We start from the raw sequence: 112,185 nt of genomic DNA on the forward strand, positions 1-112,185 counted from the left end.
AGCTACACGGCACCCCGTGAAAATGAGGCAAAAAGCTCTCCTTGCAAACGTCTAAGGAGTATGTAGAGCACACTGGCTGTACACAGATGGCCTGTATCCTAATGACCCTTCCAGGTGGAGAATTAAGAACGGCCTGCTCATCGGCTGGAGGTGATCGTCATCACTCCAAGAGGGTTTGAGCTCGGAAGACTTTTCTAAGACTGAACTGTTCTAATCCCTTCAGAGCCGTTGTGGGCTGTTGTGACGTTGACAGATGGACTCGGCGCCCCGGTACCCCTTACTCCAAATAGCTACTGAGGTCCATTTCATTCACTTCCAAGAGAAACATGTCGTACTTTCACGATGAAGACAGGAGAGGGAGCACGTGACATTAATCTATAAAATCTTAGAGAATTAAACCAGAGGTGAGGTTTTCCCCACCTTATATAGTATAAATATATTGGTAACTTCATCCTATTTTAACTAAGGGATTAGTTCAATTTTTTGACAGCTACTATTTTAAAAGTGTCTGTTTTCTCAAAGGATTACATCTGAGACGTTTAAATACGACAAGAATAAATTAGCTTTTGTAAAAATGTCTATTGTTCTTGAGTCTGCTTTCCCAAATCACTATGTAGACACTTTAAAAGCCATCTCTAGATTACCCTTTACTTTTAGAAACAATTTTTAAATCCTAAACTAGTTTCCTCTTTCAATCCCTTATGCCCTGAAGTTGCTGGTTCAGTTCAATTCAGTTCAGTCGCTCAGTCGTGTCCGACTCTTTGTGACCCCATGAACCGCAGCACACCAAGGCCTCCCTGTCCATCACTAACTCCCAGAGCTTGCTCAAACTCATGTCCATCGCATTGGTGATGCCATCCAGCCATCTCATTCTCTGTCGTCCCCTTCTCCTTCTGCCCTCAATCTTTCCCAGCATCAGGGTCTTTTCAAATGAGTCAGCTCTTCGCATCAGGTGGCCAAAGTATTGGAGTTTCAGCTTCGACATCAGTCCTTCCAATGAACACCCAGGACTGATCTCCTTTAGGATGGACTGGTTGGATCTCCTTGCAGTCCAAGGGACTCTCAAGAGTCTTCTCCAACACCACACTTCAAAAGCATCAATTCTTCAGCACTCAGCTTTCTTTATAGTCCAACTCTCACATCCATACATGACCACTAGATAAACCATAGCCTTGACTAGATGGACCTTTGTTGGCAAAGTAATATCTCTGCTTTTGAATATGCTATCTAGGTTGGTCATAACTTTCCTTCCATCGAGTAAGCGTCTTTTAATTTCATGGCTGCAATCACCATCTGCAGTGATTTTGGAGCCCCCCAAAATAAAGTCTGACACTGTTTCCAATGTTTCCCCATCTATTTGCCATGAAGTGATGGGACCAGATGCCATGATCTTAGTTTTCTGAATGTTGAGCTTTGAGCCAACTTTCACTCTCCTCTTTCACTTTCATCAAGAGGCTCTTTAGTTCCTCTTCACTTTCTGCCATAAGGATGGTGTCACCTGCATATCTGAGGTTGACATTTCTCCCAGCAATCTTGATTCCAGCTTGTGCTTCTTCCAGCCCAGTATTTCTCATGATGTACTCTGCATATAAGTTAAATAAGCAGGGTGACAATATGCAGCCTTGACGTACTCCTTTTCCTATTTGGAACCAGTCTGCCATTCCACGTCCAGTTCTAACTGTTGCTTCCTGACCTGCATTACAGGTTTCTCAAGAGGCAGGTCAGGAGGTCTGGTATGCCCATCTATCCAAGAAATCTAAACCAATTTTATTACTAGCCTAAAAAATAACAGTAAAATACAAAGCTCTTTACAAAAAAATCAAAAGAATTCATGAGGCTTTTGATTTTTCACACCACACTTGCGTCCATTAGCATAAATTAACACATGCAAAAATCAAGAGTTATTGTGCTGACCAGAGCTTTAAAATGGGTTGAAGATAAGGAATCCATTATGAACAATTAAAATAGTATATATCCTTAATTTTAATTAACAAATGACTGACTTTTACCAATCAATTGTAGTAAATTATCATGGGTTTTAGATTTTGAAAGACCTTAATAGCTTATACAAGACTGGGGATTCAAGAATGTTCTTACAAAGTTTATATGGAATTCTGCGTGGCATTTTTAGAAAATTCTATTTATTTCCTGTAGCAGTTAAAAGAGAAAAGAAACTATCAGATGAACATGAAAGGAGACTAATGATGGTGAGTTTTGAATGCCTATGCTCAAAATGCAGCAATGGTAGCATAAACTTTTCTAATTTAATATCGAAACAGCCAGTGATTCTAAACATTCATTAAAATTTTTCATAATAATCATATTAACTTTTCAGGTGAAATTATTTTGGTAGATAGAGATGCAAATAACAATACCAGTTAAGATTAACATAAATAAGAAATTCATAAAAATAAGAACAAGCACGTGATTTAATTTCTTCAAGAATAGAAATAACTATTTGTGACTACTAAGAAAAACTAGAAAATTCTATAGCTTGGGTGGCTTTAAACTAGTTAGATGTTAGTAATTGGTCACGATAGATCAAAGCATTTCAGCCTTTTCCAAAAGAGGAACCTTATATTTTTTTCATTTCCATGGTAAAATTAGGTGGAATAAGGAAGCAGGGTGGGTTTATGATGACTGAGACTAAATGCTGGTGATCAAACTGCTAAAAAATTCTGATGTAGAGGACGATGCTGCTGCTGCTGCTAAGTCGCTTCAGTCGTGTCCGACTCTGTGCGACCCTATAGACGGCAGCTCACCAGGCTCCCCCGTCCCTAGGATTCTCCAGGCAAGAACACTGGAGTGGGTTGCCATTTCCTTCTCCAAACATGAAAGTGAAAAGTGAAAGTGAAGTCGCTCAGTCGTGTCCGACTCTTAGCGACCGCATGGACTGCAGTCTACCAGGCTCCTCCATCCATGGGATTTTCCAGGCAAGAGTACTGGAGTGGATTGCCATTGCCTTCTCTGATAGAGGAAGATAATTATAGATTATAGAAATTCTATTTTATTTAGAATTGTAGAAATTCTGAAGTTTTAAAATATGTCATTTAGTAGGCACATACTCCAAAGTTGTAGTTATCTAACATAATATTATTTATTTAATAATAGCTTACATATAATTCCTATCCATAACTGACAATAATCTAAAGATGGAGGGATATAAAACCTACCATGTTTATGGATAAATGCCAGCCCCTGCAATATCTGATACATAATATTTCTGATGACAGACTCAGGGAACAACTTGTTTCTGTGAAGAAATGAACAAATAAACAGTAATATAATTCAGTTTGTAAAAAGCATGGTATATACTAAAGGTACAGACTCAGAGCCAATGTTTTGTGCATGGGTCTTTAGCTGAAATGGAAGACAAGGTTATTTGAATAAGAAAGGCTTGTAAATTAATCCTCCAAAACAATATTTCAGGAAGTTAAGCTACCAAAAACAGTGTAAAAATGCCACTTAACCTTAAATAGCCCTTTTACCATGTACAATCGTTAGTAGTTTCATTTATACTTTTTACTTCTTTCTTATTTTTTAAATTATGAAAGTACGATAACACATTTATAGGAGACTTGGAAATAAGTTGTACTTTTATACTTTGAAATAATATTCTAAACAATATCACTTTTATTTCCATTTAATTTAGAAATCCAGAATTGAATCATGAAATTCCAAAGCTGACTCTTTTTTAGTGTTCATTTGCAATTGTATTAATTACTTCCACCAACAGGTTTATATATTTTTTAAAAATCAGATGAATATAATATTTGTTATATTTATATATACTTAATTTTTTCTTCAAAATTATATCTCAACATATCTTATTTATCATCTTATATATTTAAAAGAGCATAAATTATTATTCAAAGCCAAAAAGATTACCCATAATCACACCACCTGATGAAGAAACTGTATCGATTTTTCAGTATTCTAATCCAGTCATAATTCACATGTATAATTCTTATATGTCATTGTTACATAAATATAATTTTGGTTTCTGTTTTTTATCTACTTGTAAGCACTTTTATAATTTTCATAGTTATCACTTCTAATGGCTACAAAATAATTACATCAGTATTATCCATTATAATTACCAACGTTTTCTCCCATTGATAGTTACTTATTTTAAATAGTTCAGAGATAAGTGAAGCTTTATATAGTCGTTTAACAGAATATACTAACTGTGGTCACTATGGATATTATGTATCAGCATTAAAAGAAAACCTGTAAGTGGATAAATCAAATAAGAAATGTATCACCACTAAAATTACAACTACATAAAAAGCAGGCATGCCTGCATACAGGGGCTAGGAGGAACTTGAGAAAAATAAACACTGATTTGAGAGGTAGAGGTTTTCTTTACTTTTAACTGCTATTAATGTCATAATGCTATCAGCCTGGAACATAACATATATTCAGTATTTTTGAAAGAAGGAAAAATAGGATTAAAGAAAAATTCAGTCTTCATCCTTAGAACTTGAGAGAGAAAGTGTGTGTGTGTGTGTGTGTGTGTGTGTGTGTGTGTGTGTGTAAGAAACAGAGAAATCAGCATCAATCCACTGGGAAATTCATCTCATATTTTAGGATCTTTTGCTGAACGCCTCTGGCTTTAAAGACAGGCAAAATGGACATTAATCTCCACATGTGATCAATAGCTACCACGAAAACATTATTCTTTCCATGCTCATGGCACATGACTGAAAACTGCCCTTGTTTAGAGATTCTGTCCGTATGTTTAAAAGGGGAATTTTCCTGGTGTCGGTAACACTTTGTTGTCATTCACTTAAGCATTCTCATGAACCAGTTTATTAGGTCCTTTCTTAAAAGCAACTTCATTCTTTCCTCCATTCCTTAATGAATCTTCACAAGATGCATGGGAGAGCAAGGTAGATGCTTTTCTTAGTTTTGCCCAAGGCCAGCTTTATTAATCTGTAGACTTTGTTTCAAAAACTGTTTATATGAAATATTTATATGAAATATTTATCTTGACCTCTAAGATTACAACAGAAAAATGATGGTTCTTCTCCAATTAGACATAATTCTTTCATGAAGATAAAAGCTAATTTAGAGCTACCCCTTGGACCTATATATTGCAAAGTGTGATATATTGAAGGGCTCCTAAGGGACTGATGGAGGAGACAGTAAGGGAAAACTTAATTTTCATAAAGACATACCTGTCTTTCATTAATTGATAGAGATTTTCTTTCATATATTCAAATATAAAATAAAGATGGTCATTTTCTCTGATAACTTCTTTCAGTTTGATCACATTGGCATGATTAAGTTTCTTCAGAGACTGCAACAGAGCAAGTAAATATGAGAAATTCTTAAGGCAAAGGTACCAAATCTGGCAAAAGCTCATCAATGCTAGGTATGATAATTACGTAATTTTTCATTTCTTCTACATTCATTACTGAATTATGTTTTAATACCTATAATATTTTACACATCTTAAAAACATCTTAGAACACCTATATAGAGTAAGCAGAAAGGGCTTCCCTGGTGGCTCAGGGGTAAAGAATCTGTCTGGAAACTAGGAGACGTAGGTTCGATCCCTGGTCTGGGAAGAGCCCACGTGCCAAGGAGCAGCTAAGCCTGTGCAGCATGACTACGGAGCTTGCGCTCTGGAGCCCAGGGGCTGCAACTAGCGAAGCCCGAGCACCCTGGAGCCTGTGCTCTCCAATGAGAGGAGCCACCGCAATGAGAAGTCCCTGCACCCGCAACTAGTGAGGAGTCCTCGCTCGCTGCAGCCAGAGCAAGCCCGAACAGCAACAAAGACGCAGCACAGCACAAAATAAAGAAGCAAAATCTTAAAGTAAGCAGTGATTGTTTAAGGAATGAATATAAGTGCGGAAATAAACCAGGTCAACAATAGCTATCAAGCATTTCAGTCTGTCAACATTTATTTTTTCTTGGTTATTAAATAGGTTTAACCTTTCTTCTGACTTAACCATGTGCAATTCCATGCAAAAGTCTCCGAAAATGTATCCACATTGTACACATAAAATAGAAAGAAATGGTATGTGGTAATTTAAAAAATTGTATTTCCTTTGATAGTACGAATTAAAATGCTCTTTTAAAAGTGAGAGTGTACTTTCACAGTATATTTAAAATGGATAACCAGCAAGGATCTCCTGTATGGCACAGGGAACTCTGCTCAATGTTATTTGGCAGCCTGGATGGGAGGGGAGGTTTGGGGGAGAATATACATACATATACATGTATTTATATGGCTGAGTCCCTTTGCTGTCCACCTGAAACCATCACAATATTGTTTGTTAATTGGGTATACCCTACTACAAAATAAAAAGTTTAGAAAAAATAAATAAATGGAGATCACTGGCACTAAAAAAGTGAGTGTACTTTCAAACGTGAGGGTACAGTTATTTTCTGTTCTCCACTGACATTCTGATGAGAAATTAGTTTAGGAAGATAAAGAAAAACATAAGGAATAGAATTCTCTTTGGTCTGCTTCCCACAGAGAACGAAACAGTCTCCTTAGCTACCATCCTCCGAAATGAGAGACGTGTGAGGTAGAACTGAGGTCTTCTCAGGTTCTTTTCATCTCTGGGGTTTTACCTTAACTTCTCTCAAGTTCATACATTCATCCCAAGAATAGAACTTTCTCTTCATTCTGAAATTAAAAAAGAAAAGTTTAGTGCCTGGGGACCGAGGGTGTGAAGACACAGATTACACAGCTGGCTTTCTCACTCTAGTATTAGTTTGCCTCAGGCAAGCTCTTCCCTCCTCTTTACCTGTCTTCCCTCCTCCTTAAAAGCAGATCATCTCCATTCTGTGCATCTCAAGGCCGCTTGGTGCAGGCTCATGACTATGTCACTTCTTGGACAAATTACCTAATGACCCTCTGTGCCGCAAACTCCTTAGCTATGGAGTAGAAACCGCTGCATAAGAGAAGCTTATTGTAAAAGGCTTAGGTCAGGACTCAGTACCCCCATGAACTGTAGCCTACCAGGCTCCTCCATCCATGGGATTTTCCAGGCAAGGATATTGGAGTGGGTTGCCATTTCCTTCTCCAGGGGATCTTCCCAACCCAGGGATTGAACCTGGGCCTCCCGCATTGCAGGCAGACGCTTTACCATCTGAGCCAACCAGAGAAGCCCCACCAGTATCTGTGGTTGGCTACAATGAGATAAGAAGGGCATCACTGCTATTATTCCTAAAATACTCTTAGTGAATCAGAATTTCACTTATACATACTCAGGTGCTAAAAATTGAGGGCTTACTGACTTACCAAAAGATACTTTTCAGTACGATAGCCATAAATGTCTTGCTGAAATGAAGAAAGTCCAGCACAGTGCTCAATTTGAAATAAAATACAAACCAATTCAAATATAGTATAAAAGTATTTTCATCAAGTGATGAGATCCATCCAAAACTGTACATGTAATCTCTAGAATTCTTAAAAAATAATTATAGAATTTTTAATCCAACCTTTAGAGGCTGGTTAACATATTCAAGTTCTTTTTCAAAATTTAGTACAAATGGAAACATTTATTCTGAAAAATCTGTACTAGCGGCAATGCACATTTACTAACATGCTACTTTCTCCTCAACAGTTATACTTCTTATCAATACTACCTTAAAGTAATGCAGGTATCTACATGCAACAAATATGGAAGTTTCTTCACAAAACAATTATCCCAATTTCTTAGACCAATTTAAAGAAATTAATTTAATTGTAAGACGTTAAACCAATTTGTTAGAATTCCTTTTAGACTCCCTGTCAGCTTCTCTTCCATTTGTCTATTCATCCAACACCTGCTACGAGCCCGGATGATGAAATTGGGGATGGTTACCACTGCTTCCCATCTCACAGGAAATCGACTTTCGTTAATACAAAATAGACATACAAATCAGCTTAGAGGATCATGAGATAAACTGGCCAGGCCTCAGGCCTTTGTGATGAGGCAGTGTTTCAGATGAGACCTGCAAGACAGAAGCTGCCAGCCAGAGAAAGACAGCTAGAAAGAGCTTGGCTGGTTGGAAGAATGGAGAGAACTTTCACCTCAGGCTGATCCTTATTCCTTGAACGCCAGAAGCTGGCTTTCAGGGCTCTGAGCTCACCTTTCCTGTTCGGCTTTTTCTCCCATAGCACTGACCACCTTCTTACATAGCGTATAGTTAGATTATTATGTTTAAACCTTGTCCCCTCTCCTCAAGTACAGCAGCAAGCTCTCTGAAGACACCACCACCTGCCCGATCAGTTTTTGAGACACAGTTTAAGTCTCAATAGATATTCATTCACTAAATGGTGGCTTGATGGGTTTTGAAACCTACAGGTGGGGCTTCTGAGCAACCGTCCCACAAACAGGAGACCCTCTGGAATGGAACTGCCTCTCAGGTCTTTAAAGGACACGGAACTTAATAAATATTTGTTAATTTAATGAGGTGAGAGGGTCTTATCACCAGCCCCTAGAAAGACCATTTATAGCTTTTTTTTTTTTTTTTTTTTGCTTTTTTCCCTGAAATGGCAGCAGATACTACAAGGTTTCTTACCAGTGAGTTACAGTAAAATTTCCCAAAGGAAAATCTCTCCTGCTTCTAGGCCTTCATACATGCTATTCTTAAAGCTTGACTATGCTTCCCTCTCCTCTTGATAGCTTTTTCTCATTCTCGAGATCTCATTTTTTGTGGGAAGTCTTCTAAGATGATACCATGAGACCCAATCCTCATTCTCATTTTCTTATCCCTCTCTCCCTAAGAAGCCAAGCATTCATGGATTTTATCGTAAATCTTTTCAGTCCTTTTAAATATTTTTACACATAGATTTATTTGTGTGTAATGAAGTATTTGTGTGAATTTACATAATCGCTTAACCTATAACTAAGAATGATTTCATCTCATTTTGGCTAATACTTGCTGCTGCTGCTGCTAAGTCGCTTTAGTCGTGTCGGACTCTGTGCGACCCCATAGGCGGCAGCCCACCAGGCTCCGCCATATCTGGGATTCTCCAGGCAAGAACACTGGAGTGGGTTGCCATTCCCTTCTCCAATGCATGAAAGTGAAAAGTGAAAGTGAAGTCACTCAGTCGTGTCCAACTCTCAGTGATCCCATGGACTGCAGCCTACCACACTCCTCCATCCATGGAACTACACTCCGTTTATTACTTTTTTCTCTTATTGCACCAGTTAGGGTCTCCAGTACAAGCTTGATCAGTAGGGGATACAACAGGCATACTGGTCTTAAAATCAAATTTACGGGATGTACCTGTAATATTTCACCTTTCAGGTCAGGGAAATTTATTTTTATTCCCGTTTTTCGTTTCAGTTATGTAAGCATGCTAAGTCACTTTAGTCGTATCCAACCCTTTGCGACTCCATGGACTGTAGCCCATGAGGCTCTTCTGTCCATGGGGTTCTCCAGGCAAGAATACTGGAGTAGGTCGCAGTGCCCTCATCCAGGAGAATCTTCCCAACCCAGGGATCAAACCCACATCTCTTAAGTCTCCTGCACTGGCAGGAGGTTCCTTTACCACTAGTACCACCTGGGAAGCCCATTCATTATACATTTACTTACTTGATACTAATGGCTATTTGACAATACTTTATAAAAGGATTTCCTTATGTATATAATATTTTAGATCATGATATCGTAAAGTTTTTATCATTTGATAAATGTTTGATAAAGCACTTAAATTTTGGATGATCATCCTTTGGTTGAAGCGGTAATCAGTTTCCAAGACTTGAAGCCAGCTACCATGTCATGAGAATACTCAAGTGACGATCTGTAGAACCCCATATAGAGAGAAACTGTCTTTATATACAAAAAAGAAATATGCATCAAAGGAAGCTGATGTGGGAGGGACATAGAAAATGCCATCGATAAGCCAAGGAAAAAGGCCTAGGAGCGATCCCTTCCTCCCAGCCCGCAGCAGGAACCAACCCTGCTGACCCCTTGACTTTAGACCTCCCAACTGTCTCAAGAAATCCTTACCATTTAAGCCAACCAGCCTGTGCTTAAACTGGCACATACAGAAGTCCAGTCTGAGCCACGCTGTGTACCCCCAAATCCATATCTTGAAGTCCTAACCTCCTGGTACCTCGGAGAATGACTGCATTTGGAGACAGACCTTACAGAGGTAATTAAGGTTAACTGAGGCCTTTGGGGTGGTTCCTAATCCGATATTACTGGTGTCCTTATAGGAGAAGGAGATTAGGACTCAGATATACACAGATGGAAGACCAGGTGAACACATGGGGAGAAGAGAACTGTCTGCAAGCTGAGGAGAGGGGTCTCAGGGGAAACCAACCCTGCCAACAGCTCGCTCTCACACTTCCAACCTCCAGACTATGGGGAAATAAATACGTTGCTTAAACCACCCCATCTGGGGTACTTGGTGAGCGCAGCCCCAGCAAACTGACATGGCGAACCAGCTTGCAAGTGAGTACTCAGGCCCCGGTCCAGCCTGCAGACGACTGTGACCTAGGCTGACCTCTACCATCACCGCAGAGAGACCTGGAGCCAGAACCACAGCTGAGCTGCTCCTAAATTCCTGACCCACAGAAACCATGAGTTAACAAATGTTTGTTTATCTTAAATCACTAAGCTTTGGGGTAACGTTTTTTTTAACATATGATAGATAACAGATACAGTAGATTAAAGAAATAATTAGTTAATAATTCCTCTCTTTCATCAATAAGCTCGGGGAAATACCATATGCCATTCAGAACTCAATTTGATATTATGAATACCATCTGATTTTGAGGCCTGTTGTTTTAAAGAAATAATAAGCTCTACTCTGTACTCCACTTTAAGTGCTAAAAGAGAATTCTAAGCATTATCTTCAGTATCAGTTCAGATTTATCATGCATAAGAAGCAGAGCCCTAAATAGATAACTAATGGGAAGCTGCTGTGTAACACAGGGAGCTCAACCTGGTGCCCTGGGACAATCTAGAGGGTGGGATGACATGGGGGTAGGAGGGAGGTGCAAGACGGAGGGACCACATACATACTTATGGCTGTCATGCTGATGTATGGCAGAAACCAACACAACCTTGTAAAGCAATTACCCTCCAATTAAAAATAAAGAAAAATTTTCCAAAAAGCAGAGCCCTTATATTTTTTGCTGGACAAACCAGAAAATTAAACTCATATATGTGGGGACCAGCAGAACTCCTTTTTTGCAGTGCTGTCTCCAGAATGGCATTCCACGATGGCCTAACAAGCGTGAGGTCTGGACCAGACTTCTCTCTGCGCTTGTATACGTTCTCAAGCAAGCAAAGGAGAGGAACAGAAAGACGGGTGAACGTGGCAGGGTCGCCCGCGGTACCTTTTGATGGCCACCAGCTCCCCGGACTCGTTGCTCTTGCCCATGAGCACGCTCCCGTACGTGCCGTCCCCCAGCTGTCTCATGGTCGTGTACCGGTTCATCTCGGAAGAACAATGCGGCGCAGGCTGTCCACGGGAAATGATGTCTTTGTTGTATATAAATATAAATGCGTCTTTTATTTTTATTTGTTTCTGCCCTTAGACCGTTGTTACTACACTGGTGACAGGTTTTGTCATCATTAAATACAGGTTCTTCCCCAAGATTCTGTAGGTTCATAAGATACAGCAGTAAGGAATCTGGCAAGGAAATGGTGCTTCCATTCTTAAGAACACCCTGTTAAAAAAAAAAAACAAAAACAAGAATAAAAGGAATATTCATTAAAGAATCGCTTCCAAAAATTTACTGGTAACCTAGGAAAACTGTAAGATAAACACTAATTGTTAAGCCCATGCCAGTAAATCACTTGTGCCATTTGGAATGACGTTCACATTTGATAGACTGATGAAAATCACTGCAGAATGCTTCATTTATTAATACATGGTACCATGTAATGAAACTGAACCCAATAAACACTGACTTAATGATGTTTGTGGTTCCTTTTTTTTTTTTAACTGACTATAATAGAATCTATGGGCTTCCCGGGTGGCTCAGCTGGTAAAGAATCCGCTGCAATGCAGGAGACCTGGGTTCAATCCCTGGGTTGGGAAGATCCCCTGGAGGAGGGCACTGCAACCCGCTCTAGTATTCTTGCCTGGAGAATCCCCATAGACGGAGGAGCCTGGTGGGCTACAGTTCATAGGGTCGAAAAGAGTCAGACACAACTGAACGACACAGCAGCAATAGAATCTATGGGAGTCCACATCAGACTGTGGAAAATCAGATTCTTCACTATATCCATTCTTAGAATCAATTTTTGCATCGTGTTTAATTTGGACCACAATCCCTTATGTGAAATTCCTGGGCCAGATCTGTTTGGAATCCGGGTATTTGCATATGTTAGAAAAGAAATAGAGGGTTTCCCTGCTGGCTCAGGGGTAAAGAAACACAGGAGACCCAGGTTCCATCCCTGGGTCAGGAAGATCCCCTGGAGAAGGAAATGGCAACCCACTCCAGTATTCTTGCCTGGGAAATTCCATGCACAGAGGAGCCTGGCAGGCTACAGTCCATGGGGTCGAAAGAGTCAAACTTGACTTAGCGACTAAACCACCAACCACAGAAAAGTAGGAGGGTACATAACATCTCCCAAAGAGCATCTTAATGTGCCTGCAGGAGAATGTAAGAGAAGTTCACTAAGTAAAAGAAATAAAGACCATAAGTGGCCTCACATCATTCGGGTCATATTTTATTGCAAATGAATTTGCACAAATTAATTTCTGAAAATTCATCTTTCAGAGCTTTGTGGATTTCAAAACTACAGAAAAGGGGTTGTGGATGTGTATATATTAGAAGGGTACAGGTTTCGATAGGTTCTGATTTTGTTATAATTTAAAAAAATAAACCAAAGCACATAAAGCCATAGTACCTCCTTCATTACAACTGTGCAATAATTTCCTCCCACTCTTCTGTCTCAATTCAGCTTTCAAGGAACAATTTCTCATTTCACACCTGTTTATCATTCTTATGTTGCTTTCAGAAATCTATCCTCCTGCTACAAGGCTATATTCTTAGCCACGGAAGGTAACAACATTTAGCACTATGAAAAGACATCGTTTGTTTTAAAATGCCTTTTATAGGGAATTCCCTGGAGGTCCAGTGGTTATTCACTGTGCTTTTGCTGTCGAGAGTCCGAGTTCCATCCATGGTTGGGGAACTAAGATCCAACAAGTCATGTGGTTCCGCCAAAAAAAATAAAATTAAAATGCCTTTTATAATCTGATGCTTCAATCAATGCTCATTTTTCTTTCACTGTAGCACTACTTCCACAAAATAAAATCACAGAAATTCCTTCCCTATTAGATGCAGAACTGTAGGAGCAACAAGAATATATTGTAATTGTCAAAGTACCCAAGGCTTCCAAAAATAGGCCTTTCTGCGGAAGCACAGCAGAGAAGTGCACTAAACGAGGCAGTTCCCTTTGCACGGGACACATTTGTCCACAGGAAGCTGTGGAAGAACCCGTGGGGCTTTTAAATAACAGCGAGTGTGCTTTCATTTGTCATTTATTTTACTTCATTACAGATAGCAACCCCTTCAAAGGCGCGTTAGTAGTTTAGGCCACACTAACTCTGTGGCCAGGATCTTGACAAAGAGATCTCAGTAGTAAATTCCATTTCTGTTTAGTGGTTCCTTCATCTGGCTCAGTTATGTCTTAGTAAATGGTTTCAACAAATGCCAGCAAATGCTTCCCCATTTGTCTGAAAATGAAGTTCTTTTGCAAGTGATCTTTACATCATACATAGACACAGGTTCTAAACAAAAGGGCATTAATACAAAGAAAGGCAACATCCCCCTGCACAGTTCCTGACTAAAATGTGTATTTGGTTTCCTTAATTTTTCCATTATTTAGGTAAGGAAAGATAATTTTGAAAGCTCTTTGGGGGTTTGTTTGGTAATGCCTGTTTATCATTCTTATGCTGCTTTAAAAATTTATTATCATCCTGCCACAAGGCTGTATTCTAAGATGCAGAAGGGGTTTGTTTGGTGCTCTGATTAAACGAAACATGGGCTACAAAACGCATTCCTTCTGATCATTTAGAAATTTATTAAATCAGTATTTTTCAGTTTATTATCAGATGTTAAACTGCTTGACATTCTTTTTTTTTGGCTGCACCACACGTCTTACAGGATCTTAGTTCCCTGACCAGGGAGGGAACCCAGGGCCTTGGCAGCGAAAGTGCCAAGTCCTAACCACTGAACCACCAGGGAATTCACTTAATGTTTGCTTGACTTTCTTTTCTAGCTTCACTATTTAAGGTCTTTTAAGGAAATGTGCTCTTCAGAGGTTTACCAATTCTTTCTGGTTAAGTAACAATATAGAGAATATATTTGTCCAAAAGGCCACAGTGTTCATCATAGCAGTAACAATGTACAATAAAAACGCAGAGGGATTAAATGACCTAGGATCAATCAAGAGAATCAATGATGGCGTTAGTCTAATAGTTGCGTTAGCCTGAAGCTATTTGGTGTTTCAGTGCATCCCCAACTTCTAAACAACCCATCCTTGCTAGCTATTACAATCACTGATGCAGCTAAAAGAACCACCCCTCTTCACTCCCAAACCATGTAGAATCTACCCCACAGTGAAGGCTGCCCACCCCCCCCACCACCCCCTAAAGATTCCTAACTGCTCATCCTAACCCGGCAAGACGCTATAAACAACCTGAAAAGTACACAGAGGTCTCCCTACCCCGACTACGCCGTGGGGCTAGATCTGGCTCATGCCAGTAACCTGGAAGGACACTGAAAAATTAGGCCAGAAACAGTGAAGGGAGAGTGAGTGAGTTGGGGAGAAGGGAGTCTAACTGGAGTTCATTAAGAAAGTTATTATTTTTACCCCACCCCCAAGTTAGTGAATTAAATTTTAATGGGATAAATAGCAGCATCTTTTCTTTGCAAATCTGCTGCATATGCAACAGATTATTTTCAGGGTGACACCTAAGTGAGGACAAACATTGAGGGTCTAAGAGGTAGATGGTGATTATAGGCACCTCTGCTGCTGCTGCTGCTGCTGCTAAGTTGCTTCAGTTGTGTCCGACCCTGCGCAACCCCATAGAAGGGCCCCCACCAGGGTCCCCCGTCCCTGGGATTCTCCAGGCAAGAACACTGGAGTGGGTTGCCATTTCCTTCTCCAATGCATTAGAGTGAAAAGTGAAAGTGAAGTCTGACTCTTAGAGACCTCATGGACTGCAGCCCACCAGGCTCCTCCATCCATGGGATTTTCCAGGCAAGAGTACTGGAGTGGGGTGCCATTGCCTTCTCCGATAGGCACCTCTAGAAAAGGACAAAAGAGAAAGGAGTGAAGAGGGAGCTGCCCAGGTGGGGAGAGAATTTCAGAGGTAAGGGGTGCCAGGAACGTGGAAATTTCACCTTGCAGTGGCTCAACCACCTGCAAAAGCGGAATGAACTGCCTCTTTCTCTTACCCTGTAAAGAGCATCAACCATAACACCACCAATACTATTGTAGCACAACAGACCACTGATGCCTTCCTGCTCCAGCTTGGAAGCCCAGTTGTTTGTTCTTGTTTTTGTTTTTGTTTTGGAGTGGCTGTAATAGAAACCTCACTCCAAGTCTTCCAAAAAAAGAAAAAACACTGGAAACACATTTTGTTTCAAGTGCTATAGCATAGGATACTTATATTCAGGGAAAAATAAAAGAGGTACACAGCCGTTTCTCGGCTTCTTTTGTTGGAGGGGGTGAAGATTATGGGTATGACACGGATTTTTAAAAGTCTGATGTGTGGTTCCAAGGCAATTGGAGTTTATGCAAGTTTACATACTATGCTCCCAAAGCAAGCATCAGAAAGGTCTCTTTTGAGTCATTTTAATTACAAAATAAACAGCTGTCCAGGGTGAGAAGCTGACCATTCTAGCTATCTCCTTATCCCCCTGAAAACAAGGATAATGGCCCAATGTAGACAGGCATAGATGTATAAAGGGTTTTTTAAATTATTTCCATGTACCTACTCACTGAGGGGCTTTCCAGGTGGCGCTAGTGGGAGAGAACCTGCCTGTCAATGTAGGAGACTCAAGAGATGCAGGTTCGATCCCTGGGTCGGGAAGATCCTCTGGAGGAGGGCATAGCAACCCACTCCAGTATTCTCGCCTGGAGAATCCCATGGCCAGAGAGCCTGGCGGGCTACAGTCCATCGGGTGGCAAAGAGTCAGACATGACTGAAGGGACTTAGCATAGCACAGCATCTACTCATTGATAGCCCGTAAACAACTGTTCTTATCAGTGTAGCATAGGAAGGTCCTAAACTGATTTACTAGTCAAAAAGCAGTATATGTAATTTAAAAGACAGACTGCCTATAGGTCCCCAGTTCACAGTCAATGATATTTCTCTGCAAACTACGTATATTCTTCTCTGTTTCTGTGTTGTTCCGTCGCTAAGTCGTGTCCGACTCTTTGCAACCCCATGGCTTCCCTGTCCTTCACTGTCTCCCAGAGTTTGCTCAGGTTCATGTCCTTTGAGTTGGTGATGCTATCCAACCATCTCATCTTCTGTTGCCCTCTTCTCCTCCTGTCCTCAACCTTTCCCAACATCAGGTCTTCTCTGTGGACCCCTGGAAAATAATTCTGCAAAATAGGGGTGTATTAAAAAGATTTCTTTTGCACATGAATATTTCCATGTATATATTTCAACATGGATGCAACAAGGCATAACACAAGTAAATGTAATTTAACTATGATCCTCAATTAATTTAACAGAATTGTTAGGAACTTGGAATTTTCTACAATCAAGCTACAGTACTTTCTTATGAGTTATACACACCTTATATTCTGGTTTAAGGAGAAAAAAAAACATTTATTGAGAGGCTCAATTACAGACTTCCATTAGTTAAATACTCTTACCATTTCTCTCTGATTCTAGATGTCTTATTTTTAGCTAAGTGCACAATTACTGTAAACTTGAGCTTTATTCTCAACAGCTTCTACCAGCTAATAAGGGATTTAGAAAGGATTAAAGACGATTAAGAGAGAGGGCAAATGAAGGGTAAACATCTGTGTCTGCCCAATCACTGAGCAGATAACCTCTCCACGTCTTCATCTTGCTTTGGCACAATCTGCTGTAATGTTATTACTCTAAGGTTGGAATTAACGTTTGTTTGTTTTTAAAGTAATGCCATAAAAATCATTCAGTTGTTTAAAAAGCAAAACAGAAAAAAGCTTTCAAACCAACCAAGTCATACGTTTACATAAATTAAAAGGGGAGCTTTTGCAATGGGAAAACAAAGATTTTGTGTTTTAAAAATAAAAGCATGGTGCTCTGTGCTAATATTCACAAACTGTTTTAAAACGAAGCAAACGCCCCCCCCCCAATAAATAAATAAAACCCCTCCCCAACAAATAGATCAAACACCTTTGCCCAAAGCCAGCTTCTGCCTTGCCCAGGCAGAAGGTGGCCTCCTTGGGCGGAGCGAAGGGTCTCTCCTTTTCCGGTCACTCAGTCACTCAGCGGCGATGGAGGTTGGGGGGATGGGGACGGTAAAGACAGGCCGAAAGGCTGGAAAGTAACTTTTGCCTCGATTACTATCTCGACTCTAGGGATTGTTTTTCTGATTAAAATAACTCCAATACCTTTGACTCTATGAGAATTCCGTTACAATTAGAACAATTGCCTGATCATTTAAAGATTAAACACAATTACATACATTTCTTTCCGTTTAGAGTTGAGATTACGAACACCTTATAAAAAGCCAGTGTTATTGCCTCCCCTCCCGCGACTCCAACCCTGTCCTTACACTAAGTGCCCGTCTTATTCGCAAATCAGGAAGCAGTTTTCGTTCCCTGACGCTCTGATTTCTGATATTTTTCCTCCCCCCGCCCGCCCCCCACCCTCAGCAAACCAGGGCCCTTAAGACTCCGTGCGCGCAGTCCCTCCGGCCTGCGGGTACGGGTGGTCCCGGGGGACCCGCGTGTCCCGCCGACCGCAGCAGTGGGCTCGGCGAGGGGGACCCGGGGGGCCCGCTAGTCCACCCTGCGCCAGGATTCCGCTTTTACCTGGGAGCCGTTTGGGATGCACTGAATTTGGACCCATTTTCTCTTTCCTCCTTTTTCATTTTTGTAACAGTTCTGAACTCAATTCCCCTGCCTTCTCGAGACCCGATCCCGCCACCTCACTCCTCAAAGTAGTGTCCCCTCCAGCCCAGGCACTAAAGCGAGAGGCGGAGGTCCGGGGTGAGGGGGTACGATGGGAGACTCTAGGATAGAGGCTCGGGGGTGAGGGTCTCCGAGACTGAAGGATGCCCACTGTCATCCTCCAATCCAGGACTGAACCCCGTCGTCTAGGGACGCAGGAAAGTGGCCAGGGGCGCTTCGGAGCAAACCCACCGCGCTGGGAGCGGGTAGATCGTCCCCGCCGGCCAGCCCCGCCCCTCCCCGAGTCCTCCTCCCCCTAGTCCCCGACCCCTACCGGTGTCCAGGCCCCTTCTCTCAGCAGAGGTCCACCCCGGTGGGACAGGGCGCCCAGGGGACATGCCGGGCCGCCTCGCAGGACAGGCCCGGGTCGGACGGACGGTGGCCGCCCCTCTGCCCGCTCGGGATTACCTGCCCGCGCCGGCCGCTTACCTCGTTCGCTCCCTTGTGAAGCTCGGGAGTCCTGTGTGTTCCATCTCCTAGGAAACGGCAGGCGTGCATCTGCCCCCGCGCCGCCCTCCCGTTTACACCCCGCCCACAGGGCGGGGCTAAGCGAGAAGTCCCCGCCCATGGGCGCTCGCCCCGCCTCCGAGGGGCGGGGCCTCCGGGAACACCTGGAAGCCGCTGGAGTTCCTCCTCTTCTGCTATTTCATTTGGGGCTTGGGGCAGTCCTGATTACCTTTGCACTTATTTATAAGAAGTTGGGTTGTTTGCCCTTTGTTTGTTCCCACTCGTTCTACAGAGTCCTGATTCACTGAATCTGGTTCCCAGGCTTGTGAAGAGCAAGAGGAAGCCAACTGTTCGCCTCGTAATCCTTGTATTTTGTACTGCCTGGGGAAAACTGCACTGGATTGCAATTCTTTATATTGGTCAACTTCTCAGATACATGTTAACTCCTGGGCCACACTTCTGAATTCATTTTCACTCATTCACTCAAAGAATTTGGTACCAGTCACGGTGTTCAGTTCAGTTCGGTTCAGTTGCTCAGTTGTGTCCGACTCTTTGCGACCCCATGAACTGCAGCAGGCCAGGCCTCCCTGTCCATCACCAACTCCCGGAGTTCACTCAAACTCATGCCCATCGAGTCGGTGATGCCATCCAGCCATCTCATCCTCTGTCGTCCCCTTCTCCTGCCCACAATCCCTCCCAGCATCAGAGTTTTTTCCAGTGAGTCAACTCTTCACATGAGGTGGCCAAAGTACTGGAGTTTCAGCTTTAGCATCAGTCCTTCCAATGGACTGATCTCCATTAGAATGGACTGGTTGGATCTCCTTGCAGTCCAAGGGACTCTCAAGAGTCTTGTCCAACACCACAGTTCAAATCTGCCACTGTTTCCACTGTTTCCCCATTTGCCATGAAGTGATAGGACCAGTTTTGCATGATCTTAGTTTTCTGAATGTTGAGCTTTAAGCTAACTTTTTCACTCTCCTCTTTCACTTCCATCAAGAGGCTTTTTAGTTCCTCTGCACTTTCTGCCATAAGGGTGGTGTCATCTGCATATCTGAGGTTATTGATATTTCTCCTGGCAATCTTGATTCCAGCTTGTGCTTCTTCCAGCCCAGCGTTTCTCATGATGTACTCTGCATATAAGTTAAATAAGCAGCGCTCAGCTTTCTTCACAGTCCAACTCTCACATCCATACATGACCACTGGAAAAACCATAACCTTGACTAGACGGACCTTTGTTGGCAAAGTAATATCTCTGCTTTTGAGTATGCTATCTAGGTTGGTCGTAACTTTCCTTCCAAGGAGTAAGCGTCTTTTAATTTCATGGCTTCAATCACCATCAACAGTGATTTTGCAGCCCAAAAAATACTGTGGTAAATCACAAGATAAATGGGTTAATGGTGAATAAATAAACGAATGAAAGTAACTAGCCTCGAGTTGTGAGAGATGGGCACACTTGTGTTTCTACCAAGAAGAAGCTCAATTAGCTAGCAAAAAGGCCCATAAATTAGAAGCATGAGACGTGGGGTAGTGATATACCTGCTAGCAATTATCCATTATGTGTCAAGGCTCTGGAATAATGACAGAGTAGCAGGACAGACAGTCGTGGTCCTCTCAAAGCGTAAAGTGAAAAAGATGCTGCTGCTGCTGCTGCTGCTAAGTTGCTCCAGTCGTGTCCAACTCTGTGTGATCCCATAGATGGCAGCCCACCAGGCTCTCCCGTCCCTGGGATTCTCCAAGCAAGAACACTGGAGTGGGTTGCCATTCCCTTCTCCAATGCATGAAAGTGAAAAGTGAAAGTGAAGTTGCTCAGTCGTGTCCAACCCTCAGCGACCCCATGGCCTGCAGCCCACCAGGCTCCTCCATCGATGGGATTTTCCAGGCAAGAGTATTAGAGTGGGGTGCCATTGCCTTCTCCTATTAATAAGAAGTGTTAAATTAGATCATGGAGGTCTTATAGCCCAGCTATGAACCTTACCAGGCAGTAACGAGAGAACTATGAAGAACTTTCTACAGAGGAGTGACATGTTCACTTTTGCATTTCAGAAAGATCACAAAAGCAGCAGTGGGTAAGGTAGATTTCAGCAGTGAGTCTAGAGGCAAAAGAATACAAAGGAGGCTATGGCAATTGATCAGGAAGAAGTGGTGGATCCAACTACAGCAGTAATGACGGAGATAGAACAAGGGATATTTAGGAGTTCAAATGAACAGGACCATGTGACTTAGACGGGTGGTGTCATCCTAGCACTGAAACCCTCTGCACCTGCCCCAGGGTGGTCCCAGAAGTTTCAGGCAGAAGCCAGGGCTCACATGGAAGAGATCAAAAGACACTGAAGCCAAAACACTCAACGGGAACTTTAGCCAGGAAGAATCCCTATGGATGATTTTGATTATCTTGAAGGGCCACAGGGCAGGGTTGGGAACCTGAGACCTGGCCTGTCTGTCAAGGAGCAGCTACTTCACTGCACTGTGTTTACACAGACTATTCAGTTCACTTCATAACTTTCACAAATAAGTCTAGAATCTGTCTTGCTTCACAGGAAGTCATAAATTATATCACCTCAAGTGTGTTTGCTTCTGTCAAAGGAATTTGTGGAGCTGATCTTTATCAATATGTTTCTAGGTTCAGCAACTTTGTTTATGTTTTATACACTGACTTAGATGATTCTATGGTAATATGATATATCATCAAATTTATGCCCAAAAGGAAGTTCAAAAGCTCTGAAAAAAAATTTTTTAACACTAGAGGGACATTGTAAAGACAAGTGACTATTGAAATCCCAATTTTCATTCCCACCTTTTTTCATTTATTAAAATGTGTACTTTTTGATCTGGATTGCTGTGGGATACTTGGGAGGAGGTTAAAGTTTAAAAACTCAGGAAATCAATGCAGCTTTTTAAAGCATGAGAAATAACTGTAAACTTCATGTTTTAAAAACACCACACATATGTACAATGGAATATTACCCAGCCATAAAAAGGAACACATTGGAGTCAGTTCTAATGAGGTGGATGAACCTAGAGCTTATTATGTAGAATGAAGTAAATCAGAAAGAGAAAAACAAATATCATATATTAATGCATATATATACATAAACTAGAAAGATGGTACTGATGAGCCTATTTGCAGGGCAGCAATGGAGATGCAGACACAGAGAAAAGACTTAGGTACACAAAGAGGGAAGGAGAAGGTAGGATGGATTGGGAAAGTGGCATTGAAACATACACATTGCCATATGTAAAGCAGATAGCCAGTGGGAACTTGCTGTATGACACAGGAAGCTCAAACCCAGTGCTCTGTGAGAACCCAGTGGGGTAGGATGGGGTGGGAGGTGGGAAAGAGTTTCAAGAGGGAGTGGGCATATGTATACCTATGGCTGATTCATGTTGATGTATGGCAGAAACCAGCACCATATTATAAAGCAATTATCCTCCAATTAAAAATAAAGAAATTTAAAAATAAAAGTAAAGACCGACATCATCAATAAAAAAATAAAAACACGACACAAGTCTTTGACTGGTAAGTATAAGCTTTAATTGGCTCCATACAGATGGATACTTTAGAGGTATTTATTTAGATGTTGTTATTTACTTATTTAGTTAATTGTTTTGGGCGTATTTCCCATGGCTTGCAGGATCTTAGCTGCCCAATCAGGGATTGAGCAGAAGCCCTGGCAATGAAAGCACCAAGTCCTAACCAGGGAATTCCCTTAATTTTTTAAATTCACTTTTAAAAATTCACTTTTTAAGATGGGTTTGCAAATAAACAGAAAAATAAATAAAACAAAATAAAGGACTGCCCTAGTGATCCAGTGGTTAAGACTCTCGGCTCCCATTCTAGGGGGTAAGGGTCTGATCCCTGATGGGGGAAGCAAGATCCCACATGCCACACAGTATGGCCCCCCCAAGAAAAAAATAAAGATGAATTTGTTGTAGTTTTGCCATTAGTTTTGGGGCATAGTCTTTGGATCTAGGATATAAACTTTACGCCCTATGGCCCTTCTAGAGTTCTGATGGAAGGCCTCACAGGGTTTGCGGTCCCTTCCACCTTGGTGAGACTAGCGCTATGTTCGGTCTCCCTAGCCCCCAGCCTACAACACGGTTGCTCTGTTTCAGCAGTTTTTTCCAGCTGTTGCTTTAACAGTTGCCTTGGAGTCTTGTCTAAATGAGCATAGGTCAGGGGTCAGCCAAGAGTTTTAAAGTGAATTTGTACCCAGATTCGGAGGACTTCCTCTCTGTGGCTGCTCTGTGTTTCCCGGCTAAGTTTCCAGCTGCGCCAGCATCTCTAGCCTCCATTTTCTGCCAAGCCAGATGCCCTGCGGTCTTCTGCTCTGGTTCTAGCTGCCCTGCTGGTGTAGACTGGGATGCACCCTCAGGAGACATAGGACACACCCTGTGTAGCCCCGGACGCCAGTCATCCTGGTTCTCTTCCCTCGGGGCTCCAATCCCTGCCCCCTCCCCCAATTTCTATTTGACTTTGGTGGATTTTCCCAGGGCCTTCAAATAGTTAAGCTTTATATTTGTCCAGAGTTTATAGCCACCACCTGAAGGAGAGTTAGTTCAATACGAGCCACTCCACCCTTTCCAGAGCTAGAAATTCAACAATTTACTTTCGAGTGTTGATTCTTCAAATATTGCAGAGCAATGTTGTATTCTTAAATATTCCTATTTGTAATCTGATGGACTGACATGTAGATATGTAACAGCAAAATGGCAAAATATGTGTTCTGAGCCCAGCATAGCATCAGGATTGGCAGTGGTTTAATGTTATCATTATGTGGGGAGTTCCCTTCTATAAACCCTCATCCTTCTACTTTTCGTAAACTGTGTCATCCTCAATAATCAATTTTTCAATGCTTAGACCTTAATTGATGTTTCTTTCAATTCTCCTTACAGGATGGAGTGTTGAAAAGTATGTATATTTTTAAACTACCTGCATGTTCCTTATCAAAGATTAGCAGCATATCCTTCGTTACATGATTCCTATCAAGACCATGGCTGACCTAGCAGCCTCGAGGTTCTTTTGAGACTATATTTCACATTTTGAGCTCTTCATTTCCTAGGAAGATAAGCACTCTTGAAGAAGATGTCATTACATGGCCTTCTCAGGGCTTCCAATTGATAATATGTTGTAAGCCTAAAATCAGTTGAGAACCTCCGAACTTCTTAGTATTTAAAATTGACAATGAAATAATTAAGAATAAACCAAGAAAAATTTAGCACTTGTATATATGTCTTGTTTTCCAAAAATTGTATTGTTTAAAAAATTTTTTTCATAAAGTATCTTTTTTAAAAATTGAAGTATGGTTGATTTACAATGTTCTATTAGTTTCTGGTATGCACCGAAGTGATTCAGAGATAGATAGCTAGATTCTCTTTCAGATTTTTTTCCATTATAGATTATTGCAAGATAGTAAATATGGTTCCCTGGGCTGTACCTTGTTGTTTATCTGTTTTATATTTTGTAACCCCCAGTGCAGTGCACATCTGACTCTGGTGATCTCTTGGGCTGTAGCCCACCAGGCTCCTCTGTCCATGGAATTTTCCAGGCAAAAATACTGGAGTGGATTGCTTTTTCCTCCTTCCGGGGATCTTCCCAACCCAGGGATTGAACCTGCGTCTCTTGTGTCTCCTACTTTGGGAGCCGGATTCTTTACCAATGCATCACTTGGGAAGCCCTTGTTAATCCACAATTCCTAATTTATACCCCCCCCCCGCCACCCTTTCGCCTTTGGTAACCATAAGTTTGTTTTCTAAGTCTGTGAGTCTATTTCTGTTTTGTGAATAAGTTCATTTGTATCATTTTTTAGATTCCACATATAAGCAATATCATATGATATTTATCTTTTTCTGTCTGACTTACTTCACTTAGTATGATAACCTCTAGGTCCATCAATTGCTGCAAATGACATTATTTCATTCTACAAAAAGTACCTTTGGTGTTCCAAACAAAGGGGTTAGTGGGCCAATGACTGTTGGTGTGTTGTTCATGAGTAACTACTAGTGCTGCTGCTGCTGCTAAGTCGCTTCAGTCATGTCCGACTCTGTGCAACCCCAGAGATGGCAGCCCACCAGGCTCCCCCGTCCCTGGGATTCTCCAGGCAAGAACACTGAAGTGGGTTGCCATTCCCTTCTCCAATGGATGAAAGTGAAAAGTGAAAGTGAAGTCGTTCAGTCGTGTCTGACCCTCAGCGACCCCATGGACTGCAGCCTTCCAGGCTCCTCCATCCATGGGATTTTCCAGGCAAGAGTACTGGAGTGGGGTGCCATTGCCTTCTACTAGTAATGGTACTTTATATTTGAATAGCATTTTACAACCTAGCAATGGCAAGTTTGATTGTATGTTGATGATTCCCAAACTTGTGTCTCCAATTCTATGCCTCCATCTTGGACTCTAGACCCATATATCCAATAACCTGCTCAACACTTTACTGAGAAATCTAGTAGTTTGAACTCAATGTGTTCAAACTCAGCTCCTAATAGTCTCTCCTTGCCCCACTTCCCCAAAGTGTTCTCCCTTCAGCCATCCCTATTGTTGAGGCAGTCTGAAGCCGAGTTAGAAAAGAATTTTCAGACATAGAGTCCTGCAGAAAGCAGTGAGTTTATTAAGGACAAAGTACAGAGTTAACGAAGGCACTGCAAATCCAGTAGGCTGACCTCCTGTCAGACCAGTGAGAGCTAATGCTTTTCATGGGTTAGTGGCCAATTATAGACTCAAAACAAAGAAAGTTCCTGCTGGAAGGCTGGTATTAGGTGATTAGTTTGGGTGTTATAGGGTGACTACCATGAGTGGGCATTTTTGCCTAATTTGGGGGTCAGGAAGCCTGCTAGAGATGATTGGGGGAGGGCCTTTGGCAATGGTTACAGAGGGGCTCGGGCAGTTCTGGAGGTGACCTTGGTTCTGGTCTCTGCTTCTGTGGCCTTGGTACAGGGCCTTGCACCTGTGTCCTTGAGGCAGACTCAATACCTATCTCAGTTGATATATATCACCACTGCAAGCGTCCAGTAAGAAAAGGATAATTCATCATTCCTTACTCCTTTTCTACATTTTTTTTTTTTTTTTTGGTCGCACCATGCAGCTTGTGAGATCTTAGGTCCCTGATCAGGGACCAAACCCGAGCTCCCTGCAGTTGACCCTCAGAGCTCTAACCGCCACACTCCTAGGAGAGACTCCATTTATACATTTTAGAACTGATTTCTCACTTAGTTTAAAATCTCCCTTGGAGAGCACTTAAAGAGCAGGATATAATCGTGGAGACTCAAATTATATTTATGCATTCTTTTCTGGATTACCTAAAGTAGATATATTTATATTTTTGAGAACAACTTTTACATTTACAGTCCAAAGAATACTCTAGAAACTCTTTTGGAATGTCTGATGTTACTAGTCAGCAGCCATTTTTGATTTATGATCTATTACAAATACCTGAGAAATCACCTTGAAATTATTTTCCTGGCATTTGCACAACTGATACAGGTCACTGATAACATTAGTTATTCTGTCACCACTCGCTACACCCTTCAGGTTCAGCAAATGCTTGGTATAACATTTCACAGATTCAAGGCATCTTATCCTCATTAAAGAAATGAATCTTCAGGGTCTCATGAAAATCGTGAGTATCTCTTCAGTGTTTTCCACCAGCAGTGCAGTGTAAAGCAATATCATTAGCTATTAATACCAAATAGTAGCAAAGCAAGAGTTCCAGAGCAATATGGTACATTTACCACACTGAGGAGTAGACAAAATCTTACATATATGAACTTTGCATATAATTAGTTCTCTTTTCTTCTCCACATAAAAAGCATTTTAGTTTGTTAATACATAATCTTGTCTAGCTTCAAATTATACTAATTAAATTTTGTCAAAACAAGCTAAGCTTTTATTCCATTTTATTAAAAAAATTTTTTTTATTGGAGCATTAGTTGCTTTACTTTGTTATGTCAGTGTCTTCTGTACAGCAAAATGAATCAGTTATATGTCAAACCAAGCCTTCAAAGTCTAAGTATTCCGGGGACTTCCCTGATGGTCCAGTGGCTAAGACTCCTACCCTCAATGCAGGGTGCCTGGGTTCAATCCGTGGTCAAAGAACTAGAACCCACAATCTGCAATGAAGATCATGTGTGAAGACCTGGCACAGCCAAATAAATTTTTTATATATATAATAAAGTAGGAGTATTCTAAGCTGTGTTTTATGTGTAGGTGGTTTGTAAGTGTGACCTGAGCTCTGGTCGGGAATGAATCATGAAAGAAGACAAACAGGAGATGTGTGATGGAATCCGTATTTGAAATGTTGGCGTCTCGCCATCTGTCTTCCTTCTAAGGATGTACTGAGTCCCATTCTCAGAGGGGTGAGCTTGACCCAAGGATGCCAAGGTCCATGGGAAAGACTTGAGGATAACAAACTGCTTTTGTTTCATCTGATGCGTTATTCTTCAGTCTTTTCCTCTGTGTCTTAGGGAGGTTGCTTATAAGCAAACTTCTTGACCACATCCTGTTTTCTGGTTCATTTTCACTCAATTATTTCAGATTGTAAAGCGTAAGTTTCCCATGTTTCTGTACAAATCCTCTAAATAATATAGAATCTCAGGGACGTTCCTGGTGGAAGCCCAGGTTCAATCCCCAGACGGGGAACTAGATCCCAGAAGCCACAAGTCAGAGTCCTCTTGCTGCAACTAAATTAGATCCTGCATGTCGCAACTAAGACCCGGCAAGGTCAAATAAGTAAATAAATAATTAAAAAAATGTAAAACCTCTGCCCCTGAATAAAAAGGAGAAATTTCAGTTCCTCGGAGAGGAAGGAACCAGAGATCAAATTGCCAACATCCGTTGGATCATTGAAAAAGCAAGAGAGTTCGAGAAAAACATCTACTTTTGCTTTATTGACTATGCCAAAGCCTTTGACTATGTGGATCACAACAAATTGTGGAACATTTTTCAAGAGATGGTAATACCAGACCACCTGACCTGCCTCCTGAAAAATCTGTATCCAGGTCAAGAAGCAACAGTTAGAACTGGACATGGAACAACACACTGGTTCCAAATAGGAAAAGGAGTACGTTAAGGCTGTATATTGTCACTCTACTTATTTAACTTATATGCAGAGTACATCATGAGAAACACTGGGCTGGATGAAGCACAAGCTGGAATCAAGACTGCCGGGAGAAATATCAATAACTTCAGATATGCAGATGACACCACCCTTATGGCAGAAAGTGCAGAGGAACTAAAAAGCCTCTTGATGAAAGTGAAAGAGAAGAGTGAAAAAGTTGGCTTAAAGCTCAACATTTAAAAAACTAAGATCATGGCACCTGGTCCCATCACTTCATGGCAAATAGATGGGGAAGCAATGGAAACAGTGAGAGACTTTATTTTGTGGGGCTCCAAAATCACTGCAGATGGTGACTGCAGCCATGAATTTCAAAGACGCTTGCTCCTGAGAAGAAAAGTTATGACCAACCTAGACAGCATATTGAAAAGCAAAGACATTACTTTGCCAACAAGTGTCCGTCTAGTCAAAGCTATGGTTTTACCAGTGGTCATGTAGGGATGTGAGAGTTGGACTCTGAAGAAAGCTGAGCGCTGAAGAATTGATGCTTTTGAACTGTGGTGTTGGAGAATACTCTTGAGGGTCCCTTGGACTGCAAGGAGATCCAATTAGTCCATCCTAAAGGAGATCAGTCCTGGGTGTTCATTGGAAGGACTGATGTTGAAGCTGAAGCTCCAATACTTTGGCCACCTGCTGCAAGGAGTTGACTCATTGGAAAAGACCCTGATGCTGGGAAAGATTGAGGGCAGGAGGAGAAGGGGATGACAGAGGATGAGGTGGTTGGATGGTATCACAGACTCAATGAACATGAGTTTGAGCAAGCTCCAGGAGTTGGTGATGGTCAGGCGTGCTGCCTGGCATGCTGCAGTTCATGGGATCACAAAGAGTCAGACACGACTGAGTGACTGAACTGAACGGAGAAGAAGGAACTACACCCCTCAAGTTGTCCCACTAAAGTAACAGCCTTCCTGGCGTTCACAGTGGCAGGAAGGGCGAGGCCCAATCTCGGCTCCCACTATACAGCTGTGAAAGGTTCTTCCCAGCAGAACCTTTCCTCTGCTATTTTCAGTTTTGTCTGAAGCTCATGTCCCCAAACGCCACCCAGTACTACAACGCCATCTGTGCATACATCTAAGTCGCCTCAGTTATGTCTGACTTGTGACCCCATGGACTGTAGCCCACCAGGCTCCTCTGTCCATGGGATTCTCTAGCCAAGAATGCTGTATGCGTTGCCACGTGCTCCTCCAGGGGCTCTTCCCGACCCAGGGATGGAACGCATGTCTCCTGAGGCTCCTGAATTGCCAGCAGATTCGTTGCTGCTGAGCCACGGGGTAGCCCATCTGTACTGGAGATGACTGCAAATACTTCTAGATTTTATCACATTCCATCTGAGTCTCTTTTTCTAGCTGTATATTCCTGGTCTCTTTAATCCACCTTTATCAAGTAAGTTGGGTAGTTATACAAGGCTACTGGGCTAAATCTTTTGGCCAAAGCTTATTCTAGATGTTTCTGTGAAGGTGTGTATTGACGTGATTCACATTTAGATTGGTAGACTTCCTATAAAAGCACGTAGCCCTCCACTCTGTGCCTGGGTCTCACAGGATCAGTTGAAAGTCTTAAGAGGAAAGACAAAGGTTGCCTGAAAAAGAAGCAATCTTGCCTCAATACAGGAGCTAGAAACCCTGCCTGAATTTCCAGCCTGCTGTCCTGTGGGATTTAGACTCAGGACTGTAACATCAAGTCTTGCCAGAATTTCTAGCCTGTGGACTTGCCTTACTGATTTCTGAAGGTCAGATCTGACCGTTGTGAGCCAATTTCATATACAGATAGATAGGTAGATAGATAGATATGGATGTGTATATTCAGTCGTTTCAGTCGTGTCCGACTCTCTGTGACCCTATGGACTGCAGCCCAGCAGGCTCCTCTGTCCGTGGGATTTTCCAGGCAGGAATACTGGAGTGGGTTGCCATGCCCCTCTCCAGGGGATCTTCCCAGCCCAAGGACTGAACTATCATCCACCTTCACTTCCTGCATTGCAGGCGGATTCTTTTACCCACTGAGCCACCTGGGAAGCCCTAGATACGAATAAGGATATAGAGATATTCTCATCTAGAGGTATATTATATTGGCTCTTACTAAATTTGGTCCACACAACTTAGCGACTGAACAACAACAAAAATTTGGTCCAAGCACCAGTTGGATCAAAATGCTATACTAGAAAAAGCCTTTCGATAGAACATAAGCAGGGCATGAGGTTTTGGATACACAGAGAAGGATGTTTTTGTCCTTTTTTGAAAGGCTCTGCTCTATCGTTCCTTTGTGTGTAGGAGTCTGCTGTCAAAGCTGGGATGCAGAAGGTGGGATATTTATTTAAACAGATTCAATTTATTACAATAGGCCTTTTGGGGGGAAAGACAGGGAGCACTGACTAGCAGAGATGAGGTAAATTAGGGCATTAAACTATATTCTTCACTATAACCTATAACCAAGGGCACTGACGCCTGAACATAGAGACTGGAATAGATGGCACCTGTACATCCCCCATCCCCTCTCTGGAATTACCTGTGCAGTTGAATTAAGGTGGGTTTGTTTGTTTGTTTGTTTGTTTGTTTGTTTTTTTGCTACATCTTGGCAACAGAAATGGTCTTTAAAAGCATAGTGCTTAGGGTGGTTAAGAGAATGAGTTCAGGTGGTTTATGGAAACCTGGGTCAGGAATGTAGTCTATTTGGAGTGAACATTTCTAGGCAGAAGGCTTTTCCACCTCTGTTTTGTTTTTTTTTTTTTAATCTAGCCCTTAAGAAACATTAAAAAAGAGAATGCTTATTTTCCGCAGGCAGAGGCCCCCATAGGTAGCCAGGTGGCGTTTTTACTCAGCAGTGCCCTTCTGATTCATCAGTGGGGCAGCACAGATGGCTGAGAGCGCAGAAAGGCTTAGCCACCCTCTTCCCTCCAAAACCGAGGCTCGGACTGCCTCGTGTTCAAAGGAGATTCATCAGATGAGCCGTGTGATGTGGGTAGCTCAACTGCCTGAGAGAGAATCAGAAGACCCCGTTCTCAAGGGGTGATTAATGGAAAATCCATTACTGGTGCAGAACACTCTTTGCTTTAACCAGGCGGTATAGAAATAGAAATAAACAGGGTGACCATCAGCTGAAGGGGTAGGGGGTAGGACTCTGCTTGTCTGACATGCAAGGTTGGTAAATATAAATGTTAAAGGGTGGTGCTTGGCTTTTTAAAACCTTTATTAAATTATCTCTGATTTTTATTTTTTTTTAACTTTTTTTGAAGAAAATATGCGAGTATATTTTTCTTTCATGAAGCAGTAGTTTTAGATTTGGAAAGGAGAGGGAAGTATCAAGTAGAAACAGCAATATCATTAATAAAGTGATATAAGCATAAAAACATATAGGTGCTAGAAATAATGTCAAACTATGTTTTTAAAAAAGGAAACACAAAAATAACTATAATCAGAGATTCACATACCATGATTTTTATATCCTAAAGCATGATACAAATATATTCTCTCCCATTAAGTAAACAGCTTGTAAAAATATGTTTTCCCCACACAAAAGTTCAGCAACCAAATTGTTCTAGGTAATGACATTTTCAGCCTCTCAGTTTATCAAATGTCCTTTACCACATTTTGACCAGGAATGAAATTACATTTTAACATTCTTCCCAAGAAGGAAGGCCAGATAAAATACAGAATACCCAGTTAAACCTGAATTTCAGATAAGCAATACTTTTTGTATGTCCATGCAATAATCTTCCCAACCCAGGGATTAAACCTGTGTCTTCTGCATTACAGGAAGATTCTTTATGGTCTGAGCCACCAGGAAAACCCTATTTGGGATATACTTACACTCAAAAAGTACTTATTGTTTATCTTAATTTAAATCTAATAGGAACCATCTAAATTTTTTGCTAACTCTGGCAAACCCATCACTAAAATAAACTTCACTGGAAGGAATTTGAAGTTCTCAATGTAGTTTTTAATTGAACACATAGAGTTTTCTCTACAGTCCAAAATCTACATTGAATGTGAAAGGGAAATTCATGCAGTCGTGTCTGACTCTTTGCAACCCCACGGACTATACAGTCCATGGAATTCTCCAGGCCAGAATACTGGAGTGTGTTGCCTTTCCTTTCTCCAGGGGATCTTCCCAACCCAGGGTTCGAACCCAAGTCTCCCACTTTGCAGGCAGATTCTTTACCAGCTGAGCCACAAGGTGAAGCCCAAGAATACTGGAGTGGGTAGCCTTTCCCTTCTTCAGGGGATTTTCCCAACCCAGGAATCCAACCGGGGTCTCCTGCATTACAGGCGGATTCTTTACCAACTGAGCTTAATCATCTTGTCACCAGCTGCTTTGTCTTGTTCTCCGTGCACAGAGCCCATCACATCATGGAAAAAAACTATTATCATGGTCACCAACGCTTTCCACATTGCCAGATCCAATAAACTGAATCCCATAAGTTTCAGTGTGTTTTCTTCGGCTTTCATTACTCTCAAAATATTTTCTACTTTTCCTTGCAATTTCTTCTTTGATTTTCTGATTATTTGGAAGTAAGTTGTTTTAGTTCTACATATTTGTGAATTTCCTAGGTTACTTCTATTACTGATTTCTATTCCATTGTGGTAGGAACACATACTATGTAGGACTTTTATCTTTTTAATCTACAGAGGCTTGTTTTGTGTTCTAACGTATGTTCCGTTCCGGAGAATGTTCCATGCACACTTTGGAATACTGTATATCTCTTGTTGAGTGTTCTTTGATGCCTGTCAAGTTTCCTTAGGTTATTGTACTGCTCAAATCTTCTTTATCCTTATTGATTTTCTGGCCTAATTGTCAAATGCTGCTGTTTAGTCACTAAGTCATGTCCAACTCTTTTACGACCCCATGGACTGAATAGCCTGCAGGGTTCTTCTGTCCGTGGGATTTCCCAAGCAAGAATGTTGAAGTGGGTTGCCATTTCCTACTTTAGAAACTTGGAGGCAGAGCCCTGATGGTGGGCTATCATGCATATTTCCGGCTCTAGGCAATGCTCTTTTCCGAAGGTGGAGAGTCAGCATGACAGAGCACAGGGCTTAATGCTGAAGGAGTGGATGTAGTACAGAGTCAGGTTTATTCTTCTCTGTCGCCGTGTGTCTTCTTACTCAGTGGCTTTCAACAATTTTGATGATTTTTTGGCATTTCTCGTAATGTCTGTACTATTATTTGCTTAATATTTTTCCTTAAATTGTGGCTTTGCTCTGTCTCAGCAAAAATACGCTGAAATCATAGTTTGGATGTGTTGTTCTTTCCCTATTACACATTGAAATAAATCCTATTAACATACAATATTTGTGGACCGTCTAGAATCATCCTGTAACCCAGAGCACCCTTGTACCACACTTTGGGAAATGCTCACCTCAGGGTTTTGCCCAGGGTCTGTCTGTTCACTCCCACCCCTCCCCTATCTACTACCCTGTGCAGAACCTTTGGGTCCAATGTTAGGAGATTAATACTTAGCAGTAATAAAACTCGCTGCTCCATGCCAAGCACAACGCTTGCTAAGTACAAGTGGGATTTTGTTGATAAATAACTATAATCAAAGCTAATGTGATGTGGTTAAAAGTGGGGACTCTGGAGATGAATTCAAATTCCAGCCCTGCCACTCACTGTGAAAATCACTTGGCCTCTCTCAGGTAGCTCAGAGGACTATTATGACGATCAAATAAATTAATACTTGTTCAGGGTTTAGAACAGTGTCTGGCCCACATAATTGCTATGTGATTGCTAGATATGATTAGAAGCTGTGAGTTCTGGCAATGGAAATCTAAAGGAAAAAAGTAGTCCATGAATGTATTAGGCATCCTTTCCTTTGAGAAAAATTTGGCCATTGAACAGGAGTGTGCTGATACTTTTTTTAATCTCGTGGCCAGTAATGCATGCATTTATTATAGCAGTGTATGAGGGCTTTATGAATCGGGTGAGCAGTAGCAATAAATATACAGCGCTCAATGATTTAAAATGGCATATGACTGACTGCAATCTAATTATGCAAATTGAGTACTGTAATCAAATTTGTGAATAATCCTCCTCCCCCTCAGTTCTCAAAAATTTATCTCTATAGTTTGTTCTGATTTGAAAATTGAATGTTTTCATTAAGCACTTGGAGCTGTGCAGAAGTGCATGTTTGTGTGCACGTATGCACACTGCTTTGTTTTTTACTTTGGGTTTGTTGTGGTTGTTGTTCAGTCTCTACGTTGTGCCTCTTTGTGACTCCATGGACTGCAGCCAGCCAGGCTCTTCTGTCCATGGGATTTCCCAGGTAAGAATACTGGAGTGGGTGGCCATTTCCCTCTCCAGGGGAGCTTGCAGACCCAGGCATCAAAACTGCATCTCTTGCGTCTTCTGCAATGGCAGATGGGTTCTTCCCCAGCTGAGCCACTGGGGAAGTCCTGTTTTTTGGTGATATTCATTTATTTGACTGCACGGGGTCTTAGTTGTGGCCTGTGGAATCTTCAGTTGTGGCCTGTAAGACCTAGTTCCCTGACCAGGGTTCAGACCTGGGCCCTTTGCATTGGGAGTCCAGAGTCTTAGCCCTTGGACTACCAGGGAAGTCCCATGCACAGTATTTGGAAGAGAATTTCTATTATTAGATAGCAAATAAATAGTTTTCTCTTAAATAAACAAAACTTAAACTCGTATGTTTAATCTATTAAAACAAATGTTTCACACGTCATACTGTGAACAATTTTTTTCTATTTTTGTTATGAAGTAACTGAAGATTCAGCTATATTATTTTAAAATGTTATTTATTATGTTTAATTGATAACATTATCAATTACATTTATGAGGTGTACATTTATGAGCTTTACAAATAGTAAAGCTAAATTTGAATAAAACATCTCAATTCTGATTTTGAAACCTAGTCAAAAGATATGCTTTAGTACAGTAAAAATCCATTAAATATACATCATCAGTGTTAGGCTGTCTCTGGTAGGCAAACATTCATCAGTGTTGAGAGAAGATATTCAGCTGATACTGGAAACCAAAATTCACTTAAAAACAACTGCACTTTATCACTGTTACATGGTAGATTTCCTTAAAAGCTATAGATATATACTTTGGAGATTAAATTATGCAAATTACTTCCTGAAGTGTTTTAACAGGTTGTAAATGCTAAATAAAAGTCTTAGGAAATGACTCAGGAGGTAAGATTGTAAAGATATCTTTCCAAAGCCATTTTGACAATCCCTAAGAGCCAAATAGAGATTTGTGAAATTCCCTGATATGATCCAACAGGGGAGGCTTTGAGTGAGAACCAAGATTCTTGATTTCTACTCCAACTCACAAACTAAATGGACTTAGCTCATTAACTTTTGCTCTCGTGCGCTCGCGTGCGCGTGTGTGTGTGTGCATGTGTGTGCGTGTGTGTGTGTGCTGTGCTCAGTTGTGTCCAACTCTTTGTGATCCCATGGACTGCAGCTCACCAGGTTCCTTTGTCTATGGGATTCTCCAGGCAGGAATACTGGAGTGGGTTGCTATTTCCTCCTCCAGGAGATCTTCCTGACCCAGGGCTCAAACCCTCACCTCTTGTGTCTCCTGCATTGGCAGACAGATTCTTTACCACTGCACCACCTGGGAGGCCCAACTTTCATGCTTATCTGTTCATTTAGAAGTCACATTCCAGACCTGATTCTATGTACTATGGTAGGCTTTGCTGTGCAAAATTTCCCTGTAGTAACTAAATATTTTCAGTCTAAAATGTACTCTGATCATTGGTTTTACTATCATATATATGTACATAAATATCATTGATATAATATATATTTATTTGCATGCTAAATGAATCTCCCAATTTAAGAGAGCGCTTCCGTGTCATCTTCCACTGTGTACGTGAAGACCAGTATTATGCTGTGCCCAGGACTGCTGTTCAAAAGTTCTCATTGTCACAGCTAAAGAATGGACTGACTCGATCTGAATAGCTGACTGCAGACCCCAGTCTGGAGGGACACACTTCCCAGGCCTCTGGTCCGTCTGTCCGGGAGGGTGCTGCTCCTAGAGGATAAGGCAGAGAGTGTTGTCTGACGGTCCAGCAATCTCTGGGAATCTTCAGAGGAAGTGATGCTGTTGGAGAGCTTGCTGTGATGACTGGAGCTGGAAGGTCCAAGGCTTCTGGGTAGATGGACATCTGGGTGTTTTCAGAAGCATAGTCACAGCTGGAGAGGCTCTTTGCGTCCCGCACGTTGTCATAGCATTTCAGGGCGGGAGGCTGGCAGGCCTGGTAGGAGACTCTGGTGGTGGTGGTGATCACCGTCTGAAGGGCTGGAGCGGCGGGCGGGGTGGTCGCAAGGTACCTGCAGGGGGGCTGTGGGGTGTACTGAGGGTGAGTGGCCTCGGGCGGGAACTGTCCTTGGTCCGTCCTCTCCCCCGGGCCAGCTTTTCCAAGGGCTGGTTTCCAGCTGTGCTGTTTACTGGTGAAATCAAAGCTCCTCTCAAAGCTGCTGTAGGTGTTGACGTTGTACTGCCGTGCATTCAGATGAACCCAGTCCGAGTCCTTAAGGATACTGCTGGCATCTTTATAAAAGGTGGGATATGGGCTCGAATTTGCATATCCGGGACCTGCCAATTCATAGCTGCAGGGGGTCCGGGGCAAATAGATTCTTGGGTTCGAATATTTCTGAAAGGGTGGTACTATGTCTCCCTGGAAGGTGGTGAGGTCGCATGTAGCTTTGTAAGCATCTGAGTTTGGAAAGGAAAGGCAGGGCTGGCCCGGAACAGGGAAGCTGGCATCAGGAATCACATCCAAGCCCTCTGGGTTCTCCAGGGAAGGGATGTTGTTGAAATGTCTGCTGTGATCTTGACTCTCTCCTGCCTAAAGAAATGACCCAAAGTTTTTATTTGTAAATAGAGATGTAAATTACATGGACACCCTCACCTGTCAACAGTCGCCAACCAACCAAATAACAAGCTTCCAGTTGGTGACTCTGTGTTATGAGCACAGAAACACTATTTGGGCACCCGGTTCAGGAATTTCACGGCTTGAGCTCAGGCTTGAATTCCACGCTGCTGACCTCGGAGGGTCCAGGGTAGCCTGGGAGGGTGGGTCTCAGTGGTGGATGGTCCTGTCTTCCGCACACTACGTGCAGGAGAGCAGAGGCTTAGGAGCCTGCTGCAGACCTGGGTTCAAATCCTGCCTGTCCCTCATGAGTTGGACAAGTTAGTTACTCTCTCTGAGCTTCAGGTTCCTCACTTAAAAATGGAGCTCAATAACCATAGTTTCTTCTTAAGGCTTTTGTGATCTTAAGAAGTATAAATCTCTTAGCCTGTCTGTACTGGCACATAGAAAGTGCTCAGACAAGATCAGTGTCTCTTATCTTCAGGCAAATATTCTGCCTGCTTGGCATACTTTGGTAGAAAAGCCAAACTGGCTCAAGTTGCACAAAGAACTTTTATCTGTTCTACGTTAATAATGCAAAGTGAAGTGAAGTGAAGTCGCTCAGTTTTGTCCGACTCTGCGACCCCATGGATAGCAGCCTACCAGGCTCTGCCGTCCATGGGATTTTCCAGGCAAGAATACTGGAGTGGGCTGCCATTTCCTTCTCCAAGGACCCTCTCAAAGCTGTACTGTTAACTCACTGGGATGCACCTATATTTTTCTGTATGACCGTTGGATAATTGCCCTTGTATTAGAATGTCAGCTCACAGCCCCACTCTATCATTAACTGTAGAGATACTCTGCTTTTTTTTTTTTCCAAGAAGAAGAAGGGATTAGAAACCCTATTCAAAAATTTGATTCAGTGACATTTTGTTAGAGACAGAATTTTCACATAAAATCAAACCTTTTAAATTGAGGTATGACATTCCTATTTTGCGTAAATCTCAGTGTATTTTGTGATAAAGACAAACACAGAGCACAAGTGTAACGGCAGCTCCCCATTACCTCAGGTTCTTGAATTCTCCTTTTCTGTGGTTGGTAAAAAGAAGCCATTTGTCTCTTGATTGCACTTCTTCTAGCTTCCGTCTCTGACTTACTCTCTGGTCTTGGGTGGTCATGAACTCCCTTGGCCTGCATTAATATGGGGATGAATCACGTGTTCCTCTGTGGTGAAGCTGGGCAAAAATTAAATATGCCTTTCCCAACATCCCAACTTGTTTTTTTTTTTCAAAGAAACAGGGGAAAAAAAATCTTAAACAACTAAAACTGCACTAATTAATAATAGACATCTTAAAAGATGACCTAATAGTCCTTTTAAATATGAAAATAACTATAACTAAGTTCACTCTTAGCACACAGTAGGTGAACTAATTTCTAGGAACCTAGTAAGGCTAGGCTAGAAGCCACAACACCTATTTCTGGCCAGTTGAGCTGTACTTGGTTTGGTCCAGAGTTTCTAAGGAGCTTCCCTGGTGGCTTAGGCAGTAAAGAATTTGCCTGCCAACACAGAAGACAGGGGTTCAATCCTTGGGTGGGGAAGATCCCCTGCTGCTGCTGCTACTGCTAAGTTGCTTCAATCATGTCCGACTCTGTGCGACCCCATAGACGGCAGCCCACCAGGCTCCCCCATCCCTGGGATTCTCCAGGCAAGAACACTGGAGTGGGTTGCCATTGCCTTCTCCGAAGATCCCCTAGAGAAGGGAATGGCAACCCACTCCAGTATTCTTGCCTGGAGAATTCCATGGACAGAAGAACCAGTTGGGCTAAAGTCCACGTGCTCACAAAGAGTCGGACACAACTTAGGGACTAAACCAGAAAGGAGAGTTTCTAAGACACCTGGCAGGTGGCCTGGTCCCTGTGAAACGATGAGAATGTCCATCACAAACTGGGGTTCCCTCACCTACCTGAAAAAAGATTGCATTGCCATCCAGTCGCCAGAAATTGGTTACAGGGTAACCGCTGTGCCCTCGACAGGGGATCAATTCCAAAGCAGAGTGACAGTTGGGACAAGGCTTCTCTGCATAAGCCAGAAGTGGGAAATGTTAATAATTAATATTAATGCATATTAATTATATTGTTAACAACATTAATTAATAAATATTAATAATTCCCGGCCCCCCTGGAAGGAAGGAAGGAGAACGCATTCACTGGGAAGGGGAACTCACGCCTGCAGGGCCACCCCCACCCGGCCCCATGGCTCACTCTGCTGCTTCAGCCGCGCCTTGTCGCAGATGGCTGGCCGCAGCTGAACCCGCGAGCCGTCGGGCAGGGCGCAGTCCTGCGCACACACCACCACGCCCAGGCACGACTTCTTGAGGATGTGGCCATTGTGGTTGTTGGTGTTGCGCATGGCCCAGCCGCTCAGGTGCCGCTGCGCCTTCTTCTCCTCGCTGCTGTAGATGAAGCGCACATAGCCGTCCGGCCACTCGCAGAAGCGGTCAAAGTGGGCTGGCTTCTGCAAAGGCGTCCAAGGACAGCAATCAAGTTTATCCACCCCAAGCCCCATGCAGCAAGCTTTTAATCTTCTCCAAGCATGTCAGGATGAAAACTGAGTCTTTTTAATTCCAGAAATACTGTAAAACCCAGAAGATGTGCTCTTACAAAATGTCACTCATTGTGTGTGTGTACCCTTCTGACAACTGGCTATAAACTGATGCTTCTATACCACTTCCTACAAAAATGGTACAGGTATTAGTTTTAGCTTTCACACTGCCCACAGACAATAGGCACAATATTATCCCTATTTAACTGAATAGTAAACGGAGACCAGAGAGCTTCATCGACTTGCCCAAAGTCACACAGCTAGTAAGATCTGGCTGTAGGATTTGAGCCCACACAGTTTGACTCCAGAGCCTGTCCTCCTTACCACCAGGTTATACCACTTTTTGGTGTATTCACATGTTACAAATATTTTTAAGGTAAGTATTAAAGTGCCAGGGCAGAAAGTGGTTAGAAAGTTCTTCACTGATATACACTTGAGCCTGTATCTTTTCTTCCATCCAGTGGTTTTTCTTCCAAAGCTCTTGGCTTGATACCTAGTACAACATGAGAGAGACAAGAACAGCTTCCCAAAGTAGCCTTCCAGGTTTGCATGTATACGTGCTGAGTCACTTCAGTTGTGTCCAACTCTTTGCCACCCCATGGACTGTAGCCCCCAGGCTCCTCTGTCCATGGGATTCTCCAGGCAAGAATACTAGAGTGGATGGCCATACCCTCCTCCAGGGGACCTTCCCTACCCAGGGATTGAACCTGCGTCTCTCTCTAATGTCTCCTGCACCAGCAGGCAGGTTCTTTACCTCTAGTGCCACCTGGGAAGCCCAGCCTTCCAGGTTTACAAGGGTATTATGATGACAGCCTGGCTATAAGGTAAACCCGAGCACTTGGTGGAGCCTGCTAGGTCCTGGTCCCCTCTCCAGAGCAATATGGATTGTCATTCTCCTACACAAAGAGCTGCCTGGCTAAAATAATGTGATATCTAAAAGAATGAACACTGCTTTCCTATTCATGTTTGGTGGTCCTTGTCCATATTATGCATTATTTATACTGCGATGTCTTTCTTGTTATAAGTTTAATATAAAATTACCCTTTCCTGCACACTCAACTATTTACCAGCTACTCTTTATGGCAGGGGTCTGCAAACTAGGGACCATGTGCCTAATTCAGCCTCCCACTTGTTTTAGTACAGCTCACAAACTAAGAATGATTTTGACATTTTTTAATGATTGAGGGGACAAATCAAAAGAATTATATGTTGTGACACGTGAAAAGTCACATGAAATCCAAATTTTGCTATCCACGATGAAGTGGTATTAGAACACGGCCATGTACATTTGTCTGCGTTTGGTCTGTTTTCACACTATAGTGTCCTAAACATGCACAGGATGAGAGTTTAAGATCGTTATCTAATTCCACTGCTTAATGACAAGTGAGTGACCCGAGACGAAGGCAAATTCAGGAACCGTCTCAAGGTCACACTGTGAGTGTAGCCCTTTCTCCTTGGGTTAGCCGGAGCAGGACCCTCTTTCTCCAACCCAGAGCACCTGCCTCTTTAGAGACGGCACACTCACTCTGTTTAAGGACTAATCTCCCAGAGGATAAGTTCTTCACATTTACATGGGAAGTCTAGAAAATGCTTGTGAGAGAACCCATCCTTCCCTTATTTGGATATGGCTCTTTTCTAAAATACAAGAACAGATTCCCCCCAGCCCCCATGGGGATTTACACGGACAGAGGTCAGTGGGAAGGAGATGCCCCAGCTGTACTGTGGTCCACTTTCACAGAATGGCGCAGTGTGACCCTAAAGTAGGCAGGCTTGAAAACAAACAGATTTCCATGAATGTGTACCCCAAAGTACTTATCTCTTGGAGAGGCTACCGAACGTTGCTAATGAATTGCTGTCCACCTGAACAGCTGTATGGCACATAATAGATGCTGAATAAAGGTCAAGTCTCTCTCACCCCTTGTACCAGGGCATTGCCAGAAGTCCACCTCTGCAAATGTTTCCAGGTCATTCCTAATTCTCCTTCCACCTCCACCCAGGACTTTAAAGTCACTCCCCAGTTTTTGCTCCCAACCACTGTGACCAAGCATAATGGCCCAGCCCATTCTGGGGACTTGGCTTGAGACTCTTTCTGTTAAAAACTAAAACAAATTCGCCCTAAATTCACCCTAAACAGATGACACTGATTTCCTCCTCACTAGAGAAGTAAGCTCAGAAGTTGTGTCAAAAATCTGGATTCCAGAGGCTGTCTGGGCACCTGCGACCTGGTTAGCACGACTACAAAGCCCCCCAAGAGCCACGCTTCATCCTGGCAGCCAGGATAAATGGCCCAAGTCCTGCTGTTTAAGATTCGGTCGCTGCAATTTATGGTCCTATCTCAGTTCAGCTGCGTGAGAAGAGGTGGCATCTGCATTCACCAAGATGCCCCTCCACCTTTCTAGTGGATGTCGAAGAATGGACAAGCAAGAGTCAGCGGATTTCTACCTCAGTTTAAAGAAAGTGAGGGACGCGGTGTCAGGCTCCCGGCGGCCAGACGACCTGAAACGTGGAGCCTAACTGACGGTTCCCGCTGCTTTCGCTGTTTTCAAAAGGGTTCGAGGAAACAGGTGGGAAAAGACACATCTCTAGCCCCAGCTCGGCCATTTGTGGAGTCCCTGCACACTGGCGGGCTCTCAGGGATGTGTTTTTTTTGGGGGGAGGGGGGTAGTAGGTCGCCCTGTCCACAGGCTCTGCCAAGACATCCCTCCTCTTTGGATGGAGAGCGGCGCGCGCAGCGGGTTTCACGCACCTGCGGCATCTGCGGGTCGTTGATGTCCCAGCTGAGCTTCATCCCGTAGGACCACGCGCAGTCCGCCAGCTGCGCCTCCGCCGCCGGCATCCGGTCCTCCTCGCGGGCGCTCCCTGCCAAGTGTCCTGAAAGACACAAGAAAAACAAACCAACCTAGAGCAGCCCAAGGTTGTTTTCCCCCTGTTTTAAAAGCAAGTGGAGAGAGAGACAGAGAGGCCGATTTAGAAATGCAGAAGCGGCGGACAAGGGCTCGGGGCGGTTCGGGTGGAGCCCTGTTCTTGGTGGCAGTGCTGAAAAGTCTCCACCTGGAGCACAGCGCGGGCGCCAGGCAGCTGCCTGCTTGTTTATAAAGGTGCCCCCCGCCCCGCGGCCCGGCGCGCTGTGCTCCGCCTTTCCTCGCTCCCCGCCCGCCCGCTCCCACCCTCCAGGGACCTGCAGGGCCGGTTCCCCACTTCCAGGCAGGGCGAGGGACGGAGGGGAGGTGGACCTGAGGACTCGAGGTGACGGGAAACTGAAGCCTAGACGGGCCAGAGTCGGGGGAGGTTGAAATGTCTAGTTAAAGTTGAAACTCATGTTCATTTTCCTAACTGCGCCCCACCTCTGGGGTTTCCGACTGGATCTAGAGAGAGGCTTTTGAGACAGAACCTTTCCAGCAAAGTCCCGAAGAGGTAATACTCAGTCCCCAGGCAGTTCGGGAACCACCTCTAAACGCCTGGGCGGCCGCGCGCCCTTGTCCTAGAAGATGCGCGCCTACTAGCTTTGGGGCGCGTTCTTTTCGGGGATTTTGTTCCGGCTGATGTTGCTGTTCAGTTGCTCAGTCGTGTCCGACTCCCTGAGACCCCATGGACTGCAGCACGCCAGGCTTCCCTATCCTTCACCATCTCCCAGAGCTTGCTCAAACATGTCCACTGAGTCGGTGGTGCCATCCAGCCATCTCGTCCTCTGTCGTCCCCTTCTTCTCCGGCCTCTGAGTCTTTTCTAATGAGTCAGTTCTTCGCATCAGGTAGGAAGGGGGAAGGGGAAGGAGGGGGGAACTCTGCGGCCCCCAAGCGCCCCAAACCTGTATTTTCTCTGCCGCCTTGGCTACTTCTGAGCCTGTTTTCTTTCTGCTAGGAAAAGGATCTGAGGCTCGGAGATTTCTCAGTCACCATCCACATGAAACGACCCTTTAAAAAAATAGTATTTTTTTTCTCCCTAACCGCGTGGAAATCGTCGGGGAAATATCACAACAAAATCGTATTTACACCCATTGCGTCTGCGGAGGCTCTGGAGACTGGAAGAACCAGGTGAGCGCTTAAGGCGCTGTGGGCTTCCCAGGGCTGAGACCAAGCTTTCTTTAGCTGTGCACCCACTTCCTTACGGTGATTGGAAGGGTCCAATACAAGGAACCAATGGAAGGGGTTTAAGTTGCTCTTTGGCCGCCGCGGTCCGCGAGGGAGGGTGGGTTTCCAGAACTCACTCCCTGCGCCTTTGTTCTTGGGGATGGCACGTTCCCGCTGCCAGCACAGCCAGACAGAAGCGACCTGCTAGTTGCTATGCTGCTGCTGCGAAGTCGCTTCAGTCGTGTCCGACTCTGTGCGACCCCATAGTCGGCCTCCCACCAGGCTCCCCCGTCCCTGGGATTCTCCAGGCAAAAACACTGGAGTGGGTTGCCATTTCCTTCTCCAATGCATGAAAGTGAAGTCCCTTGGTCGTGTCCAACCCTCAGCGACCCCATGGCCTGCAGCCCACCAGGCTCCTCCGTCCATGGGATTCTCCAGGCAAGAGAACTGGAGTGGGGTGCCATCGCCTCCTCCGGTTAGTTGCTCAGTCCTGCCCAACTCTTTGCGACCCCATGGCCTGCAGCCCACCAGCCTCCGCTGTCCACGCGATTTTCCAGACAAGGATAGGCTAGTGGCTTGCCATTTCCTTCTCCACTGATCTCCCCGACCCAGGGATAGAACCCGGGTCTCCTGCACTGCAGGCAGATTCTTTAGGCAGCCAGACGGAGGCCGGCTTCTAAAGACGTTCACTGTTAGAGAAGGACGCTGGGAACCTGCATCCCGCCAAATCCTCACCCCCGCGCGCCTAGAATTTGGCATCGTCGAGCGCGCACGCGGTTGCAGCGTGGCACCCGGAGGGAAGGACGCACAGTCCAGCGCCTCTTGCAGGATTACAGCCTCTTCCTTTGGCGAAAGGTGAGGAAAGCGATGCGCACTTAAACCGCAAGAAGCGAATCTCGTCCACGTTCCCAGTCCTCTTAACTTTCCTGGCGGAGGGCAAGTCAAACCAACAGTGAAGTTTGACTCAGAGCCGCTGCTGTTGACGGCCCAGGGGCAGAGAATTCCCAAGAGGGTAAAAGCCGTATTTGGGTAATGACACGAATTTTCTTCTTTCTCTAGTTTCAAGCTGGGATTCCCTGCTCCCACCCTCCCCGAAACTCCCCTCCCCCCCCCCCAAGCAGAGGCGCAAAGTTCTTGTAAGAGAAAATGACAAATTCATTCCCCAGCCTCCCTACCGCGATCACCCTGCCCCTAAAGTTTCTATGTTCTTGTGGGTCAGCGTTTCTGATTAAAATCATTCACAGAGTTGCCGCGAAAATCTGGGAGGAAACGGAGAAACGTGTTCACTGTTCACCCACTAGTTTCATCCACAGACTTTCAGTGTATCAACCGCGCCCTGAACCTCCTGGCAACTTCTATCATTCAGCTGCTTTTTGGGTTCTCTTCTTTTTCCACGGTTAAAATTACTGACCCTTCTCTTTTCATTTATTACAAATCGACATTTCTTTGTCAAGTTTAAGATAATATTACGTTTTAAAATGTTTTAAAAACATTTTAAAGGAGATCAAGCCAGTCAATCCTAACGGAAATCAGTCCTGAATATTCATTGGAAGGACTATTGCTGAAGCTTGAAGCTCCAATACTTGGATCACCTGATGTGAAGAGAGCCAACTCATTGGAAAAGACCCTGATGCTGGGAAAGATCGAGGGTGGGAGGAGAAGGAGTTGACAGAGGATGAGATGTTTGGATGGCATCACCAACTCAGAGGACATGAATTTGAGCAAGCTCCAGGAGTTGGTGAAGGACAGGGAAGCCTGGCATAATGCAGTCTGCGGAGTTGTAAACAGTCAGACAAAGCTTAGGGACTGATCAGTAACAACAAAATGTTTTTAATATAACTTCAAAAACAGACTTAAAATCACTTGTGAAAATATGTAGAAACTAATTTCTGGTCTTATTGTAACCATTGTTATACTATTCCTTTTCTCTGTAATTTTGGGATATTCCTAGAGTCCTTATCCTTCAAACATGTAAAAAAGCACAGTTTAAAAAAATGAAAGCCAAGTGAATGAATCAAGTACTTTTTTTTTTTTTCTAAATAGATTCTGGTATCCAAAGAAAAGTCGTTGTCTACTGTATTTAGTTTGAGCAGAGTTAGAATATATATTCCAAGTTGTCCTAAAATTATGTCTGGGTAAAGCATGTTAGTAAAAGAAGTTAATCAAAGTGAAAACATAAAAAAAATAAATGGTGTTGTCTGTGATGTTATCTTTAATTTCTCTTGAATTTTTGAATCCATTAACAACCATGTTATTTGAAAGACATATTTTCCCCACAGTCTGAAAATAATTGATTAAAACTTTTAAACTAATATCAAGAAGACTTAAATGTCATACATTATATTCTTACTGTATTACCTATTTTATTCTCTAAAAGTGCATTTAAACTGTATTTGATTATTTGCTATCAACCTTAAAATTTTCCTGCATTAATACTTGCATTGATTCAGAACACTATTCACAGCTGATTTTGAAATCGTAGAAGTTTATTAATCCAAAAGCAAAGGAATCTAAAAGTTTGGTTTATATTAAAATAAGTAAATTACATCGTATTTACCAGGAATGGATACGATGAGCTTTGAAACAAGTACTTTATTGAATGGACTGGAGATACAAGGTGGAGTTCAGGGCTAACTCGCAGAGATTCTGGTTATATTAAGTTTACCTTGGATGCAAACAAATATCTTCTGTAAAGGTCATGACACCAAGTACCCACAGCACCTGATTATCATACAAGTTAATTTTTCACAAGGAATGTTTGGATCTGAGAGGTCCTTTTGTCTGCTTTTTTTTCTTTTTTTAAAGAAAATTCCAGTCCAACTTATTTTTGTCACCGTGTACCCGTATCAGACAACCGATCAGCCTAAACTTGGTACACATTCTCGTGGGGCTAAAGTAAGTGGGCAGAAAACAAGCAGCCTGGATGAAAATGTTTATTTTATTTTGACTGAGCACAGCGAGATGTGTATATTTTAAAACCCTTTCTTTTGTAATATCAGGAATAAAGTCACAGTTTCAGGTACAGATCTGGTTCCTATGGGGAAAGTTCAGCTTCAGTCCGTTAATGTCAATGGATCGAAACCAGCTCTGCTGTTAAAGGTGGAGAGAAAACTGCCGGCTTCAGCACAGGGTGCGCCTATCACCTTAGAACTTCGCTTTTAAAGTCTGTTAATTGACACGTTTTCATCCCTGGAGAAGTCGCTTTTTCTTAAGGTGCGCTTGCGTGCGCCCAGGTGGCCCTATCTTGATTCCTAGTTAACATGCCAGCGTTTCTTAACACGCTTCTCAATCGCGGGACTCTGCTAAGTTTTCAGGGGCGGGATGATTGATTAGAGTTTGGGGCGGAGCTTGGCGTCCGGGAGCCGTGGGCTACCCCAGCCCTCGCCGGCGGAACCCAGGAGGCGGAGCGCGGCGTGGCGCGTCCGGCTCCCGGCGTGCGCCCTGGTTCGGGTACGTGGCGTCCAGCCTGAGCCTCGGGATGGGGGAGGTGAGTGACCTCGGGGGGACCCGAGCACCGTCGAACCCCGGCCCCTGCTCCACCGTTCCAGAGGGACGCGGGGGCGCACGTCCGTCGGGCTCTGGGCTCCGAGCCTGGCGTGCTCGCCCAGAATGCTCCGGTTGCTCCGTACCCCGCCAGGCTCCTCTGTCTGTGGGATTCTCCAGGCAAGAATACTGGAGCGGGTTGCCAGTTCCTTCTCTGGGGGATCTTCCTGACACAAGGATCGAACCCGTGCCTCCCGCATTGGGAGATTCCTTACCACTGCGCCACCTGGGAAGCCTGGCGTGCCCCCCGGCCCTTCGCAGGGGCGCTGGGGCGCTTCACCCTTCTTAGGTTTGCTAGGAGTTTGTTGGTCGCTTTCAGGGAGACCGTAAGTAGAATAGAAACTTCCGGTCCCTCGCTAGTAAAGCGTTTGAGGAAGGGGGACTGGAGAATTAATGTCTGAAGGCAAGGATATGCTTCTTTTCGAGTTGTTCGGGATGTTTTCCCAGCCCGTTTTTTTCTCTGGTTTCCTGGAAAGTGCAAGGACGCAAACCTACCCAGGTCCCAGATCTATGGCCCCAAGATTCTGGGGCTTCTGTTAGCCCCGCCGCTCAGGGTTTGAAGGGAGCAAGGTGGGTTGGTACTTTCCCTCATTCCTTTTCTTGAATACACTGTTGGTGGAAAAAAACAAGCCTGGATTTGAGTCTTTGAATTCACCTTTTTCCCCTATTTATAAATAATATTATTGTAAAATATGCTGACATTTAAGGATTTTGTCCAGTACACAAAGGACTATTAGCCCAAGCTAGATTAAAAAAAAAAAAAATTCTTTAGGAGAGAGATTACTTTTTTTTTTTAAGTTATTCTTTAATTGTTGGGAGCAGGTGAGATGCCCTTGTTTAGCGTGTTTGTGAAAACTAGGTTGGTAATCCAGGAATCACTTCTTGAAGAAAATGTGCAACAACCCAATGTTTAGTAAGTTTTCTTGTTGCTGTTTTGATCCTTGAAGTTTCAGTTTTAAGCCCTGGAGTCACATTTAAAATTCTCGCAAGTCAGAAATACAAAGCTTAAGCTCATGACTGGGCTTGAAACTCGCTTTAGAAAACCTTATTTTACAAGCTCTCATTCTGAAAATGGTTCATTCATTCAAAACCTTTTTTTAATTTTTATTATAGTTGCTGCTATAGAGTTTAAATTTATGTGGTCATTTATTACAATGATATTTACTTTGTTTCTTATGGTAATTTGTATTTGTTATAAGTGTTAAAGAAGGTTGGATAAAGCTTTTGGGCTTTCTTCTAAGTCATAGTTTTCTTAGACCAGTGGCGTGAATGAAGAAAGTTTGTTCAGGAAAATAATATAAACCTTATTTCTTTTTAAAACTTAGTGCATTTCTTGGAAATAAATTTTCTTTTTAATGTTTTTTGTACACAGGAGAACGAAGGTCCTTTGCAGTCCGTTCCAGAAAAGGATGAGAGTGGACTGCCCCGGGACGCTTTCTCTGTAAAGACCGAGTTTGTGTTCCGTGTGTGTGTGCTGTCTTGTTCTGTGTTTCCTTCCTCCAGTTATTCAAGCCTAAGAAGTCCTTTTCTACCTTTCTAATCTGCATCAGCTTATCACCATCTCTTTGATTACCCTACTAATATCCTAATCTAGGCTATTCCGTTGCACTATTCTAGGTGGAGGTAGACAGTATCGAACAAAATAGACGCAATGCTGGCTCTCCTAAAACTTTCACCCTGGCAGAGAGCCAAAGAGAATAAGAACACAAGTAAGATGGTAGGAAGAAAGTGGAACAGGTCTTGTGATGGCGAATAATTGCCCTTGACTAACTTTAGATAGAGGCTTCCTAGGTGGTGCAGTGGGAAAGAATCTACCTGCCAATGCAGGAGACGCAAGAGACTTGGGTTCAATCCCTGGGTCGGGAAGATCCTCTAGAGTAGAAAATGGCAACTCACTCCAGTATTCTTGTCTGGAGAATTCTATGGACAGACGAGCCTGGTGGGCTATAGTCTATGGGGTCGAAAAGAGTTGGATACCACTGAGCAACTGAGCATGCACGCACGCACACACATGCATGCAACTTTAGATAAGGTCTGGAAGACCAACCTGAAAAGGGGATATTAAAGCTGAGAACTGAGGGATGACAAGCAGCCGGAATGGTAAGTGGTGGGGAGAAGCAGTCCAGGCATAGCATATCTGGTGTAAAGGCCCTGAGGCCAGGAAGAGCTTGACTTATTCTGGGACTGAGAAGGGAAGTGAGACAGGATATGCTGACAGAGCCCTACAGACCAAGGCAAAGGGTTTGGATTTGTTCTGAGTATAGAGAAACCGCAAGTAGGAAGAAGCTTGAACTGCTGAGTCAGAGAATCTGAACATGAGTCCCAGCCAGGTGATCTCATACACGTTCTTAACCTTTCCCAGCCTTGTTTTATTATCCCCAGATAAAGAGTCTAACACCTAGATCAATGGTGAGGAGTAAATTAGAATATCTGCAGAATGCCTAACCCCCTTGGTTAAAAAAAACCTTACTATTAATATGTGGTAATTTAAATTCTGTTTAAATGTTTAATTTCAAATGCTCTGTCCTCCTTTAAATCAGTACTAGGAGTAGATGGAATTTCAGGCTAGGTATAGTAAAATGATTCACTAAAATACTGTAAGTTAGCCTATAGGACGGAGAAGGCAATGGCACCCCAGTCCAGTACTCCTGCCTGGAAAATCCCATGGATGGAGGAGCCTGGTAGGCTGCAGTCCATGGGGTCGCTGAGGGTTGGACATGACTGAGCGACTTCACTTCACTTTTCACTTTCATGCATTGGAGAAGGAAATGGCAACCCACTCCAGTGTTCTTGCCTGGAGAATCGCAGGGATGGGGGAACCTGGTGGGCTGCTGTCTATGGGGTCGCACAGAGTCGGACACGACTGAAGCGACTTAGCAGCAGCAGCAGCACCCTATAGGATTGGACTGGGTTTTCTTGATTAAAGAAGAAGTCATATCTTTTATAGTACAGATATTTAAGAATATATGTTATTCAAGCACACATACAGAGACACACATATAGAGATAGGTCTTGACTAACTTTCAGGCAGAAAAGTTCAATTTCATTCATAGTAGCAATTTGTGTGTATTAGTTCCCTTAACTGTAAGTATTGGTGTTGAATTCGTTTTCTCCTGTTAAAATCATTTATATAACTTAATGAGTGATAATAGGCTTGCATTTTGTAGTGTTGTAGTGTTTCTAACATCACTGGGGATAAAGTCTCTCCCCACAGATATCTGTAATTCAGGTGTGGTTTTCCCTAAGTCAGCAGTTCTCAGACTTTAGGGTGATGAGGATCACCTGAAGGGCCCCGCTCCCAGAGTTTCTGACTCCTAACACATGCCCCGGTGATGTCTGTGCTGTATTGGTGGTGGTTTTGCAAACTACTGTCTTAAGCCCCCAAAATAATTGCCTGCATGGTTACTGTTCAAGATATAACTCTATTCTTACCTTCTTTTTCGGCACTCAATTTTTCTACACGGAATTGTTATTGGTAACAATTGTTAGAAATATCACTATGAAATAAGAATCCTTGGGGAAAAAGAGTAATTTTCAAACTGTCAACATTCCAGCTTCAATCGCTTCTTACTAATGCATTCCATGATGAAGGATTTCAGAAAATCAAAGAATATTTTCAGGAACAGCACCATGTTCTTCAAAAATATAACAATCTTTTATTACGCCATCTCGACAGATCAATAAATAAGGTAAGTGAGTTTTGTTTGTTTGTAATCAGAGTACCGATGTGTGACTGTGTAAGGCTTTTAACTTGGTGTGGTCTCATCCCAAGGAACTGGATAAAAATGAATTCCAGCATGTTTCTCTGTTGCTGAAATGTATCCAGCGATTCTTCATTGATGGCCTCAAAGAAGATGAGCCTTTACTGATTAAGCAGGGTCTGATCCCAAAGATAAGTGTCATCTTTTAATTTTGTGTGGATTTGGATAATGTAAAGAACAAGAGAGGATTCAGTTGCCCAGTTTGGTATTTTATATTCCTTTGAAGTCAGATTTGAAAAGGAGCTGATGCCAGGGCTTGTTGCCTATATCCAACCAAAACTTAAGTTCTACGTGTTTCCTGATATATGGGGTGGACAGGACACTTGGGGAGTGCACAGGAATAAGTCAGATACAGCCCCTCCTCCCCTTGACAAGTCAATACAGTAATAGTATGATTTTATTATTTCAGTGAATTTAGCTTAAATACAGAATGAAGAGAGTGGACTATTACACCTCTCCCCCAAAGGCTTTATACCTGTTTCAATAGACTTTATTAACAAGATTGTTGTTGTTCATTTACTCAGTCACGTCCGACTCTTTGCAGCCCCATGGACTGCAGCACGCCACACTTCCCTGTCTTTCACCATCTCCCAGAGTTTGCTCAGATTCATGTCCATCGAGTCAGTGATGCCACCCGACCGTCATCTTCTATCAGTCCCCTTCTCCTCCGTCCTCAGTCTTTCCGGCATCAGGGTCTTTTCCAATAACAAGATTGGACCTAGATAAATGATCGGTTTATCCTTTGCCACAGGCCACTTCTCCAACTTCCTAAAAGCCTAGTTGAATCTGAAAAAACACATGGCAAAAGTATCTTTTGCTTATTCTACTGCTGTTGCTAAGTCGCTTCAGTCGTGTCCAACTCTGTGCGACTCCGTAGACGGCCTCCCACCAGGCTCCCCCGTCCCTGGGATTCTCCAGGCAAGAACACTGGAGTGGGTTGCCATTTCCTTCTCCAATGCATGAAAGTGAAGTCCCTTGGTCGTGTCCTACTCTTAGCAACCCCATGGACTGCAGCCTACCAGGCTCCTCCGCCCATGGGATTTTCCAGGTAAGAGTACTGGAGTGGGGTGCCATTGCTTTCTCTGTTGCTTATTCTAGGTCACCCAAATTACGCAGTTCTGTTTTTTAATCAGAAGGTAACATTGTGTGCACCTTTGATAATGGCTGCTACTGCTAAGTCACTTCAGTCGTGTCAGACTCTGTGCGACCCCATAGATGGCAGCCCACCAGGCTCCCCTGTCCCTGGGATTCTTCAGGTAAGAACACTGGAGTGGGTTGCCATTTCCTTCTCCAATGCATGAAAGTGAAAAGTGAAGTGAAGTCGCTCAGTCATGCCTGACCCTCAGCAACCCCATGGACTGCAGCCTACCAGGCTCCTCCATCCACAGGATTTTCCAGGCAGGAGTACTGGAGTGGGGTGCCATTGTCTTCTGGAAGCAAAGCAGAGTTTTCCCAGTCTCTGGCTGCACTTTTTTTTTCATGGTAAGATTTGCAGCCCTGAGATTGATTGTTGATGAGGACATGAGGGTAGGGGACAGAAGGGTGACCCGAGCTGGCAGTAAAGTCTCTACTTACCCTCTGCAGGTACTTGCATCTCAAGTTTATCAAGATTGGGTTGGGCCAAGGAGATGTGTCCATCCTTTTGCACTTTAAAATGCCTATAATCATGGGGCTGCCCCTCCATCTGGAGAAGGCAATGGCACCCCACTCCAGTACTCTTGCCTGGAAAATCCCATGGACGGAGGAGCCTGGTAGGCTGCAGTCCATGGGGTCGCGAAGAGTCGGACACGACTGAGCAACTTCACTTTCACTTTTCGCTTTCATGCATTGGAGAAGGAAATGGCAACCCACTCCAGTGTTCTTGCCTGGAGAATCCCAGGGACGGGGGAGCCTGGTGGGCTGCTGTCTATGGGGTTGCACAGGGTCGGACACGGCTGAAGTGATTTAGCAGCAGCAGCAGCCCCTCCATGGAGGGGAGAGAGTAAACTCCGGGTTTTCCTAACTTCTCTTGGGGACTTTAAAAGTGTTAGCTGCTGGGGTGTAGGGGGAGACCCGCAGGAGGGAGTAGAAATCTAAGGGCTGTACTTAATGCAAGTTGTATATTTCATTTTTTTAATGGGGTATAATTGTTTATAGTGTTGTTAGTTTCTGCTGAATAGCAAAGTAAATCAGCTATCAGTTCAGTCGCTCAGTTGTATCCAACTCTTTGCGACCCCATGGACTACAGCATGGCAGGCCTTCCTGTCCATCTCCAACTCCCAAAGTTTACTCAAACTCATGTCCATTGAGTCAGTGATGCCATCTAGCCATCTCATCCTCTGTCGTCCCCTTCTCCTGCCTTCAATCCTTCCCAGCATCAGGGTCTTTTCCAGTGAATCAGTTCTTTCCATCAGGTGGCCAAAGTATTGAAGTTTCAGCTTCAACATCAGTCCTTCCAGTGAACATTCAGGACTGATCAGCTATATGTGTACATATATCCCCTCCCTCCCAGACCTCCCTCCCACCTCACCCCTCACCCCACCTGTCTAGGTCATCACAGAGCACTGAGCTGAGCTCTCTGTGCTATACAGCAGCTTCCCACTAGCCATCTATTTACACATGGTAGTGTGTTTGTGTGTGTGTGTGTGTGTATGTATATATCAGAAAGAGAAAAATATCAACATATGTGTATTTTATATTGATTTTAGCCCCACCCAACTCTCTGATCCCCTGGAGAAGGAACTGGCAACCTACTCCAGTATTCTTGCCTGGGCAATCCCATGGACAGAGGAGCCTGGAGGCCTACAGTCCATGGGGTCAAAAAGAGTTGGACACGACTGAGCGACTAAGCAACAGCTTCCTGATATACTTACTTATACAGATAATATGAAGCAGAGACAAAGAGCCAAAACTCCAAAGGAATGGAGCAGGCTGTCCCTAGGCACCTTGGAAGCTGAAGCTGATTTGGGGGGATGAATTGGGATCTGCTCTGAACTGAAATCTATATTTAGACTTCAGAATGCCTTCCCAAGGGTTGAGAAGTGTCAGATCAAGTTTCCACTGGAGTTTTGACCCAAATAGGAACTTCCACATTCCGTTGTTATTCTAGCTGGTGATGGAAACGCCCCAGCCATGATTTAAACACCTTGTAAAGCATGTAGTGTTAATTCGTGTAGGTTGATATTATCAGAGTGGAGGGGGTACCAGATTTTATACTTCTAAAGCCCACTGGGCTCACAGGCTCAACATAAAGTCTGCTGGGAGGTGGTTCGCCATAGAAGAAGAATTTCCTACAGAGAGGAGCAAGTTTGGCCCTGTACTTGAAGATTCAGGAGGACTGAGTGACTTCTTTGCCATATGCATCACGAGTAAGAGCTATTGCATCCATCAATAATTATCTGTCTGGTTTCTGGTAATGACACAGCTGTAGGGGCAGCTGGTATAACAGCTATTTTGCATAATTTTGGCACAGAGATGCCTTCAGAGTGAATTCCTAGTGCAGGTTTTGATCAAATAATGTGGCATTTTGCCCACCTGTCTATACTCAGTGGATTTTGATGAGCTGGGGAGGGGGACAGGATTTGGGGGCATAAATGGAATAGAGACAGAAATGGATTTAAAAGCATAGAATTTTGAGCATGAGTATAGGGAGGGAGAAAAAAGTGCCTTAGCGGTGAGTTCACTTAAAAATTTATTTATTGGAGAATAGCTGATTGACAATATCGTGTTAGTTTCAGGTATATAGCCATGTGAATCAGTTATACATATATCCACTTGTTAAGTTTTCTTTCCCCATGTAGGCCATTAGAGTGTTGAGTAGAGTTCCCTGTACTATACAACAAGTTATTATTTGTCTGTTATATATATATTAATAGTGCTGTGTATAAATCAGTCTTAATTTATCCCCTGCCCCACTGACCTCTGGGACATTTCTTCCATGGACTGTTGGAGAAAAGTTTGCTTTAGGAGGTGGATGACCCAATCAAATGCAAATATTTGTCTGATTTGAGATAAAAGAAAATCACCTGGAACTTAATAGAGCTTCCAAACGTTGCTGTACCTTATAATCGCCTAGAGAGCTTTGAGATATCATGTGAAGGTCTCATTGCCGGAGATTCTGACTTACTGGGTCTGCAGTGGTCTCACTCATGAGGGCATTTTAAAGCTCCTCAGGATTTCCTAATGTGCAGCCAAGATTGAGAGCTGATGGGTTCATCCATGGCCTTTGGATGGTACCTCGGTTCTTGACTCTAAAGTGGAGAAAGTTTCCAAGGCCCCATTCCTGTAAGAGAATGCCTCATCACAAACTCATGTCACCAACTTCTTGTTCAATTGATTTCTGACTATGCATGCCAGGATTTTCTTTCTTTTTTTTTTTTAATAAAAGTGTCTAGTCTCTGCAAAAACATCCAAAGATGGCCTTTGCTTCATCGAATAAATATATTCTAGAGAGGTTTATGGGCTTCCCAGGTGGCTCAGTGATAAAGAATCTGCCTGCCCATGCAGGAGACATGTGTTTGATCCCTGGGATGGGAAGATCTCCTGGAGGAGGGCATGGCCACCCACTCCAATATTCTTGCCTGGAGAATCCCATGGACAGAGGAGCCTGGCGGGCTCAGTCTGTGGGGTCGCAAAGAGTTGGAGACAGCTGAGCGTCTGAGCGCACACAGAGCGCAGGGAGGTTTATACAAGTTAATTAAATCACACCAATTCTAGCTTTGTAATATAAACTTGGATAGATGTTCCTATGGGGTGGAGGGTGGTGGTGAGGGGTGGGGATCTCCAATTAGCTGGAAGCTTCTGGCAGAAGAAAGGAAGGAAGGAACGTGGCCGGGCCTGTGTCCTGCACTGGCCCACTTCTGGAGAGCTCTCTGCAATCTGCTGTCCTTTGATGTTGAATGGCTTGTTTTCTGTAACCTCCAGGGTTACAGGAATGAGGAATTTCTCCTGCATTCTCTTGACCACTCTCTAGCCCCTTTATAAGGCTTTCTGGTGTGGATGATCCTGGCAAAGTCTCCGGTTCTTGCTGGTATAAGAACTTACTGCAACTCTGTAGTGGTCTGAGTCCATTCTGGAGTGGTCTAGATGAAGACTTCAGGACCAGACCTAATTGAATGGAAAGAGGTCTTTAAAATGATAAGAGCTGTGAAATTTTATCAAATGGGGAGTAGAGATTTAGTCCTAGAGATTGTATAAGTATTTCTTTTATTGTGTACATGGTTTCCTGGTTTGAAAGAACAGTGGGATTTCTGACCATGGCAGACCTAGCCTCAGACACATCTCTGAAGAACGCGACAGAAGACTTCTTTGACACAGCCTTGGTAAGGATGGGGGCGGGTGCTTTAGTGAGCAGATAGCGTTGGTAATTTGCAGGATCTTCAAGTTGTTTATAAAGCTTGTGTTTTTCCAAGAAGTGGATTTTACTAAAAGACTCATATTTTATTATTAGAAATGTTATATGAAATAGTAACAAACAGTATGTGTAACCAACGTTATAGAAAAATAAGGTGATTTATTTTCAAATATATTGTTCACCTGATTGGAGGTAATAAGCTGATTTTAATACAGTGGATTGAAGGTCAAATAGGATTTCTCTATAATTTTTTTCTACGGTAGTTAAAGCCAACTTCTGCCTGTTAGAGAATTATCAGCCTTAATACATTAATGTTACAGTTGATAATGCTTTTAAAAAATAATAGAAGTTTTACTTTTTCTTTTCATTAGATTATTTCCAGACGTAGTAGTCAAGGTAAGTGTATTATTTACTACTAACTGGCCACTGACCTCTCATTACTTGAATATTCTTGAATAGAGAAGAATATTTACCTAAATGATGGGAAAAGTGCTGTGGGTCTAACTGTTATATTTGGATTAGCTGACCGTCTTGTGGCAGGCAGATTGTGGTGCTGCAGTGAGTTTTGCTATCAAGTGTGCCTCACTTGCCTCTGGTGCGTCTTTATTTCGCTGCTTCTACCACTGTTTGGTCCTTCAGTTCCGATCAGGGATGGAGAGACACTTCTGTCATCCAAACCAGCAAAATTACCTAATACTGATTTAACTTGAAATCAATTCCATGCCTCTCTCTGTCTTTCAAGAGCGCAAAAGGTAGATTATTTGGATGTTCGGGTGATATTGTTCAGCTTAGCTCACGTTAAAGGTAATTCCACATTTTCAATTATGAAACCATGCATTCAAAGACGCACGGAGCAGTGGGGTGGGCTTGGGTAGGGGAGGTAAAGAGGGAGGGGCTAATTTGTGTCTAATTTGTGCCATGTATACTTACAGCTAATTCACGATGTTGTAAGCCAGAAACCAACACAACATTGTAAAGCAATTATCCTCCACTTAAAAATAAAGAAGACAAAGATAGATAGATATCCAGGCCATTTTAATGTCCTCTCCCTATTTTCCATCTTTTTCATTCTTCTGAAAAGCTACTACTAAATCCACACTACATTCTACAGTGACTGCTGTGCTTAGTCGTTCAGTTGTGTCCGACTCTTTGCGACCCCATGGATTATAGTCTGCCAGGCTCCTCTGTCCATGGGATTCTCCAAGCAAGAATCCTGGAGCGGGTTTCCATTCCCATCTCCAGAGTATCTTCCTGATCCAGGGATCGAACCTGGGTCTTTCGCATTGCAGGCAGATTCTTTACCATCTGAGACACCAGGGAAGCTGCCCAAGACCTTTATAAAATGCTTGCTTTTATAAAATTCACAAATGTGAAAAATGCATAGAAACAATGGGAAACTGTGTTCAGGAGCCACCCTTGCACGTTGCTCACTCTGGATGCCGAAGCAGCTTTGCCTGAGATGCGAAGAGCACAGTCAGACTCTGCATGGACTGCTGCTGCTTATCTCCATGGGTGTCCAGGTTGTGCAGGACAAGGAAGCCTGGTGCGCTGCAGTGCATGGGGTCGCAGAGAGTCTGACATGACTTAGCAACTGAACAACAAAGGCCCTGCAGATCTACTGTGGCCTGGGGCTTTCTAGAACTTGCAGTAGGCTAGCATGTGTCCCTTATCCACCCTAGATAGTTTCGGAAACATTTGCTGCCCTTGGCTTTTCAGCCTTTGCTTCTCCTGCTGTGTACAATCATTTCCTTTTTCTTTTATTTTTATTTTTTTAGCATCACTGTGATTCTTTGAAAATTCTGCTTTCAGGGAAAATTCAGCTGTTGAATTCCTTCATATTTACCTTGGGATTTCTAGTGACAGAAGAAGCTGTAAATCCTTTGATCCAACGGGAGGTGAGTTGCTGACACCAGGGGCCCTGGGCCCTATGGAGAAGTTTGTGCCTCGTCCTGTCTTTGTCTCTTCCTCTGAAAAGCTTTCCCAACTCCCAACAGGCACTGAAGACCTTGAATGGCATTCTGCAAGCTGTACCTCGGGAAGAGAGAAAACGTCTCCTCTTGTTGGAAGGCCCTTGTCGTCTTATGTACGTGACCTTGACCTGATCTGGTGGTCATGTAAGGGCAAAATCTCTGAACTGTACTACCCCAATCTGTTGCGCTTCCCTGGTGGCTCAGATGGTAAAGAATCTGCCTGCAATACAGGAGATCTGGGCTGTATACCTGGGTCGGGAAGATCCCCTGGAGAAGGGCATGGCAACCCACTCCAGGATTCTTGTCTGTAGAATCCCATGGACAGAGGAGCCTGATGGGCTACAGTCCATGGGGTCACAAAGAGCCAGACACAACTGGGCAACTAACACAGACAGTCTTTGTTCTGTTTAGGTATTTGTGGTGGTGGATTTTTTTTTTTTTCTTCTGGTTCTATCACATTTGTGAGGTGAAATACTTTCTCAGGCTTTAGATTATTTTTCACTGTGAATGTGAACTGAATTAGCGACTCATGGGAGAATGTTAAGAATACAGACCTGGTGCCAGGCTTTAGCCTTCCAACCCTGGTTTCACCACTTACACTGGTTGTTCCTCTAGAGCACAGTCTTAACTCACTACACCTCAGTCTGCTCACCTGTAAAATGGAACCAACATTAATACCTGATCGATAGAGTACAGGTCAAATCAGGCAATCCATTGAAAGTGATTAGCATATCACCTGGTAGAGAGCAGATATTCACAGGTTACCAGCTATTAGCTGTCCCAGTACAGCATGTATTGCTTTCCACGGGATGGATTTTGGGGGTTTTGGTGACCCGCTCACAGTTACATAGTTCCTGGGACATTGACATTTGGAGGTAAGGTGGTCCTGTCGACCATGGGAAGCAACACTAGTACCTTGTTTTGAGATTTGAGCCTGAACCTGTGTGCTGAGCACCAGTCAGCATCAGAGACATCATTATGGCCCTCCATTGTTCAAGTGACCCTCAGCCATGCCTGCAAGAGGAGGGGATCCAGCTGATCACAGTGAGGGCTTCCCTGAGGGCTCAGATGGTAAAGGATCCCCCTGCAGTGCAGGAGACATGGGCTCGATCTCTGGGTCGGGAAGATCCCCTGGAGGAGGCATGGCAACCCACTCCAGTATTCTTGCCTGGAGAATCCCATGGACAGAGGAGCCCGGCGGGCCACAGTCCATAGGGTTGCAGAGAGTCGGACACGACTGAGCGACTGAGCACAGCACAGACTGAAGGAGGTGATTGGAGACTGTGGAGCTCACCGTGTTTGTCCGCTTAGCTCTTTGCAGGATACAGTGTTTCCTCTGAATTTTTCCTGCTGTGTTTCTTTGAATACGTTAGTTTAATTATTACCCTTAGTCATGTGTTTAGATCTGGAGAGAAGTCGACCTGATGGACTCTGCTCAGTTTTCAGCCTAATGCACTTAACGTTTGAGTGTTCTCATCTGGAATGTTCTGCATTTCTAGTCAAATGTAAAACCTGCAAACATAAAATTAAGTAGAACTCTTGATAAGAGGATTCTAAGACTTCTATTAAATTGTGACAAATCCATCCACTTATTATGAGAAACTGAACTGTTACAAGATTTCTAAAATCCATTCTTTAGCTTTGGAGTTATGACATTAAAAAAGATCAGCATCATACTTGTCAGCATTTAATTGAAATTCTTAAATGAACATGAAGTTTGGGAATCTCTGGTCACAGTAATGTGATAACTTAACCCCATTACATCTGTAGCTTTAGCAGTTTTAAAAATTGATTCCAAATGGCAATAGGAAAGATTCCATGGACTGCAGCCCACCAGGCTGTTCCATCCATGGGATTTTCCAGGCAAGAGTACTGGAGTGGGGTGCCATTGCCTTCTCCGGGAAAGACCCACAGCACCTCCTGTATCATTTCTTCCAGGGTAAAGCTAGGTAATAATAATAATAAAGAATATATATCTTCACAGGCTGGTGAGGTGATTATAGAATTCCAGAATCTTAGCATTTGATAAATTCTTTGGGGAGGATCACAGAAGAACTAGAATCTCAGAATGTGTAGCAGTTCTAGTTTCTCTTTCAAAAAGTATATTTAAGTCAATATGTAAATTTGAGACTTTTCCCAGAAACATATGTTCTTAACATCGAGGACATTCTGATAATGAGTTTGAAATACTTTCAAAAAAATATACATCTCGGTTTAAAATTTTAATGCCAATGTAGTAAAGTTTTACTTATTTATGTTCATCCCAGTAAAATGAAATTTATCTAAATATTTCAGGAAAGACCTTGCAAGGACAATCTTGACTGTGGGTGGTAAGAAGCATTTAGAATTTTAAATATGAGAATATTAAATACTGGACGTGGGTTTAATGAGCATCTTGGAACTATGGGAAATAAAGTATGGTCAAATTGAAATTAGGAAGTAGAATTTTATTTTTAATTTATGATTGAAGCACTAAGCATGCTGAAACCATAAAGAATAGTTAATGAATATTCCTTTACTCTCCAATGAGGTGAGTCAAATTTGATCATTTTTCCACATTTGCTTCAAATTATTTTTTAAGTAAATCAGAGTTACAGGTAAAGCCCCATGTCCAAATTCCCATCCCATTCCCCTCTTTATCTGTAGAGATAATCCTTGACTTGGACTTGTTTTCCATTTTCAAGAATATGTTTATACTTTAATACATATATTCACAAGCAACATACACTGTTATTTTGCAAGTTTTAAGTTTGCATATCCAGTTGCCATTTGGTTTTTACCTTTAATATTGTTTAAAATCTAAATATGTTGCGATATGTAGTTTCGTTTATCTGCTCTGAAAAACCACAATTTATCTTGAGATTTTGTTATAGTAGAAATATTTCTTAAGACTGGGGAAAAAAGTCTTTTTTTTTTTTTTTAAATTGAGGTCTAGTTGTATAATGTTATATAAGTTACAGGTATACAATATAGTAATTCACAATTTTTAAAGGTTATACTCAGCTTATAGTTACTGTAAAATTCTTTCTGTACTCCCCATGCTGTGCAGTGTATCCTTATAGCTAATTTTACACCCAACACTTTGTACCTCCTACTTTCTCACTCCTATCTTGCCCCTTTCCCCTTCCCTCTTCCCACTGGTAACCACTAATTTGTTCTCTGTGTCTGCGAGTCTTAGACATAGTTGGTTTTAAATGTTTTAATATATCTGAAATATTGAATGCAGAAGTAACATTTAGTGTTTTTAGAAATTGTTGCATATTGACCTATTTGGATTTTTCTCCTAAAATTTCTTATAGATGAATTTAAATGATTATTGGGGCTTCCCTGGTGGCTCAGATTGTAAAGAATCTGCCTGCAATGCAGGAGACCTGGGTTTGAACCCTAGGTCGGGAAGATCCTCCAGAGAAGGGAATGGCAACCCACTCTTGTATTCTTGCATGGAGAATTGCATAGACAGAGGAGCCTGGCGGGCTGCAGTCCATGGGGTTGCAAAGAGTCAGGCATGACTGAGCAACTAACACTTCCACACTTTAAATGATTGTAATAGCTCCAGGATATAGCTTGCTGTTTAACACTAGAAGCCCCGTGCTAGTCGTCTAAGCTGGAGCTTCTTAGAACAAATGCTGGTCTGTGGAACTCGTTGTTGCTTTTGCTTGGTGCCCAGGATCATCCCTGTCTGCCATGTTTTTAATCTCTAGATTATGGCCAGCAGGTGGCTCTTTGTGAAGCGTTGTGTAGACTGACGACGAGACAATCCAGGGAGGACTTTGTCCCTCAGTGGTTTGAAGATGACACCATTGCTAAGGCTTTCAAAGAAATTAACGACCGAGAATTTGAGACGGTGAGATCCGTGGTCATGAAAATTCTATTTAATCAATACTCATGAAGCATCTTCTCAGAGCCTTCATGTATGTTGGGCTTAGGGGAGGGTTTTTTTCCTCGAGTGTGATTGTGTTGCCATTTTGAAGCTTCCTGTTTCCCACTTATGTGAAAATAACTTGAGGACAATAGCAATAGAGTATGTGTGGAGCAAATACCAGCTTAGAGTTAGGACATCTTTATAGGAGACAGCCTGGAGACAGGAATATGTGCATTTGATGGATCCAGTCAGAGACCATGTCGTGGAGCCGGAAGCAACTTTCAACAAACCCTGACGGGCAGGGAGAGTCAGAGGAGAAAAGGATGTGCCTTGCAGAGGCACCTGGGGTGATGGTGGAGGCTGAAGTTGGCCTGGGGGCTCTGCTGGCAGAGTAGTATCGTGGGGGTGCTTATGACGTGAGCCCTCCAGCCTCTGCAGCTTGAAGTGAAGTGAAAGCGCTCAGTCGTGTCCAACTCTTTGCTACCCCATGGTCTATACAGTCCGTGGAATTTTTCAGGCCAGAGTACTGGAGTGAGTAGCCTTTCCCTTCACCAGGGGATCTTCCCAACCCAGAGTTAGAACCCAGGTCTCCCACATTGCAGGCAGATTCTTTACCAGCTGAGCCACAAGGAAAGCCAATAATTTTTGGTGTCTTTCATGCAACCTGCTTCCCTTGTAGCTCAGTTGGTAAAGAATCCGCTTGCAATGCAGGAGACCTCGGTTTGATCCCTGGGTCAGGAAGATCCACAGGAGGATGAATAGGCTACCCACTCCAGTCTTCCGGCCTGGAGAATTCCATGCCCTGTATAATCCATGCGGTCACAAAGAGTCGGACACGACTGAGTGACTTCACTTTCACTTTTCACTTTCAGTTTTGCAAAACAAAAGTAATTATCTTGTTTCTCAAATCATTTTCTGTCACAGCCATCAGTTTCTTAGTGGAATTGCTTTTAGAGGAAGGCTCACATCCGTGTCCCAGACATGGAGTGCAAGGACTGTTTACAACACACATCCCCCGCCAACAAGGGGGAAAAAACCTCGGTCACTATTTCTCTAGTTTTAGAATTTGGGGGGTAACAAATTTGCCTCCCTAATGGTTTTTGATTAGGAGAATTCTAGACATATTCTTTATTCTTAGAACCTATAGCAGGAGAGAGATTCCAGGAAGGAGCAGGAGAGAGAACTCCTGATAAGGAAAACTGGCAGTGGATAAATACACCAGGATAAACCCATAGTTGTGGGGGTTTGTGGTTGGCTTGTGCTGGGGAGATGGATGCCCAAGGGCTAGTCAAATTTACAGTCTAGGTCATCAGTAAGAGGTATTTCTCTTGATCACTCTTTTAATCCAGGGAGACATAATTGCACATAAAGTATTCCTCAGCTGGGGGTTCAGAACTTGAGCCTGGAGCCTCCTCTTTCTGATACAAAGCTTTGTTACAGTTATCATGGTTAATAATGAGTCCTTATGGAGTCTTGATGTCACTGGATCCTGAAAATGTAGAAGCAAACACTGGTCCCTGTTATGCTGCAAAGGGTAGTATTTAAATTGAATATCTTGGTTTGTTTAACAAAAAGTTTGCATTATTTACTTTGAAGGATTGTAGACGGTTTGTCAATCACCTAAATGACAGGCTTGGTGACCAAAGAAGGTAAGACGTTTCTCTGAGCTTTACTTTATTGACTAGTTCTATTCTGAATGTCCTTTTAAAAATTTATTTGATTTTTGGTTGCTCTGGGTCTTTGTTTCTGCACGCGGGCTTTCTCTATAGTTGCGGCAAGTGGGGGCTCCTCTTCATTGCGGTGCACGGCTTTCTGTTGGGGTGGTTTCCCTTGCTGTGGAGCGGGGGCTGTGGGGTGCGTGGGTTTCGGTAGCTGTGGCTCATGGGCGTAGCTGTTCCGAGGCATGTAGGATCTTCCCCGGGCTAGGGATCGAACCTGTATCTCCTGCATTGGCAGGCAGATTCTTATCCCCTGTACTACCAGAGAAATCACTGAATGGCTAATGTTTTTTAGACTCAGAGGGAGAGGGAGAGGGTGGGATGATTTGGGAGAATGGCATTCTCTCATGTATACTATCATGTAAGAATTGAATCGCCAGTCTATGTCTGACGCAGGATACAGCATGCTTGGGGCTGGTGCATGGGGATGACCCACAGAGATGTTATGGGGAGGGCGGTGGGAGGGGGGTTCATGTTTGGGAACACATGTAAGAATTAAAGATTTTAAAATTAAAAATAAATAAATAAGTAAAATAAATTTATATTAAAAAAATAAAAATTAAAAAAAAAATCTAGAATCTGTTTTATTTTAGGGGAGAAGACAGAATTTACTGGGCATCACTGGGTTATCCATTGAGTAGAACCCTCAGAAGAGAAGACTCATTGTGCCTAGTGATTCATTAGCGTGTGTGTAAGATGGTTTCATTCAGTCTGTAACATATTTACTTGTGATTTAGAGCAGTTGTAACATTATATCCTCCAGAGAGATTTTATGAAGAATGATTGTGGGTCTGAGGATAACTAGGGAACGATCTATTATGGACAGTTAAGTCTTTGAGAAAATATTGGCTAAATTCACTCCCTTCATTAGGACTCTTGCCAGGCAGCTGGGTTGAGGTGTATGTAGTACTGGAAAACCTGGCTTGTAACCTGCCTGGTGGGATTTGACTTCTGCCCATGGTACCAGATCTCCATTTGCAGCTTGAGAGCCTCTTCCATACTTTGTACCAAGGGACTTAGCAGCACACCTAGTTATCCATATTTGTTTGTAGAATGTCTGTAGCTTGTGTGTGGGGTCCATCCATATTTTATTTTACTTTTTAATTGTGAGATGTTTTGCAGGGTCTATTCATTTCCGTGCATTGCTGCTTTTGCTGGTGATCATGAGGTATGTGTGTCTTTGGGGTTGTGAAGTTGGCTGCTATATAGTGAGATCCATAGGTAGATGTATATCAGACCAAACTGCTCTTGCTACACAGAAGGGTATTTTGTTTTGTTTTTTAAGAAATCTTGCTTTTCTTCCTAGAGGCCTCAGCTCTGAAGCTTATTATTTAAGAGCCCTGCTGTCACTACTTGATAAATGAATTTTTGAGTTTATATACTTGGTTCACGAGGTCAGTCACAGGACCCCTGCCTTACTTTATCTTGTTGATGGGCATCATTGTTCACACCTGGACTGGAGGGAACAGGGCAGGTCCCTTGCTTCTTTCCTTCCAGTAGGTACCTCCCACTCTGTCCTCAGCAACTGGGATCACTCTCCTTTCTCTAGGTCATTCTACCTTGTACTTCATAGTCCAAAACTGTATAGTCTCTTTTTACCCTCTTTGGCTCCTAGAGGAACAAGATCCTTCATGTAAAAGTGCTCCAACCTGTACCATCTCCGGTTTTTTATTTTGGGTAAAATTTTCAAAGGCCTCTGAACCTGGACTTTGCTGAGGTTTCCTGGATCGTGTCTCTTGAATGTCCTAGTTAACCCTTTCTTTGTTTGGGTCTAGTGTGCCCTTCTTGACCTCTGTGAGCTGAACTGTTAGATCATGACTACATAAATTCTTTCTCTCTCGAACTGATTTTGGTAGCTTGATTCCTGCATCTCAGGTCTGTCTGTTTTTCCTCCTGGTTGTCTGAGGACTCCAATCCCTGCTTGCTTACTTCTTTCTAGGACTTCTAAATTTCCATCAGCTTCAGTAGGGGGTCCATACTTTGGCTTTCCACGCCACAGACATGTGTTAACATGTTTGCTCAACTTTGTAGCTGTCATTAATAAAAAGTGGACATGCCTGATGGAATGGTGGCCAAGAAATACTGTTTATTGGAGAAGCAAGAGGGAGAATAGTAAGTCTAGTGTTTGTCCCACTTGCTGAGGAATAGAAACTTTATATATGCTTGCTGAGTGTGTCTAACATATCTGGGAAGAAACAAAGGCATTGTTAATGGTTCCCATGTAAAGGGACCTCTGTGAAGTTGGGGGACAAAGAAGGAGATATTTACTCTTTCTATAAGCACCATACACACACATTTATACACATAAGTACCACACTGTTTTAATCTAGCTTTCTTTCCTTCTTTCTCCTTTCTGTAAGAGCATATATTTATTTTGCAATACAGTCGTTTCTTGGTACTTATGGGGGGCCAGGCCCAGGACCCCTTGTGGATGCCAAAATCTGCGGACACCCAAGTCCCTTATCTAAAATAGCTTAGTATTTGCATACAATGAACACACACTCTCCTACATACTTAAAATCATCTCTAGATTACTTACAATGCCTAACACAATGCAAATGCTATGCAAATAGTTGTAAATAGTAATACAGTATGTTAGGTAAATAATTGCCAGCATGTGGCAAAAATCAAGGTTTGCTTTTTAGAACTTTCTCAATCAATCCACATTTGTTTGAATGAACCCATGGATACGGAGGAGTGACTGTAATCAATGAAAATGAGAATAATGTGCAATCTTCAGGTCTTAGCCTTCTTCCAACACATGGCAAGTTAGACAGCCAGCCACCGTTTTTATTTGATCACAGTACCTCCTTGCTAGAAGCTTCTATCCATTGCCATGTGGATTGTTACTGCTTTCACATAGAACTATTTCCTCTGTGACTTGCACTAGGAAAAAAAAATGGTGTGGATAGTTATCTGACACATTTAAACATCTATTGCGAAGTATAGAGTTTTTATAAGTTTTTATAAGTATATACAGTTTTTTCAGAAATAGGTGAGCTAGTAAAATTGAAACCCTCTTCCTGTTTTGCAGAAGTGAGAGACAGTAGGAGACCCTATAATCTTAAAGTAGGATTGTTCTAGGGAAAACGTTCTGTTTTTAGTGGAATTTTCATTTGACTCTTTCACATATTAATGCTGAAATTATATCTTACAGATGAGAAAACCTGCAGATGAAAAATTAGAGAAATTTTGGATCGATTTCAACCTAGGGAGTCAGAGTGTAACTTTTTATATAAACAATCCTGAGGTAATCATGTTTGATTCCTGTTTAGACCTCAGTGCTTAGAGAATGTTGATATCCAAGTGTGTGTTAAGTGCTCATGAATTTCACTTATTTATTTTTTTTCCAAGAGTGATCTGTGGGACTCAGTAAGACTTTTGAAGGAAGCAGTGATGAATTTCACCATACTAGGTAAGATGTTCATTCTAAACCACTCCACGTTTTACTGGTGAGTATTATTTCTGTTTACAGTTGCTGTGTATGCTTAGTTAATTCAGGGCGAACTTTGCTTGCACTTGAGGTAGAGGGAGCTGGTGAGTGTGGTGGAAGCCGGGCTGTGCTCAGGGGGAGGGACCGGTGACTCCTCCAGTCTGTAATGTTGGGGTTCAGTGACTTGCCTGATTTTCTCATTGTAAAAAATGGCTATAGTTCCTGAACAAATTGAAAATAGAGTCACCATGGGATCCAGCAGTTCCACTTCTGGATTTGTATCCAGAAGAATTGAGAGTTGGACTTGAATAGATTTGCATGCCAATGTTCATGGCAGCCTTATTCACAATAGCCAAGAGATGGAAGACACCCAAGTGTTCATCAACCGAAGAATGGATAAAGTAGATGTAATCTGTACATACACTGGACTGTTATTTACCTTAAAAAAAAGGAAATTCTGGCACATGCTGCAACATAGATGAACCCTGAGGATGTCATGCTAAGTAGTAAACGCTAGTCACAAAAAAGACAAATACTGTATGATTCCACTAAAATGAAGTGTCTGAAGTCAAGTCAAGTTGATAGAGACAGAGAGCAGAATGGTGGTTACCAGGGGCTATGGGGAGGGGGAAATGGAGAGCTGTTCAATGGGTGCAGAGTTTCAGATCTGTAAGATGAAAAAGTTCTGGAGATCTTTTCCACAACCATGTGAATATAGTTAATACCACTGAACTCTACGCTTAAGAAAGATTAACAAGGTAAGTGTTATATTTTGTATCACAATTTTAAGAAGTAGTTATGTTAAAATGGCTGTCTGGGGAGGCCTTACAAATAGCTGTGGAAAGAAGAGAAGTGAAAAGCAAAGGAGAAAAGGAAAGATATAAGCATCTGAATGCAGAGTTCCAAAGAATAGCAAGGAGAGATAAGAAAGCCTTCCTCAGTGATCAATGCAAAGAAATAGAGGAAAACAATAGAATGGGAAAGACTAGAGATCTCTTCAAGAAAATTAGAGATACCAAAGGAACATTTCATGCAAAGATGGGCTTAATAAAGGACAGAAATGGTATGGACCTAACAGAAGCAGAAGATATTAAGAAGAGGTGGCAAGGATACACAGAATAACTATACAAAAAAGATCTTCATGACCAAGATAATCACGATGGTGTGATCACTCACCTAGAGCCAGACATCCTGGAATGTGAAGTCAAGTGGGCCTTAGAAAGCATCACTATGAAAAAGCTAGTGGAGGTGACAGAATTCCAGTGGAGCTATTTCAGATCCTGAAAGATGATGCTGTGAAAGTGCTGCACTCAATATGCCAGCAAATTTGGAAAACTCAGCAGTGGCCACAGGACTGGAAAAGGTCAGGTTTCATTCCAATCCCAAAGAAAGCAATGCCAAAGAATGCTCAAACTACTGCACAATTTCACTCATCTCACACGATAGTGAAGTAATGCTCAAAATTCTCCAAGCCAGGCTTCAGCAATACGTGAACTGTGAACTTCCAGATGTTCAAGCTGGTTTTAGAGAAGCCAGAGGAACCAGAGATCAAATTGCCGACATCCACTGGATCATGGAAAAAGCAAAAGAGTTCCAGAAAAACATCTATTTCTGCTTTATTGACTATGCCAAGGCCTTTGACTGTGTGGATCACAATAAACTGTGGGAAATTCTGAGAGAGATGGGAATACCAGACCACCTGACCTGCCTCTTGAGGAACCTTTATGCAGGTGAGGAAGCAACAGTAGGAACTGGACATGGAACAACAGACCGGTTCCAAATAGGAAAAGGAGTACATCAAGGCTGTATATTGTCAGCCTGCTTATTTAACTTCTATGCAGAGTACATCATGAGAAACACTGGGCTGGAAGAAGCACAAGCTGGAATCAAGATTGCCGGGAGAAGTATCAATCACCTCAGATATGCAGATGACACCACCCTTATGGCAGAAAGTGAAGAAGAACTAAAGAGCCTCTTGATGAAAGTGAAATAGAGTGAAAAAGTTGGCTTAAAGCTCAACATTCAGAAAACGAAGATCATGGCATCTGGTCCCATCACTTCATGGGCAATAGATGGGGAAACAGTGGAAACAGTGTCAGACTTTATTTTGTGGGGCTCCAAAATCACTGCAGATGGTGATTGCAGCCATGAAATTAAAAGACGCTTACTCGATGGAAGGAAAGTTATGACCAACCTAGATAGCAAATTAAAAAGCAGAGACATTAATTTGTCAACAAAGGTCCATCTAGTCAAGGCTATGGTTTTTCCTGTGGTCATGTATGGATGTGAGAGTTGGACTGTGAAGAAGGTTGAGCGCCGAAGAATTGATGCTTTTGAAGTGTGGTGTTGGAGAAGACTCTTGAGAGTCCCTTGGACTGCAAGGAGATCCAGCCAGTCCATTTTGAAGATCAGCCCTGGGATTTCTTTGGAAGGAATGATGCTAAAGCTGAAACTCCAGTACTTTGGTCACCTCATGAGAAGAGTTGACTCATTGGAAAAGACTCTGATGCTGGGAGGGATTAGGGGCAGGAGGAGAAGGGGATGACAGAGGATGAGATGGCTGGATGGCATCCCTGACTTGATGGACGTGAGTCTGAGTGAACTCTGGGAGTTGGTGATGGACAGGGAGGCCTGGTGTGCTGCGATTCATGGGGTCGCAAAGAGTTGGACCCGACTGAGCGACTGAACTGAACTGAACTGACTGATGCTTACTTCACAAAGAATCTAGGGCAGCTTGCCTATTTATACCAAAATAATAGAAATAGAAAATTGAAACCACAGACAAGAAGGACAGTGTCTGTCATGCAGGCTGAACTGAACTTGACCACCGTGGAGGTTCAGAGTGGGGTGAAAAGTGAGACCATGTATAGTATGATTCTCACCTCACAAGCCCTGGAGAGAGCAGATCCATCCTTCCCAGCTTTGAACTCACACTGGAGGTTCTCCCAAGGGGCTCCTGCAGGTAAGGCGGGCCTTCCTCAGCCCCCAGTGTTCCTTGCTGGAATTTCCTGGATACATAAGTTAACCTCAGTGTTTTGTTAAGGATAATTTTTGAAAAGGTGAAATGGTGACCCTCGTAAAAATACATTAATAAAACTTGGATTAAAGGCCACATTAATGAGAGAATTGGTAAGATGTAATAACCAGGAACTGATGCAAAGAACTACACAAATAGGTTTGTAAATAGAATAGTTGCGTTTCATAAACACAATTTGAGTTTCTATGAACAAGAATCACTTGCATTATTTAATTTCTTCTGTTAAATATTATTAGAAAAAGAGGGAAATTGGGGCATGAGGAGGCAGTAGAGGAGGAGGCAGAAGGAGAGCCTTTCACGGTGCAGCTGGGAGAAGGAAAGGGTGGTGAAGACCGCCCATCACTCAGATACTAATTGCAAGTTGATTACAGGTTGACACCTGTATGCCTGACCAACCGGGTACCACTCAGGCTCCCACAAGCTCCTCCTCAGCTTTCATAATTTGCTATAATGGTTCACAGAACTCAGGGAAACATGTTTGTTTGCCTGTATCAGTTTATTATAGGGGACATACATAATAAAGGATCCAGAGGGTTCATAGTGCCTGTCTTTTGGAGGTGGGCTGCATCACCCTCCTGGAATGTTTGTGTTCCAGCCTGACAGCTCTGTGAACCCTGAACCCCATAGTTCAGGGATTTTTATGGAAGCCTTATCATGTAGGCATGATCCAATATTAACTCCATCTCTGGCCTTTTCTCCCCTCCCTGAAGGTTGGGGAGATGGAAGTTCCAACCCTCTAACCATGCCTTGGTCTTGGGGACCAGTCTGAATCCTGAAGTTGTCTAGGCTCCTCCAGCCCCCAGTCACCTCAAAACACACTCATCACTCAGGAGATGCCAGGGATTGTTAGAAGCTCCAGTGTCAGGAACCAAGGTCAGAGACCAAATATGAGAGCAAAAGATGCTTCTAGCAACCCGTTGCTTAAAATGGATTTTAGAAGTTCTGTGTCAGAAACTGAGGCCAAGATCAAATGTATATTTTTTATGGTGACACAGATGGGAAGGAGCAGAAGCCAGCGGTTCTATAGTCACAGAATTGGAAAGGCAGTATATGCTGAACTGGAAGTGCCCCCTCTCTCTAGGAAAGGGGTTTATAAACATCTCACTAAAAATGTAAATATAAGTATAAATTGAGAGTAACTCTTTGCAAATCCATGGACTGTAGCCTGCCAGGCTCCTCTGTCCATGAAATTCTCCAAGCAAGAATACTGGAGTGGGTTGCTATGCACTCCTGCAGGGGATCTCCCCAACCCAGGGATCCAACCCAGGTCTCCAGCATTGCAGGCAGATTCTTTACTGTCTGAGTGACCAGGGAAGCTATATAGTCACTACCTGTTACTATTTAAGATATATAACATATCATTGGTGTTTACTCTGAAGTCAGTATTTTATAGAGACTTCCCATGGATCTGACTGTGGTCAGATCCTAATATTACTTTGCATATTATAAGTTTCTGAACCCTGAACTTTGCCCCTGAGGTGGTTTTCAGTAACCCACTTGCCAAGTCAATACCCTGTGCTTCATAAATATATCACCTTTTGGGGAGACTCTAAGATTCATAAAGTGTTTCATAGGAGCTGGAGGAGGTAGCTGTGACTTGGGGTAGTTTTATAGTCGAGGAAACAGGCTTGTATAGCAAACTCGGTGAGCAAGACTTGCCTTTTGCGTGCACAGCCCTTCCTGCTAAGAGGTTGGCAGTACTTTAGGAGCCTGTTGAGGGTTCTTGGGCTGTTTCTTCTCAGCCTTGTATCTTTGCATTTAGCTCCACAGCCCAGTTCAGTTCAGTCACTCAGTTGTGTCTGACTCTTTGTGACCCCATGGACTGCAGCACACTAGGCTTCCCTGTCTATCATCAGCTCCCAGAGCTTGCTAAAACTCATCCATTGATTCAGTAATGTCGTCCAACCATCTCATCATCTGCTGTCCCCTTCTGCCTTCAGTCTTTCCCAGCATCAGGGTCTTTTCCAGTGAGTCAACTCTCTACATCAGGTGGCCAAAGGATTGGAGTTTCAGCTTCAACATCAGTCCTTCTAATCAATATTCAGGACTGATCTCCTTTAGGACGGACTGGCTTGATCTCTATGCAGTTCAAGGGACTCTCAAGAGTCTTCTCCAACACCACAGTTAGCTATTTACTTTTTCAGATATTGTTTAAAATTGTTTTTGCTGCAGACTTTGAGACTTACCCTGCAGAGGCTGAATGTCCAGTAAGATCAGCCTTTGGGGAATTGTTGAATTTCACTAGAGGCCAGCACTAGCCTATGGAAATATGATCTGAACCATATATTTAATTAAAAATTTGCTGCTGCTGCTAAGTCACTGCAGTTGTGTCTAACTCTGTGCGACCCCGTAGATGGCAGCCCACCAGGCTCCACCGTCCCTGGAATTCTCCAGGCAAAAACACTGGAGTGGGTTGCCATGCTAGTAACCTCATTAAAGTTTTTTTTTTCAAGTGGACTAATTTTAATGTGTATTTCACTCAGTATGTCCAAAATATTCACAGTTTAACATGTAATCAGTATAAACAATTAATGAAATACTTTACCTTCTCTTTTTGGTGCCAGTCTTTATAAGCTGTAGTTTTGTGCTTATAACGCACCTCATGTTGTGCTAGCCGTATTTCGAGTATCAGGGGCCAAAGATCTGGATCCAGATGTGTGTCTTTTTTTCCTTTTTCCGTTCTCATCAGTTTGTGAAAGAGCTTTGCCTGCTCTCATGAGTTTTTGTTCCTGCTGCTTCTAATGCAGCTTGTACTCACTGCGGCTTATGCTTGGACTTGCTGTAAATTGTGGTCTGAACTAGTTCCTCTATTAAAACCAACTACTATTTGTCAGTAAAGAGCTGGTGTCCTGGTCAGAGACCCTCAAGGAGACTATTGTCTGAGAAGCAGGCCTCTCCGAGGATGTTTCCATTTCTCTTCAAGTGGAGTCTGTTGAGATGAGTGTGGATTATTTCAGTTTGTATATTGGAAACAGTGCATTTTATTTTGAACTGTAGAAATGGGTGGGATCTAGGAGAAAGAATGAGAATGAAGGTTGTGCTTAATATATTGAGAAGTAAAATACCTGTCAGAGATGATAGCTTTGTATTCACAAATGTTCTTTAAAAAAATGGATTGAATTTTAGAAGACCCATCTCAATTGCTATGCTGCTAAATTACTTCTGTTTCTGCAAGATTAACTACTTAAACATAATGTTTGTATATAAAAACACATGTGTACTTGATAAAAATAATTTCAGGGTAACTTTATTTAAATAATATCTTTTCAACTTCTCATTGCAGAAAAATCTGGACAGTGAGCAAATATCCCAGTCATTTAAAATTATAAAATTTAAAAACACAACCTCTTTCAGTTTGTTGATCTACATTGACTTTATTTTTTGCTAGAAACTGAGATGAAGATGCTTGAAATTTACCTGAAGAAGCCTATTAATATCAGAAACAAAGAAGTGACGAAAATAGAAATCCATTTTGAACTGCAGCTCAACATATCACAAGCTTCCATGAAAGCTTTAGGAGAAGACAAACAGGTGACGCATTTAATTCCTCTGTTTCATTTCCATATTGGGGTTTTATAAATTGAAATATAATTGACATAAAACATTGTTTGTTTCAGGTATAAATCATAGCGATTCCATTTTGTATATATTGTGAAATAATTGCCATAATGAGACTCGTTGATAGTCATCACCATTGTTAGAAGTTTTTTCTTCTTGTGAAAACTTTTACTCTCTTAGCAACTTCAACTATGCAGTATAGTATTAACTATAGTCACGATGCTATACATTAAATCCCCTTGACATACTCATGTTATAGCAGGAAACTTGTACCTTCTGACCCCCTTCACTCACTTCGTTTACCCTCAACCCCCTCCTCTGGAATCACCAATCTGCTGTTTGTATCTGTGAGCTTATTTTTGTTGTCGTCATTTTTAAGGTTGCACATGCAAGTGAGATCATACGGAATTTCTCTTTCTCTGTGTGACTTGCCTCAGTTTGCATAAGGCCCTCACAGCGCATCCATATTGTTGCAAACGGCAAACTTGCTTCTTTTTAATGGCTGTATAATATTCTGTGTAAAAATACATATGTAACTCCAGAGAAATATTTGTCAGTTTTGTTTATATTTTCAAAGCAATAGCTCTTAGTTTTGTTGATTTTTCTTTCTTTTTTTTTTTTTTTTGCGTCTACTTTGTTTATTTCCATTCTTTTTTCTTCATTGTACTAACTGGGTTCATTTATTTTCATTTTCTAGTTCCTTCAAGTGTAAAGATATGTTGTTTATTTGAGATCTTTCTTCTTTATTTTTTGATGTGGGCGTTTATCACTATAATTTCCGTCTTAGAACTGCTTTTGCTGCATCTCATAAGTTTGGTATGTTTTATTTCCATTTTTATTTGCCAAAAGGTTTTTTTAAGCTCTCTTTTGCTTTCTTCATTGACCCATTGGTTTTTCAGAAGTGTGTCATTTAGTCGCCACATATTCATGAATTTCCCAGTTTTTCTCTTGTAATTGATTTCTGGTTTCACATCACTGTGGTCGGTAAGGGTGCGTAATATGATTTCAGTCTTAAATTTATTAAGACTTGTTTTGTGACCTAATATATAAGTGTTTCCTGGATTCTATGTGTGTTGAAAGAATGTGTATTCTGTTGCTTTTGGGTAGAACATTATGTGTATGTCAAGTCCATCTGATCTAACAGTAATTTAAGGCTGATGTCTTCACATTAGTTTTCCATCTAAGTGATGTATCCATTGATGTAAGTGGGGTATTAAAGTCCCTTGTGTGTGCTCAGTCACTCAGTCATGTCCGACTCTTTGCAGCCCCATGTACTGTAGCTCTCCAGGCTCCTCTGCCCATGGAATTTTCCAGGCAAGAAACTGGAGTGGGTAGCCATTCCCTTCTCCAGGGGATCTTCCCTACCCAGGGATGGAACCCACGTCTCTTGCATCTCCTGCCTTGGCAGGTGTATTCTTTACCCCAGCTCTACCTGGGAAGCCCCCATTTAAGTCCCTTACTATTATCATAGCTTCCCTGGTGGCTTAGATGGTAAAGCATCTGCCTGCAGTGTGGGAGACCCGGGTTCGATCCCTGGGTTGCGAAGATCTCCTGGAGAAGGGAACGGCAACCCACTCCAGTACTCTTGCCTGGAGAATCCCACGGATGGAGGAGCCTGGTAGGCTACAGTCCATGGGGTCGCAAAGAGTCGGACACGACTGAGTGACTTCACTTTCACTTTCACTATTATCATATTGCTGTCTATTTCTCTCTATATATGTTAATGTTAAATTTATGAAAGAATTACTGCTTTTAAAAACCATGTGGTTTTGGTGTGCATTTCAGGTCATGCATGACCAGACAAAAATCTCAGCCGTTTTTGGCGAATTAGAGAAAGAAGACACTGAGATTCCTGGCAGCCACAAAACAGAGACAGGTATATTGGGAAACAGCAAAATTTCTTACCTGGATTCCCTGTAGAAGCAGTGATAAAATGTTTCTTGAAAGCAGTTACTGAAAACCTGTGGTCATATAAGAGTAATTAATGTGTTACACCTTTGGAGAAAAAGTTGCAAATTAAATTTGAATTATTTTGTCCACCTGATATAGTCTCTTTGGGGGTCAGTTAAAAATGACAAAGAAGAACTAATGATGGGGTGGCTGGAGGCAAATGCTAGGGGTGTGTAGGGGCCTGTCTGCCCACAAAGCTGGCCCTGCACAGGTGAAATATTTCTTACGAGTTAGACCCAAAGGCCAAGGTGCCTCTAGATTTTTGGTGTTTGAGGCAGGTCCCAATTACCAGTTCTTACCAGAAGATGGCGCTGTACCAGATGTGACTGTACCAGTATGGATCCTGTGATGAGCATTTGCAGGGTGTATGCAGCATTTTGTATGGTTATTGTTACCAATTTTTTTATTGCTCTTTCCTTCATGCGTATAGACCAGGCAAAGGACTCTACTGGGCCGGCAGAGTTAACCAGGGCTGAAGATGACCACCGCCTAATAACTCTCCCCTTAAATAACCAGTCTGAGCCTGCTGTAAGTACAAGGACCTGAGGGCAGGATTCTGAACCGTGGCCACTGGGGTGCTGGCAGGTGGAAGCTGACTCTCCCGGGTGGTTGTCCAGTTTCTCCTGGCCAGCCATGGCTGTCTTTTTTTCTGACGATCCCCTCCTCTAAATTAGGTTTATCAGTTGTACTTATTTTTCCTTGCCTTTCCCTCAACTTGGCTCTCCAGTGGAATGTGTGACTTGGCTGGCTTTGCCTCATTCCCTCATTTGGGATTTGGAGACTGAGCTTAGGAGAAGCAGCATCATTTCTGGAATCAGACATGGCATTTAGTTACTGACTGTGGGAACTTGAGGAAATGACGTAACATCACTGGGACTGAGGCTTCTCATCTAAAGAACAAAGCTGCTTTGGGCTTCCCTGGTGGCTCGGTGATAAAGAATCCACCTGCCAGTGCAGGAGACGCAGGTTCAGTCATTGGATCCGGAAGACCCCAAGAAGAAGGACATGGCAACCCACTCTGGGATTCTTGCCTGGAGAATCCCCTGGACAGAGGAGCCTGGCAGGCTGCAGTCCATGGGGTCGTAAAGAGCTGGATATGACTTAAGTGACTAAAGAAAACAAACAATACCTGGCTTATAGTGTGGCCCTCTTAGGGCCACATATAAAAACATATGTAAAGCGCCTAACACAAGGCTTGGCATGTATTGATGTTCAGTCCGTTTTCTTATGTTTGATCACATGGACAGATTATAGAGAAGTGTGATGATAGTGTTATATTTTTTAAACAAATATACACCAAAGATTATTTCTACAGATATCTTTTGGGGAACTTGAAGATCTCAACAGTTATGATGCTGTTGACATTTTTGTGAGTCTTCCTTTGATGTTTCCCTTAGTAACTGTGAGACACTCTTGATTATCTTTGATGTGGTAAGCCTTCTCCTGTGGGTGGGTATCTTTTTTTTTTTAATAGCCAATAGTCACTTGGAACCAAATTTAATGAAGAAAGAGCCTGATATCTTAGTATTTAAATGCTTTTCTTTGGAGGTGTAGAATGATCCCAAAAAGTCTCAGAGGCACCCTAATTAAGCAGATGTTTATATATGCATTTCCTGCAGCAAACAAATACAGCTGATAATTCACCCAAAAAATCAAAACTGGATGATACACAAAAAGGTCAGATTTTTTTTTTTTCTATCGTAAGACCTGAATGGTATATTTCAATGTATACTTCACATGCTTAACAGTTTTTGTTTTCCATTTTTATGCTTGGAATTTACTTCAGAACTCGAATATTCTGTAGATTTACAAGAATCATCAGCAACAACTCAGTTTCCTACATTAAATGATGCGTCTAGGTAAGTGATTTTCAGAAGTCATAAACCACGTGAAGTCGCTCAGTTGTGTCTGACTCTTTGCAACCCCATGAACTGCAGCCTACCAGGGTCCTCTGTCCATGGGATTTTCCGGGCAGGAATACTGGAGTGGGTTGCTATTTCCTTCTCCAGGGTATCTTCCCAACCCAGGGATCGGACTCCGGGTCTCCTGCATTGCAGGCAGACGCTTTACCATCTGAGCCACCAGGGAAGCCCGTAAACCACGTAGATTGTTGTTAATGTGACTCATTAATTGCAATTTGACTGTCTGGGTTTTCCCCTTTCCTGCCTGTGGCCATGCCCCACACAAGGAGAGAGCATTGTGTGCCGTTTTCAGTGAATAATTTCAGCAGGGCTGGAGTGTTCTCTTGTCCTGTGGGTCTCTACCCCTTTCAAGGATCACAGCCTTGTCGTGGCCACGGGGCCTGCATAACTCAGTGAAGCTATGATCCATGCTATACAGGGGCCCCCAAGACGGACAGGTCATGGTGGAGAGTTCTGACAAAGCATGGTCCACTGGGGCAGGAAATCGTAGTCCCAATGTTATCTTTGGTGATGTAGTTTTCCCTAGCAGAACACTGGATACTCCTAGACAGAAAGTGCGTATTGCTTGGCATTAATTTATTTGCCACTTTTCTATGTAGGCCTCTGAAGAATGGGCCATATATGTGATTTTTTTTTTTTTTTACAGCTTTGTTGAGATAATTGAAATAACATGTACCTGTATAGAGAGTGTACAGTTTGAGTTTTGACATTTGTCTACACCTGGGAGCCATCACCACAATCAAGATAAGGACCATATCCATCATTTCCAAGAATTTCTTTCTGCCCCTTGGAAATCCCTCCCTCTTTCTCCATGCCCACCCCCACCCTTGGCAATCACTGATCTGCTTTGTCACTATAGATGAGTTTGTAATTTTAAAAATCTTACTTAAATGGAATCAAACTGGAGGAATTCTTTTTTTTTTTCTTTCCTAGCATCTTTCATTCATTGTAACTATTGGGATTGGCCAAGAAGTTTGTTTGGTTTTCTCATCACTTATAGAAAAATCTGAACAAAAACTTTTTGGCCAACCTAGTATTTTGAGATTCTTCGCGTTGTATCAGCAGTTTGTTCTTTTATGTTATTGAGTGCTGTGGAGAATAGTGGACCCATTGTGTGGATATACCACAACTTGTCTGTCCGTTCTCCCCTTGATGGACACTTGAGTTTCCAGTTCTTTTGTTGTCACAAGTAAAGCCCTTAGGCTTCGTGTATAAGCCTCTGTGTGGAGGTGGAGGTGGTTTAGCTGCTAAGTCATGTCCAGCACTCTGCAGCTGCGTGGACTGTAGCCCGTCAGCCTCCTCTGTCCATGGGATTCTCCAGGCAAGAATACTGCAGTGGTTTTTCATTTCCTCTCCAGGAGATCTTCCTGACCCAGGAATCCTGCATTCCTGCATTGCAGGCAGGTTCTTTACCACTGTGCCACCTGGGAAACTCCTCTGTATGGAAATTATGTTATCTTTTCTCTGGGGTGAATATATAGGAGTGGGATAGCTGGATCATCACTGGTGTATATTTAACTTTTAAAAAAACTGCCAAGATGTTTTCCAGTATCTTTAGAGCATTCCACGTTACCACCAACAGTCTTTGAGGGTTCTGGTTGCTAGACTTTCTCATTAGTAGGTTCAGTAATATAATTTCATTGATGGATGAAGTAAGGAATGAATGAACTAATCCACTACTGATGTGGGCTGCTTCTTTATCTTTCTTTACCAGAACCACACAGTCCCACAAAGGATCCTCAGTGAGTGAAATTTCCTTTATTTACTTCATTAATTTTTATATATTGTTATGACTCTACCTCCCAAACACCATTCTTCTTTGAATTATTAGATATCTTTCTGTGTTGTGTATCTGTGTCCACATTTATTATTTGGGGGCTTCAAGGGTTTACCATTTATACATAATTGTAAATTACATATGCAATTTACATATGCAAATTCCAAGTTGTAAATTACATATGCAGCTCTAGGACCTGCGTTTGTGCCCAATCGTGTCCGACTCTTTGCGACCCCGTGGACTGCAGCCTGCCAGGCTCCTCTATCCATGGGATTCTCCAGGCATGCATACTGGTGTGGGTTGCTGTTTCCTGCTGTTTCCCAGGAGATCTTCCCGACCCAGGGATCAGACTGGTGTCTCCTACATTGCAGGCGGATGCTTTACCAATGAACAGCTCTATTTCTCCTTTAATACTGTTAGTTTAAAGTACTCTTTGTCACGCTGTGAAACCTGTTCCTGCCTGACCTTAAAAAATGAAAGTTCGAAGCCAGAAATAGAGCCTACATGTGTCAGGCTGTCCAGGAACTAAAAAGGAGTGTTTTTATATCATCGCTGAAGCTAGCCATTTCCTGGTCAAAGGTCTCTTTCAATTAGAAGAGAGCAGAGACCTACCCCACCACTCCGCTTCCTTCTCGTCATGCTTTCTTGTCCAGGCATCTAGTGTTTCATCATTTCAGATCTGTAGAGTTATCCAGGTGTCTTGCAGCTTTACTTCTTCCTCTCATGCCGCCGAAGCAGGAGTGGGAGCTGGTTTGGAAGTGTGCCGCGCTCAGGCGACCCTGCAGCCTTCTTCTGGGGCTCTGTTCCTCCCAGAAACTTGCCCTTCTCCGCGCCTGTCTGATCCTCTGTTCGGCAGTGAGAACTCCCCAGCCCTGCTTGAATCTGAGAATCCTTTGTCTCCTTCTGGGAAGTGTGGAACATTGTTGCTGCTGCTCCGAGAAGTCTAGATTTGCCTTTGGGAAGGGGCTGCTCACTTGTCGTCCTACGGAATATGTCCATGTAGAGCAGAGGGTAGGTCTTGGTCTTCCGGAGGGTACTCATTCCCCGAGAACATCTAGCAAAACCACCGCAGACTCTGAGCTAAGGATTCCAGACTGGAGTAATCTGTTCATCGCCAGGTCTCTGTTTCTCTGTCTGTAAATGAGTACCTCAATTAAAAGGGACATTCAGAAACCTTTACGGCAAAGAAATCTTGGGTACTGCTCAGATCTTTTTAGCTCTTTCGTGTTGCAATAAGTAAAACAGCACGTACAACTGCTTTTACATTCAGACTGAAACCGCAGAATGCAATTCAGGGCTCAGAAGAGCACAGGTTTTTCTGTCTCAATGCATAAGGAACTTAATGAGAAGCAGAGGGGCAGGTAAGGAAAGAGTTTATTAGTTCTTGCCTGGAAAATTCCCTGGATAGAGGGCTACAGTCTGTGGGGTCCCAAAGAGTCAGAAATGGCTGAGCATGCTCTTGCTAAAAAGGTGGGAGTTGCAGGCAGAGGAGAGGGTTTTGAGCGCTTCACATTTTTATAATTAAAGGAACAGCAGGGAGAAGGCCATCATCTTCCTTATTTTTGAGTTAAGCTTCCGTCATCGGCTCTTCCTCCATGTCAGGCTGGGAAATTTTCTTGTCTCTACGTGGTCAAACTGGGACCATCATGGCACTATTCAAATCAGCAGAAGAATGGTTATGCATGCTAGACTATGGTAAATCATGTCAGCTATCAGTCTAATGGGGCTTCCCAGGTGAGTCAGTCAGTAAGGAATCTGCCTGCCAATGCAGGAGACGCGGGTTCGATCCCTGGGTCGGGAAGATCTCCCTGGAAAAGGAGATGGCAACCCATTCCAGTATTCTCACCTGGAGGATTCCATGGACGGAGGGAGGGGCCTGGCAGCTACAGTCCACGGGGTCGCCAAGAGTTGGACACAACTTAGTGACTAAACAATAGCAATCAGTATGATGAGGGTTTTCTACTTCGGAATGTCACCTTTCCCCTGTATTTTTGTTTTTAATGTATGCAGAGGAGCACGTCCTAGGAATCATTAACCTAGTGACCTCAACTGGCAGGATGCAAATATCGCTGACTTGATGTGTATTTTTGTTGTTAGTTTCATTGTTAAGCAAGCCTGCTGTGCTTCATGATTTTCCATTTGCTTTCTGGGGTGATCATTAACTTACGCTGGTCTCCCAAAGTTCCTTAAAGTTCCGCCTCTACCTATAGTCTCCAAGTGGGATTTTAAACTAGCTCTTTGATTATCCTATTCTATCCCTGTTCAGACTACACACACACGCACAATAACATTTAGTATAGGGCTGACTTTTTAAACAATTGTGGTAAAGTGTGCATCATGTAAAGTTTGCTGTCTCCACCGTTGTGAGTGTATGTTCCGGGCCTTAAGCGCTCTCACGTTGCTGTACGTACAGTGATCACCTCCATCTATCTCCTGAGCATTTTCCATCTTCCCTGTCTGAAATGCTGTCCCCATTAAACAACTCCCCAATTTAACAAAATTGAAAGATACAAGAGCCCTAGAAGGACACACCAAATGGTAAAGTACTTGTGATTATGAATCCCTTTGTTTGTGGCTGCTTGTGTTTTTTGGTTTCCTATTATAAATGTGGTAACTTTTAAGAAATAAGTGTTATTTTAAAAACCTTAAAAAAAGATTGGGATACAAAAATCTAATTTCTTTCTGTATGCTAGCAAATAGATAATAGCAAACCATGTTATCTAATAAGGAGTTAATATCCAAAATATATAAGGAACGCATACATTCAATAGCCCCGCCCCACCCCCCACCCACCGCCGAAAAAAATCATCTGATTAAAAAAGGAGGGGAAAGGCTTTCAACAGACATTTCTCCAAAGGAGATATGCAAATGGTCAAGAAGTGTGTGAGAAGATGCTTGATGTCACTAATCATCCGGAAAGGCTTTTGTAGCGCCCAGCTGCGTCTAAGACAGAACCTGGTAGGAAACTCTGCTGCCTTGCTCATTTTGACCTGCCATCCTCGTCGTTATATGCCTCACGGAGATGGGCTCAACAAAGGTTTTGTTTTAAATAGTGAATCGTTGGCAGGCAGAAGATGTACGGACATGGATTGCAAGACGAGAAGTTTGCCACAGAATGGGGTGCTTTCCGTGCACTGGGCTCACAGCATGCAAAGGGCACACGGCACGAAAAAGAAGGGTGAAGCTGTTGGTGCCACAGTTCCGCTAATTCAATGTATTTTGCTTTCAGGAAAGATTCTGCTTTTGAGGATAAAAGAAAGCAAGAAACAAGGATGTCGGTAATGGAGCCACTTTCACTGTTTTGGGCAGTCCTTCCCGTCTTAGTTATTTGCATACCATCTTCAAACTTTGACTTGGCTCTGCGTCTTTATGTTTCTCAGTTAAATTTATGTTAAGGTCTTTTTAAAATTCACTTTCAAGTGGAAAATCAGGGTTAATTCTAACAAATAGTTGGTAAAGCCCCCAAGTAAGTACAACGGAGAATACTGAATTGTGATACTTTTCCTTGTATTAGGCTTTGAGCCAAAAGTCTGTCCTTGCTTTGTCAAAAAAGACACATGTATACTTAAGGCTGATTCATGTTGTTGTATGGCAGAAACCAACACCACGTTGTAAAGCAATTATCCTCCAAATTAAAAGTAAATTTAAAAGAAGATTATGAAGTAAAAGAGAAGTGTTAAAGGCTTTCTAGCAGCTGAGATTTCCTCTGACTAGAATCAGAAGTGTTAATGAGTTGAAAAGAAATTTCTTGTTCTAAGTCAATGATGTTTTGTTCTACGTTGCCTGCTTCTCTCTCTCTGTTGCTCTTCCTTTGGGAAGCAGAGTGCCTTAAGTCTATCATCAGTGCATTGGCAAAGAAATCTGTATGGGAACAGGAAATGAGATTTTTGTTCCTAAAATTGAGATCATGGATTCCAAACAAGTAAAGTTCCTTCTGGCTGTCTTTTAACTGTAGTTCTCAGTCCTATGGGCTAGCGTTTTGAAGTTGGTGATAGCTCAGTAATCAGGCGCACCAGCTTTTGGAAAGTTCCCTACCATCTCTACAATTATGATTAGAGAGGCTTTTATTATCTTTTACAGCAGCAGCTGCCTAAGGATATAATCATCTTCTTTTTCTCCCTTCTCTGTACTTGGGTGCCCTTTTATTATGTAAGACAGCCCAGTCTTCTCAAGGAGGTACTTCTCTTTTGCCTAACTTCATAGTCATGTGTTTAATTGTGCATAAATGCTACCGGCATCCTTTCAGCAGTTCTCATGTATCACCTGTGTTTGTAAAAGTCTGATTATAGGAAACACCTTTTCTCGGAGAGTGATCAGGATTCAAGTAGTAGTGGCAGTGAGCTGTCTTGGGCCGGTGACCGAAAGCAGAAATCCTTGAAGTCGTATCCCAGTAGGAAAAAGACAAGAACCAGAAGGAGCAGCATAAGAAGTAAGTCTGGTAATGTGTTTTCTTTCCAGTAGCTTTTGAAGTGAATCAGTAGGTATTACTTTTGTGGGATGTGATGGGAAAGGGCATCAACGAGATATATGATCACGTGATCCTGCTACTGTTACACGGGAAAGGGAAAATGTTGATATGTGAAACAGTACTAAAGAATATGGAATTGACCAATAATTGTGAAATATGAACTACAGATAAATGGAGTAAAGAGTTCGGATAAGAGGAGTTTGATGTCAGCTGACATAAGCTGAAATCTTCAGGAAAAGCTTCAAGGAAGGCTGGGTGGGACCTCAGCTGATCCTTGGGAAAAGAATAGGATTTGAAGAAGTATGGAGAAGAGGAAGCATTCTGGTTAGGTAAAACCAGAAGAACATGGGCCGGTCCCTGGGCAAGATGGCAGCCCAAAGGAGAAGAGGGTGGCAGAGGACGAGATGGTTAGGCGGCATCACCGACTCTATGGACACGAGTTTGAGCAAACTCCGTGAGACAGTGAAGGACAGGGAAGCCTGGCATGCTACAGTCCGTAGGGTCGCAAAGAGTGGGACACAACTTAGCGACCGAACAGCAGCAAGAACATAGGAAGAGTGTTCAGAAACAGTATCTGGAGCAAAGAATTCACGCTGGCCAGAGGAACAAAGCTGAATAATTAGAGAGTGAGACATTTCAGCGTGGGAAGTGGTTGCTTCTAGAGTGTATTTTGTGTTTCTCATAAGTAAACTTATCCACTGGGCTCTTGTTTCCTTTCATTCTAGTCTTGCCTCCTTTTCCTCCCAGTGGTGGCAGTGACCTTGAGAAACATCAAGTGAGTAAATGCTTTCTGTGGTGCCCTGTGCCCTTTATGGGGTAAGTTTGAAACAAGTTGATCTGTTTAGGTTTGAATGACCTTTGTTTAAAAAAACCTCCTTTCTGGAATCGAAAAATAACAAACCAGTGGTTTACTAGTATGCAAACTACTTTCGATAGAAACTTCAAGGAGTTCCACACATTTAGTATGAATCTTGGGCAAAGATTTAGGATCTTTTTTCTTTGGTTGAAAATTTATTGAAAGATGGTTATTATGAAGTATGCTTGAAATCTGGGCTATTCTGATTTCCTACAAATAGGTGCTCTTTTGAATTTGTATTAAAATAAACTTCTTGATTTAATTCTTCTCTCAGTTTTCAGTTTGTGGACATGTTATTCACAAAGATTTTGATTATTTGAATCTTTATGTTGCCAGAGGTTGAACTACCTTCAGGCTTACATAAATATTGAATAAACCCTGAAGGTTTCTTAAATTCTTTCAGTTATACTTGTTTTATAGGAAAGCAGTTAAGAACATGGACACGAGTGTCCTCCAGACCAATTCAAAGATTACTTTACCATGTTTTTAGCTGAATTACCTCTCTCAGCAGTTGGCTTTTGTCCTTTGTTGAATGAAATGAGATATAGTGAATATAGTATAGTATGTGTGTATATGATTATATTTTATATAATATGTATATAAATATATACTATATGTATGTGATTATATATCACATATGCCAATATAAAACATATACACATGATTATGTATTATGTATTATATATATAATCATGTATATATGTAACACATATTTTATATGTGTGTGTGTATGCAGATACACAAAAAGACACAAACTACAGAATTTGTGAAAAGTGTTCAAGAATTTTCTAGTTTCACTTTTCACTCTCACTACAGAACATATAATCATGTATATATGAAATATATTTTATATATGGTATATAATGTGATATATAATCACGTGTATATAATATGTGATGTATATTATATATAATTTGTACATATATATAGAATACATACATTTATGTATAAATTATATATTTTATATGTATGGGTATATACACACGAAAACACAGACACACTACAGAATATAGTGTGAAGTGTGTGAGGCTTTTCTACAGGCAGCGCTGGGATTCTGAGGACATCAGCAGCACCCTGCTCACCTGTACACAAATACAATGTGTTTAGTGTTCTAATGGGATCTGGCCGTGGCGCTAGTGGTAGAGAACCTGCCTGCCAATGCAGGAGCCATGGGTTTGGTCCCTGGGTCGGGAAGGTCCCCTGGAGAAGGAAATGGCCACCCACTCCAGTGTTCTTGCCTGGGAAATCCCATGGACAGAGGAGCCTGGCGGGCTGCAGTACAGGGGATCGCACAGAGTCGGACACGACCGAAGCGACTTAGCGCAGCACAGCGCTCTCATCATAGCTTGTTGTCTGCCCTCCCCTACCAGCCTTCTTCCATCTGCCCAGGGGGAGTCTTATGTTCTGCAATGACAGGGAGTGTTTATAGCTTAAACTCTAAGCCAGAGCAAGTACCTAAATATTTGTTGAGTAGTTCAACCTGAGATAAGGGGTTATCAGTTAGAAATAGACCACAGAAGGACTTCCCTGGTGGTCCAGTGCTTAAGACTTGGCTTTCCAGGGCAACGGGTGCAGGTTTGATCCCTGGTTGAGGAGCTAGGATCCCATATGTTTCTGAGCCAAAAAACCAAAATGTAAAACAGAAGCAATATGTAACAAATTCAATAAAGACTTTAAAAAATAGTCCACATCAAAAAAACTTAAAAAAAAATAAAAGAATAAATAGGCTCAAAGAACAGTTTTTAACAATATACAGCTTTAAAAAAATTAGATACCAAAAAACATCAAAGCTTTGAGAATCCACAGATTTACGATATGCAGCTGCCAGCAAGTCTGTGGTGATTCTCAGTGAGGGCATTGCTGACTTTATAGAGACATGGGTAGCTGACACTGACGTCTCTGTGCTGGAGTTTAAGAGAATAACTTAGAGCAAGGGTTGGCAAACCTTTTCTCTGGAGGGTCAGGTAGTAAATATTTTGGTCTCTCCGGGTGGGCGGTTTCAACAACAGTTCAACTCTGCCATTGTAGCATGCAGGCATCCACATGTGCAGTACTCAAGTGCATGGATGTGTTGGGTTCCAGTTAAACTTTATTTACGAGAACTTTATTCCTATTGAACTGTAGAGCTGTAGTTAGTTGACTCCTGGTTTAGAGCAGTGGCTCTCAGACTTTGGTGATCATCAGAATTACCAGAATGGTCACCAGAAATGCAGATCGCTGGGACCTGTCCCCAGAGTTTTTGACTGAGTGCGTTGTCAAAAACTGAGTGGGGCTTAAGAATTTGCATTTCCATCAAGTTCTCAGGTGCTGCTGAGGCTGTGGTCTGGGACCACACTTTGAGAACTTAGAGTCAGCTTTGAGTTAGTTTATTGATTCTTGACCTAATGTGCTTCTAGCCCTGGGATCTTATGGTCTTAAAGTTTCTTTTTTCAAATGATCATGTCCAATTCTTAAACATTTTTAAAAAGGATATTGGAAGTGTCTTGGAATGTTTTAATAACTTGCTGTGAGTGATTGTGACTGTTAGCACTTTGTAAAAAGTATTATGTTTTAGGTTAAAATTCTAACACCCTTATGGAAAGATTCCTCCAGGCAAAATAATGTCACACCTCCCAAAATTTCTGGAACCGAATTTCAGAGTAGTTCTGCCTTTTTAACTCCTGAAGATTCTGCCCAGAAAACAGGTATATGATTTTCTGTTGATTTACATAGAAAAAAATTCTATTTTGGAAATAAATGGTAGTTTAAAAAAGCAAAATATGTTTCTGTTAATATCTGTTGAAGAAAGTGTGAGGGTATGATCGATTAATCTTCTCTTTCTTGTCCTGATTAACAAAAGACAGAGGACTTTGTGTTTTAATTCCATTTAACGTTTGAGATCACCTTGTGTATAAGAATTGCTGGTGTTCATCTGCTTTTAAAATAGCAACAAATGCAAATGGTGGTTGATTGCAGGGTTTGGTAAACTTTTTCTGTAGAGGAACAGGTAGTATTTATTTTTTGCTTTTTTGGCCCCTAGAGTTTCTGTTGCAACTATTCAACTCTGCGTTCGTAGTCCCAAATCAGTCACAGACAAGATGTAAACTAATGGCTGTATCTGTGTTTCCATAAAACTTTATTTATAAAACCAAGTGACAGACGGGATTTGACCTGAGGGGTCAGGGTGTGCCGACCTTTGACTTATAAGGTTTTTCTCAGCCCCCGCTGTATTCTGTTGAAACAATTCACATCTTTTAAATTGGTGAGAGTCAGGATATTGTTTTCTTCACCTTTAGCATTCTACAACTTAGCGCATTGGCAGGCACTTAGCAGGCACGAGTGCCAGCCTCTTAATTTGGCTGCCACTGGAAGAAAAGAAGTGGGGAAAGAAAAATAGGAGCGAGGGAGACACAGCATTAGAGAGTAAGGGGAACAAAGGGACAGATCTGAGAGAGGCAAGAGGGCTACAGCGGTGAGGTGATAGAGTTCCTGCCACGTGTTTGGGGCCACATGGGCAGCTACGAAAGGTGCTGACCTACTGGAGGTAACTGGCTATTCATTTTATCTGCAAACCTGTAAACCTAATACCCATGTATACTTTGAAAGATACGAAGTGTTTTTTGGTTTGAGTTTTTTAAAATAACTGTATCCCTTACAGGGGGCAGGGTATGTTGAAGTTTAATTTATAGATTGATAGAGAAATGTCATTTCCTCATTTGCTTCTTAGCATGTTTATTCTCTTATAACTATTCATTTTCTCCAATACTCAGAACTTCACAGCCCCAGCCAGCTGAGCAATCTCTCTTCCCTGGAGCACTCAGATATTGAAGAAAATGAATCTAAGGTACTGTTTAATTGTTGGTTATTTATCTGTTTTCCAGAATTGATATTATACTTAATGTACTGGCTTATTCCTTCTTAAGGGATGATGCAATACCATGTGTTGCTTGTTTTGACATAAATACATGTATTTCTGACCACCTGTTTTTTTTTTTTTTTTAAGACTATGGCCCCAGAGTCATTGATGAAAAGTACTAGTTTCAAACATAAACTGCAAAACGTGGAAGACAGAGGTGAGAGAATTCTAAACTTTTTTATTTTTTTGCAGAATTAAGCAAAATTAATCTGATTTTGGCTGACAGGACTGTTATTCAAATTGAGGCAGATATAATCACTATACAGAGTGACAGTTGCCAGACCTTGGAGAGGGCAGTGCCGTCTGCTTCCCTGATCCAAGTGGTAAGCTGGTACGGGAGGAGCAGGGGTTTCACTCCCGAAACTGGAAGGTCTGTGTCAGGAAGTGAGTAGCCTGGGATCCGAGTCCCGTCACCCAGCGCGCCTCCTCTCTGACCCCAGGGGTGGTATTGAAGTCCTGCACTATTATAGCATTGTTGCTTTCTCCCTTCAAATCTGTTAATGTTTGTGTAAAATAGGTGCCACGATATTGGGTGCATATATATTTACAGTTTGTTACCTTCTTTTTATGAATTGATCCTTTTGTCATTGTGTAATGACCCTGTTTTCTCATTACACTTTTTAACCTAAAGTCCATTTTTCTGATAATCTATAGTAGATACATAAAAGATAAAGCAAAGGGAATCAAAACATACCGCTGTAGAAAATGGACTACAAAAGCAAACAGCAAAGGAGGGACTATAAAAGAGCCAGAAAGCACGTAATACAAAGGCGTTAGTAGGTCCTTAAAAATCAGTGACCATTTTAAGTGTAAATAGATTAAACTGTCCAATCAAATGATGAAGAGTGGCTTCATGGATAAAAATAACAAGACCCAGCTATATGCTATCTACAGAGACTCAGCTCAGCTTTGAGGATGCACAAAGGCTCAAAGTGAAAGAATGGAAAAGCGTACTCTATGCAAGTGGACGGGGCTCCCCTGGTAGCTCCATTGGTAAAGAATCCACCTGCAATGCAGAAGAGCCGGGTTCGATCCCTGCGTGGGGAAGATCCCCTGAAGAAGGACATGGCAACTCACTCCAGTATACTTGCCTGGAGAATCCCATGGACAGAGGAGCCTGGTGGGCTACAAGGGGTCACAAAGAGTCAGACGCGACTTAGGAGCTAAAACCAAGGGTCCCCTTGTATATGAGGAATTCTTTTCCACTGCTTTTGAAATTCTCTCTGTGTGTTTGATTTTAGACAGTTTTGTTATAGTGTGTCTTATAGAAGATCTTTGTGAGGGAATCTTTTGGGAGTTTATGAGCTTCCTGAACTGGGATGTCCAAATTTCTCCCCAGATTTTGGAAGTTCTCAGCCATTATTATTTTCTTAAATTTTATTTATTTATTTTTGGCTGTACCTGGGTCTTCGTTGCTGCAGGGGCCTTTCCGTAGCTGTGGTGAGCAGGGCTTACTCTTGGTTGCAGTACCTGGGCTTCTTATTGTGGTGGCTTCTCTTGTTGTGATGCACAGGCTTTTGTAGTTGCTGCATGTGGGCTCAGTACTTGTGGTCCCCAGGCTCTAGAGCACAGGCTCAATAGTTGTAGCGCACAGGCTTGGTTGCTCTGCGGCATGTAGAATCTTCCCAGACCAGGCATTGAACCCACGTCCCCTGCATTGGTAGGCAGACGCTTTACCAACTGAGCCACCCGGGAAGCCTGCCATTATTTTCTTAAATAGCTTTCTGCTCCTTTTCCCTCTTTTCTCCTTCTGGGACTCCAAAAGAGTGTAGACTGTTTCCTTTTTAAAAAAATTGGGATATCATTGACAGGTAACATATTAACTTCAAGTGTACAGCATAATCATTAGCTATTCATGCATGCTGTCAAATGATCACAATGAATGTGGTTAACACCTACCCCACACATAATGAGACTTTTTCTTGTGATGAGAACTTCTAAGGTCTACTCTCTCAGAAACTTTCAAATGTGCAATAAAGTTTTAACTGTAGTCACCACACTGCCTGTATATTTCATTCCCAGGGCTTGTTTTGTCACTGGAAGTTTGCACCTTTGAGTGTTCTGAAAGCTAACTGACTTCCTTAGAGCAACTGTTTTGCATTGCTTTTTAGGCAAATTGCAGAGCTCCTTTTTTTTTTTTTTTTTTTTGTGGAGGTCAGTCGCTGTATCTTTTTTTGAAAGTCACTCATTCGTATCTGACTCTTTGTGACCCCATGGACTATACACTCCATGGAATTCTCCAGGCCAGAATACTGTATAATTGTTGTGTTCTTTTTGGAGGGGTAGCGTTTCCTTGAGTTCACGTCCGTTGAGGTTTTGTGTTGCTGTCTTCATATTTAGTCTATAGTGATTGGCTTCAGGAGAGAAATGCGTCTTGTCTACTAGGGATCCTGAAGCCTTCCCAGGCCTTTTCTAGGGATATGCTCCACGCTTTTCTTTCTCCGGGGAACCTCTGCGGACTGCATTTTCTCTGCAACCTGCACAGCCAGGCCGGGTGCTGACAGCCTCCAGTCGCTTCCTCTGGGGCTGGTGGGTGCTTCCTCCCAGTCCTGCCGAATAGGCCTGGCTGTCTTACGAATGCTGACAGTCAGTGCCCTTTGTTGTTGCTTAGGCGCTCAATTGTGTCTGACTTTTTGTGACCCCATGGACTGTAGCCCGCCAGGCTCCTCTGTCCTGTGGGATTTCCCAGGCAGGAATCCTGGAGTGCTCTTGGGAATGTGCAAATGAGCCAGCCCCAGGGTGGGCTTGTGTGTAGGCAAGGCGTCCTGGTTGTTTGTGGTGTCCGTGGACCAGCTGTGGGGTGATCCTGTAGGTGATGCGTGCCCAGCAGCTCTTGAGAAAGCCTCCTTATGGGGCCCCTGAAGGCCTCCTTACGGGGCCCCTGAAGGCTCCCTTATGGGGTCCCTGAGGCAGGGAGCAGGATCTGCATCCCTTCAATGCTCCCTGAGAACCCTGGATGCTGTTCTCCAAGCCCCTCCCCACCCCAGGCCGTGTAGTGCACCTCAGGATTCTGGATGGAGCAAGGAAGAAGTTGTCTTCTTTGCCTGGGGTGAGCACTCACCCAGACGCCATCGCCTTCCCCCGAGGGAGAAAGCTTGAGCTCAGAGGGTTTCTCTCGGTGCTGAGCTGGGCTGCCCTGAGCACGCGCTGATGTGGCTCAAGTGACAGTCCTTGTTATCCTCTCGGATGCGTCCAGTCGTATATTTTCCCTTGTCCAGCAACGTGTCAGGTCTTTACACTGGACTCAGACTTCCACAAAGCTCCTTAATCAGGTGATTTCTAAAACCCAGTGTCCTTTGGGGAAAGACAGTAGGAAACTCCTGTTTGGCTCTTTTTGCTCATGGGCTGTTGTTTTAATGTTTTCTCTGGAATTTTGGATGTGCTGGGCTCCCCGAGCTGTGAGCAGACAGGATGACTGATTCCTCATGATTTTGCATTTTGCCCTCATCGTGTACCTTCTTTGAAAGGGGCTTCCCAGGTGTCTCAGTAGTGAAGAATCTGCCTCCAATGCAGGAGACCCTGAGTCAGGAAGATCCCCTGGAGAAGCAAATAGCAACCCACTCCGGTATTCTTGCCTGGAAAATCACATGGACAGAGGAGCCTGGCAGGCTACAGTCCGTGGGGTCACAAAGTCAGACATGACTTAGCGACTAAACGGCAACAACACAACTTAGAAAGTAAGAATAAGAAACTTAGAAAATGAATAAGAAACTTAGAAAATGCTGTCATGTAGTGATGAACCTCTGCAGAATTCTGTTTGAATAATTATCTGTACATACTCACAAATCAGTATTTATTATTAATTGGTTTGTGTGTGTGTTCTCAGTTGTGTCTGACTCTTTGCGACCTCATGGACCACCAGGTTCCTCTGTCCATGGGATTTTCCAGGCAAGAATACTGGAGTGGGTTGCCATACCCTCCTCCAGGGGATCTTCCCAAACCAGGGATCAAACCCGCATCTCTTGAGTCTCCTGCATTGGCAAGCGAAATGCATTCATCCAGACAAAAGATTTTTCAGTGGTCTCCATCAGGCTGATAAATTCAATAATAAAGATTGTCTTTAACTTTTCAGATTCTTAGCATAGTACACATTGGTAGAATAAACAGAGGAATTGGCATTAGGGAAGTGTTAGGTAAAAGACCAGGACACCAAAAGTGTCTAACAGGCTTTTTAATGGCGAAGCGCTCCCGGGCAGGGTGCCCGGACCCGAACGAGGCAGGTCGAGGAAGTCCGTGCCCGGACCGTGTTGGGGGTGGTTTTTATACATTCAATGCGAGGGATGGTCAGGCTAGATGGACGGGGGTTCGGATAGGTCGCCAGGCCGAGGCGTCGCGGGCTGACAGGTCCTTCTGTGTGGCTGGGGTGGGGCGGCTTTAGCTGGCGAAGTGTGCTGTCATTGGTCCCGGGGATCTGGGAGGCGCCTTCCGTTAGGGACTTCCCCCGCAGGCGGGCGGGAGAGGAGGGGCGGCCCATCATGGCCCCCCGGGTCCGGCCTTACAGAAAGTACCTCCATAAGAAGGGTATTTTGATAAAAATGACTTTTCTTGTCCCAGTGAAGGCTCTTGACCTTTATCATTTATAGCCACATGGTGTCACTTCAGAGTAAGATATTTTTTAATGCCTCAACTTGGGAGAACTTGGCTGTTCATCATAGGGTTGGTTCTGTGTGGTGCTAGAAACTGTTTCCATCAGAAATATGAGTAAATAAATGCAATATGGACACCAAATTATTCACTACATACAACCTGTGCCCAAAATAAGTTCAGAAGCTCCTCAGATTGCAAAAGCTGTCAACTTTCACAGTGATGAAGACACCTGTGTCCGAAAGCAAGTGGATACTCCTTTAGCAGCCACCAAGAGAACCAACATTCATTCGCGATCACCTTAGTTTCGGCCACGGTGTGTTTACTGCCTGTGTTCATTTTTTAAGTGCTGCGTGTACATAGTTTTAGCCCCTTTATGAGAATGTCCAAAAGTCCTGGTTCAAAGAGGCATGCAGTTGCCGTGGAAACAAAGCTGAGTCAGCTGCATCACTTAAGACCTGCATGCTTTAAGGAGTGGGCTGGTTTCCCTAGAGGAGCTTGTTCTCCCTGAAGAGCCGCTCCTCTATTTCAGGTAAAGTAATTTATAAGAGTGTCCCTTCCACACTCTTGTGCCAGATTATTTCCATGTCACTGAAGTGGGCCTCTGGGATGATCCCCATTGAGTAGGTTCACAAATTCCAAGCAGCTTGTTTAGGGAACCATCACGTTATTTACACAGTGTTCCTGGATTCCTCTCTCCACCGGAGCTAACTCTTATATCATCTATGCCAGTAGATGCTTTGATTTTCCATGGGTGGGGCATGAACATTCAAGGCCATGCTTTGAGCTATTGCTACAAATGTTGTCAGGAGAGGGGGAAAAAAAAAACCCAGAAGAGGCAAAACAGGCAGAAAGAAGAGAAATGTAACAAAACATAGTAGTTGTTCATGGGTATCTAACTGGGGCTAGCTAGAATTCTAAGTGGTTCCTTTGGGTCTTGACTGGGGTGTAGGCACTATGTGAGATTTAAGCCTGAGTGCTGTTTGGGAAGGCAATGGCACCCCACTCCAGTACTCTTGCCTGGAAAATCCCATGGACGGAGGAGCCTGGTAGGCTGCAGTCCATGGGGTCGCTAGGAGTCGGACACGACTGAGCGACTTCCCTTTCACTTTTCACTTTCATGCATTGGAGAAGGAAATGGCAACCCACTCCAGTGTTCTTGCCTGGAGAATCCCGGGGACAGGGGAGCCTGGTGGGCTTCTGTCTATGGGGTCGCACAGAGTCGGACATGACTGAAGCAACTTAGCAGCAGCAGCTGTTTGTTTTGAGGCTGGAAGAGGACTGGCTGTGTCTGGATTCTTTCCTGGATTAAAAAAAAATCATTTTAGTCTTGAAACAGTGCAACTCCCTAGCAAATACCCATCCGACTCGATGGACATGAGTTTGAGCAAGCTCCAGCAGTTGGTGATGGACAGAGAAGCCTGTTGTCCTGCCGTCTATGGGGTCCCAAGGAGTCAGATACAACTGAGCGACTGAACTGAACGCTCAGTGAACGCTGACTGAACAAAGGAACACACCTGAATCTTAGAGCAGTGAAAAGAGATAGTTGCACCTCTCCAGGTTGAGAGTATTGCTTATGCTCTTCACTTTTTTAAAAAAGTGAGAGAAGCCAGATGTGAGCTCTTTGAGGTTCCGAGTGAGAATGTGATCACTCACACTAGTGAGGCCCTGGGTGAGACAGCCCTCAGTCCAGTGCTGAGGCTTCATGTCACCAGCAGCTGGTGCCCTCCTTGAGCTGATCCGATCAGCTTCCAAGGGCCAGTCGGCCCTGGAAACCTTGCTACCTTGCCCCTTTAGCCGGGAGCCCTGGTTGATGCCAACGATTACTGCTTGCCATCTGAGCCAGCCCGTTTCCTGGTAAGGGGAGTGCTCTGGCGTGTCACTGACCTCATCAAAGCATGCTCGGGTCCTCTCTCAGGCATGAGCACACCTAGCGCTTTGAGACGTGTCCTTAGTCGACGTGCCAAATGATAAGCAATTTGTAACAAGGCGGGAACACGTTTCATTTGCCACTCATCACGGCTAGATATTCGCTGGTGAAAAGAGAGCAAGATAAATCTGGGAACAAGGAGACGTGTGTGTGTGATGATCAGTGTGTTCCGCTTGCCTTCAGACAGAGCCCACCGTCACGGCACTAAGTGGAAACAGCCACGGCTGGAAGATGGTGGTGAACCAGGGGCCCTTTCCTTGGTGGCAGAAGAAGCTGAGTTGGCAGGTAATGCCGGGTACCCAGATGTTTCAGATTTGTGAGCACTGAGAGTCCCAATGTGAACTACAAGGCAGCTAGATTTTTAAGATCATAGTGGCTGCAGGAACCAAAAAACAAAGTGCTTTGTCTTCAGACATAAGTAAATTGTCGCACAAACTGTAGATAAGAGCAAGTACTATCTCCTTCTGGCATTTTGATTTCTGCCTCTTAAGTCTTTGTAGCAATTTCCAGGCCCCAAGTGTTCTTAAACTTACAGGTATCTGCTTTAGTATAGCCAAATGTTTGTGTTAGAAATATCCACTCCACAGATGAAGGAGAATGATCTGAAATGTCTACATACGTGGGGTTGGCCTTCTGGATGAGCGACACGCCTATCCTTTGAAAGAAAAGGCTCTAAGAAGGCAAATTTGGAGGCCCCCAGGTACTCAAAGTGGGTGGTGAGAGCCGGGCAGCCCTGCATTCCGATCGTGGAGCTGTCGGTGTGAGCACGTATCAGTTGTGTGATCTGTGTGAAAAGTGGACGTGAACAGTGCCTGCTTCACTTGGATTTTCTGAGAATTAAATGAGTTGATCCACACAGTGCCAGACCCTTTGTGAGCCCTTGTAAAGCCTCTTGGCACCCAGAAGCTGTTAAACGCCAGTCCCTAGAATGTCGTACCCATCATGTTATCCTAGAGCCCTCTAACAACACCTCAGCCTGCTTCTTAGACATACTCTGATTTAAGGTGCAATCAGTTGCTCTGATTTAAGGTGCTGGGAAAGTTTGTTGAAGTGAGCCCTTGCCAGACAGTTTTGGTGGGAAGCTGCGTGAAGCATCGGCTGAGGACTCTTGGCTCAAGCTGGTCTGGTCAGTCACGGTTGGAGTCCGTCTTGCTGCAGCCACGGAAGTCCGTGACCCACAGAAGCCAGCGGGTCTTCTCTGGGTCATGCCTGAGTTTCTAAAGGACTTTCCATGCTCTGGGCAGCAGGAAGGCTGAGCACACCTACTTTGAGCCCTTTGTTAATTTTACTTAATGTTCTATTCTTCTTGCGCAGAGAGCATTTCAACTTCATCCTTCAACGTTACGCCAGAGAACTTAAAAGGTTCTGTGATGATCACTGCTTTTGAAAACTTCACTAGAGAACTGAAAAGAAACTATGAGGTAATGGCCCGGTAAAAATGAAAAGCTAGCTCGTTATGCATGTGAAGTCACAGGCTCACATTCCTTAATACCACTGTGGTCCTTCCTGGGTGAGGGTGTGCCCGAGTCTCTGGGGAGGTACATTGTCCTAGCTGTGGTTGCTGAATTTAGTGTCTTTGTGAATTGTGGTTTGTATTTATAAGACAGCTGTTCTGGGGACTTCCCTGGTGGTCCAGGGGGTCCAGTGGTTAAGAATCTGAGCTTCCGCTGCAGGGGGTATGGGTTCGATCCCTGGTCAGGGAACTAAGATCCCACATGCTGCACGATGTGGCTCTCCGCCAAAAACCCAAAATCAAAACCCCAGCTTAAACCAGGTCAGCTGTTCCATGTCCATTTGCTCTCCTGGGACCAGATGGACCTGTACGGAAAGGCTTTGGTTTTTGTTGATTGCAGTCTCAGAAAACTGGACAAGCAGAAAGCAACGATTTGGTCACAGTGATAGACAAAGAAGGGAGGGCCAGGGGACCGTGTGGATGAGAGAGGCGTCTGGGGTGGAGAGGCAGGTGGGCTGGGTGGTCAGCTGACTAGGGCAAATCTTCGAGACGCCACACATGCAGGCTGTCACAGAACCTTGTCTGCAAGAGGACTTTGAAACCATTTGCGTCCCCTCCATTTCCCTACTGTTTATAAATCCCTAAGGAGTTATTAGCACGTTTGAGAAAAGTACTTATGGTCTCACCCTAACGTATATTCATTGAACTAACTTGAAAGATCTCCAGTCTTATTTTCTGCAATACTAATGTAAGCTGATTTATAATGGAAATTTGTCTGTGATATTCAATATATGTATCAGTGGCATGAATACAAGGTTTCCTATTTTAGCTTATTGTCCTTTATTGATATCAAACCTGAGGTAATAACATATGAAATGTGTAGCATGGTGTCTTATTACAGTACTTTAGTGATGATGTTCTCTGTGAATATTATGTGTGGGCAACATCTTTTTAATACAAAGCCTACACCCCATTTATGTAGTTATGTTTAACCCAGATGTGCTCATTTTGTTGTTGTTATGGTTTAGCTTAGGTACAGAAGGAGCCCACTTTATTCAAAAAATGCAAACGAGGTACCAGATTGCCTGATAGAACTTTTAAACCAGATACATCATCGCAGGTAAGTGTTGGGTTTCATTGCAAGTTTCTGGAATTGTGATTCCTCCAAACAACATTTCCAAGGGGAAAGAAGAGAAAGGAGATGTATATTCTTAAGACAAGAAACATCTAGAGAAAAATATGGAGTATCTCTGCAATAAGATTAGAGATGTCTTTGTCACATCCAGCAGTCTGGTGAAGCTTGTTGCTCTTGTTTTTTCTCAGACTGAATAAACTAGAACAGTTTCAGAGTTTTGTTCTTCAAGAGCTGAGCAGTCTTGACAAGGATTTCGAGGTTCTTCAACACCTTGAGGACAATGTTCTGGTAAGTTCTGTTTGTTTGGAACATTCTCTGTGACTTAAGAAGATGTGTTCTGGTGTAGAAAAACTGTCAACCGCTTCAACCAACCCATCTCTTGTTCAATTTTAGGAATTTTGGGGTAAGCAGTCAGCTGACCTGAAATCATTCTGTGAACTGCAGTTCCAGAGGTATTATGTGTTTTTTTTTTTAAACAAGTATCTTTCCTATAAGTATCTTCGTTGAAGTAGGAGGTATTTAGCTAAAGCATGAGTGATTGATGTTGGTAAAACCTTACTTAGGTAGCTAATTAGCTGCGTCTTTTCTAACCAGCCGCTTCTGTGGGACTCCCTGGGCATAGAGTATGGCTTACAATACTGACCAAGGCATATGCATTTTGAAAAGCATAAGCAGGATCATGCAAACTTCATTTTCTTTTAGGATACACATTGTTTTCTTTTTAAGCAAGATTTTTAAAAATTAAAACAGATTTTGAGAAAAATATCAAGGTTTCTGAGTGAACAGTTGATTTTCAGTTGTGTACTTGGTAGAATATATTCTACACACCTTATATACGTAGTGTATGTATACATTTTTTTATTTTTCAATTTTATTTACGTAGTTTATTTTTGTCTGCGCTGGGTCTTTTGCTGCAGCAAAGTTTCTCTGGTTACGGCGAGGGAAAGCTGCTCTTCGTTGCGGGGGGCAGGCTTCTCATCGCCGTGGCTTTTTCGTGGCAGAGCAGGGGCTCTAGGCATGCGGGCTTCCGTAGTTGTCGAGCGTAGGCTCAGTGGTTGCGGTGCACGGACTCAGTAGCCCCCGAGGTGTAATAAATGTTTACCTATTGATATAAATAACAGATTTTTATGAAAAATAACCAGACTTTTCAAAACAAGAACTTTGAGAAGATTAGTGTTGTTTTGTGCTTTTGCAGATCTCTAATGTTTGGCTTAATCAGTTCGGTCTCTCAGTCGTGTCCGACTCTTTGCGACCCCAAAGAATGCAGCACACCAGGCTTCCCTGTCCATCACCAACTCTCAGAGTTTACTTCAACTCATGTCCATCGACTCGTTGATGCCATCCAACCATCTCATCCTCTGTTGTCCCTTCTTCTGCCTTCAGTCTTTCCCAGCATCAGAGTCTTTTCAAATGAGTCAGTTCTTCGCATGAGGTGGCCAAAGTATTGAAGTTTCAGCTTTAGCATCAGTCCTTCCAATGAACACCCAGGGCTGATCTCCTTCAGGATGGATTGGTTGGATCCCCTTGCAGTCCAAGGGACTCTCAAAAGTCTTCTCCAACACCACAGTTCAAAAGCATCAATTCTTCAGCACTCAGATTTCTTTATAGTCCAATTCTCACATCCATACATGACCACTGGAAAAACCATAGCTTTGACTAGATGGACCTTTGTTGGCAAAGAAATGTCTCTGCTTTTTAATATGCTATCTAGGTTGGTCATAGCTTTTCTTCCAAGGAGCAAGCATCTTTTAATTTCATAACTGCAGTCACTATTTGCAGTGATTTTGAAGCCCAAGAAAATAAAGTCTGTCAGTATTTCCACTGTTTCCCCATCCATTTGCCATGAAGCGATGGGACTGGATGCCATGATCTTAGTTTTCTGAATGTTAGTTTTAAGCCAGCTTTTTCACTCTCCTCTTTCACTTTCATCAAGAGGCTCTTTAGTTCTTCTTCACTTTCTGCCATAATGATGGTGTCATCTGCATATCTCAGGTTATTGATATTTCTCCCAGCAATCTTGATTCCAGCTTGTGCTTCTTCCAGCCCAGCGTTTCTCATGATGTACTCTGCATATACGTTAAATAAGCAGGGTGACAATATACAGACTTGATGTACTCCTTTTACTATTTGGAACCAGTCTGTTGTTCCGTGTCCAGTTCTAACTGTTGCTTCTTGATCTGTGTACAGGTTTCTCAGGAGGCAAGTCAGGTGGTCTGGTTTTCCCATCTCTTTAAGAATTTTCCACAATTTGTTGTGATCCACACAGTCTGCCTTAATAAGGGACTCCATATCTGCTTCTGAATTCCATCCATCGTGACACCACACGTCAGGTAGCCTCTGAAAAGCTCCACAGTATGCTTGTAGAGACAGTAGGAATGAAGGAAGCAACTTTTGTGCTGGTTTTCATCACAGTATTACCAGAATAGTTTTGACCTCACAGAATCTTTGAAAACTTAGACATCCCAAAGGCTCACACTTTGGGAACTGCTGGTAGTGGTGTATGTGTGTATGTGTATATGTGTAGACTGGAAAAGTTCTGCTTTTATTGGTGGAGGAAGAAGGAGAAGGGTGTGGCTGGATCTTAAAGGCTGGATGTGAGATGTACATTAGATTTGTGGTTTCAGCATCTGAATGGAGCTGTCAAGTGGGTAACCAGATAGTCAAGACTGAAACTCATGGTGGAGGGTCTGACAATGAGACCGGATGAGTTGACTTAGGGACCAGTTACAGAGAGAAGTTGTTCCAGGACAGAATCCTCGGGATGCTGCAGGGAGCTGAAGTTTGATAAGGGAGAGGAAGCCAGCAGAAGAGGGCGAGAGGATTGTGCAAGGAGGGGGTGGGTGGTGTTACAGAGGATGAGAAGATGTGTGCACATGCATATGTAGTGAGAGGTCTGGATTCTAGGAGATTCTCATCAAAATGTCAACCATGGTTATTTCTGTGTGGTGACATTTTAGGTGACTTGACTTTTCTAACTTAGGCTGTTCTGTATTTTTTTTAGATTAACTGCAAGATATAAATGACTTTGGGCTTCCCTCGTGGCTAAGATGGTAAGGAGTCCACCTGCAGTGCAGGAGACCTGGGTTTGATCCCTGGGTCAGGAAGATCCCCTGGAGCAAGGAATGGCAACCCATTCCAGTACTTTTGCCTGGAGAATTCCATGCAACAGTCTGGTGGGCTCCAGTCCATAGGGTCGCAAAGAGTTGGACACAACTGAGCTACTAACACTTTCGCTTTCACAAATGACTCTTGTGTAATAAACTCAAACAACATAACATTTATCAAGTAAGTGAATTTTCCTCTCTCCCTAACCTTTGCTCTTTTTTATGATCCAGAGAGAACTATCTCTTTACTGTTTAGTATATATTCTTCTTGATTTTTTTTCTGTTTCAGTTGAGTCACCCAGTCGTGTCCAACTCTTTGTGACCCCATGGACTGCAGCACGCCAGGCTTCCCTGTCCATCACCAACTCGTGGAGCTTGCTCAAACTCACATCCGTTGAGTTGGTGATGCCATCCAGCCATCTCATCCTCTATCATCTCCTTCTCCTCCTGCCTTCAATCTTTCCCAGCATCAGGGTCTTTTCCACTGAGTCAGTTCTTTGCATCAGGTAGCCAAAGTATTGGAGTTTCAGCTTCAGCATCAGTCCTTCCAATGAACACCCAGGACTGATCTGCTTTAGGATGGACTGGTTGGATCTCCTTGCAGTCCAAGGGACTCTCAAGAGTCTTCTCCAACACCACAGTTTAAAAGCATCAATTTCTCGGTGCTCAGCTATGTTTCTATGTTTACATAAGAATATATACAAACATCTTGATAAGTTTCAGTATGTATATTTTAAGTAACATAAATGATATACTAAATTTTATGTGCATTGTTCTTCCTTTGCTCTCTCAGTAACAGAAGTAGGATTTCTTTCCAAGTGAGTAATAAGGATCTGCTAATTTTTAAAATAACTGTAGCTATTCTAGTTTATGGGTCTATTATACTTTCACATTTGATTTCCTGTTGGTGAGCATTCAGGTTATTTTAAATTATCACAAACAAATCTTAGTGAATACCCTTGTAACTGTATCTTGAATGACTTTCAGTATCAGGGAAACGTTACTGTTTTACTTGGGGAAAACAAAAATAACAAAATCTCCAAGTCAAAAAAGTACTAAAAGAGGATATGGATAAAAGCCTAATCTGGGCTAAGTATATTAGAATTCCAGCCCTAGTGGGGAATTGGATCTAATGTGAATTAAATGTATGTGTTACAGTCAGTCATGAATAAGAGAAATCAGAGTCCAGCAGCTGAACCAAATAGAGGTTTTGTTTGAACCCTGTGAGCAGTAGCCCAGAGGGATTTTGTCCAAGGCTGGTGCTGAGCTCAGTCGTGTCTAACTCTTTGAGACCCCCATGGACTATAGCCTCCTAGGCTTCTCTGTCCATGGGATTCTCCAGGGCAAGAATACTGGAGTGGGTTGCCATTTCCTTCTCCAGGGGATCTTCCCAACCCAAGGATCAAACCTGCATCTCCTGTGTCTCCTGCCTTGCAGGCAGATTCTTCACTGGCTGAGTCATCGGGGAAACCCATCCAAGGCTGGAACAGCAGCTCTGAGTGCCAGTTAGGGATGCGGGTTCCTTTTGCTTCCTACTCTGTTATCTTTCCTTTCGCTTTGGGTTTCATGGTCACAGAATAGCAGCTCTACCTCCAAGCACATCTGCTCTCCAGGCAGGGAGGGGCAGATGGTGAAGGATTTGGTAAAAGATGTGTGCCAGTAGAGTCTCTCTTCTTTTTTAAAAATTAGGGAAATAGTTTTCATGGAAGCCGAATCAGTAGACTTTTGTCTCCATATTATTGGCCAGAACTGAATCACATGAAACTTTGTTAGTTACGAGGGAATCTGGGGCTGCAGATTTAAACTGAGCTTGTTACTGTCCTCCCGCAAAGTGGGGTTCTGTTAATAAGGAGAAAGGGGAGTATAGATGTTGGGTAGGTAACCAATAATGTCTGTCATGCCTGAATTAAATTGTAAGATTGAGAAATAAATCACAGAGGTGATTCTGTCTGTTCTCAATGAGCACGCGCCCTAGTGTTCGCTTTAGGATGGGAGAATGTGGTCCCACCGACCTCTTGTTTTGTGAACCTCCAACTGCACTCAGTCTGCTTATTAACAATGGGCATTTTCCCAAAGGCCAGACCAGCCACTTTAACTGGCCCTCCTCCCAAGAAATAGCTGTCTTTTCTCCAACATCAAAGGGGGGAAGAAAAAACAACATCATGCATTAGACTGTGGAGAGACGACACATGAGTCTTGAAAGCAGCACACGTTTAAGAGATTTTTGAGAGTGATTTTGACCCTGGGCAGTTCCCTCCAGTGCGGTGGCCTTAGCTCCCTGTGGAGCTAAGTTATTATCTGAGTTAGGGAGGTAGCTGATGACAGGGAGTGACGTTCACGTTAGCTCCCTGAGTTCTAGGGACTAGGAGGGGGATAGTCCAGGCTTCACTAACTGCTCTTCTCCTGCCCCCTTTCTGCCAGCCTGAGCCACGGGGAGGAGACAAAGCAGCCTCCAGCCACACGGGCCGTGCCTTAGTGCTCTGTGCGCGTCCACAGCAAACGGAGTTCCTGAGACCTGCCGAGTCGGGACAGACTGTAATATGTTGGTCGGTTGTCCATTTGTTCACAAAGGTTTACCTTTGGTATTTAAATTTGGTCAGAAAATAAGAAGTTCAGGATGTTTAGCATCTTGGAGTGATGTTGCCCTTTTTTTTTTAAATTTTTGAAAGTAAAATTGATTTTTATTTGAGAAGTGTCTTCAAGTTATTTGGGAGAAGGGAAACCTCAACATCTGTATATATATATATATATATATATACACACTACATAGTGTGTCTCTTTAAGGGAGAGCTTACTTTGGGATGAAAATAGGTCAGATGAAAATGGTGTTGTATTTTGAAATAGTTATTCTTCTGTTTGGCAGATATTCTGGTTTCTCTGAAACTTTAACAAAACGTCCAGCTTTTGCAGAGGAGAAATACTCATCTTTTGATAGTTACTAAATGCTCTAATAAAGTCTGGTGTGTGGACTTGTATGTACAGCTGACTGGGTTTATTTTAGAAAAATGAAACCTACATAAGTTAAGGCATCTATAAAATACATGATTGGATAACTGCGGTTAAAGACTGTAGACTGAAGGCCCGATTATACAATTGCTATAGAATATAGCTTAGTTATAGTTTAAAATGCCTAAAGCAGTCTTTATAACCCCAATCTGTCATTTTTCGTGAATGTTTTAATGAGCTATGTTTTAGTATGTGGTAAGCTATAAGAGTATCAGAGCACTCATTTAATAGCTTCTTTCTTTAAGATGTGATTAACATTTAAATCAGTAGACTTTGAGTAAAGCAGATTACCCGCCATAAAGTGGGTGGGCCTCGCCTAATCAGTCGAACACCTTAAGAGTCAAGACAGGTTGCTGAAAGAAGGGATTTCTGTTTCAAGATTACAGCCTAGAAACGCTGCCTGAGTTTCCAGTCTGATGGCCAACCCTTCAGATTTCACATCAGCCAGCTCCCACAATTTTGGGAGCCAGTTGCTGAATGATATCTCCCTCTCTCTCTTTATATACAGTTTATATGTGTGTATTATATATATGTGTATCAGAGAAGGCAATGGCACCCCACTCCAGTACTCTTGCCTGGAAAATCCCATGGATGGAGGAGCCTGGTAGGCTGCAGCCCATGGGGTCACTAAGAGTTGGACACGACTGAGTGACTTCACTTTCACTTTTCACTCATGCATTGGAGAAGGAAATGGCAACCCATTCCAGTGTTCTTGCCTGGAGAATCGCAGGGACGGGGAAGCCTGATGGGCTGCCGTCTATGGGGTAACAGTGTCAAACACGACTGAAGTGACTTAGCAGCATGTTTTATATATATGTGTATATGTTATATACACATATAAATTGTATATCAAGATATTTATCAGTTCAGTTCAGTCGCTCAGTTGTGTCCGACTCTTTGTGACCCCATGAATCGCAGCACGCCAGGCCTCTCTTTCCATCACCAACTCCCAGAGTTCACTCACACTCAGGTCCATCGAGTCCGTGATGCCATCCAGCCGTCTCATCCTCTGTCGTCCCCTTCTCCTCCTGCCTCCAATCCCTCCCAGCATCAAAGTCTTTTCCAATGAGTCAACTCTTCACATGAGGTGGCCAAAGTACTGGAGTTTCAGCTTTAGCATCAGTCCTTCCAAAGAACACCCAGGACTGATCTCCTTCAGAATGGACTGGTTGGATCTCCTTGCAGTCCAAGGGACTCTCAAGAGTCTTCTCCAACACCACAGTTCAAAAGCATCAATTCTTCGGTGCTCAGCTTTCTTCACAGTCCAACTCTCACATCGATACATGACCACTGGAAAAACCATAGCCTTGACTAGATGGACCTTTGTTGACAAAGTAATGTCTCTGCTTTTCAGTATGCTATCTAGGTTGGTCATAACTTTTCTTCCAAGGAGTAAGTGTCTTTTAATTTCATGGCTGCAGTCACCATCTGATTTTGGAGCCCAAGAAAATAAAGTCTGACACTGTTTCCACTGTTTCCCCATCTATTTCCCATGAAGTGATGGGACCAGATGCCATGATCTTCATTTTCTGAATGCTGAGCTTTAAGCCAACTTTTTCACTCTCCTCTTTCACTTTCATCAAGAGGCTTTTGAGTTCCTCTTCACTTTCTGCCATAAGGGTGGTATCATCTGCATATCTGATATTGATATTTCTCCTGGCAATCTTGATTCCAGCTTGTGCTTCTTCCAGCCCAGCGTTTCTCATGATGTACTCTGCATAATGCCAAAGAATGTTCAAACTACTGCACAATTGCACTCATCTCACACGCTAGTAAAGTAATGCTCAAAATTCTCCAAGCCAGGCTTCAGCAATACGTGAACCATGAACTTCCAGATGTTCAAGCTGGTTTTAGAAAAGGCAGAGGAACCAGAGATCAAATTGGCAACATCCGCTGGATCATGGAAAAAGCAAGAGAGTTCCAGAAGAACATCAATTTCTGCTTTATTGACTATGCCAAAGCCTTTGAGTGTGTGGATCACAATAAACAAGATATTTGTATCTATGTCCTATTGGTTGTCTTTCTCTGGAGAATACTAATACAGAAGGTCTCCAGTCCAGTGTAGCTGAACCTCAACTCCAGAATGAAATGTACGTGTGTGTCTGTGTGTGTGTGTGTGTGTGTGTGTGTCTGTGTGTCTGTGTGTCTGTGAATGTGTCTATGTGTAGCAGAAAAGTGGAAGGGGGTCAGAGTGGTTAGAACATACGGACAGTAGGTGTCAGTTCAGCATTCTGATGCTTTTAGAAAATGAGTATGCTAATTAAGATAAAAATCTTGGCTTCGCCTTGGGTCAAGGAAAGCCAGAGAAACTTGTTTCCACATGAACTGGGATCTGTTGAGGCAGAGGCCCAGCTGTAATTGGCCTAGCCCTTACGTTTCTGGTCCTTGAATGGTTTGATTCTCCCGTTTATGATACAGTTGTTACTACTGACCAGATTATAGAGAAGCAGAAGCAGACACCATCTCGGATCTGAGGACTGGCCGCTGTTGCTGAGACCTCTCTTGCTGGGGATCAGGTAAGCTCAGCTGGGGTCGCTGGGTCTTTCCCTACGTGCATGGGCATTTTCGACTGTCGCCACAGGACATGGTGGCTTTGCGACCTGTTGACTTGGGCAGGGCGACTCACGCCCCTGTACCTTTCTGGTGAGAGTGGCCACGGCGGAGGTCCAGGGGGAGGCTTGCGGGCAGAGGACTGGGCTTGCCGCTTTGCACGCTTGCCTCATGGCCGGTCTGCAGGCTCCCGCTGAGGCACGTGCTGGCCCTGCAGCTGCTGTGCTTCCCCGGCCGTCTATCAGCTCCTCCTCCTGGGCCAGGTGTGTGCAGGGCTCTGGGACACAGGCCTTGGCTTCTGCAGGTCACCCTCACCACCGAGGTCAGAGGCACGTGACAGTCTGTCTGCGTGGGCTGCAGCTCAGGCTCATTCTCAGTCTTCCCCAGCCCACGTCCATATTCTCTTCCCGAATGTCTGTGGTGTGCACGCTGAGCACCCACATCACACCTGATGATAGCTGCCTTCCCGAGGCTCCTCCTTCACTCTTGCAGCCGTGTGAGGTCAGGTTCTGGGGGATTTACGTGGCTGTCACCTAGCGGTTCTGCTTCTCAGCTTGCATACAAATACACAGTGCAGTTGTTATCAAAAGAAGGGAAAACTTCAAATAGACTCCCAAAGTGTGCTTATTCACATGCGGTGATGGTGTTTCAGCTGTCTGGGTCGCTCTTCTCGAGCCAGGAGTAGCAGAGTGGTGTTGGGAGCTGAATCAGGCACGAACAGTGGTCTCAGCATTCATCTTTGGTTCCCCACGGGACAGGGCGAGATCAAATCCTGACACCTTTAACAGCATCAACAGCATGTTCTTGGAGTTTTGCGGTAACCCCTGTTTTCCTCTAGGAGGTACTCACTAGCTGTGAGCTCTTTTTTCTTTTTTTAATGGAAGGATACTTGCTTTACAATATTGTGTTGGTTTCTGCCATACATCCGCATGAATCAGCCATAGATATATACATATGTCCCCTCCCTCTTCAACCTCCCATCTTCCACCCTAAACCTGAGGTCTTTGAGCAGAGACCCTGTTTGATCTCTTCACTATTTTATTCCAAAGCCCCGGTACAATGCCAGCCACATGGGGGGCACTGGAGAAGTGCCTCATCCTTGGGGAAGGATGGTGAGTCCTGGTAGAATCCTAGGTGTTTAACCTCTGGGATTTGCTGGGACAAAGTTCCCTCCCTGTCTCATTGGAAAATTCCTCACCCATCAAAACTAAACCCAGACACTATCTCCTTTGGAAAAATTTTCTCAGTAAGTGGTTTTCCATATTTCTATTATTTTGTATTTAAATGTTTCTCTGTCTGCTTTATAAGACTATGAACTTGGAAGGGCAAATATTTCATCTGGGTCACTTCTGTATCACCATAATAACATACAGCACTGGGAAGGTAGATTTGATGAATTTTGCAATTGAACATGACTATTTCCGGAGTTTATCAAGGCTCATAAGATTAAACTGGACTTAAAAAATAAAGGCTAGCTCTGTACATGGACCATCTTTGGGACAGTGCCTAAATCTTTCAGAGAAATTTGCAACTTGTGATATTTATCATTAGGGTCACAGTCAACAGGAAAGTGAAGTTCATTTCCCTTGAAATGTGTGAACTCAGTCTAGGCAAAACCGTGCAGAAGAATTTTTCCTTTTGTTCTTTAGTGCTCAGGTGTCAAATTCAGATGCCTTTGGGGGTCAGCTGGGTTAACAAGCCGAGTGTAAAAGGATGAGTGGTGGTAACTGGTCACACAAGAGCACAGCCCCCGTCTCAGGGTCAGACTGGTGTGTGCAGATGCCAAGGTGCCTGCCGCAGCTGGACTGGACTGACAGACGGGAGTTGGCTTCAGATGGGGTCATAGCAGGGCTTCCCACGTGGCTCAGGAGTAAAGAAGCTGCCTGCCAACGCAGGAGACGTGGGTTCCATCCCCTGCAGGAGGAAGTGGCAACCCACTGCGGTGCTCCCGCCTGGAGAGTCCCAAGGACAGAGGAGCCTGGCGGGCTGCAGTCCGTGGGGTTGCAAAGGGTTGGACGTGACTTAGCAGCTGGGGACACCCACACACAGGGTTATAATGGGCTCCCAGTGGGTTGCTTCTAAGAGCCAAACTGACTGATTTACGAAGTGTTCAGTGAGGGTTTGACTTTCATATTTGCTTGTCCTCCTGGTGTCATCCCAGTGTTTCCTGAGTGCTGCCTCTCAAGACAGAAAAATGACCTACAAATCAATAGCTTTTGCTTCCCACCGCCACTCCCCCCAACCCATGACTGAAAGTCATGTGTTACTGAAGGTCAAGGGATGTTTTAGGTGAGTGTAGTTTAGGTGTTGTAAGAGTGATTATTATTTTAACTTGCCCTGGAGTAGAACCCTTTATGTTTTATTTTTAGAATTCTTCTTTAATGTGAATATAATTTGATTTTGAAGAAATCCTAAATAATAAGTGGTAATAATAAACTGAATAATAAAAACACATTGAATTTTTCTTTATACTGAGAAACTGAAACTTATTTAGGTGAACGTTTGTCATGTACAAGCAGCTTTTAATTTGCAACAAGTTACTAGGCTTTAATGAACTGGTTGCACCCACTGTTTAAGGTAAGGAAACCCCAGGAGGTGATGGGGAGGTCTCTGGCCCCCGTTGGGGAGGGGAGGTGAAGTTTCCGCTCTCCAGGGCCACCTCCCACTCTGCCCCGCTCCTGCTCTTCAGGATATTCTGCCCCATCCTTGTTACTGTCCAGGAACTTAAGCCACTTCCTAAGCAGACTTGGAGCCCTCTCTTGTACTATTCTGCGTGTTGCTGTCAACATCACATTAAACCTCTACTCTCTACATCGACACCACACCAGTCTGTGATCTGCCCCACGACCTTATGTCTGTCTTAGGCTTCAGACCTACTCCTGAGCTGCTGCACCAGCCTTCTGTCTGCCTGACTCTGCAAAGAGAGTGCCCAGGGCTGCAGAGCGTGGCCCCACGTTGCTTGTGCCGTCTAGCCTCTTCAGCCAGTCCTGCACGCTTCCCTGGGTCATTCTGTGTAGCTGTTTCTGTTATAACCTTTCTATCCTCTGCTTGCTGTGCAGTATGCTAAATCGCTTCAGTCATGTTCGACTCTTTGTGACCCATGACTGGAGCCCGCCAGGTTCCTCTGTCCATGAAATTTTCCAGGCAAGAATACTGGAGTGGGTTGCCATGCTCTTCTCCAGGGGATCTTCCTGACCCAGGGATTGAATCTGCATCTCTGACGTCTTCTGCATCAGCAAGTAGGCTCTGTACCATTACCACCACCATATCCTCTCTGCTAATCTACTCTTAACTTTTCCTTATGAATGACCATTTTCTGAAAGAGTTTAACTCGGTATATGAATACTGCATAAAGGTGACATTGTTATATAAAAGCCCACTGCTTACTGAAATGGGTTACACCTGTAAAATTAATTGCTAAAATATAAATTTGTTGTTAAAAAAAAAATTCCTGTGTAATAGGTCACCTGGAATGGCATGCAGAACACATTTCAACTTCTTTGAAGCGAATAAAAGGAATCATGACATACTTTAGTGTAAAAATCAATTTATTATACAACAATCATACAGATGCTTTTTATCTACAAAGGAAAAATGGCTTCTTCTGCCTCCCTGGCCACCTCAGTCATGATACTATGTTCTTAAGATATAAGTGTTTTCCAAGGAAAATAAAAAAAGTAGTATCCTTATTTTCCAAATAAGGAAGTCCCCAGAAACATAAAATGAAATGGAAATACTGGAAAGAACTGACTGGTTTCTTACACAAGAAGTGAAATTCTGTCCATCATAGTAAACTTTTGCCTTAAAAATACTTATCCGATGTGGGGGGGGACTTCCCCCTCAATATGTCTAAATAGTTTAGTATGTAATTTTGATGGGTTGAGATTTCTGTATTTAATTCCAGTAAGTGAATATTCGTTTGAAAAATTGGAATAAACATCTGCTTACCATATTATATAACTTTTCATTCTTATGAGTGAGCAGAAATTTGAGGGAAAAACATTTCCCTTTTTTCTAACAAATTATACAGTTGTTTTTTTTTTAAAACAGCTTTTGCTTTAGAAAAATCACATTAAAAGTAAATATTTTGTTTAAAATTGTAACACTTAATAACAGGTGAAGATAGTTACCTGATTCAGTTTTTGTGACTAAGACTTCATAACTCTGTATTTATTTTTTTTAACCAGCCCTTGAATGGTTTAAGGCTATAAAGTGTTTCATGAAGCTTCCCTAGGATTACAGATCAAGTCAGAAGTAAGCATCCTGAAGCCTCTATCCAAATCAAGCTGGAGAGTGTAAACTAACCAAGCTTCCCCTTTGATCAGTGTTTTCCAGCTGTCTGGGCCGTCTGCCTTGACTGAAGGATGCCTCTGTCCTTGCTGTGCGGGGATGGAACCCACCGGAGCGTCTGGAACAGCAGCTGCAAGGCTGAGTGCAGAGCCAGGGCCTGATGACCGAGGGGAAGCTGGAGACAACAGCTGACCATGACCTCTGCCTTCTGAGCCTCCTTTTGACCTGCGGTGAGTGCATTTTGATAACATTTTAGCTCCCGTCTGAGACCTAAAACTGCACCAGAGTCTAGCTCCTCCAAGGGGCTTCCTCCCCAGTCCGTCGTGGACTTTGTTACGGGAGCAGGGAGAGCCCTTGTTTTAAAGTGAGTTTCTGGGAGGGCACGGTACTTACAGCTGTGCAGGCCTGATGTGATGGAAGGAGGGGGCTGAGCACCCTAGAACAAGTCAGCTTTAGGAGACTAGAAAGACCCAAGAGAAAGTGGCCGTCAGACGGAAGATGTCTGTTCCGGAGAAATGGGCCTGCTGGCAGAGGAGGGGCTGGAGGGCATGACACCCTTGCCGCGAAGGCTGGGAAGGCCAGTTGCCTCTCAGGGCAGCGGAACCCTGTGGGGCGTTTACAAGAAACACGTTGGAAGTGTCAGTGTACACGTTGGCACCAAAATCCGTGTTTTTGTTTTCCCCTTAAAAAATGTTTTTTTCAAACAGAAGCTCAGAAAACAGAAATGGTCCCCAAAGGACAAAGTCCTTTTGTGCTGTAATGTGTTGGGGCATTTAAGCTTCTAACGTCAATGTTATGACCTAAAAACTGCTTAAAGTAAGGTAGGAAAGCAGATAGAGTGTCAAAGTGGGCAAATCTCGTTTTTACAGGGTATGAATTATTTTATAGGGTGTAAATCTGTATCAGATCTTCGGAAAATACCATTTCTATTCTTGGGACAATTTAATGGACCGCCCTTCCCGTGGGGAGAAAGCAGTGGTCCCTCTCGCCTTCCTCTGTGTGCTTCTCTGCGGGGCTCGGGTTACGCCAGCAGGGCAAGGGTGTGCTGGGTTTGCCAAACCGGTGCTTTTTACTGTGGGCAGGGCTGGAACCTTTCCACAGCCCTCTCTTTCTTCCTATTTTCAAAAACCTAACCTGTAAAGACAAACAGCAGCTGTTTGGGGATAATATTCACAAGTAGGCTCATAAGAAATCGTTGACAAGGTCAGCATCTATTTTGCCGTCGAGGCTCTATCCAGGGACAGATCATTCCAAGGGCCCAGTGAGGCAGATCACTGGGCTCGAGTCCTTGTTCAGAGAGGAGATAGCCAGCCAAATTCGGATTCTACTTTTAAAACTGAGCAGTGTCTGTTATCCTAACCCAGGGTACCTTAACATAGGATGTAGATGTGAATACATGAATAACTAAGGAAACCCAGTTAAAACAGAAGAACTAGGCCTATCCAGAGCCCTTGCACTATGAGGGTTTGGGAGATTTTTCTTCAAAAAAAAAAGGAATAAAAAACTATTACCATGTCACTAAGTTGAGAATTAGGAGTAATTGTGGGAATCTGAGATTCTGGACACAAGACAGACTTGAGAGAAGGGGTTGCTGGGTTGTCCATCTATGTGACCATTTTAATATTTTCTGGGGTTGATTCCTAAAGGAACAAATGGAACGATTGTGTACTGACAATTATTGCTGAATATAGATTAGAGCATACCCTGTATTTAGAAGGTAATAACATTTTGTTTTAAACATTTTAATCTGAACAAAACTAACTTATTTGCAGACTTGCTGTGAGAAACAGCGCTCCCTGTGTCCTGGCTCTGCAGGTGCATAAGGCGTGGTGGGGACCGTGTCCGGGTTGGGGGCTAGGTCGGCGGGGCAGGGGGTGGGGCTAGGTTGGCGGGGCAGTGGCGGGGGCTAGGTTGGTGGGGAGAGGAGA

The 112,185-nt window shown here is 43.1% G+C and overlaps 3 protein-coding genes across 3 annotated transcripts in view; 1 reads left to right on the forward strand and 2 right to left on the reverse strand.

The window, feature by feature from the left end:
• The window catches only part of MAK (male germ cell associated kinase), a 41,472-nt gene extending 30,074 nt beyond the window's left edge, over nt 1-11,398 (reverse strand). Inside the window, exons 1-4 of the mRNA XM_052649445.1 lie at nt 11,298-11,398; nt 6,586-6,640; nt 5,181-5,302; nt 3,174-3,253 (exon numbers count right to left, since the gene is read on the reverse strand). Of these exons, the coding sequence (XP_052505405.1) occupies nt 3,174-3,253; nt 5,181-5,302; nt 6,586-6,640; nt 11,298-11,398 (358 nt within the window). The remainder of the gene's footprint in view (nt 1-3,173; nt 3,254-5,180; nt 5,303-6,585; nt 6,641-11,297) is intronic.
• Nucleotides 11,399-35,508: 24,110 nt separating this feature from the next.
• Nucleotides 35,509-41,891, reverse strand: GCM2 (glial cells missing transcription factor 2). Its single transcript, XM_052649781.1, has 5 exons — nt 41,802-41,891; nt 38,716-38,968; nt 38,418-38,530; nt 37,519-37,644; nt 35,509-36,450 (listed from the first exon to the last, which is right to left on the reverse strand). The coding sequence occupies exons 1-5, from the start codon at nt 41,889-41,891 to the stop codon at nt 35,509-35,511; spliced, it is 1,524 nt and encodes a 507-aa protein (XP_052505741.1).
• An 8,335-nt stretch (nt 41,892-50,226) lies between these two features.
• Nucleotides 50,227-100,330, forward strand: SYCP2L (synaptonemal complex protein 2 like). The gene is made up of 29 exons (XM_052649592.1): nt 50,227-50,355; nt 50,439-50,558; nt 55,623-55,727; nt 56,131-56,155; nt 57,569-57,654; nt 57,754-57,842; nt 60,025-60,059; nt 61,431-61,573; nt 63,188-63,240; nt 64,432-64,477; nt 66,467-66,559; nt 66,664-66,724; nt 73,168-73,310; nt 75,123-75,213; nt 75,718-75,815; nt 76,907-76,964; nt 77,074-77,146; nt 82,216-82,264; nt 83,265-83,415; nt 84,180-84,229; nt 86,865-86,994; nt 88,060-88,133; nt 88,293-88,362; nt 94,903-95,004; nt 96,034-96,140; nt 97,201-97,292; nt 97,496-97,595; nt 97,701-97,759; nt 100,309-100,330. Exons 3-29 carry the CDS (start codon nt 55,623-55,625, stop codon nt 100,328-100,330), a joined length of 2,205 nt encoding a protein of 734 aa, XP_052505552.1. The 5' UTR covers nt 50,227-50,355; nt 50,439-50,558.
• Nucleotides 100,331-112,185: the final 11,855 nt, after the last annotated feature.

Source organism: Budorcas taxicolor, chromosome 11 (assembly GCF_023091745.1).
Source record: "Budorcas taxicolor isolate Tak-1 chromosome 11, Takin1.1, whole genome shotgun sequence".
Taxonomy (NCBI): Eukaryota; Metazoa; Chordata; class Mammalia; order Artiodactyla; family Bovidae; genus Budorcas; species Budorcas taxicolor.

Coding starts and splice junctions, on each gene's coding strand:
- GCM2 (XM_052649781.1), bottom strand. CDS start 41,891: ATGCCGGCGGCGGAGGCGCAGCTGGCGGACTGCGCGTGGTCCTACGGG. Junction 38,969..41,801: donor ACGACCCGCAGATGCCGCAG/GTGCGTGAAACC, acceptor ACGCCTTTGCAG/AAGCCAGCCCACTTTGACCG. Junction 38,531..38,715: donor GGCGCGGCTGAAGCAGCAGA/GTGAGCCATGGG, acceptor TGGCTTATGCAG/AGAAGCCTTGTCCCAACTGT.
- SYCP2L (XM_052649592.1), top strand. CDS start 55,623: ATGGTTTCCTGGTTTGAAAGAACAGTGGGATTTCTGACCATGGCAGAC. Junction 76,965..77,073: donor ACTGGATGATACACAAAAAG/GTCAGATTTTTT, acceptor AATTTACTTCAG/AACTCGAATATTCTGTAGAT. Junction 83,416..84,179: donor CAGAAGGAGCAGCATAAGAA/GTAAGTCTGGTA, acceptor CTTTCATTCTAG/TCTTGCCTCCTTTTCCTCCC.